This window comes from Parus major, chromosome 11 (assembly GCF_001522545.3).
Source record: "Parus major isolate Abel chromosome 11, Parus_major1.1, whole genome shotgun sequence".
In the NCBI taxonomy this organism is placed as follows: Eukaryota; Metazoa; Chordata; class Aves; order Passeriformes; family Paridae; genus Parus; species Parus major.
This window is the reverse complement of record NC_031780.1, coordinates 15,697,788-15,808,549: the sequence shown is the minus strand read 5'-3', so window position 1 is coordinate 15,808,549 and position 110,762 is coordinate 15,697,788. Positions and strand designations below refer to the sequence as shown.

Genomic DNA, 110,762 nt, shown 5'->3' with positions numbered 1-110,762 from the left:
TCAGAGAGACAGGTCCTTTCAAAAATCAGAATTCCCTAACGGAATAACCTTAAAATAGAATCCAAAAGCTGTTATCACCGATTAGCTTGTAGAAAGCAGGAGGACATGACCAAGTTTTGAATCTCACTCTCCTGGGCCTTGGTTTTAAGCCAGGGCTCCATGTCTTTGGAAGAACTGGTGATGGTTACCAAGCCCTACAGTCATCTCCAGCCTGTACTTCAGTACATGGCTTTAAAGGCCTCCCTAGATGAGGGAAAGAAGTGAATGAACTTCAGTTTAATATCTAAACAAAGAGGGAGTGTTGGCTTTGGTTCATTTTAGTCACACAGGACACATTCCAAAGCCTGTGATGTCTCTGGGAAATCTCACTTCAATAGTTACCAAATGTGCTCAGTAATCTCAAAGCTCATAGGAGCAGTGCTGAGTGTGAAGAGTAAATTTCTGCCCTCTGTTTTTAAGCTTTAATAAGCAAGTAATGATCAGTGCATCTGTAATCACGGGGTGAGGATGAGGCTGAAAGCAAACAGCCATAGCCTTTTGCAAATTCTCTGTGATTACCACTAAAGCTCTGCCTCTACCACCTTTCCCACTGGGCCATCTGCAGTGCCCTGTCACACACTCCACCACAGAGCAGGATGTGGCAGTGTGCCTTTGTGCAGTATCTACATGAAATGCAAAAATCCACCTTGGATCCTCAGTACCCCTGGTTCTCACCCCATCCTCCATTTTGTGCTTCCCCTCTCATTTTCTGGCAGCTGATTGGGTTTGTCAGGAAAGATTCTCCTAGTTTGGGCACAATTGCCAGCACAGCCCCCAGCTCTGGGAGAACTGTGCAGGAGCTTCTCCCCCTGGCAGCACTGGGGTCCCTTGATGTGAGCCAGTGCTTTGTTCCACTGCAGAAAGAGCCAGGACAATCCTCACACTCTAACTGCTCTGTGCATCATAGCACCGTTCTCCCAGGAATTTGTGACAGCCAGGAAAACATGCCAGCATTCTCCTGCGAGAGCACAGGTCAGAGCAGGAGTGCTCAGCCCTGCCCTGCTGGCTGACCCTAGCCAGCATTGCTCCTGTGTTTGCCTGGCCTGGCTCTGTCAGCTCCCCATTAGCCCTCTGCAGGAGCTGGAAGACTCTGGGAGAACACTGCAGGTGAGGAAGAGTTAGAGGATGAATGTAGGGGGGGAAATGAATTGTGTATCTCTGCCCAAAAGCAACAAGAGAGGAGGATTTGAAGCATTTGAAGCATGTTTTCTGTTGATTCATGTGTGGGCTTGAAGCAGGTCCCAACCTTTCTCTGAAGGGGTTCCACAGTCCCTGCAATACTCAATCAGGGGTTCCACAATCCCTGCAATACTCAATCATCGTGGCTGTTCTCTGGTTAAAAAAATTATTTTTTTACCTTCTGAAGAGGATGGGTCACATCCACTTTCATCCCCCGCAGAGAGTGAAAGAGAAACTCCAGGTGGACTTCACACACATGGATTAACCCTTCACATATGGAAACTTTTCTTCTCAGTTGTGGGAACAGCAGGCATTTTGGGCAAGATGAGGAAGAAAAGGGAAGGAGCAAGCATTGACAGTCCTCATAGTGATTGTCCTGTCTCCTAAAAACTCCTACACCTGCCATTCATGTAAGATAAGCTTTCATTTAGGAAAGAACAGCCTGCACAGTTGGTAAAAGCTTTAAAACTGTCTCAAATGAAGCATAATCTAAAAAATCAAAGGAAGACCCTTTCAGCTTCTGAAGCCTCATGATGTTTAATGCTTGATACAGATATCACCCTTCAAATTGGGCAGCCAGGGATTAAATGGGATTCAATTAAGAGATGCCACTGACACTTGTTAGTTTAGGACCAGCAGCTCCCAGATACTGAAAAGGGGATGAGGTCTGTGACTGAGGGAGGGCTGCAGTTCTTTGTTTCTTTTCCTTCAAAGATTAGCAAGGCTTTGATCTGTCTGGAAGAGTTGGGTTTTTTTCCTTGCACAGTGACCAGGCTGAGATGTTAAAATTAGCCAAAAAGAAAAGTACTGAAGGAAAGCTTGTTTTACTGTGAATGCTGAGGGGATGGGGAGTAGAAGGTGAGCATTTCTGTGGGGCAGGTTTGCTCTTAGAACCACAGGGGTGAAGCACCTAGGCCTCTCATGCCCACAGCTCCTGCAATCTGCCCCTCCTGCCCAGCACAGGTGCTCTGCCAGTCCTGCTCCATCAGCCTCCAGCTCCCTGCTGGAAGCACCTCTGCCTTTGCCTCTGCCAGAGCTGGAAATGTGCTACGTTCTGCCAGACATTGGCTGTGTCTCTGCCAAACATCATCTCCCTGACAAGCTGCAGGTTGCAGTACAAATCCTGTTGTGCCTGCCTGCTGGGTAATCTGTGTAAATGTGTTTCCTCCATGGAGAGCTGGGGCTCACCGTGCCGTGCAGCAGGACGTGATGCAGCATCTTCCTGCCCTGAAAGAACACAGTGAGATGGCAGAGATGGTGGATGCGTTATCTGTGATAAGGATTTCTCTCCTTGGGCCAGCCAGGTGATAAGCTAATAACCAAACACTTGTAAAGGCTGCTGTGCCAGGTTTGCTGGGCAGTGACTGGTGTGGCTTCTGTTGTGACAGGCATTCTGTGGCCTGGAGCCCTGTTATATCAGTGATGTTTTCCAGAGGCTTCTAGGAGAAAACATTTCTTTTGTTGCTAACACAGAAGAGAGATGATGATGATAAGTGTTTTTCTAAGTCAATTTGATTTGGCAGATTATTTTTCTCTTCGCTTGGCTGCTGCTTTTTTTCCTCCTAGTGTCTGCATTTTACATTAGAAATATTTTCCCACTGTAAAAAAAACCACCAAAACAAGTCTCCTGTAACTTGCCATGTAACTTTGCTTTGAATTTCTGAACTGTTTCTGCTGTAGAAAGGAAAATTTAAATTATTTGTCCAATGCCATAATACTGCCTAATAGTGCCATTTGATTAAAGGACTTACAGATCTTTGGAATTTAATTCTCCATTTACCAAAGGAATCCTAATTAACAGCAGCTGAGCTGAAAGCTTTGCCTGCATGGTTCACAAGCTGTGTCTCAAATCATACCTGCTCCAAAGCAATGGAGATGCACAGAATCATGTTCTGAATGCCCTCTGCAAGGGGCCAGTCAGGAAAGCTCCATAAAAGTATAGGGGTTTGAGAGACAGTAATCTAAATTTCCCTTGCTTTCCCATCAGATAACTCAGAGCACAAACCAACACTGAATGTGGCCATTGAAAGAATTTTCTGCGATTTTCTTGATCATTCTTTCCATGTTCATCTGAATAATCACCTCTGGTGAGGTCATCCCAGGGAAAGGGTGACCCCCAAACCCAGCAAGTGCCTGGATTCAGAGGCTGCAGATCCAGCCCTTCTGGCTCACCCTCCCCTCGTGAGAAGAGCTGAGTTTGCTCCATGAGGATCAGCTAGGAGATGGTATTGCAGAGAGGGCTGTAAAAGCAAGTGCCATCGTGCAGTCTGATTGCCAAGGGATGCTGAGCCCACAGAGCAGGGGTGGGGTTGTGCAGGGTGGCACTAGAGAGGGCAGTGCCCAGGCTCAGCACAGGCACAGGGCAGGAGATTTACACAGGGAATTGTCTTTAAGGTCTCACTTGAATGATTGATCTGGAACCCCTCAGCCAAACGTGCTGATGCTACTGCCTGTCCTGCACCACACTTGCTCTTGCTCACCTCCACACATCAAATGTCTCAATTTCAAAACATTTTTTTCTTGCAGCACATTCCCTGAGGTTGTGGTTTAACTTAATAGAGCATACATAATATGATTCATATGAGATCTTTGATCTGTGTTTTGTTCAACATGTCAGTGGTGGATAAAGTCATTACAGCGTTCTGTTCACTAATCAACCAGCAAAACAGGAAAATAAAAGGGTAATTGTTGCAAGCTTTCTTCCTTATTTTCATTAGGTTGGCAAGCTCATCTCAAACTGGAATCTCACAGGTCTCGTCCCACTGGCTTTGATAGGGACAGCATCAAGCTGATTAATGCTCTAAATCAATCCTGTCATAGCTACAGCATTAAAAATTCAGCAAGTAATATTTATGTCTCTCTTGTAGCTTATTTGGTGGGGAAAACCCCCACAGGATTCTTTTCTAAATCCTTGCTTAGCTCTCCATGTTAAAATACACATTGCTAAACACCATTATCTTTCTTGAGAATGCAGTATTGGTTTATACTGGGGTTTTTTGAGCCACTGGTGCAAGTAAATGATCTAAAATGGAAATTCCTTGCCATCAGAGGACCTGAGCTTGGGTTTGTGCTGTTGGATGGATCAGATGAGGATGTAACTTGTCCCTTTGGTATATATTTATTCCATGCAGGGCCCATAATCCTATTTTAGGAAACACTATTGACAAAAACAGGACAAACTCTCCCCAGTTCCTCAGTAAATTGCTACAACATTGAAACCCCAGCTGTACAGACATGATTGACCTGATGGGTGTCTGTCTGCAGCTGCTCTTCCAAGAGTAGAGGCATCTAAACAATGTATAATCAGCCTGATGCTTTACTGGGTAACACTGGCATGAGGCTGTACAGCAAAGGGGATCTACCCTGACCATTGAACAGGCAGAGAAGAGCCTGCTCTTTTCTCTTTTAGCTTGTTGGATAAGCAATATAAAATCAAAGCTGTTCTGATCATTCCTAGGGCACTGAAGACATCTGCTGGAAATGGGAATAAACTGCAGTAAGAATGTGCACGACTGAGTAAGAACATATCTTGAGAAGTTTATATTTACACAGCGCCAAAATTGCTCAGCAAATGCTGCAATATTTTCTATTTGAACATATTTGAATAAACAGCCTGTTCATTCCTGTTGTTCTTGTTGCCACTGAGGAAGAACATTTCAGTTTCTAAAACCTGCAATGCTGAATGCAGTCTCTGAATTCCCTTCATCCCTGATGTGTGAGGTCGTGCCACAGACATACATGGACAATATGTAGCATCATGTGCTGGCACTGAAGTCCAGGTCAGGTTTCCAGCTTTAAATGGATGTAAATTGTTTGTAGCTGGGTACAGAAGACCACACAAATCTCTTTCCATTTTTACATACAAATCTTGATTACAAACTAATTTTGTACAAATCCTGTTGTTTCCTCTTGAAAGAGCTTCCCAGGAAACTGCTCAGTCTATCAGGGAGTGTGGCCCTGCCTTTTGCACATCCCCAGCTGGTCCATCCCACAGCATAAAGCCACAGCTCAGGGCCCCTGCCCCTGGCTGGAGGGGCTGTGACACAGGAGGGGACACTGGGAACACCTGGGAGCAGAGCAGGGATTCTGGAGTGGGAGGTGAGGGTCACACACAGCCCAAGCACACACAGAGTGTACATGTCTTTGGCATCCCCCAGCTCTACCAGAGGAGCCTCATTTTTCAGGAAGAAGGCAAGGAGTAGGGATTTGTATCTCGCTTTTCATGACCAACAGGCACTTTCAGATAATGTTACGGCATGAATTTCTTCAGTTCTGAAGGATGCTATGTCCAGACTCATAATCCCTGCTTATGGAATCTCCCTAGAATGCAGATGTGTGCACTCTCCCAAGTATAACTGCAGCCACCTTCTTGCTGATTCCTTCAGCTTTTCATTTAAACCCTCCAGGGTTCTCCCAAACATGTAGGGCAGGGTTTAGAACGTCCTGAAATTTCTGGATTGGACTAATCCTACTCATTCAATACTGCCAGGACCTCAGCCAGGGTCTGGCTGCACCTTAGACTGTACAGTGACTGCATTTTATACAGACATTAACAAGCTGGCTTTGTGCTGAATAGCTTGAGCACTATCAGCAAACAAGCTACAGAACACAGCACAAAAGACACATAAATATCTGTTTTGCTCATCTGCACTGGTGGCCTCACTCTTCTGGCTTCAGCACCCACCTCTGCTGGGTTCCAGGTCCCTAAGGACAGCAGCTCACAGGGCAGGAGGATGCTGTGCTGACTTGTCTTGCTTCTTTCTGCCCACACTAGATTTCTGCAGGAAAAGGCAACTGAGACTTTTAAAAAGACCTTACAGGTTTCTGTGTTATGTTCAGTAAAATGTTAGGGGCAGCTTTTGAAAAGGTATCCAAGAGTCACAGCATATCTGTGTGTGCTGGAGAGCTGGATGGGAGGGAAGTTACACCTGGGACCTTTCCCAGGGGTCACCCCTGCCAGAGACAATGCTATTTCTGCTGGGACATACTGGGCCATTAGGGAAAATTACACCTATACAGGTCAGTTTTTCTTTTCCACTCTCAGCATCCTTCTGTGAGCATCATCCAGTTGTGTGGTTTTCACTTCCACCCCAGCACATGGGCAGGGACAAGCACAGAGCAAGAAGGTAGGGCTTGGTGCAGGCATTGTCCTCCTTCTTCCCCAGCCTCCAGCAAGCCAGGGCTAATTCCCACTGCTTGAGTTTGCCTGTAGATACAAGCAGACATCTCCCAAGCAGTTATATGTAGGTATTATTTTTCCTTCCTGACTAGGCAGTTAAAAACTCTGTTTACATTTTAAAGAATGGTGGTTTATTTGGGCCACATCCCAAGTTTTCCAAGCCTGAGGCCTGGCACAGGAGCTGATTATGCCTGTGCATGGGGACAGTGCTGCTCCTGAAACTCGGTGAAGCAGGGTCAGCTGCTTGCAGATCCTGTGACTCAAGTTTTGGTTTGGCAAGGCAGAAAGCCTCAGCCCTTAAGCAGAACCTCCAAGTCCTTGGTGAAGTACAGCCACCAACAGCAGACATGAGCACAGTCCTGACAAGTCTGAATTTCCATCCTGATGAGGAAAATCCGACAAACATCTTCACACCCCAAAATAAAATCCCTGCTCTGCCCAGCCCTCCTGGCAGTGCAGAGCTGCACTGTTGGAAACCTGCTGTGAACCTGTGGATGTGCAGCTCAGGCTGTCTGGAGAGATTCACAATGCCTAAACCAAGGCTTTGTCCAAATCAGTTTGTCTGGCACACGTAAGGATGAGCAGAACCTGCTGAGGTCATGTTAATGTAAGGCTGGAAAACCTCATATTAGGGTGGCTATGACAATCAAACCTGAAATATTTAAAGGGACAAATTAAGTATTCAGGATGTCTTCAGGTCATTTCCAGGAAGGTAAAAAGGCAGCACACATTAAAGGAGAAAAAATAGCACAACAGGTAATTTGTGTTTACAAAAGAGAAAGAGATATATTCTCACACACACATCCCAAGGGCTGAAAGAGCTGAGCTGCTGCCAAGAATTTCCAATATGGAAACTTTGCCAAGTCCACAGGAGTAGCATTTTAAAAGACCCCATTCAACTCCTCTATTTGCACCTGGAAGGCAAAGAAACTGATTTAAATTTTCCCCTAGACTCCCTTATCTTTAGAGATGCCAGAATCAGCTGATGTGTAAAAGGTCCCTTTCTTGAGAGGGATTGTGGTTTGCTCTCTGTGCACATTTCACATAACCAGCAAAACATTTATCTATAAATAAGCACCTAGTTCTTTGGGGTCCCTCCTGATCAAAAAAAACCAGGCAATGACAGGCAGAAAAACACTGTGCACCTTCTTATCTTTTCAGCTAAAGGCCTGAAGCAAAAACGATTTGGCACCTCTGTCATTCCTTTGAGATACCAGGACAGCATAAGAAAGGAGTCAGTGCAGAGTGCAGTGGACAGGAAACCAAAAGAAGAGCTCAGTGGCTGTTCTTAACTTGCTTTGTGTCGATTTGGTGAATCTCTTCTGTATTCTGTATTCTCCCTGGCTTGGATTAGCTGTGTTTTCTCTGCTTTACAACCTATAATCCATATCCAGTGTCATAGCAAGAGAATGACAGGAATAAGGGGGAGATGATTTGGTCACATAGACAAGATGAAGCTATTTGTTTTAAACATGTGTGATAGATGTAAGACAAGCTTTCTGCTGCATTTTGCAAATCATTTCCCCTCCTCTCTGCTTAGTGAGACCCAGCTGTGAGATGCTTTGTGACAAAGACCCCAAAATAAGAGATACAAAAAGCACTTGAAGCTTGAAATACTTCCCTGATTCATCTTTTCAGTTTACACACACTATTATATCTCAGGGTTTTTTTAAGCTGATATTTACAACATGGGAATTGAAAAGCACTGGATCTGTAGATAATAACAGCTCTGTTTGGACCTAGAAAATACCACATTGAGAAGCAGATTTATTGATCAATCAGCAACAGTCCACAGTGCCAAGGTGAGGCGTGTGCTTGGGAGAGAGGAATCACATATCTAAAGAAGACATGAATGTCCTCATTTCAAAACCCACTGACACTCAGTGCAGGTCACTGGTGGGCAGCCTGGTTCTGCAATAAACCTGGAACCACCTTTAATTCTGTCAGACAGAGCAGATCACAGCAAATTTCCTTTCGAAACTCCAAATTAGCATGACAGGAAAAAATTTGAATCAATGGCAAAACCCCAAAATATCATTAACAAGTTTCACAAAACCTCACATACCATAGGGCTAGCCCTTTTCTTTTCTAAACACAGTTTGTTTGTACTAATTTCCCCAAAATAACTTTGGTCTTGGGATGTCAGCCATGATCCTGCCTCATGCCTCTAGGACTGAGATCAAATCCTTAAGAAAGACTTAGCAAGACTTTTCAAGGCCAAAGAAATCAGGCATACAGTAATTTTCCAAGCACAACATAATCCTTGACTAGGAGAGTTTGCAAAATTTACTACATTAAATTGAAACAAATAAAAATCAACCAGTGGGTCCCATTTACTCAAGGCAGTCATAAAAACTGATGTACTGAAGGTGATAACCCTTTTACTAACCTTTCTGTTAAACCTTTTGCTAACCTGTCTGTTATCTATTTTATTGACCATCCTGGCTCTTCAGATTGCCTCACTTGCAATTCCTTATCCTGGCAACAGCTCTGATCAGTTTTCATTTTCTCTTTATCTTCTCAGGAGAAGGGGAAAATAATCACTCACCTACTTTACTCAAATAAATGGCTTCATTTTCCTAAAGCTGAGCTGAATTTTCTAGAACTGAAATGCTGCAAGAAGAATAGAGTTTACTCTGATTCCAGGAGCAGATATTGCCCATCCATTTCCCATTTGGTAAAACATCCCACAGCACAGTTAGCTCTGAAGCACAAGGGGACTGTAGGTCTCAGTAAAACACAGACAATCTACTGGCAATTCATTTCCCAACAGACTGAAGCACTGAATCTTTTTAAAGCTTTTTTTCACAAGTGCTGTTGTACATCTGCAGCCAGACCCATTTCAGGAGCTCAACATCCAGTCCTCAGCTCACACTGGCTTGTCACACTCTGTGCCCCATTGCATGTTCTTTCCATAAACCCAGGGATGGCTGAGAATGGAGAGGAAAAAACAGCTGTATGAAGACTTCTCCTGAGCCAGTCTACAGGAGCACATAAAGGTAGAACTGTCTCTGAAGGAAACAGAGTTTTTACCTTGAAGAGTCTCTGTGGAGAAACTGAAAAAAGCCTTTTACCAGAGGATGTTTATGCTCTGAATGGTCTGGTTGTCTGAAAGCAAATGGAATGAGGTGGGGAGATGGGAGCCAAAACCCCAGGTGCCACTGCAGCACAGCAACTCTGGCCTTTGCAAGATGTTTCATGTAAGACAGAGCACTTCAAAAGTGCCTTGAAATGAGCTAAGCACTTCAAGAAAAACCACAATTCTGTCTGCATGCAGAAGTTCTACTGTAGTGGTGTAAATAAATAAAAAGCACAATCCCATCCTATTCTGGATGCAGCTCAAAAGCAATGAGAATATTTATATTTATATTTATATAGAATACTCTGATAAGGAAAGTGGAATCATTTGTTTCAGGACAAAATTACTTCTATCAGTGTATTATTGTGTTCACTCCCTGGGCTATATATTACTGTAATTATGCCAGTAAAATAAAATACCCACTTCTAAATGAGATTTTAACGCTGGTTTCAAACCCATACACAGCCCAGGTACTCACTTCAGGGAGCCTCCTGTGTGGCTCCATTTCCTCACAGTAGCACTGCAAGGTTACATCTTCCCAGCAATATATTTTGACTGTTCTCTGGCTCTCCTACCCACACACCATACCCAAGAAGCTAAACCTGCTTCCTCAGTTGCTATAGGTTAGTCACAAACGTGGAATGTTGCCGCTTATTCGTTTGATGTTTGTTTGATGTTGTTAAGTTTAAGTTGGTTTGCCCCAGTTGCTCCCCTGTTATCCCTGAATGGTTTGTCCCTGGTTATCAATCATTGTAAACCCTTCACTCCTTTCCAGATTGTTCCCCATCCATCACCTTAATCCTGCCCCCGAGTCCTGTCGATTTATGTAAACCCCACCCTTTGTTCCAGCTCCTTCCATGCTTGTCATCCCTTCCTCGAGGCCCCATTGATTGTTCAGCTGCCTTCCCTCCCCCGAGTCCCTGCTATTGGTCCTATGCATTGTAATCCCCACCCGCAACTCCTCCCTTGCTGTTATCCCATTGGTCGTTGTGTGGGCCGCCCACAGTCTTTAAAACCTGGCGCACGGAGGTGCCCAGGGCTCTCGGCTCGGACTCTCTCCTCGTGATCCCAGCCCCGTCCCTCGTCGTCTTCTCCCTACACCTATCAGAATAAACTTGTTCCTGGGAAATTAGAGGACTCCGAGCACTCTCTCTCCCTTTGCCACACCTCGAGTCGCCCTGCTTGTCATAGAGCCCTAGCCCAGAGGAGCTCTAGAGGTTCCAGGTTGAGCCACACAGTGCTCACCTGGTTCCCCACTCCTGCCGCTGACGCTTGGCACGAGCTAGCCGAGGCGTGAAGGGCCGAGCGGGCAGCGACAGTGGAAATTGTTCTTGAGTACTCCAGAGGAATTCTAGCCCACATATCCTTGTGATCCATCCCAGCAGCTGCAAGGGCAGCTTTGTGATTCACTTTTTAGGAGTGAAGTCCAGCTGAGTTACTTGCAGACTGGCAAAAGGGTCAGAGAAATTACTGAATGAGGGGGATTAAGGTTTAAAACCAGAATTTCTGTTCTTGAAAGGACAGTACACGACATACTTCAAAAAGCAGTTTTTCACTCAGGCTCTTGGCCAAGAACTGTCAAAATACCAAATCCATGTTTTCTTTATCCCTCTGTTTCTAGTGACTTGTGTGCTGCCCCAGCAGAGTATAGATCTTTCTCTGTCATACTCATTTCAAAGGAAGAAAAGGAACCTGTGTTAGCGAGCTCAAACTCCTAGGAGCAGGAACAAATCCATTTTGGTACCTTGAACACACACACTAAAAGGCCTGCTGACCCAGCTACTGCTCCAGCCTCTCCCAAAGCCTGTGGGACAGTCAAGCTCCACATGAAACAGCTCCAAGAGTGTGCAGCTGCCTTATCAAGGCAACCTGAAATTAGCACAGTTTAATTTGTCAGGTTGAAAGCTGCAATGGTTCAGGATCAGCTTCATGTGCAGTTCCACAATATCTGAGAAGGCACCACGTGAAAAACAAACTGGAGGCAGTTATTGATTCAGCCAGCCACCCTTAATTAACTTATATTGATGCCCCAATACTATTGGAATCAAGTATGTATCAAGCCTGAATTTAGAGCTTGTCCTAAAGGACAGATTAAATCTTGAACTAGACCCTTGTAAAGCTCCTTACTTTTCCTCTCTGCCAGCTCACATTTCAGTTGTGGTGTGCTAGTTGAGATGCCAGCCCTTTCCACATTTACCATGGACTGAAATTTGCAGCTAGGTGAGATTTTTTGGGCAGTCCTGGCTGGTTGGGATGCACAACAGCTATCCCTGGTGTGCTGTGCTCCAGAACAGCTCTGAGGACTGAGCAATGTTGACCCAGAAGTTTACCTACACAATGTATGTTAATACTTCAATATTTTGGAGAAGGATCATTGGGACTAAGTTTGATCGTATCAGGATGCATTTATGGCAAGTTTATTTAGCTAATGGTTAAGAGATGTTTGCTAGTTACAGAATATGAGAATACAGGGAGTTGTTTAAAGGTGTCCAGGACAGACAGGGCAGGTATGGTTTGCACTGAAAGTACTGAAGTGACTTAAGTGGGTGTTGGGAAAACCCAGTATTCATGCAGTACACCAGCATGTTCCTAAATCCCAGCTTTCTTTTAATAAAACAGTCCTGAAAAAAAAAAAAAACAAAAATGTCAGCAATGTGAGCAGAACATAATCAAGGCAGAGATGGCAAAGGGATGTCAGGAAGAACAGCTCTGAAGGACATGAACTGCACCAACCAGCACCCAGCAATGGCTTTGGAGTCCACATTTTAATCAAACCCTCTTTTAATGGGAGGAAAAGAAAAGGAAAAAAGTGTGATGGATAGGAATATTTTTGTGACAATTTCATTGGGTCACCAAAATCAGGGAGAGGTTCTACTTCATACAGCAATCCCAATTAAAGGTAGCCCCATAGAAGTCCATAGAGCCCAAAAGCTAATGAAAGAGATTCAAACTCAGAGAATTCTCCATACTCCAGGCAGACACTGTCCTGTTTCAAGCACCTTGAGTTTTACTTTTCTTCTGACCCTACAGTCAGGATGTGGGAACCTTTGGGAGAGCTTTGCTACCTTCTGCTCCTTTGACTAGACCCTGCTGATTGCTGCTCTCAACCAGAAATGCAGATATATCTATCAGGCATTTATTAACTCTACATAAGCCAATAAATGCACTCCTCACATACTGTGATTTTAATGTATTTATCCTCTGTGTGGGTCTCTAGTTGCAATGTTTGCATTTGGAGCAGCATCCTGGTTTTGCTTCAGTGGAAGGTGCTGGCCACTGTCATGACTTACCCAGCCTGGGGCAGAGCCATGCTGGGCGAGCCTCTGACACTTTGTGGAAATTTTCTGGCTGCCCCTCCTGGAGGCTGGCAGAGCACAAGCATCCATCTGGTTTTCCATAGGTTTTGGCAGCAGTGTTAATAGAGGAGATGTGGCGCTTACGGGTGAGGCAACCAGTGCAGCGTTCAGGGCTGGTACAGCTGAGCTCAGAATGGAAACAGCAGCTTCAGATGGGATGTGAGAACAAGGGGGTGTCTTATGCTACAGCCAGCTAAAGCATTAAACACATTTCATAGGCGAGGAGTCCAGCCAAGCCTGCCACCACACCTTATAAAGCTGACCTCAGGCAGTCCCTGCTGAGATGGGTCTGGGTGACCTCTCTCAGAGCTGCTACAGGGAATCTCTTCAAGCTCCTTCTTAGGGTCTTACAAAGAGACATGGCACAAACTGGACTTATGATTTTTCTACTCATAAGCTTACTACTGCTGGATCAGACCGTCAGCCAGGCTTCCAAATTCAAAGCCAAGAAGCACAGCAAACGTAGAGTGAAAGGTACTGGGTCCGAACTGGGAGGAGGGATAGAAGCTTATAGACCATGCAAATTTACTGTGTACTTTAAATAGCATTGCATGAACCAGAAACTAACATTACACAAATGTTTATTTATAAAGGACACTCGAGTCTATATTATAGCTGCCTTTTAAGTATTTTTATGTGAGTTAGCAAAGCCACAAATAAGGTGCCAGAATGAATTACGGAAATAGAGCTGTGTAACGGCTGCAAATACATCGCTCTGTTCTGGCTGTTCACCTCTCTGAACATTATTTAGAACTCACAGGTACAGCTGAGAGAGGACTCTGGCTGATCATTCTTAGTTATGTAGCTATATTGACTAAGATGAGAAAAATGGAAATTCATGTATGTGGAGGAAACAAGCAGAAGTATTCAGGCTTCAAGGATTATTGTTCAGATTTTTGTACCATTTCCAAATTTTAACAGAATGTCTGTCTACTCTTTGTGGAATTAGCAGGTCAACATTAAAGAGTTAGCAGGAGAAGATAAAGCACCAGTTCCCACAGCAAAGCTTACAGAGTAAATACAAAACCACAGAATGTTTAGAAATGTCTGCATATTTAATTTAAAGACATTTCTAATAAAAGCAGGTATGATGGTGGCTCACTAATGGCAAATATTTGAACCCCTGTTAATTAAAAAGCTGTGGCTTTGATAAAACCATTGTACAAGAAGATTGAGCTGCTCTGGAGCCACACAGCTATAGACACATCCTTTGGGATCTCTAGGGTTTTAAGCTTAGGGCTCCTAAACACAGGCTGCTTACACATTTTGTATGCCAGAACAGAGCAGCACTGACTGGAGGACAGAGAATTCTGCCTTGGGAAAGCAGGGAGCCCTGAAAGACATTATAATGTTGTTTCATTTTTTTTTTTTTTTTTTAAAAAAAGACACGAAAATGGAGTTATGTGCAAATTACATTCTTTTCTTGTCCCATCATATTCTTGGTGCTTTTTTAAGTGCTACAAATGCTGATTCAGAGTGATTTGGTGTGACTCGAGTACCCAGGCCCTCTCTGTACTGAGGGACAGAGGAAGGCTGATCCTGGGAAGTAGAGACTGCAATTCAGCAAGCACATCTGTGACATTCAGACTTCAGGTTGTTGCTCCTCCCTGTGCTAAAACAAGAGTTCTGTGAAACTTTCATGCTCACAGAAATAACATTTCTTTAAAGAAAAACAACTTGTGTCTTCCTATTTTTTGTATGTCGTATCCATACACCAGAGTGTACAGGTTCAAAAGAAAAAAGGACATTTTCTGTAAAACAGATACCAGATCACTAAATAATGACCAGCTGCAACAACCCATGATTTTCAAACAGTTTTTAAGGCAACATCCATGATAAAATATGAGAAGGAAAGGTAAAGATGTGTTCCTTGTGTTTTTATAGGCAATCTAGAGGAATGTTTTCATTAAGGACAAATCTTTGAAAATAATAAAAATGCATCTAAGCAATGCAGCAATCCATGATACTTGGAAACAGCTATTAACATGTGATTTTTAATTGTTCTACTGTGTGCATATCTGTTAATTTCTGTATATTCTTTTTGTGTAAGAAAAAGATGACCTGAAGACCCAGATTGACAAACTGTGGCGAGAAGTAAATGCTCTGAAGGAAATACAAGCACTCCAGACAGGTAAAGCAGCTTGTGCTGGTCAGTGGTTTCCAAAAGTTCTCACTGCCTCTCTTCTTCACTCCCATCCCTCTCTTTAATGGGATTTTATGACTAGGATCACAGCTCCATAAAACCATGGTGCTCCACAGCTTTTTGAGACAAACAAGTGTTGAAGGAAGCATTCAAGTAAAAACAGATCTCAGCTAACAGGGAATGAGTGGTGATTCTTCACTGAGAGCAAGAACTACTTTTGTCTTTGCTATGCACTATTTCAAGCTCTGAACTTTGTGTCATCAAAGGCAGCACAATGAGGGTTCTTGGGTCTGAGAGTTTAGGTGGCCAGAGATTTAAGTGCCCAGCTTTGATATGAACATATATTCAAATGTGTATGTTGCCATAAAACTTCAAAGTTATATCCACTGTGAGTTCAGAAATATTCTGGACCAATGTGCAGAGTCCTTTAAGTATTGAAATACCCAGATGGAAATTTCCAAACAAAATAGCAAGGGTGAATACACATGTACCTACTAGACAGTTGTGCTTTTCCACAGCTGTTGACACAAAACCTGGCATTTAAACATGTACAAGAGGATATTACAGAGGAAATGACATCATTTTCATGAAACATAACATATTTTCCTTAGGAATGGTAATATCTGGTTATTCAGTTTTGTGTCTTGGGTTACATACAGCTTTTTGGGCTTTACAAAATATTTTTATTTCAAATGTCTTATAAGAAGGCTTTAGAAGTTTCTTAAAAGAGGGAGCCTGTGCTAGACAAGTAACTCTTGTTTAAAAGTAATTCTTGTGTTGCTTCCAGAAGGAGCTTGAGAGAAAGCATGCAGTGGCCTAGAAATTAAACCAGAACTGGGAGACTTTCTCTCCTCAAAACTTATTTTGAGCTTTATTCTAAATTTATAAACCACACTGTGTAACTGGAATCCATATTTGGCAAAAAGACACCTATCACCCCCCTAGCTCTGACTTGTCTTTGTTAATGTCCTGTAACAACTGAAAAAAGGAGCTCCATTTTTAGCTTATGGACATTTCCAGGACACACCTTAAAAATCTGATTTCTTCTTTTGCTTGAACTTCCTGGGCCTCCTGTCTACATAGAGTGAAATGTGAGATGCTGCCAACACACCATTTGAAGCACGTACTTTCTCCCTAAAGACATCTGATCCTTATCATTGCTGCAGCATTGCTGAAGTAAAGTCTCTCTGATCTTTATCATAAATATAAGTTTTTTGAAGTGTTCCACTTTCAATAAATAGGCTCATTACTTTGGCCAATGGAAGGGTTAAAATTTGAAGATAAAACTCTAATAGAAAATTATGACTGAAAATGTAGCTAAGGAATGCAGTGAATACTACAACTGGAAATACTAAAAACTTGAGACATAGGATGTGGTCCAAAGTGACTTCCATATCCTGTTAACCAGAGAGATAATTATTTTTTTACAAGAACAGGTGACAGGAATTAAAACCAGATTATAGAAAATATCAGGACAGAAGATGTACAGAAGTACAAGATGAACTTAAGCAATAAATGAAATAATTTGCAAGTAATAATATGCAGGATTCTAGAAATAATTGTCACAGGAGTCTATTCCAGGCCTTTGGCACCTTTCTCAGCTCAGAGGAAACACTCCACCAAGAAGGGTTCATCTTGCCATCATTATTTTTCTTGGAAGAATCAGTTTTTCACAAATCTGCATTAGCAGAGCTGGAAGGCAAAGTTTAAGGATTCCCTCCTGTATTCCTGCCCCCACAGACCTCGGGCTGGAACAAACCCAGCAGCAGCTCTGCAAGGCAATTCCAGTGACAGAGCAGCTGCCAAGTTAACCCTCTGGTCCATTTGGACTTTATATCAAGACTTCCCTAGCAGAAGTAAAAGTAAACATATTTAAAAATTCAAATGTTTAGAAGATTGGGTCCAGACTGTCCTGTAAGCTCAGTAATAAGTGTACACCTTTTTAAAGCACTTATAGATTGAAGTCACTTTACCTCATCTGGATTTAGAGTTTGAAAGAGGAGACTTTGCTGGAAAGAAAACAAATTAATGCAAAGGGAGGTGAATATGTAATCTTCTACAAGCAGAATTACACTTACATTAATCACTCAGACATCTGTATTACAAATTTCAAATCAATATTTTCCTGGTCAGTAGGACCCATTTAATACAGCACATTTCTGTCCTGCCTTTGCTTGCTGGAAACTGAGCTCAGATAAGATGTAAAAATTTACTTTACTTAAATATCACCAATATTAAAAGACATTTAGATCTGTATCCACTATAAAGCCAAATACAGATTTCCCGATAACCAACTTATACCTGGCAACAAAACAAACATCCATACCTCATCCATTCCATCAGTTTCAAGACTGTTGAAATAAGGTAGAAAAGCATGAAAGCCAGGACTATTTGCTAAAAGGGGCACTGAGAACAGGCCTGGGTTATATTTTAGCAGTCTGTCCCCAAAGGCACACTGATGTGCTGTCCGCACACAGGGTCCTACATGAACTAGAGCACCAGCAGGTGAGTCTGACCTTACTCCGAATTTCAGGCCCAGTCTGTGGAGTCAAGAGCCTTTCACTTGCTAAGGATTTGTCTACTCAAGTTTCAACGTGCTTTTGGAAAATTATCATTTGGACAACCATTACTGAAAGCTGAGGCCCACAATTGTACTGAACGTGCAAACTCCTGTCTGTTCACAGTGTGTCTTCGTGGGACCAAGGCCCACAAGAAGTGCTATCTCATGTCAGAAGGCACAAAACATTTCCATGAAGCCAATGAAGACTGCATAGCCAAGGGGGGGACACTGGCTATCCCGAGGAATAACGAGGAGACAAACATCCTTCGGGATTACGGCAAGAAAAGCGTGCCCGGAGTGTCGGAGTTCTGGCTGGGTGTCACTGACATGGTCAATGAAGGCAGGTTTGTCGATGTCAATGGCATGGCTCTGCAGTACTTCAACTGGGACCGTGCCCAGCCCAACGGGGGCAAACGTGAAAACTGTGTCTTTTTTTCTCAGTCATCCCAGGGCAAGTGGGTGGATGAAGTCTGCCGCACTGCCAAGAGATATGTTTGTGAATTCCTGATCCCATAATTACATACACAAAAGATCATGGCCAGGTTTCGGGTTATCAAAACACACTTTTGCTTAAAAACCCCCTCCCACTTAGAGAGTGGCAAGTTAAAACTATCCCTCTCCTGCCTTGAACTCACTTTTTCCTGAAACACAAGTTTTCTCTTTTAATTTATTTTCTATTCATCTGCTAAAAATGTTTAGTGAGTGCTCTCATTATGTACAGAGATATATATTATGTTCTGGCCTACATTGTATCATATTTTGGCATATTACTTCAGCCTACCCTTTGGGTTGCTGGATTTCACCTCCTGTTTCTGTACTTCAATTAGAAAATACTGCTGCATGGTAACCTTTTCCAATATGAGCAGTAAGGATCCTCTCAGTTCTAAAGCTTAAGAGAGACTTTGGGATTATGTGAGCTCCTGTGAAAAACAACCATCATCCTTTACAGAGTCTAATTGGATTAATCTGTGGCCAAGAGTTTTACCTATGCGTTAAGAATGCTGAATGAAAGAGAAAAATCTGATGGTAATTATTTAACTACATGCAGTTCACAGTGACACACTGCTAGAAAAAAGGGGGAGTAGCTGTTTCAAAACATCAGTCAGTCTAGACATGTTTGCCTCTAAATGTCTCAATTATGGTTAAATTTTAGATGTCATTTGGAACATTCCCATAGAAGAAGCCAGTCTGGGACTGGATCACACTGCCGTGTGAAGCCATATAAAGCCATGTCTTCTGCAGGCTCAGACAGCTCTGCCATTCACAGAGAGCTCCTGAAAGCTCCGGGAGGGAGACAGGAGCTCCTTCCTGGCACAGCATTCCCACTCACCCACATCTCCCATGGGAAGGGCAGCAAGCCCCAGGGGCACTCTCCTGAGTGGGACCAGACCACATGCAAATGTTCCAATTTAACACCTGACATTTGAAAGTGAAGTAAAATGTGCTGGCTGATTTTGTCTGTTCTGAACTTCACAACAGAGATTTGTCTTCATGTCATAAATAGCAGTTTCTCTCATTTTGTTTAAATATTTAAATATATTGCTGCTTGGAGGATAATTCCTATTCCTTATCTATTAAATGTGCAAGGTTTTCCTAAATTATGCAATAAATTTGCAATTACCAGTATTTAACTGTTGTAGTATTTTTGACAGCTTATGTATGTGAAGGCCATTCCTTCCTAGGAGTTTTCTTGAGGATTCAAAAAGGGCACATTTTCCTACTAATGTACTTACAGGCCACAGGATAAAATCTGGATCCCTGCTAAATAATACAGCCCAAAAGCTGTATAAGATCTAACTACTCAAGGCATCTGCAATGTGTTTTATTTAAATTAATTTTCCAACACTTAATGTATTTGTAAAATAACCTGATTCTGAATTCTCTTTTACTCCTGAGTTGTAATAGAACAGCAAAAGGGGCCCAGATATATAAAATTTTCTTTCAAAATCTACCAGCATTTGCTAAGGTTGGGGTAAAAATTTTTGTTACCTATATTTGTACACGATTTAAAGTCTGTATGGCTTCTTAACCCCTGAAATAAGCCAGTACATCTCAGCATCTCCCTACAGCTACAGTCAAACTGAAAATTCACCTTGTTTAACTGGCACAGGACTATATTTTCACTGGCTGTTTTTCTGGGGAACCCATTGTAAAGAACATGAGCCACTTTATGGAGTTTCCCTACAAGGTGTAAAATTATCACATAAAGATCTCATTTTTAAATAATATTTTCTGGGTGATCCCGTAAGAAAACATTTATCATCTTGAGACTGCTTATAAAAACTCTGTGGCAGTGGATGGTTCTTCTGGAGGATCCAGCTGAGTTCTTGGGATCAGCCCAGATTACACTGCAGAATCCTGGAATGCACATGGAGCACTTGAGATCAGAGATAAGTAATGAAGAAAATATCTTCATCTTTCATTTCTATCCTCTGCTGTAAAAGCACAGTGATAAACAGAAGGCAATGGGCTCATAGAAATTTTATAAGCATATAAACCTTCCCAGAATTTTGCCTGCACAGAACTATAATTTTATATAAAAAAATACTAAATGTATTTGCCAATATATGGTAATTAAGTAGCATCCACTGGGTCTTGCTAACATACCAGGGGCATTAGGAGACTTGATGTAGTCCTTGCCCACCAAGGACAAGCTTTGCTGCCTTTTTTCAGAATTTTAAATCCACATTTTTCAGTCTTCATTAGATGCCCTATGAAACTTAAAATTCTACTACTGTTAAAAGAAAATCAGATGGTTTCTTCATAAATATAAACTGTACCTGCTCACATGTGTGTATATGCAGCTGTTCAGCAATGTTAATGACTGCAACCTGAGTCCATGAGGGCACTTCTAGGAAGAGTTAATGAAGAAGTTGCTAATAGCACCTACCTGAGTAGTGCATACCATAAACCACTATACCTTGACCTGAACTCTGATGATTGGCCAGACACCACCAAGTAGGCTGCAAAATGGTCTGTCCCCTTTCAAAAAATCAATCCTATGCACATGACCAAACAATCAAGGCAAAATAAAAAGAGATATGATATGTGTGAATAATAAAAATATAATAGACTCATATGGAACACATTATGGCAATGAGATACAAAATACTCCATTACCACAAGACTAGGCAATCAGCATTTTGCTCAGGATAGTAGGTGGCCCTTGGTTTTCAGAAAGGTTGAGAAGTATCCTAAGCCCAACAGAAAAGCTTTTTCTAGCTATAAACAATTTATTGGTTGGCTGGTCCATGTAAGAACTGTCTACTAAGGAATACATTAAGCACTCTGTAACCTTTAACAAATTATTTATAAGTGTTAATTAATGAAAACCATCCTTTTGTTAGCATGCTGTCAGCATGATTAATCTGTTCTTAGTGTCATGAAAGACAAATGCCCCCAATAGTCTCATTTGGCTTTCTTGGCAAGTGGGAATAAGTAGGAGTGAATAAACAAGGTTACATAGGAAACATTGATTAGAAGGAAATGATTACCATATGAATTGGGTAATTCTGCTGAAATATTGAGGGAAGGCGATGAGAATAGAATGTTCTGGAGACCCCGCCAGTTTTCTTTCCCAGGAATTGAGTTTGTAGTGTTGCATTGAAAGAAGAGAAAAAGGCCTTTGGTGAATAGGCAGGGAAATGTCAACCTTTACTCAAGATACAGATGTTCTCCATTATGCAGGGTACAAAACCCCAGAGAAAGCAGCTCATTAGTAGAGCTGGGTGAAGAATGGGTTATCTGGTTTTGTGGTAAAAAAAAAAAAAAAAAAAAAAAAAAAAAAAGTAAAGAAAACTGATCACAAGTCTCCCTTAGCTTTCATGTCAACCAGGTAGTATTAAAAGGTGATTTTAATACCTTCTTTTTGTCATGATACAGTAAATTTTACTGCAGTTAAGAACCTCTGCTTCTCTTACCTGTGCTTCTTGCCACGCCCCTGCTTGGCAGAGCATTTACACCCCACAGACATCGCTGCTTCCCTCTTGTGTGAAGAAACAAGGCTGGGTCCTCATTCTTCTGTAAGATCAAGACACAGCTGACTTTTATTGAGGAAAAATTAAATAGTGCCTTACCAAGCTCTTCTCCCAAAAGGATGACACTTGATGTTAGGAGCTAATGAATCATGTGAAAAACATTCAGGAATATGATCTTTAGCTGAGAGGGCTGAGATCTGCTTTTTAACACTCTTACATGCTACATTTGTGTATTCCAGCTACTCACTGAATATTTGTAGCAGAGGATCCCCATTAGAGGATTCTGTGTAGCTTAGGGCTACAAAAGTGTGTGTTTGGAGATATTTATTAACACACTTTGGGAGTTTCTTGTTACCATCAAAGACAGAATAATTGTGAAGAGTTTTATGAGTTTGATCAAAGAGTTAAAATGCTGGATTCTTCCCAACTGTGGAATAGGGGGTCCAGCACAGAATTGTTGGTGCCAAGAAAAGCAATTTAAAAATGAGTAATGAGAGCACATTGTAAGCCATTACTCTTAAATGATCTATTTTTCATTTTTAAAGGCTGCACAGGCACAGACTATTTTTGGAAGTAACTCTCCCTTTGGTCCCTCTTCAAACCCACAGAATATATATATATTCTCATTCAGTAAGGAAAGGTCAACACCTTAAGTCAAACATAGTGTGCAGTCAAAGCAAGACCTTCAAGGCAACTCATGACCAGGTTTTAAGGAGTATATTCAGACCCAAGGTCCAACAGTGCTCAACACTCAATAACTGAGCCCTTTTGAAAGTCCAGCTCCTTGGTGCCAGCACGATATTCTAGCCACTGGAAATTTTTTTGTCTGATAGGCACTTACCAATGCACTGTGTTTTCCAGGTCATTATGTACCAGCTGAAATGAAATCCATTGCAGCCTTTAATTTGCATTTCGATAAATGCTTTTTTTTTTTAATTAGATCATCTTAAAATTAACTTAATAGATTAGGCAACTGTGACTGGTTTTTTGTTACTGAATTACAGGATCAGCAGATATCAGGAACATAAATTAATGTAATAGTCTCTTACTGAATTCAAACTGATTTTCAGGCAGAACAAGAATTAGCTAGAGGTCCATAAAAGAGTCCACTGAATTGTATGAAACATGCATAGGGGAAGAATTCCCACAGTCTTACCAAGGAAACAAAGCCATGGCTGCAAAACGAATGTGATGTGCTTCACTGGCAAAACAGATTCAGAGAGAGACGTAAAAAAAGCAAGATCAACAAATAAACAGTGGACAGCAATTGAAAGGGAAATAAGAGGGGCTGTAGAATGACCTATGGTACTTCTTTATGCAAATGCATTACTTAAATTATTTAAAAATACAAGGTGGATTCAAATCCCTCACAAGTAAAATGCCACTATGTTAATTGTTAATAGCAAAATCAGAACCAGGTCAAGATTTTCCAGAGTAATTAAAAATAAGTTTACTGCAGTCCATACTGCACTAACTTCTCTGACTTTAGTAAGTTTTGTTTTCCCTGACATAATTCAGCAGCCAGCCTGAGGAAAAATAAAAACTCCAATAAAGTATTTTTGTAGAATTTATCAGAAATATTGTTTTTCTTTGTAGTAGTAAAGAAAATTCACCAGGATATGGAGCTGTCACACACATCCCATGCTATGTTACCTGATTTTGTCTTGACACTGCTCCAGCCTGAGATTTGATAGGGTTTTGTGTTGTCAGTGGGTAGTAAAGTCAAACTCTGGACACACAGCTGAGGCTGCTGTGACACCACTGCCCAACTGCCAGCTGCAGTCTTGAAAGCAGATGGCAAGCAGAAAATCATCTCAGATAAACCCTGACAGCTCTTCTAAATGGTTACAGGAAAACGTGTAGTAGTCTTAAGTCTGGCTGTGTTAATTAGTAACCCTAAGTGCATTAGGGTTTTTGAGAGGAGAGGATAAATTCTGATAATATGAAACAAATATTATGTAATTTCTCTGTTGTAATTTCTTTATCATTTGGTGGGTTTGTAGAAGAAGTTGTATGTTTTTTTTCCAGAGTATTTTCATATGTAGTGTAAATTATTATCTTCAAAGAGAAATGTGTCATAAAGCAAAGCATTCTGCACTGTAGGCTGGGCATCTGCTGAAGCGATTTTGAAAATCAAAATGAATGAAAATGGTTTGTTAAACAATTGAAATACAAAGAGTACAGACAGGCTGCTGTCAGATTGCTTCTAGTCCTCAGGATCAACATTCTCAAACCAATTTTGCCATTTATGAGATACCTCCTCCAGGAGGATTTCCAAAATGTCTAAAGTGCTAAAAAAAAAGTTACAAACAAGTTGCAAGAGTATCCGAGAGCCCAGGAGCCCAGACTGTGCCAATTCAGCGCTTGCTGACAGTGAAAGGTGAACTGAGGTGACAGTGGGAAATGTCTGAGACCTTGCCTGGCGCTACAGGAATTCCGCTGCAGAAAACCTGCTGAGCTTCAGCTGCACTAGGAAAAGCAAACCAGCAGCAGGACAGAAAGTCAGGGCAGTGGCTCTGAGAGCTCAACAGACTCCAATGAGGGTCTAAGAGCATTGAACTATGGTCAGAAACATCCCCTTTATCTGCCGAGGCAGAGCAGACAGGGAGGTGGGCACTACCCGAAAGCACTCCAGGAGTGAAAGGCACTAAGTCACCTCAGAGCAGGCAAGTTCAGAACCCCCAGGGGCAGCAGCCCAGCTCTCCTCAGGAATGGCTGGGAAGGTGAGCTGCTGGAACAGCATCCAGAGAGCACAGTGTGCCCAGCACCTCATGGGATGCACTGGCTTGTGCTCCTGCAGGGACAGGCTTTGCTTCTACTGTATCAGAGCCTGTTTTTAACAGCTTCCAGGAGAAGCTGTTTGTCTCCCCAAACCAGACATAACCCGTAGACCTTGTCTGAATCACCCAAATCCAGGAACGAACCCCAAAACCAGATGCACCCCACACGACAGTGTCGTTCTGATTGGGAACGGCGGGAAGAACAACACAGACTCTCAAGGGAATCAGACCAAGAGGATCTCTTAGTTTATTGCTCCAGGCCTGCTTTATAGACAGATACGTGGAAAGTACAGAAAGGAAACTCTTATTGGTTAGTAAACTGCTACATTACCATCATTGGTCAGTGGGGCTCACCACCCCCCTGACTTTCTCCTGCAAGGAAAACAAGGAACACGTAACAACACCTGCAAGGCTGTTTTGTGTTCCTGAGGATTGTTTTAATTCCTTCTCATGTTTTTCCCAGACTACTTTCTCAGGCAAGCCTGAGGAGCTGTGCGGCCTGTAATCTGTACAGGCACTGTAATTCAGAATTTAGCATCCATATGACAGCAACACCCAAACCATGCAACATGCACCTGACACACAAAGAAACACTCCCAAACACGGAAGTTTCCCCCCTAATTGGCAGCAACCACCACACCCAGGCACATCCCCCAAACCTGTTAGTTATCTCCAAACCCGTACACACCCCCAAGCCCAGAGACACATCTTAAACCCATCAACAGTCCTGCACGTCCAGGAAGAACCACATCACTGAACCAGGCAGCTTGCCCCAGGCCAGGAAGCACCCCAAAGCTAGCAGCACAGTCCAGCAGGCTGAGCTGTGTCCTCCACCCAGGTTCCCCGGTCCAGCCAGTTCAGGAAAGGCACTGTCAGTTCCAGGGAAGAAGAGAATCCACTGCTCTCATGCCCTAGAACTGCCCTCGAGAAAGGCAGAGGAGGATGGCTGACAAATGAAGAGTGGGATCACGCAGTGCAGATGAGAGGACTTTACTGTACTGGGTGAGAGGGGCCCAGCCTTGGGGCTGGCACACGGCTGGTCCTGCGGTGGGTTTTTGGACGGCTGTAGGGCTTCTTCTCCCGCCGCTCCTGCCGCAGGAGGTGCCGGGTCCGGATGGGCCCAAAGTGGGAGCGGCTCTCCCTCTCCAAGGCCATGATGCAAGGCGATCCCCCCCAGGCGAGGTCCTGCTGCACCATCGCCAAATGGGCCAGGGCGGTTGCGAGCAGAGAGCCTCTGCCGAGCCAGAGGGAGCGGCAGGACAGTGCGAGGCTCAGAGCCCCTGCAACGCCGCCCTCTTCCCTCAGCAGCCCTGGGCAAGCGCCTTCCACGGCAGCCCCCCGTCACCACTGCAGGCCATGCTGCCACCCAGCACCCTTTGAACGCTGCCTTGGCTCACCATGTCACAATGGCTGCTGTGACAGCACCGCTGCCCGTCTGTGTGCACACAACGCCCCCAGTTTGGGACTGAGGCCTTGCGTGCGCTGCCAGGGACCACGGCGATGGCCGGCACGGCTTAGCGGGGAGCGAAGGGCCAGAACAGCTGTGGGAGACGTGGAGAGCACTTAGAGGCGGGAGCGGGATATAGCAAGCACGAAACTGGGGACCTTGAAAAGGCTGGGGCTTGGTGATGCCAGGAAAATCCACAAACCCCAGAGGTTTAAGTCCAAAAGCTCCGCCGGGCCAGGAGCTGCTGGACACGCGGGACCGGACGACATGCCGGTGTCGCCACAGAGCTGGGGCGGCTGAGGACACAGGGCTGGAGCAGGGGGAGGCTCAGGGAGCGCCGGCGACATGCGGACACAGCCAGCACCAGCCCCGGCGAGTGACTGAGGACCCTGCCTCGCCCGCGGCCTGCAGGGGGGGCCTGGAGCCCCGAGCCGGGCCGTACAGCCCCGAACCGGGCCCGCGACCCCGAGCCGAGCCGGGCCGGGCCGTAGAGCCCCGGGCCCGCGGCCCCGAAGCGGCACGGCAGAACCGGGCAGCACCAGCAGGCGGCAGCCCCAGCTTTGCTAGCTCTTGACACAAGCCGCAGGAGCCTCAGAACACGGCACCGAAAGTGCTTTCAATGCACACAGAGGGACCTTTCTTCTTGTAGTGTCAAGCACTTTATTGGTAAATATGTATGTACTAAAGTTGTATTTGTATTTTCAAACCCGATGGGTGTAAGAAGCGTTGACTATTCTAAACCCGCATCTATAATAATGGATGAGGTGCTATTTTGAAATAAATTTTAATATAATTATACATAAAAATGAGAAACTTTAGTAGGCTTTTTTTACACCTCCTATGCCCTCCTATGAATGGTCAGGCAGTTTGGGGCTGCAACCTCCTTTTTTCTTTCACCTGCTCCTCCACCCACTCCTTGAGGGACCCACTGGGAAAGCTTCAAAACACAGGAAAATCATTAATTCCTTAATGCAGGATAATCAAAAAGCTCACAGAACGTTTCAAAATACAACCACACTTACGTCCACAGGAAATTTCTTCCGCATGAAAACCCTGATCAAAAACTGCTTGAGGGCAGAAGAATATTCTTGGACATACTGCTGGTATTTTTACACTGTTCTTTACACTGGTGCTTTCAGCTGCCAAGTATGTATGGCTAAACCCACTTTTTCCTTCTACTTCACAGAAGAGGCCTTGTTTTCTAAACAGAAACTAGAAGTAACTTACACCTCTTAAAAACCCATCAGAGACTAATCTACCAGCAAAACAAAAAACCAAAACCCCAAACACTGTATTTAGGTATTAAACACATCAAAGAAGAACAAAACAAGCAAAGGAAAACATCTGGTCTGCAGCTGGTTTCTTCAAGTAGGTGATTTCTGTTGTTATCAGGATGCAGAGCAAGACCAAAATACAGATTACATCAGCTCTTAAGTGTCCTTACACCAGGTACAGCTTTGCCAGTACCTGTTTTCAGGTGAAGGTTATAATTAAGGAGAGTTGCAGTCAGGTTCTAAGGGCACTAACGTTTTTAATTAACAATTACATGAACAAGCCACAATTACATCAACTATCAACTCAACAATCCACAACTACTAATGTTTAATTAACAATTAGCAACAATACAAGTCTTAACAGAGGGGAAAGGAATTTCACTTCCCAATTACTCATCACTTTCTGTATCGCTGTCTTCTGAGGATTCAAACCAGTCCTCAGATCCTGCAGGAGGGTAGCTTCCAGGTTTTGCAGAACCTGGAAGTGATTAATAAAGTGTCACATTTATAAACCAGGAAAAAATGATCTCCAGAACAAATACATGGCCCTATTAAAAGACCCAACCCAGTAAACCCCAATGCTTTTGATTACAAACTAGACCAAAATACTCAGAACCACCTGTATCTGCCCTTAGTCTGTGCTAAGCTGATAGAAAAGTCTAGTCTCTAGTTTGCTTTAGAGGTCCTCTCAGCTCTTTTCAATGTGAGCATGTGAGCAACCTACTGAAATAAATGAGTATTTCAGGCAAAGCCAATGCAAAAAGAGGATTGCTAATCATTTTATGTATTATAAATACAAACTCATTCAATCCTTACCAACTGTAAAAGGCCTTCCATCTTCAGACTCTTCCCAATGTTCAAAATCTAAGGACAGGTGAACATTCTGTTGACAAAAACATAGTTTGAAATATTACTCCAATGGACATCAAACATGTTCAGAACATTCAGAAACTCTCAAATTAATTTTCACTTCACCTTGTTCTTCAGTAATTTGCACCACATTCCTTTTTTCTCTTTTACCAGTAAAATCACAGCCTCTGTATCCTTAATCACACATGTAGACTTCTCTGCAATTACTGACTCATACAGGTCCAGGTCAGCCACATAGAGTTTGCCTTCTGAATAAGCACTGCAATATACAGTAAGTTTAAAAAAAACTAAATTCAAACAAAGAAACTTGGCTGATTATACTTAAGTTTCTTAAACCTACCTGAAAGCCACCTTCTCTCTTGAGAACTCACATTTACTGTCAGCTGCCCTCAGTATTTGTACCTTCAGTGTCACAGTCACATTATCTTGAAACCACTTGATTTGTGGATGATAGCTGAAAGAAAGTTGATTTAACAGGTATTTTCCAAAGCAGAAAACCACTGGTTTATCCAGGCTGTCTCACACAGAGCCAGAATTTGCCCATGAAGTCACAACTCAGCCAAATGCCATGCAGACCTGACACTAGCAGCAGTGCCAAAGAAGCAGGTGATGGCATACCAGTCAAGCTTCCTACAAAAGCACCACATTCCAAGTCCTTTGAGGAGCAGATCTACAAGTTCCATGGGGAGACATGCTCCACTGACTTTGATATCCACAGGAATCACACCTACTGCCTCACTTCAAGATGCCACCATACTCTGCCCTTAAAGTGCCAAAGGAAAATATAACAGCAAAACAGCAAAAACCTCTGACAGACAAAGGGAACTTTTCTTTTCAGCTGACCACAGAGACAGAACAATCCTCTTTGGCAGCTCACATAAAAGAAAGAGGGGAACAGATCACTATTTTCTTACCCTTTCTGCTGATGCACAGTAGAGTCTTCTGCTTCTTTTGTTTGAGCAACATTATCTAAAAGGAAGACATCCAGAAATATCTTTTATACTTTGCTATACTACAGAAACCAGGTATTTCCAGAATTCCCCTATACCATCATAAAATAACTTGCTAGCAATCAAATTACAGTCTTTGTCCTTTATATTGTGTACTTCCTATCCTGGATGATTTCATGAGAGTTAGTAATTCAACTAAATTTTTTAATTATCAAGAATACTATAGTTATTTATGTTAGAAGATTTAAAAAAACCTAACCAAACATGCTGTTTTCCAGGCCAGGTGAAAGTTTTCTCCAGTTTCAAAACATTATTTATCTGACACCTGAAACATGTAATTTTGGGAATTAGTGGGGAGTTCCAGGGATGAAATGACTAATACTGGTGTCAACACCACAGCTTGAAACATGGCATTAGTGTGACTATTACCAGGGAAAAAAAAGCCTTCTACAATAAGCACTCCAGCCTTTTTATCTGCTACAATTTCTTCACCTTCCAGTGCTCCAAACTCATGTGTCAGCTGCTAGCAGGTAATCCTGTCCCCCTGCTATGCCTAAGCATTTCTAAGCCTCTACTGAGAGAATATTAAGTGTTTCCTTGAGGTTAGATTAAAAAGAAATGGAGGGGGACACACCATTTTCTACCATCCTCAATCTTGGGGAAAAAAATACCCTCTCTGAGAACAACATTATTTCAAGAGATTTCAACTCCCGTAAATGCTGTGGCCTAGGACAGCAGAGCTCTTGTCCTCTCTACAGCACAGACTTCCTACTTACATGTTCCACTCAGGGTCAGAGCTCCAAATGTCTGTAGGACAGATCATTCCCCTAACAGCCACACAGTTACAGTAGCAAGAGTCACTCTCACAGCATCTCCTGACTGCTCACTGCATGGCAGTTCTGGCTGACTGCCAACATCCACATGGTGCTGCTCTGTACACTAAGAGCAGTCTGCAGCTGTCAAGGATGACTGTTAGGTTGACATCAAACACCTAACTTTACTTCAAGTCTGAAAACTTCTGGAAATTATGGAAGGCTTACTGCTTGGAGGAGTCACAGAACCGTTAGCGCTTTCAGTAGGATTTTCCTGTATCGATGTCTCCTGTGGACTGGATGCCTCCTCTAGACCAGCTGTGCCCTCTTTTGTGCTTCTGAACACAGGACAAAGCAGTTTTAAAAGAAAACCCACAATTAACAGTCAGCTCCCCCTTTGCCTCCCTTTACTTTAACCTGTACCTTACTAACAAAGCCTGTACTGAAGTTCCAAATTTTTCAACAGCAGTCTCAGGCCTGGTGCGTCTGTGAAAAAAAAAGATCAGGCAGCTGAACACAGCATCACAATGAAGTTGTCTGGTCCCCAGCATTACATGCTTTGGTATGGATGCTAAATTCTGAACCACAGTGCCTGTACAGATTACAGACCGCACAGCTCCTCAGGCTTGCCTGAGAAAGTAGTCTGGGAAAAACATAAGAAAGAATTAAAACAATCCTCAGGAACACAAAACAGCCTTGCAGGTGTTGTTACGTGTTCCTTGTTTTCCTTGCAGGAGAAAGTCAGGGGGGTGGTGAGCCCCACTGACCAAAGATGGTAATGTAGCAGTTTACTAACCAATAAGAGTTTCCTTTCTGTACTTTCCACGTACCTGTCTATAAAGCAGGCCTGGAGCAATAAACTTAGAGATCCTCTTGTTCTGACTCCCTTGAGAGTCTGTGTCGTTCTTTCCCGCCGTTCCCAATTAGAACGACACTTTGGCAATGACACAGAGGTTCCCAACCCTCCTTTCCCAGGAGAAAGGAATAAATGCAAACAGGTTTTGCCTGAGATACCAGATGCTTAATGACTAGTAAGCATCCAAACCAGCTACTGAGCAGCATAAATGGTTACAGAATCTGAGCTCAGACTCTTTACTTTTATTACTAACTTGCCTGTCTGCATCAAATTCTAGGTTAACATTTTCTAGACTTACAATTTGCTTTTCCTTGTGGTTACAGGGCTAAATAATAGTTAATGGGAAGTAGACACATTACAGACAACTGTTTCTGCATTTAAATTAAAATCACTGTCAGTAGTATTTATCACAGTCTGCTAAATAGGATTTTTCTCTTAATAAAGTACATGCTGAAAAAAAAAATTGTGAAGACTTACAAATGTTCCAAGCTCTCTGCATGATCCAAAACTGGTATCTGTCTGCACAACTTCTGAATTTCTCCTATGTGTTCAGGATTGTCGGTTCCCAAACCCATCGACAAAATCTCAGATCTAATGTTGTACTCATTTATCCACATCTTCATTGTGGGAAGATTGGTAACCCCAACCTTGAATTACACAACATAACAAAGGGAAAGTACAGCTCTTCAATGATCCCTCTCCAACTTAAAGCTGCTTTTTTAGTCAAACTTCAAACATAGCCCTACTGACCTAGGCCCACAGGCAATTTGGTTTTCCTGATTTTCAGACTGGAACCTCCCCTGTGTTTAATTACTTTCCAAGTATTACCATCATTTGTATTGTGATAATGGCTCAAGTACTGTTTGCTCTAAGAGAACAAGGATGGCAATTAAGTGAACAGTTCCAGCCCCGATGATGTAAGTGACAACAATAATATACCTCATGCAATAAAGAACTGTGAGTCCCCAACAACCTGACAAGAGCTGAGTGGGTGGGGGGCACAATAAAAAACCCCAAGGTCTAGAAAATGGTTAAAGGTTGAGCGACACCATATGGGAACAGAAGCTATTGAAAAGAATGACTTCTAGATCATTTTCTCTTGCCAATCCATTTTTCACTTGACTCACTCCACAAAATCAAGAAGTCTGCTGGATGGTAATGGATGTTAAACAGTAGAACAAGAAAAATCCAAGAACAAGGGTACCCATTTTTCCCTGTTCTTGATCAAGTAAATGAAGGAGAAAAGCTTCAATGTTTTTTAATTTCCAGAAAAATTTAGACTAAAACTGACTGCAAATTAATGTAAGAGCAGACTTAGAATTATAAACAGAATAAATTAAGTCTACTTCAAGAGGTGTTGGACATCACCAAACCATCTTGGAGGATTCAAGTTTCATTCTTCCAGAGGAATGTGACCAACTGTAGAACCGACTTCACAAGACAAATTACTGAACACTGGTACCTCCCAAATACACTTTTACTACTAACTTTGTCAAATAGTCTTGGACCATGTGCAGATATACTGATTTCCTGGTGCTGCCATTCTATACCTACCATTGGGTCAACCCAAAGTGTCTTTCCCAAGGTATGCATCACTTTTGCATGATGAAGTTTTCCTTTTATTTTCTGATTAATGTGATCAGTTACCTAGGAAAAACAAATTATCACTGCACTTGAGATGTATGGGTACCAACACAGCTTTACAGTCACTTTAACTACAATGAAACAACAAGTTCAGAGCTTAACAGTGAAAAGGGTATTCAACAAATAAATACAGTTTTGAGTAAACCAGTGGAACACTAACTTTAAACAGTATTAGCCTTCAATAAAGAAGCTTCCTTAATGAAAGATTACTCAAACACAGGTCAACTTAGAGCGGTTACACTTTCCCCATTTCTCCCCCAGAATCCAAAGCATATGAACATATTCTTAAAGAAAGACACTGAAATCAGATTAAGAAAAAAAACCAAATCCCATGAACTTCACTGTATTATTTAATAGAAAAACCAAAAAAGAAAACTGACATTCTTAGAATCTGCCCCAATACTAGCAAGCAATGCAGTTTGGTACCAAAGTTAACAGTTTGTAACCGTTCTCTTGCAGAAAACAGAGAGAGAAGGTGAAGAGTGTAAAGGAAATACCATGCAAAACCTGCTTATTACCTTTGGATTCCATTCAACTTCATTATCTATGGGTTTTACTCTACAAACTACAATTTCCACAGCCTGAGGCGGCAGATTCTGAAACTTTGCAGGTAAGTGAAGGAGCTGATCACTATTCACTTGACTTGTCCTGCCTTCATCTATATATTTAATTGTGACCTTACAGACATTTTCTTCATCTTTTGCTGGAGTCTCTACCACCTGAACCCTTCATATAGTAGGAAAAGAAACACAGAATTATTATTCATGTAACCAGTTGTGCAGAGTATTTTTTTAAACCTGCTCTCATTTTAAAACTGGTATTTTCACAGCCCACTCTGTAACCGAATGCATGTGTGGGGAATCACCTTGTTTGCCATTCAGGAACTCAGTAGGCAAAAGCTTTTAAAAGCATTATTGGCATAGCAGTGATTTCTTGCTGCTTTTGAGGATGGGTTTTTTCTTTATGCAACAGTCAAGTTTTTTTAAGAAAAGCTTTGTATAAATACATGCACATGAATAAAGTAAAAAGCCAACAAAATTTTACCTGTGGCAAATGGCTCCCTCACATAACCCATAAAACACTGACTTCTCCACAGTGCTAGCAGAAACCCTATGTCCTGGTAGCTTGAAGTAATCATTTATTTCTTTAGCAAGAACTGTATATTGGTCCTTTTGTTTCTTGACTATTCGACCAAAGTAGTTTGTTGCATGTACAATGAAGAGAGGCAGGATCTGAAACAATCAAATACATTTTTCTTATGTGATTCCAAAGGAGAAGTGAATGATGTCTCAAACCAATGAAACAAGTCTTTATATATAGATCACATACCTCTTCCCAGCCCCAAAAGGTGAGAGATATGTTGCTGTACACACATTTCAGAAAACTGAGTTGTTATCCTCAATCCTACCTGCTCATAGTTCAGTCAATGTATGGAGCAAGAAGTGTTGGGTGTCAGGTGATGGTATTCCACCCCAGTGAACATCACTGAGTTCTGCCAGTTATCTGCCAGGCTACTCACCACTCACACATTCTGCACCACTCCAGCTCTACTCTGAACACTCTCCAGCCCTACAGGGAGTTTCACAGGAACTGACTGCTTTTCTTGCACCAAAGTGACTCAAATAAAAGACTACAAACACACAGCTGTGCACAATGATGCATAAAATGCTGCTGTGAGTGCACCTCAGATAAAGCCCAAGTCTCAAAGGGAGCTGGAGACACAAACACACTGGGATGTGAAGAAGCACCACAGTAAAGTCAACATTACAGCCATGAAGGTTTCATGGAGGGAACTACTAAAAAAGAAGTCTAACTAAAACAGCACTCCATAGCGAAAGATCTTCCAAAGCACTGGTATTTCTGAAGGAAATAAATCTTCTGCTTACAAGAAAGGAGCTCCCCATTTCTTGGGCATATTATGAATGAAAACAAAATCAAGGCCAGAAAATGCTAAGTTTTCAGCAAGTTTGCATGAACATGTCAGCTAAGAAAAAATTCCTTCAACTTGCCCTCACTTCCACAGATTACTTTGTGTTTTGTCTGCAAGAAATCAAAGTTTCTATAAACCTCCATCTTTGTTGATTTTGATGTATGGTCTCAAATTATAAAGGGAATGAATATACAGAATGCAAGTCCTCTTCCCATAAAATGTCAATCTTCAAAGCAGAAAAAAAACTGAGGTAAACTCAGAATTACCTGCAAAGGACTTCCAGTTCAAGCTAAAGACACAAGAACATCTTGCACACTGATTTATGTAAGGGCGAGGGGCAAAAAAGAATAAGGAATAGCCATGTCATGTACCACAAATAGGATTAATGAAATACAAAAATAATGAAGTAACATGCTGAGTAACTGTTTAATACCTGTCCTCTTGGTACCCAAGCCCAAGGAAAATTGTAACTTACCGTCACACGTTCAGGTGTTTCTATCATTTCATCTGCAATATTCTGGGCCATGTCTATTGATAAATTAATTTGATGACGATCTGGACACTCTGTTCTGTTCCTACATTAAAAAAAGACAACAGGTCTAAAAAAAAGCTCTTTGCTTTCAATTGTAAACTACTGTTAAGTGACTTGCAACAGGTAATAGAAAAAAAAAGTCATTAGCAAAACCTGTTTTAGATAAAAGCATCCAACAGGAAAATTCATCAAGGAATCAACAGCAATAATCATTCAGGGCACACCTGACATTTCCTTACCTGCAGATCCCAAATGCTTTAAGAGAAGCACACAGGGGCCTTGAAAATTTCTCATTTTCATCAGATTCCAGCACCCTGGCAGTCAAGTCATAGAGTTCCTCTGGAATTTCAGCTTCTGCACGCTTTAAATAGTGGAGAATCCCAGGTGTATGACAGGAACTGTTCTCTGTCAGCAGAATGACTGACTTGGCTTTCATATGTTCCTGATCTACAGCAGAATCCTAGAAGTAATAGGAAGTATTTTGGAAAACATTTCTGTATCCACCAGTAATAATCCAGAGCAGCATTACCCAGTAAAGGTTCACTCAGACCTCTATCCCAGAGCAGAAGTTGTCACTCATGCTTTGCAGGCGCTGCCCAAAGACTCCTGGAGATGGGAAACTGAAATGGATCACACAAGTTGCATCTGTGATTGCCAAGGACTGCAGGCAGTCATCTGTTAAAACTAAGCACATATTTCACACAGATATCTAACTGTAACAGTTCCAACCTAGGAAGTATCACATCACATGCACCACAGCTTATTTCCTTCTCCCCACCCACTGAGTGGAAGATGGATTTTTCCCCAATACATTCCTCTAAGGCTTTTTACTTCTCCAGGCAATAAATCTCATCAGCATATGGCAGACACAGCATTTCATGCCAATCTCACAGAATTCTCTATTTCCTGCCAGCATCACAGAATACAGAGACTTGAGCACTGCCCAGTAATTCACAGGAGTAAGACAGGAGACAGCTCAAACACTGCAGGAATTCCCATTGCTTTGTATGAGCCTACAAAGCAGAGGGAAGTCCACCTACTTGTTTTTGTACAACATGAAAATCAAACTGAGTTTGAAAATGGATGAAGGCCTTTGTTATTGAACAAAAAAAATAAACTGAATAAAATACCTAATGGAACTTCCCAAAAAATTATTACAATAAATCTTCAAAGTTTGGAAATTATTTCAGACTTAGTATCTCCTCTAAGCAGAGGCAGAGGCAATTGTGAAATGATGGACAATCTTTGAAAATAATGGTAGCTCTTTTGACTAAGCAGGGAAAGTAGTAACAGGGGAAAAGAAAAGAACATCCCCAAAGGGCTGTAGCATTAAGAAGTAAACAGAACTGGAACGAGTTCATAAGGATCTGTCCCTGTGCAAGTAGTGAGATAACCCAGTGTAAGTGCTTGGTGCAGATCTTAGCCCTGCATTAAGATACAATCCCAAGCAGACACAGAATCCTCACCTAACACAGCCTGAGTGCCAGAACTGTGCATTTTTCTCCACCTCTCCAAGACACAATCAGCATTACACTTGCTGTCTTTATGCTTTTTCAAGGAAACTACTGAGTTGCTCTTCAGTACCTGCAAGGCAGAGTGAGAAGTTACACATCCCTGCAATGCTCCAATCAACTCTAATAAGCAACATCTCCTACTAGAATTTAGCACATCTTACTGTAGAGACACAAGAGCTAATGAAATTTAGGTTGCTTATATGAAAAAAAAAAAGTATTAATGGAGACAAGATTCATTAATTTCCTGTATAAAAAGAAAACTACAAGCTCATGCTCCCATGTATTAATACATTAGATAGACATTTAAGAAAGCAAAAATGTCAAGCTTTTTCCCTCATTAATGTGTCATTTCTAATCCGATTCCATGATCTAACAACACACAGATGCACCTTTCAGTCTCTCAGAACAAGCACTCTTCATTATGTGAACTCTTGAAATATTTTCATAGGCCAGGTAAAATATTTGAAGCTGGTGTACACAATAATTACTATGAACAGATTCAATCCTACTTTAACATCAACAAGCACTTTTTAAAGTTGTTTTCATATGCTTGAACGCTCAAATATTCAAGGGAAAACATGTTAGAAAGCCACAATCCCAAGCCAGATTTGCTTCCATTAACAATCACTGAAGAATAAACATTCCAGATACACTAATACTTAGGTCAGAAAAGAAACCTGTAGCACATGATCTATGTCAGCTATTTAGTGGTAGACTCTTTGGGGTTACTTTTGGCAGGAATGATTGACTTCCAAATTCACATTGCTCCTACATTCTCAGAAGCCAAGGTATTTTAGTTTGTTATGACTTGAGAATTTTAAAAAAACCCTGCTTATCTATCCAAGTTTAAACACTTTCTTACCTTATGAATCATCTCTACTTCAGCTACTGAGTCACTGAATACCAGCACTTTTTGAAGATTCCTCTGGGTAAAATCCAGGATTTTGAGTAACTCAGCAGTTCTGTTGCTGTTCATGCAGGGCTGCACCACCTAAAAGCAAATACAAAACAGAGGGCTGGCAATTAATATAACCAGCACATATTTTACTATACTATAATTCCTAATTCATCCACAAATTGACACTTTCAGTTCTGCTCAATCATTAAGGCTTCTCACAAAAACTCATGGGCTTTCAGTTTCCTGACATGCTCAGAGTGTCTACATTTGGAGATTTCCCACCATTTAAAATCCACAACTACTCCACTCTGAGACACGAGAGTAACTGAAATCAAACTATTTTCTGTTATTCTTAAGGGCTATACCACACTGACTGGAAACTAAGTGTAAAGATACCTAAGAATTTTTAACAGGCCTTCTAGAAATCTGAGGCCAAAAGTTTGGTATTGTGTGAAAAGAGTGAACCAATTGCTTTATTAGATTTCCCTTGACACTGCTTACCTTACAGCTCTGCCAGTCACAGCTAACAACTGCCAAACCACTCTGGTAACATCCTGGTCAAAACCTGTACTGTTTGCAAATACATCTCATCAAATTCAGACTCATTTGCACTAACCATAAAATATTCAAGGGTCTGTCTTCATCTCAGTCCTGTATCAGAAAGAGCACTCCAGTTCGTTCAGTGACTGACTTGCACATGATTTTTAACAGCCACTTCAGGCAGCACTGCAGCACCATCTGCATCCAATAAACCATCAGCAGTCACATATCCAAGCAGTGACATGGTTTCCAAATTTTTACCTGTTGCACATTTCCAAAGATGGCAGCTTCTTCGATAACTGTTATCACAATGTGAGGATCATGCATGAACTCCTTTATCAAGGGTGTGATGTGCTTATTCCACTGAGTTCCCACAGCAATGATCTGATGTGGTAGATTCCCTTGTGCCTGAGCAGTGGCTTTCTTGTAACGATCCAGTATAGTGAATACCTAGGAAGGAAAGAGGTTTTTTCTCTCCTCTTCTCATATTCCAGCAAGCACATGACAGCCCAGAAAAATACTGTTTGAGGACACTTCTTTTTCCAGTCACAAAGTCACTACCACAGCAAACTACAGGTTTCACACCTCAAAAGAACAGCTTGGTATGTACACTTTTATCCTATTCTTTGAATGACAAGAGAAGCAAAAGAAAGCAACAGGACGTGTAGTGACAGCATACACATGTGTACATAACTGTAATGCAGGATTCTGGCCAGAGAAGATGGAACTCCCAGGGAAACGATCTGTTAAAACCTGCAATATAAAAAAGGCTACACAAAGCAGATCTGTGAGGGAAGAGGCATTAAGCAAAAACTACGTGGTAACTAGAAGACAACCCCAACCTGCCAACACAGTAATTTGAAAATACAAAAAGAAAAAGAAAAAAAGAGGGAGTTCACCATAAACCCACTTCCAGTGTTTTTTTCTTCAGTGTGTGCCACTGGTTTCAGACACATGCACAACTGGACAGCATTTTCCAAGTGACTGTGGAAGCCATTTACCTGTTCAGTAGTGTCAGAGAACAGCACCTCGATCTCATCAAGAACAAGATGGCAAAGCCTACACAATAACCCAGTGTTATGTTCCAGCAGTCTCAGAAGGTTGTATGGTGTAGTCACTACTACTTCACCTACAAGTTGGAAGGAAAGAACATTAATTTTCAGCTTGGAAGAGTTTTACTATTTATTATGACACCAAAGGACATGGTAGCTTTATTAAAAAGGGTTACATTTGTATTTCAGATTCATCAACTCCAAGCTGGGTAGCTTGTATTTTTCTGCTCCTAGAAGTTTCCCAAGACATGAGTGGGTGAGGCTCTGATATTTTGAAATCTAGTGAAATGTCTGAAGGTTAACAAATTTACAAAGCAGAATGTCATCTCATTTTCCAGTAAGGTACTGGAAGCAGAGTTAAGAACTTCAGAACCAAATAGCCAGAAGAGAAATATTTATAAATATATGCAAGAGTAATTTCAGAAATTCCTGTTTCAACAGTGGAATAAAGCACACATTGTAGCTTAGGAATTTACATACATGTGTGTGTATATGTATCTATGTACACATAGAAATAAAACCACACCAATCTTCCAACTGTCTCCCAAACTGGTGCAAATACAGCAACAGCTCTGCTGCTAAAAGGTCTGAATTCATCCACCAGGCTCAAACTTGAATGATGGATGAATGATGCTGAAATGGAGTTTTACAGAATTTTTCATAGTTTTATCCAGAGTTCTTATTCCCTTGGCATAACAAAAGCTAGTTTTGAAAATTCAAGTATCAACCAAAGCTTAACAAAGGGATCAAAGCAGAAAACACCTTATGTTTTAAGTACATACATCTAAGGAGGGCAAGTCTCCCAACAGCTTTTTTATTTTTTATTACTTTTATGCTTCTTCTCTGTGGAGCACCCTCTACATGGTACTGAGTCAGGTGCACAAAGTACTGAACATTTATTGCAATAGCAAGTTGTAAACCACCATTTAAAAAACAAAACCCCCAATTTCACTTTATGAACTAAAAACTTGAGAAGGTGAAATTATTCTTCCACAAGCTTCTGCAATGACAGCAGCCCATGCTGCCTAACTTCAAGCATAACTGACAGAAAATATTCTTACAGCCTCGGATTTCCACTTGTCTGGCTGCATCCTTGTTCTGCCCAAGGATTATCAGCATTGGATGAAGGCATCTGCAGCCTTTCCTGTATGTTTTCAGCAGGTCAAAAACAAGTTGTGCCTTCTTCCATCCAGGACATAAAATCAATGCTAGTGGCTACACACACAGGTACAAAAATAGACAACACAGTATTACACAGGAGTACAAAACCTTAATCTTGTCTTGGGTTGTATGGGGCCATTTTCAGAGATCCCTTACAACCTCAGTAATTCTGTTTCTGTGCTCTAGTACAAGCTAGAAAATACATTATAGTATTTAAAACAGCTAATACCCATTTTAGTGTAATGAGTACATACTACTCATGCAGAAACAAAGCTCCATCGTGTATGTAAGTGCCAGGGCATGAACCACTTGTTAGGAATTCCTTTAAAAGTAAGTTTGGACTCCCCCCATTCATACATTCCATCCAAGTCCCCCAAGAAGAGGCCTTACAGAAACTGGCAGGCATCATGAACATGCACTGAGATGTCATTAATATATACATTGCAAACATTCAGAGTAGTAACAAGTTCTCTGGTCTAATATATACATACTCCACTCATGTTTGGCAAGGCTTGGTAGTCACTTTCCAACTGCAGAAGTGTAAGAACTGGTGGAATATATAATAAGGGATCATGTCCCTGATGGGAGATGGCAACAACATCAAATCCCCAAACTAATGGTGGCCAACAGTAGGACTCAGTGAAGGTACAGGTTGAAAGCTTGTTCGAATCAAGTTCCTACAGAAAGAGACATTAAGAGTTAACCATTAAATCTATGTACTTAAACACCAACAAAACAAGACAAAGTGTAACAACAAAATTATTTAAAGGCTTTTGACCCACTATGTAATAAATGTCCATAACAGGTAATACAAAAAATCATCTTCTGGGCTGAGCTGTTAAATTACTGTATTAAAATTCAAATCCACTCGTATCAGTGACTAATATACCAGAAAAAAAAAGTGTACAATTCTTACAACATTTCTCCAAAGCTTCATTTATTCAACCACATGAACAACCCTGTACACATTCCTCAACCAAACTGACATATTATTTTACTATGTAGACTTGAGGTATGAAACTTGTCTTAAAAAGATAATCAATGTAATATCATCACCTCTACCTTTTTCAGACCATCAAAAAGTGGTGCTGTTTCCAAAACTGATGATGGCTCAATTTTCTTGCTCAGGAACACAAAGTTTTTTTCTTTCCCAACATTTTGAAAACTCTGAAACCACGAGACAAATAGATGACAACGATAGATGACAGGGGTTTAGCTAACACAAAACTCAGAAGCACTCACTGTATTTTAAAAAAATGGCATTTTGATGTAAATGAATCAAATTCTAAGTTCACTTTACATATGATTCGTATATACTGCCAGGTTACATATACCAGGGGTGAAACAAAAACTCCTTATTGATATTCTTGAAGAAAGACTTTCAAAGATGTTCCTAACACAACTGATTTAAACCTCAAGAGATGCAGTGGATGCTCTTTGTACAGCTGGCACTCAGTCCCACAATGAGCAGCATGAGGCAGGGACTGCAGTCACAATGAAGATGCCAATTTCCCTCCATCACTCCTCTCTTCTCTGCTCTAGTGCAGGTCCTCTACAGACTGCAGCCCCTTCAGAAACACCTGCATGGAGCTTCTTCTGCTCCTCCGACCCTGGCACTGCCTGCTTCTCACTTTTTTTTGTTCCCTTCCCCGTGTTTCTGCCCTTTCTTAAATTCACAGAGGCATCCCCAACTTGGCTGGCTGGCTCAGCTTTAGCCTGCAGAGGCCAACGCAGCTGCAGTCAGCCCTTGACCACCTTCCACAAAGACCCAATGCTACCAAAATGTCTGCACAAGGGAAATTAAATGAAAGTTAATGCCTGAAATACCTGCTGGTCATCTTCAACTCTGTGTGTCTGGAGGGAATTGGAATTTAAGAACTGTGGAAGCCTGAGAAACAGATATTAAATGCAACATAAATGCAAAAGAAAAACATAATTTACAAATACCACCAGTATTTCCCAAGAGTCATGATGCAATTCACTCCAAGTATTTCTGACACACCTGTGCCAATGAGAAAAACCCTCAATACAAAAGCAAAAATCAAAACCCAGCCTTTGGAGAGCAAAATTTAGTGAAAACAATCCTCCAGAATATCTTTCAATGTTAATTGATAAGTTCCCTGTCATTACAAGAAAAATAGACCAGATTGTAGGAAAAAAAAGGTTTCTTAAAAGTTCCAAAACATACAGCAACTCATCTTTGCACCAGCTAGAAACTGAAGGAAGAAATAGTCCTGAGGTTTATTACATATGCATCAACTGACCCACAGCACAGTGAAAGCACTGCACAAATTGACCCAGTCATATTTCATTAAATCTGAAAACTTCATAAATCACACTAAGAATAAAATAAAGCAAGTTAACACACTTAGTGTGCAGAAAAATACCTCCCCACCTCACCCCTGTTGTCAAGCTACTGTTCAGAAAGAACTGGTTATTTTTCTAGTCTGGGTAACTATCAGCAGCTTCAAAGTCCCTCCTTCCCCAAAAGTATGTGTATGTACCTGCCCTTTCCCTCTGCCCTGGAGACGCCTGAGAACAGTAATTGCAAACATACTGCAGTTCCCAACTGTCTGATTACAGACTCATTCAGAATATTTAACATGCTGCACCATACCTCTCTGTTTGAACTGCTTTATCTTCCTTGGAAGGTACATCTGGAACCATGCTAGCCACCTAGAAAGAAAACACATTTTATATACTAAAATACTGTTCAAAAGCAGTATTTAAAACACAAAGTTGAGAGTAGTTTTCTTACTCAACAGTGGGATTCCCCAAATACTTTGCAGCATCCCTTTACAAATTTGAAGTTTCTTTGACTAAGGCAACAATTTTGATCAAAGAGAAAGCTGTCTAAGAAGAACAAGATAGATGACTACAGCACTCCTAATCTGGCCTATGCGTGTTTACTTTAGCTTGTATTTCACTATTTACTACAAAACATCATACTTACAGGGACAGTATTGTCATTTAGAACTGTGTGCGACCTTTGGGACATCTTTTCAAGAGCAGAATTACAACTAGCAAGACCTAGAAAGATAAACAAAATAGATACCCATTTCTTATTATCTGAATACATAAAAAGCCAGAAATGGATAACATGTTTCTTAGTCACTGGGATCCAAACAAGACAGGAGGTTCCTATTCTACACATCCAACTGAATAGACAAAGTGCTCCATGTAGGACTCTCCCACACTTGTGGGTCCCACCTGGCTCAAGATGTGGTGACATCGAGTCCCCAAAGGGCAGTTTCGGCCTGGCAAGAAATGTAGGACCAACGAACTCCACTGGAACACACTCAGCATTTAACGACACTTCACTGTCAGAATCATCCGTAGAACTCTCTGCAGTCCCTTCACCTTCCTTGTAATGAGCAAAGTGCTTCGCAACCAGATCATCATTAATACATATCTGTAAAAAACCCAAGCAAGATCATTACTGAGCAATGTCAACAAGCAATAAGCTACACCAGCACATACTTGTTCAGAGTTTAGGTGAAGCTTTAAACAAAAGCAGTGCTTTTATGAACGATAAAAAACCCCAAACAAAATCCAACCACACAAAACCCCAGACCTAAGAAGTACCAGTGAATGCTTTCTGTCAAATATTTATCTTAAAAACAAAAGACTTATCTTCCTATACATTCCTTCAACAGGCATTAATTATTAAGTTTTATGTTTCTGGCCAAAATTCTGTACTGAATTAACTGTTTCTATGAGCCCTACACATCTAAAAGAACATCTCTAATTGAGAATTCATTCAAGCCTGTTTATTTTTTTTTGATTCAGCATACATCAAAATCTGTCAGAAAAAAAAGAGAAGTAGTATTAGGCCTAAAACTTCTTGTATCTACCATACAGCTGCTTAAATCTGGCAGCAGCTACAGCAGAGATTTGACACAAGTTACACATTTTGCCAAGTGTTACTAGACTGCGTGTTTTTTGCAGCTTTCTTTTTATGTTTTTTTCATTAGCTGTACCCAAGAGTGTAAATAACTTTTAGTTATTTTTACAGTATTATGCAGCTGCCTTAGCAAAACATCCTCAAATATGATACCACAAGTACACCAAGCAATGCATATAGTTATCCACTTAAATACCAGTTGGACTTCACTTGTTTGTCAATAACAAAAAAAAAAGTTCATATACAGAAAAATAGAAGTTCTGCCTCTTCTGAAGCCTCTGGAATTTCTCCAGAGGCTTACAATGAACAGCAATGTCATAAAAATCTCTAATAAGTTAATGACTTAGCTTCTACTCCATTTGATTGAAACGATGAAACTCACAAGTTATGCTTTTCAGTCTTAAATAATAGCAAAGTGCATCAATAGGGTTGGAAATGCAGAAGGATCTTACCTTTTCATCTCTTATAGTCACAAAAAGAAACACCTCTAACACTTCATCTTGTACCGCCTGTATTGTGGCTTTAACCTCGGTAGCCTCTAAATGTAGTAATAAACACAAGAAACAAGATTAAACCCTCATCGGACTTTGAGACAGACAAAAGCAGAAATCACAATTCAAAACGTGTAATACTTTTTATTTCACCTAAGTGAAACAAGAATTTAACAATAAAAACTTAAAAAGCTCCAAAAAGGATTTTGTCCTTAGTATTTGATTATAGATATTAGGATTGAGAGTTGAAACAGATTAACGACCTCTTGAGACAAACCACTCGTAGTTCTACACTGGGAGTCTTGGTTTTCTCTTAGATTCTGACAGTCTGGGGCACCAGCATGTGCTTTTCTAGTGTGACATTCCTTTTCTTGAAAGAAGTTGTATTTGCACATCTGCCCAGCTTTGTTATACTTTTCATTTGGGCAAACACAGCCAATGAAAGTCCAAATCCTGAAGCACCTCTGCACATGTTAATGCAGGACAGCTGTGATACTGATTCAGAGTCTCGTGTTGAATACACAGAACGCTTCCAAATGTTCAAAACAAACGTGACAGGAATGCTCCCTCAGCAAGCCTCATCTAGCCTAAACACAATCTTACCTTAACTACCAAAATTTATGCAGCACAGAAACCCACAGTACAGCTCCACAGAAATTTGTGCCTTAGTCACTCCATATATGGGCAGCTCCTGTCTCCTTGTTTTTAACAAACAGCATTTGTAAATATAATCAAGTATACACAAGTATAATAAACTTGTACACAAGTACTACATTTCTCTAACAACTGTTTTCTTCCCATAACTGAAGTGTTATTTACCATCAAGAAGTTTTCGAAAATGCTGGATAGCAGCAGCGTCCCATTTTTTGGCTGGTCTGGGAAAATAAACACAACCAGGTTTTCCATATTATCAAACATGAAACTTGTAATTAAAAAAAATAAAATTCTATACAAGCACAAAGCTCTAGCTCATGCAAATTCTTACGAAGTGCACAAGTAGACAAATCAGCAGAATCTGATTACTTAGCACATTACTTTAGTCTTGTAATATTGTTCCAGCTCACCAAAATAATGAACTGCTCAAAATTAGAAGATACTGTTTTATCAAGGTATCATGGCTTGCACCCAATATAAAATATGAAGAAATACTAGAATAATTTAGGTTGGAAAAAAACCCCAAGATCACTGAATTCCCCCACTAATTTAGCACTGTCAAGGCCACCACTCAACCACATCCCTTAGTGCCATATCTATACATCTTTTAAATCCCTCCAGGGATGGTGACTCCATCACTTTCCCAGGGTGCTTTGTCCTCTCAGCTAGGAGAGAGTTATTTTTCCTCTTAGTAGCTGGTACACTTCTGAGTTTACTATGAGAATACTGCAGGTTTCTTCTTGAAATATAATCCTTTCTAAAAAATTCTGCACTAAGCCCTCACAGTTCAGAAAAGGAGGAATAGAATGTATTTACTAAACTCTCCTTACCCTATTTTGGCAGTGTTTTCACAGTAGTCAATATGCAGTGTCAGTGGCTTTGTGCAGTGCAGCCGACACTTCTTTGCTCTATGTGGGATCTTTGCAAATGCTCCTACTAAAACTCGAACGCTGCAAAGCAAAGTGGAAGTTACCTCATTTTACAGGGCAGAATTTCTTCTCCAGAAGTCACTGGTCTCACAAACCACCTCCTGTTACCCTGAACTTGATAACACAGCTCTACCAGGAGTTTGGATCTCACAGGACCCCACCTTGAAACCACTGTCTTACTCTTTAAGAGTTGCCATCAGGACCAACTGGTGAACAGAATTGCTTTTCTATTCATTACCAATACACATCCTAGTTATTTGGAATCTTTCTAATCCTTTTCCACTGCAGTTTCAAGTCTTCTTGCTATTCATCTTCTAAGTATCTTCGTGGTATTTAACACATTGTCAAATTGTTTTCCAACAGACCAATGGTCAAATTAAAAACATTATTTATTTTAAAATACTTTAAATAAGTGGTAATTTTATGGAATACTACCAAAACCAATTTGGTGAAGTTTCTTATACTCCAAGTTGCCTATTTTAATAGAGAAACAAACTTTTAAGAGCTGGACTAGGTTGCTCCAAAACATAATGTATTTTTCAAGATTTTAGAAACACAAAGTTTTACACTCATTTCATCAAAAACTCAGAACCTGTGAAAACTCACCTTGTTTTGGCACCAAGATAAACTTTTTGTAAACAAGCTGGTCAGCTGCAATGGGGAAACCCACACACATTTCTGTTTAGTTCTCAAAAGCTGTTGCAGCAAGAGAAACCCTGCTTCTAGATGGTTTTTGTGCCTGAACTTCACTGGCCATAACTTTTAATTCTTCTAGTATATACCAAATTATTAAAGAAAAGAATATAAAGGTAAGTTTTAACTGGCAGTCACACACTTCAATCAGAACAGACTGACATTATCTCTATTCTGAATCATTAAAAAAACAACGCCTAACATAGAAAGCATCTTTAAAGCATCATAAAACAAGAACTGGTTTGCACTTAGGCTCTTTCAAGGGTATCATCTGCTTAGCAGCTTCTCGTGGACACAACCTAGGCTTCAACTAAACCAAAGCATTGACTAAATAAGTATTAATAGCATCTGTATCTATTAACAAATACATCACAGTGACAAAAACTCTTAACATACTTTTCTGATGCAACAGAACAGTACTTGGCATAATCCACAAGGAAACATCCGAGCTGGTAACCATCTACGTGGCACCACACTGACTCAACCAGTGCCCTACACCAGCACTTGAGTTCCTCACTGAAAACCACATAAACCTGAGGAAGAGACAAAGACAGCAGGTGTTTTCAAATGGCCCCAATTACACTCAAAGGTTTTTCAAAGGCAAGGACACAGTATTTATTATACAGCCTTCCATTTGCTTTGCAAAATGCAAGGCCTGCAGCTTACACAGTTAAAGGCTTATAGATGAGAAAACACAAACCCCACAGATATGCTATTATCTATTTTTCTGTGTAAAAATAAAATAAATAAAAAAATACATATATTTGATACTTCTCCCTAAACCAGTCCATATAATAAATTATTTCTAGATAAAACAATGATCTTACCTGGCCTTTTTCTATCTCCTCTTGTTTTATTGCAGCTGCATCTCTGTAACTGTTATAAAACTGCTTCATTTCAGCATTCAGGTTTTCATACACAGTTTCACTGACTACGCCCGGCACGTAGTCTTTCACAGCAATCCAAAAGCAACTTGGATCTTCAACCTTGGGCAAGAAGAACAAATACTACTTACTTTTAACAGTTCTGAACAGGAGAGCTAAAAATAGAAGTTGATTTTTATGGGGTACCTTCAACATCATAGTGACTGATACTGAGATACAGTATGTTAACAAGTGAAACATCTTTCATCTTCACAGCATTAGTTCATGAAATGGCTTTTCAGGTTCCAAGTTCCTTAAGCACTGTAACAAGCACCATGTGGGGCTACAAGGGAGCAGCATTATCTAAAAAGTTTGTTAAACCAAACAGTGGGCAAAGTGCAAAGTGCTTTTTACTTCCATAGGAAGTCCTCAGGAAGTAAATTAAAAACCCCTAAAAACACAATAAACCTCACCAAGGGGCTTTTCTTTGTGCTTGAGTGTCTGCATGACAGCCAACTTCTTTAGAACAGGGTGACAGCTTTCAGCTAAGCCTTTGTAAACTGTCACATTCCAGTGTGCCAGCTGACCTGGGCCCCCAGCTGTTGTGGCTTAATCCCAGTAGGCAACTAAACCTCACACAGCTGCTCCCCCACTCATATCCTGCAGCAGGATGACCAGACAATAGGAAGGATAAAAGTCACAAAACTCACAGGCTAACATTACAACAGCGAACAGCCAAAGCAACACAAGGAGTGTATCCACTGGTTCCCCCTGCACTTGCTCAGCCGTTTCAGAACACAGAGCTTCATCACACAAAATGCTGCTGACTTGGGCAGGCAAATCAAATCTGATGACCACAGACATACCTGCAGGTTTTATCACTCAGCATGACATCACATAGTAGGAAATATCCCCTCAGACAGCTGTCCTGGCTGTATCTGGCATTTCCCACACTCTCCTGTGAAATTCTGTAAAATCTAGCACTATACTATACATTATTTAACACCGTGTTGCATGTTCTCCATTTTAGATCTTAGCTGCATCCCTGCTGCCGGGAGGAAGGGATTACAAGCGTAAAAATGGTGAGGGAAGTGGTGCAATAGCTGAAGTGACCTTGTAGCTGGGAATGCTGAGGCCTGGAGAGTATCAGAGTGGGAAAACCCATCCATTATGCCTACTGCTGGTGACCCGCTGTTTTGAGAAGTAGAATTTCTGCGTAAAGGAAACAGGTGTTTGGAGAGGCTTAGAAGTACTCTCATGGACATGCTGAACTCTGTGCTGGGAGAAAGATCAAAGCTCAGAGATCATAAAAAGCACAGGGGAGCTCACAGGGGTCTTGCTGAATCCTGCTGGGATGGGCTAAGACTGCCAGCATCTACCTGGGTGTGCCCCAGATCCTCCAGTTAGCCAGGCAACTAAGTAAAATTACTCCCTGTATTTCAGCTGTGGTTTTGTGGTTTTTCTGGTTGCCTGCCTGCATTAATTCACACAGGTATTCACCTATTTTAGAACAAAACCAAGAAAATAAAACCTAAAAGAAATGACAAAATATAGATAACCCAAATACGACTGCACAAGTGCAAAGAAGTGCTGGTGAATGGAAATACACAGGCAGCATCTTGTTTGTAAACGTGACCATCAGGAAGTCACATGGAAATAGACATCAGTCCTTCAGATTTAAAAAAAAGCAGCATACCTTTAATACCACAACTTCCATGTTTATCTCCTGTGTCTCTCCTATCGCTACTGAAAGAGAAAAACATTTGGTGAAACATTTTTATCAAAGCCTAATTTAAGAGCATACAAATAAAGTTTATAATTTTTACCACTCATGTCAGGAGTACTAGTCTGGGCAACTGATTCACCTGTTTCAAAGGGTTCAAATCAGCTTTCTTAATGAGGGACTCTGTTAAAGCCTAATTTAGGATTTGCCATCCATGCTGCATCTTCTCCACTCAAAGACCAGCAAAAATAAGCTGATCACAAACAAGGGCTGCTACAACCTACCTACATGACCAAATGGATGGAAACACCGGAGGAGAGTATTTACAACTTTAATTAAAATCCCACAGCCTAATGCAAAAGAGGAATCTCAAACTTAGCAAGCAAGTTTAATGTCACAGATTTTTATTATTATTTCACATACAGCTGTCTGCACTGGTACATACCAGACCTAGGGGCTACAACAGAATAATGAAACTTCCAGAAATTAACTGGCATTTCATTTTGGCACAAACCAAAATGAAATCACATCATGGTGTCATCACTGCAGTGTCTAATTTGCAACCTAAAAGAATTAACACTGAAACTAGGTGCCTAATGAACTTTCAGAAAAGGAAAATGAAGACACTGTCCTTCTGCTTCCAAAGCTACTGCGGAACAAGCCAGACTTGAGCAGCAACACAGCTACCCTGTGGTGACAGACAGCGACAAGGCAAGCACCGATCATTCCCAGTTTAACAGGACAACGAACAGCTGAAACGGTTGCAGCAGCTTTACCCAAGATCATTTAACACAAGCGAAGCGCCCGAGTTAGCACTCGTTTCTAACACTGCACTGTAACACAGTGTAACGAGAGACACGGGGCTGCCTCAGACACTTAAAGCAGACTTTTCTTTCAGCAGTAACACGTGAAGGGCATAAATAATTTCTGCTGAAGTCTCAGGTTAACGAATGCAAACCCACTAAATGGCCCATCAATGTGGCACGGATGCAGTACACCCACAGAAAAGGCCAGCATTCCCAATCCGCTCCGAGTAACATTCCCGCGTTGTTAAGAACGGAGTAGGAAAAAAACCGCTTGCTCAAATGTCCCATCTATCACTACATAGTATTTTAACCTTTAAAAAAAAAGTAAGCCACTAGAACCCTCGCCCCGACGTGCTGCATTAACGCAGACCCAGAGCGGGTGGAAGGAGCCTCTGCAGCCCCGCCGGAGTGTGCCAGCACTCCCAGCGAGCACAGCTCGGCCCCTCTGCCCAGCCGTGCTCCAGCTAAAACCCTGGAGCCGCACAGCGAGGGAAGAGCGCAACGGCAGCAGGGGCTTTATAAACCACCTTCTTCGCTTTACTCCCCATCTCCCCTTGTCCTACCATAGAACCACGCTGTTCCCCGCAGAAACAAGACCTCGTTCCTCCGGCGCTCCCAGGCTCCACACAGGGCTCAGCCCTCACTCCCGCCCGCTGCCCACGGAACCTTCCAGAAGGCGCGTCCCGCCGCTCCTTCCAGAAAGCTCCAGCGCTCCCGCCTCCAGAACCACCCCCGGGGCGGGCTCCGGGCCCAGCACGGCCCATTCCCGGCTCCTCAGGGGCGGCTTGTGGCCAATGGCACAGCCGGCTGGTCCCCCGGTGTGAAATACGCCTGAAACGCGGCAGGAAATATAATGAAGCACAGGGAACTCCATCCTCTTGCTTTTTGTATAAAATGGAAACCGAACTCACTGTAAAAGAATAAAACCCTGTGTTACTGCAAACAACTTGAAATCAAGAATATTCTACCAGGACTTGAGGGAAATTGTTACAATAAATCTTTGGGGTTTGGGATTGCTTTCAGGCTAAAAGTCGCTGTAGCAGAGGCACTGGTGAAATAGTGCTAGTTCTTTGGAAATACTGGTAGTTCTTAACTAATACAGTGACAAAGCAGCTGTAGCACCAAGAAATAAATGGATAAGTGGAAAGGGCTCATAGGTATCTGCCCCTGTGGAAGTGGTGAAATAGTCTAAGTCCTTAGTGTAGTTCTGAGCTCTGCAGGAAGATGTAAGCCCAACCAGACAGAGAGAACCCTCACCTAACGCAAGTGCCCAAACTCTGCATTTTCCACACACTTGGCATCACCCCTGCACTCCTCCCCTGCCCACATTCCCATATCCACAGTCCTGCTGTGCCCTGGGTGCTAAATAGTTTATCAAAAATATTTTCTCGTAACACACACTTTCTACCATAAAAGTAAACTGGTAGAATAACCATAAAGGGCAGAAAAATTTTAAAAAAATATTTTAAAAAAATGTGTATTTTAATTCATGATCTTGAGGGATATAGTCCAGATGAATAGAGGTTCTAGGAGAACACATTGTCACTTGTTTAAGGAACTATTGGATGAGAACTCCTGGAAACTGCCCTCAGGGATAAAGGAGCAGGAGAGGAGAGCTGGCAGCTCTTTAAGCATATTTTCCTTGAAGCACAAAAGCTCTTGAATTCTCACAAGAAATCAGACCAGGCAGGCAGAAGACCAGTGAAGCTGAGTTGGACCCTTCTGGTCTGACTCGAGTACAAGAAAGAAATGCACAGGCACTGGAAATGGGAATATATATCCATAGGGGAGAATACAGGGATGGTGCTTGGGGGTATAGGAATGGGATCACGAGAACTAAGGCACAACTGGAGCTGAATGTAGCAAGGGATCTGAAAAAAAAAGAAAAAAAAAGTAAGAGCTCCCAGAGGTATATTGATTAGAAAAGGAGAACTTAAACAAATGTACACCCCCAATACTTCAGTGATAATCCACATGGAGAGGGCTGTTATAAATGCAAAGGCAAATTCGTGATACGAATTAAAAGAAAGATTTATTAATAAACAACAAAAAGCAACAACGATAAAATACCACAATAAAATAGTCAGCGCAGCGCTAGGTGGACAGGGTCTACACTAAAGGTATAGGGTTCCCAAATCCACACTTGAGGGTTTCCAAGCCTCGGTTTTTATAGGGATTTTATGTTCTTGGGCTAAAATTTCAAGCAGGTTCCATTCACCAAGTGTCTCTGATTGTCCAGTGAATGGATTTCCTGGCATGGAAAAATAGAGTTAACTAGTGTCCGGGCAGAGTCTCCTCATATGCAAAGGAAATTCTATATGTATTTTAACTTGTGTCATCACAGCAGAGTAGTGGAATCCGGGCTGGTGCAGATGGGTATCTAGGCCATGCTTTCCCCTTTGTCCTTCTTGATTGCTTTTTCCAACACTGGTTCGACAGGTGGGGTGTTCAGGTCTGGCGATGATTATCTTCTTGGAGTTTGTCTTTTTGTCAACCTGATTGTTCTCCACAGAAATCTGTAGGGCGTTGTTCAGGTCCGGAGGTAGGTATCTTCTCTGAGCCAGCTCCATTGTTGCCTTGATGGCCCTTGTCCTGTCTATTTGTCTGAGTTGATGGGTTTTCCCTGAGTTCGTTATCTTGGGTGTTGGTTGCAATCTGTTGCTTTCCAAAGGGGATCCCGACCAGACACGGAGAGGGGTTTTTTTACATTTTATATTTTACATCATTACAAACACATTTATCTTATTTATAGCTTTCCGAATTTTTAATACATACAATAATTTATTACAGGGCTGACAGGTTTTTTTGACACTTGACTTGTGGCTCAGTTTTTGCTGCAGTCATACTTCCCACATTTCCCATGTCCCTAAACTACAAGGTGAGGATATTAAGTACTTTCCTTTTTAAGAGTTCAAGACCATCTGAGAAGCCTGAGCATAGAGAAGTCCCTGGGACTCGATGAGATGCATTTGAGGGATGCGTCTGAAGGAATTGGCAAGTGTGGGTCCTAGGGCGCTCTCCAATCCATTGGAGAAGTCGGGGCAGGCAGGCGAAGTCTCCAGTGACTGGAGAAAAGGGAATGTCACTCCCAGCCAGAATATTCCAAAGGTGTTCTGCTTCACATGGTCATTGCTCAGCACAGGCTTACAAACCTCAACAGGGTCTGCAAAACCAGCAACAGCCTGGGTATGTTGTGAGAGACAAGAGAAAGACACACATTTTTTCAGTATTTTTTTTTAAACCTAATAAATGCTACAAACCAATTTGGTGTAATTGTTGCAAAAGGTTTTTATTGAAACACAGAACAAAAGCTGGAACAAAGCTTTCTGAACAACTTTACTGACTAACCTGAAGTCATCATCCATTCTCCATCCACATAAAGAATTTATAAAACTGCTCTATTGACTCCACTTATTGCATAAAGCACAAATCCAACAAAACAAAAATCCAAACCAAAAACTAAGCAGCAATTTTTCCTCTGAAGTTCTTAAATCTCAGTTATATTAGTAAAATAGTGAAGAAGCAAAAAGTGGGATGTTAGAATATGGAAGTGGGTTGTTCAAGGAGGATATTATTTCCTTAAGTTGTTATCTTTTTGGATCTAAAAAATTATACTTTTTAATTTTTTTTAATTGCTTACAACATGAAGATAAAAAAATACATTGATAAAAAGAATGCACTCAATTCCATAGATGACTTCAATTAAATTAGGTCTACCTTTGAAAATCGTAGTTTTGAATGAATGTTACCATTAGTAGAAAGAATTTAAGTATATAAAATATAAAAATTAACTTTATAATATTCTTTTTAAAAGTTCATTTTAGTTAACTTATATATATATATATATATATATATATATATGCATCTATACATAAATTGCTTTTCCCCAGAATGAAAGAGAGAACAGAGTGGGAATTGTCAACAAATATGGAATGGGAGATTTCATTCATTTCTAGACACACACTGCAGTTATCTAGTGGGTAACTTTGGGAAACACAGTAAAAGAATCCTTCAGCTCTTCTCTGCTTGTTCTGAACATAATACATACTTAAATTTTCAGTGAGAAGAGGACCTTTGTGACCCAACAGCGGCCTAACTGCTGTTTTTAAAGACTCAAGAGATCAGATACACATAAATGTGACATCACACACACATATATAATGTTTTGGCAGGACAGAGGAACATTTTCGTGACTATTTGGCAACAGTTAAAAAGCACCAAAACCACAGTGAGCATATATGTAATTAAAAATATTATTGATTTAAACCAAAGACATATTATAATCTGCTATTATAATCTGAATTGTCACACTTCATCATCAGTGGATTTATATGCTTATATTTTGCTTGAATATTAACATAGACAGCAAGATTGTTGATGTTTTTTATTACTATCCTGTGAAATGCGCCACCTTCTTTCATGATATCTTCAACCTTCTTATCTGTTGACATAATCATTTTCTTTTCTCCAGTATAATCTGGATCTTCTGGATATAACTGATCTCCTGGGGATAGAAAAACAGATTTAGTTATAGATTGCAAACCTTATTTTTCAGCCTTTTCATTAAGTGACACTGGAAAATTTTTTAGGATTTATCAGGACATGTAAATCAGTGGAAATGTATTTCACAATGCAAAAGTAAATTGAATCTAAACACCTTCATATTTAAAGATAGAGCCATAAATCTTCTAAGTATGTCAGTGACACTGCAGTGCACTCTGAATGTTCCAGAGCTCCAGATAATTTGCTATTAATATGCTGTAATGACAGCCTGGGCAGATAGGAGTTTATGAAATAGGTGGATAACAGGACAAGCACTTCTTCATGTGTATAAAGACAGGATTAAGAACAGAAATTTATTTAATTCTATTTTGTTGAAGGAAATAAATGTTTTGCCATGTCAAGGCATTACAGTCCTGTGGCAAAAAAAAAAAAGCATAATGAAAAACAAACTAAGAAAAGAAGAAAATAATAAATAGTATATGCAGCTTTTCTTAACACTGCATGTACATGATTATGAAATGAGACTTAAGCAGGAGAAAGGGCAGAAGGAAGATGACTGAGTGAATGGTTTCGGTCCAGTACCTTATCCCTGCAGCTGGGAGATGTGATACTGCAGCTGTGCTTGATTCCCTTCTCCTTACAAAGTGATAACTGAAGTAAAGAATTCCCACTGAAAAGGACTAAACAGAAGGAGTTCTAATACATCCTTCAGGTTACACAAAGCTGAAATGCTGGAATTTCTTCACAAACACACATATGATGACAATGGTGAGACAATGAGATTATGAGTAACTAAGAAATAACTGTGTGTCTGATCCCCTGGCTTGTCTCTGACTGCAGCAAGCAAGGTAGAAACAGCATGCAGTAACTTGACTTAGAAGAGTATTTTCCTTACACTTAGGGAGGGTTTATGTCATCTGGCTTCAGCACACAGCATTCAGGAGATGCTGTATATTTAGGAGAGCCCTCCAGTGTGTCCTTACCCGGCAGCAGCTGGATGAATCCATCTGCAGCACTCAGCATCACTGGCATCCAGCGCTCACAGCCCTCGAGGGCGCGCGCGGAGCTGAACTTCTGGAGCTCCCCGAGCGAAGAGAAGTTGCACAGCCTGCAGAATTCATAAAACTGAGGTGGAGGAAACCAGATCTCTTGAGACTTAAAGCGTTCAATGGCTTCTGGAGGTGATGACCACTGGAAAATGAAAACAAGTCCTGAAATAATACTTTCAGCAGCAGACAGAAAGTCTGAATAAACTGAAAGGTCATTTAGCAAGAAAGTCTGTACAGCAAAGCTTGCAACAGACCTTTTCTTCTGATCACAATAAAAGCCATGTATAAACTATACATGAAAGTTACTCATTTTCCAATAAAAGTAAATTTTTATTTTATACACAGACATGCCAGGATTAAAAACTGACATTTGTTTCAGGGGCATGACTAAAAGTTTACTGAAACTAACAGAAAACATGAAACTCACTATTACCAGAGGTTGCCACTGATGCTTTGAGAATTTAAAGTGTCTCTAAACATCTGCTTCTTAGAAGCATTGTTTTTAGAGTGTGAACACCCAGCTATTCATGCTAATTTTGCATGTTTAAACTATTGGTAATCTTCATTTTATCTCAAACGGTGAATTTAATAATATTAAATTCATAATCGTCTGCAGCAGATTTATGCTGTTATTAACAAAATTACAACATTTTGTTTCAGGTAATTTTGAATTTCTGTAGCAAAATTTGTTAAACAAATGCTTATAGCAGTATCAGTAATACCAAAATTGTTAGGTAGGCTTTTACAGAACTGTCTGGTTTCTCATCTATTTCTAACTTGTAATCAAACTTTTCAGAATCCTAGAAAAACTTAAAGACCCTAACGTACCTGACCTTGAGCTCTCATAGAGCTTCATGAAATTTGTTACTTTTACACACTCAATTTAAAAAGCCAAAAAAAGTAAAAAAAATCAAAACTTCCAAATTTTTACCAAACTATTTCAAAAAAGTTTGCATATTAATTAAAATATTCCAACTCCAAAAGACAAAAATTACTAGCATCTCATGCAGTCCTGGAATATACCTGGATATACCTACTGTATGGATCTCTCCCAGAATGCTGAGGAGATATGACAACCCTGGACTATACTGGAGGAATGAATGTAAAAAAATGGTATTTGTCAATGGCCTTTGAAAGAGTCAGTAATTCACTGTGAAGGGGATCTGATGTGACACGGATCACGTACAATGACCTCACAAAAAAAACCCCTCCCGACAGCTGCTGCAGCTGCACCTCTGGTGATGGTGGCAGCTCCAGGTGTCCAGGGGAGAGGGGCACCGTGCAGGTAAAAACTCCCTTCCCCTTCCTCACGTCTCAAGGAGCTTTATCGGGAGGGTTTTGATTGATCTGGAGAAGAGTCAGTTCTGTGGAGACCTCACAGCACCTTCCAGTGTCTGAAGGGACTGCAGGGAAGCTGGAAAGGGACTCTGTCAGGTACTGCAGTGACAGGACAAGGAGTACAATGGGTACAAATCGAAACAGGGCACTTTTAGATTAGGAATTAGAAGGCAGTGTTTTTACTGTTAGGATGGTGGGACCCTGGCACATGGTGCCCAGAGAAGCTGTGGATACCCCTGGATCCCTGGAAGTGTGCAAGCCCAGGTTGGACGGGGCTTGGAGCTCCTTGGTCTGGCGGAAAGTGTCGTTCCCATGGCGGGGGTAGGACGCAATGATCTTTAAGGTCCATTCCAACCCCTACCATTCTATGATTCTACGCCTGTTCGAAGTGTAAGGGTACAGTCTCGGCAGAGCTAGGGGCCGTGGGAGGAGGTCTCGGGCAGGAGCGGCCGCCCCCATCTCAACACCCGCCCGGCCGGGCTGTGCTGCATCCCGGGCACCCCCAGCCCCTCTTACCAGGACGGCTGTCACCTCCTGGTCGTCCTGCGAGACGTGGGGCGGCCGCTCCTCCAGGCAGCACAGGTAGAAAGCCGTGTCATAGCGGCGGCCGCCGCGGCCGGCCCTGCCCACGGGAGTCAGCCAGTTGCTCCACTCGTGCAGCGCCCAGATGTTGGGCGCACAGCCCAGGTGCCGGCACAGCCGCAGGAAGCAGGACGCGTCCTGCCGCACCTGGCGCCGCCACTCCCCGAGCTCGGCGGCGGGCGGCAGGCGCTCGGCGGGCAGCGGCGGGGCCGGCCCGCGCCCCGGCACCAGCAGCAGGATCCCCGCCTCCTCGAAGGTCTCCCTGAGAGCGCAGATGCGGAAGGCGACTTCCCCCGGCAGCTGCGAGCCCAGGCTCTCCCGATCGGTGGCGAAGATCGGGGCGCGGCTGCCGCCGGGCGGCGGCGGCTTCACGGCGCCCAGCCCGCAGAGCGGCGAGGCGGGCAGCAGCCCCAGCCACTCGGCGGAGAAATCCGCCGGTTCCGCCAGTCCACCCGGGAACACGTGGGCGCCGGGCATGAAACCGCTGCGGGAGCTCCGGCGCAGCAGCAGCAGCTCGTAGTCGAAGGGGCCGAGCGGCGAGCGCGGCGGCCGGCCCGGCGTGCCCGCCGCCAGCAGCAGCGTGGCCGCCTCCCGCCAGTGCCGCAGCCGCGGGTTCATCTCGGCGGGGCTGAGGGCGCTGGGGCAGCCGCGCTCAGCGGCGAAGCCGGGCGGCACCGCCGCCTGCGCCCCCGGAGGAGCCACTGCAGGAGCGGGGCGGGCCGGCGGCGGGGCGGGCCGCAGGAGGCGGGACAGCGCCGCGATGCCTCAGCCCCCCTCAGCCCTAAGCCGGTAAGTAGCGGGTGTCCTCGGGGCGAAAGCTTAAGGAGATACGAAGGGTATAAGGCAGCGATGGCCGGGAGAAACGAGGCGATGGCTTTAGGTGGTTTGGGGTAGCTGGCGCTTGCTGAGGGCGCGCAGCGCGGGGTGTATTTACAGCACCACGAGGTGTACATGTCGAGGAGCATCCTCGGAGCCCAGAACCTGAGCACAGCTGAAGGGTCTGTAGTTACAGCCCCGGGAGTCAGCACGGGGTCAGGAGCCAAGAACTCGGATTTGTGTTCGTAATACCGCTGCTGACCCGCCAGCTGGCCTCACAGAAATCTCCTTATCTCAATTCCACCAAGCCATGCAGACAGCAAAAGTCATTCTAGGGCTGTAGTTAAACGTGACAGTTGCCAAGTTGTTTGAATTTGTTCTAGTACATTCCAAATGGGAAGAGGATGCAGAGTTTTAGTTAATTATTACAGAGTTCTTCTGTTTTGAGGTTTATAAGTAACTTGTTACCAGAAAAAAAAAATATTCAGCAAGGTAACAAGACTTTGAAAGGTTCTTTGAACCTTTAGGAAATGTTTTATTTTGTTGATTGATTTTGATACATCAATTTTCTTTAATTTGTAAGAAATTTAAGCTGAAAAAAGCTGATGACACCGGTTGAGAAGTTTTGTAAGAATGGTGTTTGCATGTAACACAGAAAACCCTTCTCCTATCCGTAATCCTTCTCTTGCCAGATTGCATTTGACAAATACCCACATACCTGTACATGCTTCTGACAAACCTCTCAATCTGATTTTATATTTGAGCTTGCACTTGATGCATGTGAGATGTGTGTCACTGGAACTGAAATGAAGTTTAGAAGCAACTGAAGCAGTGGGATGCTAGATCAAGTCAATTGACAAACCCAAAAATGATCTTGAGGTGTGCCCAGACACAGCTGAGCCATAAGCTCTCCCTGGTGCTAGGCCGCAGTGGGCAAAGCAGGTCAGCCATGGCAACTGATGCTGCTGAAATGAATGGCCAAACAGACAGGACTGCCTCCCTCTCCTTCCCTTATCACCAAATACACAAGCAAAATCAATGATATCTTGTAACCTGAGCAGCCCCTTTTCTCACTAATTTAATCTATTTTGCTCATCAGTAATTACCACCTTAGGCAATTGAAGCACAAAGCTCATTAATTTGTTATTTAGACTTTGAATCTCAAATCATGACATTCATCTTGATATTTATTTGCCTTTTGCACTCTTTGTGCCGTTAACTATTTCACTGTGTTAAGCATACATCTTGTTAGGAATGTGCTTTTTTTTTAGGTTCTAATTCTGCAGCTTTTAGTTACGTGAATAGTTTTCACACGTGTAATTTCTTGCCAGACTGCCTCCTGGTGACTTGTTTGAGGAAACATTTGGAGCACAGCTTCCAGGACCCAGAATTCAAATACGTATATCTTAAGTTACACCTGCAATTAGCATATTAGATTAAGTTGCTAAGGGAGTATCATGTTTGATGTCCCTGGCAGTCCTCAGTCATTTTATATGGTATAAATAGTTAACTATTTTTTTTTCTTATTTCTCCTTTCTTGTTTTTCTTTTTGTTTGTTTGTTGGGGTTTTTTTGTTTTTTTTTTCCCCCAAGGTTTATGCTATTTTTGTATAGATTTTTCTGGATCATAGAAAGGAATTGCATTTGAAATGGTTTCCCCAAGACAATTATAGATGATTGTAAGATAGGAGGTTTACTATTCTTTCAAAAGCCCCATGATTTTTAAAGTCAGTTTTTTGGCTGTGTGGTTGCTTAGTGCTGTGGCACATCAGAGAGTTCAACTGTGTGTGTTATTTGAACATTTGTGTGTGACAGACCAGACTGATCAGAGACTCCAGTGATAATTTCATGCACAGTGGAAATGATCAAAATAACACATCACATTTATACCACAACTGTGACTTCCAATTCTGTGCAGCTGCAAAGCAACCCAGCTTTGAGAGGATTTATGAGTTTGTTTAATTTGATGGAGATTTAAGTATATGATAAATAACGTCATGCAATGTAGTGTAAATAAAACATATAATTCAAGGAAAGAGAACAAAACAAAAAACCCACCTGACCCTGTGGAGGGTTGAGAAGTGTTTCTGTCACTCTGGTAAATGACAGTAGATATTCTCACAAATGACTGGAACTGAGCAATAGGCATAATTGTGTTTGGTAAGTGGCCTCTGTGGGTGACACTTTCAGAGAAGTTGTGATTGGATTTGTTTGCCTACGTGGCTTGCAGTCACATTGCTTCCAGCATGAAATGCTCGTGCTGGGCTGGCTGAGAGGATCCAGCAGAGCCCTGATGCTGGTTAAATGCCATGTGACTCCACCTTTCCACAGGTTCGGCAGTGGCAGCTGCTACAGCTTCATCCCAGCTGCAGCCAGTACCTCAGTACAGTGAGCTGTAAGCATGGGTGGTGGAAGCCAGCCATGTGGGACTGCCTTCTTCCAGGAGAAAGTCATTTGTAATGTGAAACCGAGGGAGATAAGGATTGTCTTTTGTAAAATGGATAGCAACATGTAGCAAATCAAAATATTTTTACTCTTACTCTGTATGAGCTAATAAGAGAATGGATAGTCAGTTCCACTCAGGGATATTTATATCCTCTGTCCCATTGGGCATAAGGTTTTCCTTTTTTATAGGGAAGCTGTAGTTTAACATTGGGATGCTGTTGTATATAACAAAAAGCAAACTTTGGTATTTACTACATTCATACGCCTCCTTTCCTTTTTTTTGTTCTTCCATAAACACATGTGGATAATTTTATATGAAAGACATTCTTTTCTAATCCCACTTTTATTGTACACTTACTGTAGCAAATGCTACTCACGTGTGAACTATTTTGTCCAGATCTCTTCCTGCATTAAAAGACTTACATAATCGTATTGAGAGAAAGCACTTAGAGATCTGTAATCCACTGGTCTTACTGAATGACTTTTTACATAATGAAAATCTGTGAAGGGTAAATATGTTGACTAGGAGTTCCATTAGCACTTAAATAGAAGGTATTTCTGGAAAGCAAATATAAACAACACAAACCTTCCAGAGATGGAAAAACAAGACTGTAACCAATCCTCTCTACAAACAATAAGCATGTGTTTAATTTTTAATCTGAAAGCTATTTACATCAGTCATTTAGTCCAGTCTTAAATAATTGCATTACTGTAAAAAATATTTTCACATACTTACATGAAGAATTTTGAAACTAATTTTATATTTATAGTGCTGAACTTTGATGTAACATTGTTTGCAACATCAGGAGAATAACTTTAATTATGGTCCTGTGTTCCTTTTGTTACTAAACTAGAAAACAGCCTAATAGGTTTTTATGGTGATAAACTGAAAATCCTGGAATGAAATTACAAATTGTTGTGTTTAAGACTCAGTTCTGCTGGTTTGATAGAACTGTTGATCCTTATTGCTACCAACAGCACAGGACCAAGTTTCACACTCCTTAGGTTGTGTTTATCTTTTGCTAAAGTAAATGCCAGCTTTGCTGAGAGACAGTTTGGATCCTAACACAAGGAGAATCCAACTGTTAGTCCAGTCTAGTCTGGTTTTCAGGTTGTCCAAGCCAATGGTTCTATACTTAATTCTGGACAACCAGCGCTGAAGACAGAATCATCTGTTTGTCTAAATGTTATTGTAGCTGTTTCCTAAGTCAGTGTGAGTTAAGCTACATCACTATTCAACTTTGGGGGCTGGAGAAGGCTGTTTTTAATGTTAACAAATCTAATGAGAGGGCTTAGCATGTTTTTATTACTGTGCTTGAAACAGGAACTTTAGTTTAGAAGAGCCTACTACAGATAAGCTGTATTAATATTCCAGCTTTTCACAGTGATAGAATGATTTTAGTTGGAAGATCACCTGGTTTCAACCATGGGCAGGGACACCTTCCAGACCAGATTGTGCCAAGCCCTGCCCAGCCTGGCCTTGAACATTACCATGGATGGGGCAGCCACAGCTTCTCTAGACAGCCTGTGCCAGGGTCTTCCCACCCTCAGAGGGAACAATTCCTTCCCAGTATCTCATCTGAATCTGCTCTGTCAGTGTGAAGCCATTCACAATTCCCCTTGTGACTCCATCCCTTGTAAACAGGCTCTCTCCATCTTTCTTGCAGGCTCCCTTCAGGCACTGGAAGGACACAATTAAGTCACCCCAAATTTTGTCTTCTCCATGCTGAAAATCCTAATTCTCCCAGCCTTTTGTCACAGCAGAGGTTCTTTATCCCTCCAACTTTGTGGCCTCCTCTGGACTTGCTCTGACAGATTTTGTTTGGTTTAAATTACTGCTGCAAGCAAACCAGTAAGTTATAAGGAAGTACTTTATTTTAAGTTAAATAAATAGTGACAGGAACAGGTTTGCATTATTCAAAGTGTAGAAAATACCAACCATGCACAGGCAAAACCAGTGTAATTCAAGTTGAGAGTAAGATTTTAGTATACAGCAAATTTAACGTGTGTATTCTGTAAATAAAGACAAAAGAACTGAAGTAGATCAACACTGATATTAATTAAGCAACGACCATCTGCTTTTGTACTGTAATTACATTCTCACCAGTCAACATGAGAGTATGTGCTTTTTCATCATGCTCTTTCATTAGAGAGTATTTTGAAGTATGAATTCCCATTTTTCACTTACAAAGTAGCATTTCCAGTCTCCTTCCAGTTGCATTCCAATAGCGAGAAAAAATGAAGACTGCAAATCTGTATATCTCTATTGCTTAATTTAAAGGAAGCCTCTGTACTTTTGGGCAGTGGTGGTTTTATTTAGTTTTGGTTTTGTGCAGTGTCGTGCCAAACTCTGTCACGTGGAACAAACACATGTAGGACACGAATGGCAGCACTTTATCCACACAGACAGTGCCAATCCTCTGTTAGAATTCTACTTAATCTATTAATTTCAGATAGCCTAAATATAAGATGATGCAGATTTCTAGGAACATACTAATGATGAATTAATTTGCAGCCAGCTGTGTCTTAAGATTTGAAAATTCTTTTCCCAAGGCCAATCCTTTAAATAGTAATTCTGTGCATATTCATAATAAAGAAAGACTTACTTAGAAACTATTTATATTAATTTTTTGAGTCCTATATTAAAAAATCCAAATTAAAAAAAAAACAAAAACAAACTGCAATGGATTGCAAACTTCAAGTTTAACAATCACTGAAGCTTGCTTTTGAAGATGACCTATTAAAAATTCTTCTACACAACTAAGCATGGATAAGCTGTTTATCTATGGTTAGGTGTGTGGAAGATACCAAGATAAAAGATAATGAATGTTGTCAGTGTTACCATTTACTTATTCACCAGAAAACAGACTTGCATTCACAACTTGAGGTTTGAGAACATGTGGTTAAATGGTCTGATTTCACAGGGTTTATGGAGTTTTCAGGAAGCACAGAATAGAGCCCAATGGCTTCTCTACCTTCTTGTGAACTAAGTGCAAAAAGTGAAAACATCCACAGGTCCTTAATGACAAGTGCTGGCAATCCAAATAGGTACATTCTGCTGCAGCTTTTACTGTGTTTTCCTTCAATATGTTTACTTATTGTGACTGTGAAGGAGGTAATCCAATTTAAATGAACACTCAGCAATTACACCTTGTCTAGGCAGGCTGGAACTGTAGCACCGATAAATACCGACCTGGCTTTGTTAGAAAGCTGTCAGGGATCTACAGAAATAGATTAACTACATATAAAACATACTCTATGGAATGAGTGAAATACAACAGAAAGGAACGTGGAGTTGTAACACTGAATTCCCAAGAGAATGGAGTTAGACTGGACCAATGTGCAGAGCTCACATTATCCTTCAACATAAGGATAGCCTGTATCTTTGAATTCAGGCCTCTGAATTTTTTTCCTCACCTACAAGTGACCAGATTCTAATACATTTTTTTTTTCTCCCCATAAATCCAGTTCTTTTAAATTTTAAAGAACAATCTGTTTGCTGAAGTTTTTTGAAGTATGTTTAGTTCTTAATTCAAAAATATTAAAAATATTAAGTGTTTATGTGTGTTGTCAGTTTTATTTAACAAGCATGAAGACTGTTCATAAATCATGTCTGATTATTACTTTTTGGTAATGTGCCTGTAATAATCAATGAAGAAAAATGACTTCTTAAACTCCCAGTATTTTGGGGTCTTTATATTTGGCTGTGGAGTGCCCCATACACCTATGGCACTGTAGCACATGTACCAAGGATTCTTGAACAGACAGTGCGTGTTCAGAGCACTAGAAGGTATCTCCAGAAGTAAAGAATAAACACTGTAACACATAAATCCTTTTTAGAAAATATTGTAAAGCTTTTCTGCTAAGTCAGTGTCTTACATGGTTTTACATTTAAATGTTGACAGTTCCACAAGGAAGCACTGGAAAGTTTTATGCTGTTGCATTTCCCTTCCAGAATTGTAGTGTTATCAAATGGGACCAATCCTACAGGGTTCCTGTTTGCCAGATGATTAATGAGATATGACTGAGATGTGAAACAGACACATTTTTAGCATTGTCTGTGTTTCTGCAATTTGGGAGCTTGCAGAAATGTCCCTGTATATATACGAGCATCAGTCCCTGCCTGTCAACAGGTGAGGGGAACCCATTGGGAAGGTCTTAACGTTTCCATTTGCTAAAATCTATTTTGCCATGTTACTGCATGTGCTGTGGGTAGACTCATTGCTCCTGTTTTCATAGTTAATCGTGGAGTGCAAATTGCTCCTTCAGAATGAAAAATCAGAACCAGTAGCAAGAATCAGTCTTTCTGCCAGGAAAGATAAAATCGTGGTAAATGTGAACGAAAACAGTGAGGCTTGCTACTATTTTTCTGAATATGCAGAAAATGCATACTCTCCCTTTTTTCTGTCTGGATTTGGAAAGCGATTAGTCATTCACATATGCTGTGCCAATTCATGCAACTAGGTTCCATACAATCCAGTCTAAATCAACAAACAGTACTTGGTATCAAACATCGTTCCATTTTCTCCCCCCTCCCCAACCATTAACTTATTTAAAATAGAGGTTGGTTACATTCTTTTACTGGGGTTTTCATCCTTACCCTTTTCCTCCACTCAAGAAATACTTTCTGTATTTCATGGAAAAAAAGAAGTATTCTATTCACTTGGTCAGACAAAACACCCATCAAATTTATGTTACTCTCTAATACTGTAAACAGTGACCAGCAGCAAACACCAGAGCCTAGTGAAAAACAAAAACCACAGGCTTCTGAGAATAGTGACCTATTAATAGCAGGCAAATCCCTGTTACAGCCAGTAGTGATAATACCCTGATACTTCGCTTAACTGTTACAAGTCCAGTAAATGAACACATTCTACTCTGCAGGCTGATTTGCATCCCTTTTCTTCAAAAAGCATGAAGAAATTAATAGTGCATTTTAGGATATCCAGAGGCAAAAGTTCTGCTTTGTTCTTTCAAGTGCTTGCTTAAAACTCTCAGCTCATCCAAGTCACACACTTCAGAAGTAAAGGTGAGGCATGAAATACTCCAGAGACAGGCTGGAGAGGGATCGCTCGTGTCAAAGCTTGCACCACCCTAAGACAGTTTTACCACACACACTGCCAGGACAATAGCGATAAGGAGGACAGCAGTGAAAATAATCCCAGCTAGAACCTTGCTGATATCGCAGAAAGATTTATTTTCCTCCACAGAAATCATGCCAATAGAGGAAGCACCCACGCTGATGGTGGATTTCAGTTCAGCCCCTGGGTCTTGCTTAGCCTCTACTGTCCACTGGGGGACATTGACCTTCATCTCCATCTCGTACATCATCTCTCCCACCTGGTTGATCTCGTTCTCGAGGTCTTTCAAATCCACCACGTCTATGTTGTGCTCAGCCTCGTATTTCATGTTCTGGACGCTCATGGCGCGGGCGGCCACGCCGGAGGTTCCCCCGCTCATGCCCGTCTGGATCAGGTGTTTTTTGGGGACGTTCAGAGGGAACTCGTGGCCCAGCTCCAGGGCTCTCCTCATGTCGATCTCCAGGATCTCTAGGCACGTGGAGAAAATCACCCATAGCCTCTCGAACTCGGCTTTATCTTCCTTACTCACGGTTTTGTCCTTCAGGACCGTGGTGAGCTTGTTCCTGTTGGCCACCGCCAGCTCCTGAGCTTTCTGCCGGGTTTTCTTGAGCTCCTCCCGCAGGTTCTGAGAGTCCGAGGTGCCGCCGATGGTCAGCACCATGTGCCGGTAGCAGGCGGTGACCTTGTTGAGCGCGTCCAGCAGCGCCTTGCACTCCTCCTTCACCATGGTGGCGGCGGGGGCCGTGCCCGGTGCCGCCCTGCCCGCAGCCGCCCCGACTTACCCGGTGCCGGCCCCCGGGCGCTGCCACAGCCGGGCGCTACCAGCACACATGGCAAGCGCTGCCTCCGGGTCGAGCCTGCATCCAGCACCCCCTTCCCCGCTGGTCAGGCGGCGCCGGCGGCTCCGGGAGCCCGGGCGGGCGGCGGGGAGCCCCGGCGGGCAGGCAGCATCGCTCCCCGCGCCACCGCCGCCTGCAGCGCCGCCGGGGCGCCTCGGTCCGCGCCGCGCTCAACGGGGCGCTGCTGTTTGAAAAGTGCCAAACGCCGAGGGTGCAGGAGAAAAAAATATGAAATCAAAAAAGCCAAGGCTAAAGCTCTGGGGAGCGGCAGCCGGGCTCCCGGCGGTCCCCGCCGCCGCCACTTAACTCGCCCCAGCTGGGCGCCCGCGCGGTCACATGGCGGGGAGCGCCCGGCCCGGCCCTATAAGCCCTCGCAGGCTCCGCCTCCACAGCCTGCGATCCCGCCGTGCTCCCGGCTCTTCGCCCGCTCCCGCCCGCCTCTACCCAGCTATTGGCTTCGTGCGGCCGCGCTGGGCCCGCCCTGGACCCCGGTAGGGCTCGGCCGGGGCGCGGAGCGGCGGGGGAGGCGGGCGGCGGCAGCTCTGCGGCCGGGGAGCAGGGAGGCGATGGTGTCGGTGTGAGTAGCGCTCCCGCCCCGGGCAGCCTGCGGCTCCCGCTGGGACCGTCCCGCCGGGGTGGGAGCGGGGAGCGCTCCCGGCCCGCCGTGCCGTGCCCCGGGAGCCGCTCGGCCGCGGCCTGGCCGGCGGCGGGGCTGTGCCGGCTCGGCCTTTGCCCGGGCCGGAGCGCGGCGGGGTCGGGCTGTGTGGACACGTGGCCCTGGTCAGTGCCCACCGCGGCAGGGTCGGTCCTCGCCGTGTTGAGCCCCGCTGTGCATGGCAGCTCGGTCTTGTCTGGTCCCCCGGGTGTCCCGTGTGTCGCAAACGCGCCGGGACCCGGCTGGGGAAGGAGCTCGTTGCTGTTGTCATCCATAGGAAAGGCCGGCGTGCTATCCGGGGCACCTGCGGTTAGCTCGAGTCGAGCAGTGGCACATCAGGAGGAGCAGGAAACACGCCAGTTCTCACTGCCGGGAGCGATGCTCCACCAGCTGCCCTTGGCAGCGTGCTGGGCGCAGCGCGGTGCCCGCCGGTGGGCACTAGGCCGTGCTCTGTGCGCATCCCGCGGGGTGGAGGTGATGTGCAGTGCCGCTTGGGCAGCTGAGCGGCCTTGTGCCTGCTGAAGTGGGCTTCTGGAGAGCTCGCTTGGCACAACATATGCTACCACATATGCCTCATCGTTTGTGGGGAGCTGAGTGGTTTTGTGAAGCTACAGTAGCCTGGAAAAGTTGTGAAGCCATGAGAGTCCCACAAGAAAGGGAGCGTGACCCCTTGCCTTAACTTTTATCACTACCCTTGCAGGGTAAATGTGTGTTATGAGAAGATAGTTTGCTAAGAGGAACAGAGTCCAAGGTGGACTGGCTTTCTGCTGCTGAGCCCAGCCTGAAGAGTCTTGTCTAGGCTGTGTTCCTCTTCCTGGATTTTGTAGCTTGGACTCCATTTATGGCAGTATTTTGTTTATGTTTAATCTTGCTTGAATTTTGGCCCTAATTCCAAAACCTATGTTGCTTCTGCTGCAGGTTACTACCTGTAAGAAGTGGCCTCTTAACTTTATGTAGATTTTCAAATTACTACCAATTAAACTGAGTAGCTCAGTCAATTGTGTGTTGATTGCCTAGAAGAAGCAAATCAGTCATGCCTGTTTCTTTGCAGGAATAAATAAACACAGGATGATTTTGACTTGATTGTAAGTGAAGTCTTGTAATTGCCTAATCATTGTCAGGTGGAAAGAGGATTAGCTCTGAGTTTGGATCTGGAGTCCTATGTGACTCCGTAAGTGTTACGCTTATTGCTGACTAAATTATGCATATTTGTGTGTCTGTTTTAGCCATGTTTAAAGTCTGCCACAGAGCACTGAAGTTATGTGAGAATCTGGAAGCCACTTCTATGAATGTGACTGGGAAGGGGAGGGAAGGAGTATTGGTTCAGAAACATGTGACTGTTTAAACGTGAAGGTAGCAGCAGTCCTAATCTGTATCAGGTAATGCCTTAAGTACATCTTTAGGTGTGTCATGTGGGAAGAGCCTGTTATTTAGATTAATTCTAATTTAAGTTCAGCTGCATGCAGTTATACAATTTGCTTAGATTGTGGGAACTCTTAAAATTCAGTTGTTTTTCAGTCAGGCATGATGTTTTGAAAATCCAAATGTGGATACTACTTTCAAACAAGATGCTGACTAGCCAAAATACTGTCCTGGGAAAACTATTAGGATGGAGGTAAAAATCCGTAGAACTGACTTAGGAAGCAGGATAATGAGTAGTAGAAAAAAATGTATTTCCTGGTTCTGTGGCAAGGCTTTCTTGCAATGACAGTATTCTTCCTGTGCAGTACTCTTAAAACTGTTGGCAAAATATTCTGTGGTGTATCTTGACCATCACTAATTAAATGTCATAGCCTCATTTTAATACTATTTAGTAGAATTTTAGGCAAATGCAGGTTTGTCTTGCTTAAATAGTTGATAAGTCTTGTCTGAGAGACTTGCTTTTAGAGTAAGCTCATATACTAAGTTTGGTCTGTAGATTGCTATGACTTGTGCAAGTTTGAAGCCACTATGAGATGAAGAAGGAAAATAAAGATGAAATACAGTGAAAATGAAATGTGACATCAACCCCTTCCCTCTCCCTGATCACTGATAGATTGTGTGCTTCTTCAAATTCTGTGATTTGCTTTCTGTTAAGCTTTTTGCTTGTAGTGGTAAGAAGATTCGATCAATAGGAAGAATCTTAATTTATAATGTGGGGGAGTGTTAGACTCATACTTCTGTATCATGATGTTTACTTCCAGGAAGCTCTTAATTAGCTTAGGCTGTTACATGTTGCATTATATAGTATTTATAACACCGGTAGTGGTTAAAATAATTTATTGTGCTAGTTAGAGCTTATCTGCCAAATTCTTTTCCAGCATTCTTACCCTTGCACTTGTGCCTGAATAAATGAAAATATTTGGCTTAAGTAAGCCTCTGTGTATTTCAACTCCATGAGAGTTTATCCTCCCCCTTCCCCCCCACAAAGAAGAGGAGTGGAGTACCAAAGTGCTGGAACCTCTGAGAACCTGTGGAGGAGGTAACCTTAAATACAGCTCACTGGTATTCGAAGAAATCATCCATGTTTGAAGCTGTTATGGAAACTTGTATTTGCTTTGTTAATGTTCTCCCTCTAAATGTTCCTTGTAACTGTTGGTGGTTCACTGAATAGCACTTGCACTTTGGTCTAGAGCCCATCAGAGAATGTAAAGCAGCTTCTGCAGTGGCAAGCCAAAAAATGAAACTTCTTTGCAGCCACTCTGGTGGATTTTTAAACCTCTGTTGTGAAAAGAGAATGCAGCTTGTTCCTGATACTTGGCTAATGACAAGCAAGATGTTTTTGAATATGTTGAAGTAACTGGATGGAAGTGGGAAGCTTGGCTGCTGAAGGAACCACACGTATTGAAATGTGCTTCCTCTGGAGGAAAGCAACAAGTGATGGGGAGACTCATGCCCTCAAGTCTGGGGCAAGTCAGAATGTGCCCAAGTCAAACAATAGTACAAATGCACTGTTAAAGTGTAAAGAGTGAGCCTTGTGAGTGAGCTCAGCTCTGGAGTTTGAGGTGGGGCTCATGAGAAGCTGCTTGAGGATCTGGTACAGCCACAGGTGCTGCAGGGTCTGGGGGAGGCCTGGCCAAGGAGCTGGAGCAGTGGTAGCAGGGCCAGAGCTGCCAAGCTTGGAAAAGGCTTGGAGCGTGTTGGGTAGAGGAAAAACCCAAGCCATGAGGTCCTGTGCCAGCTCTTAACCTTCAGTGGAAGAAATGTGTGCCTGGAAGGGAGATGCTGAGAGAAATTAGTATCTTCCTGGAATGCTCATGACCCCTCCTTTCCAGACTGTTCCATTGGTGTCAGGCTCATGTTCAGGTGTGATAAAACTTAGTCTTTCACTGGTTGCTAGTAAGCCTTGAGCTGACTCATGTGAATTCATCACTCTATAATCTAATAATTCAAAGGTGCTACTCTTGCATGCTTCTGTTTGACAGAAATCAGTACAAGCTGAACCTGAATCTAAAAGGGGTAGGAGTAGATTTATTTATTTATGCCCTTGTGGTGAGCAAGGTGTCCTGGAATGTGTCAGGTGTTTTTCACAAGATGCTCAATGTTCATCCTTTAGGATTTTCAAATGCTCAGAAAAAGAAATGATCTTCTGTTTTTATTTTGAGGTGAATGTTGATCACCTCAAAATAGGGCTCAAGTTCAGATTGTAACTTTTGCCCAAAAGCAGAGTAACTGAGGAGTAATAGTACTTGTAAAACAGGAACTGGAGTGGTAACTTGAGTTTTTGGACTGAGTCTATTTAAATTCCACTGTTAGATTCCTGTTTGCTTATAAAGAGGTCTAAGATATGCCTGTCTTTGGCTCTTCCTTCTAAGAAGGTGGTGCTCTTGTGGTGTGTGGGGGATGCGCTTCTGTTAAAAAAAAAGCCTTAACTTAAAAGGAAGTAATTGTTCCCCAGTTCTAATTTTTTTTTTTTGTGGAGCTGTGCAGTTTGCTAGAATGATGTTTCTGATAAAGTTTTTATGTTTATTTATCTGCTGCTCTGAGATAAAAATCTTTGAGTAATGAGTTGCTCCTTGTTTACTCATTATTTTGAGCACTTCAGCGAATATTAAGTTACTGGGTTACTAAGCCGTAGTTGTTCCTGTTGTAGCTGTTGTAAGGTAAGGTGAAGTTGGTGTTGCCGCATGAAACTTGACAATATTGGTAAAATAAAACTGAGTGAATTTATGCTTCTTGCTGTGCTAATGGGTCTGGTGTTGAAGGTTTTGGAGAAACATGGTGTTCTGCTCCCTTGAAGCTGGATGTGTCTGGAGAGGATACTGAGGTACTTGATGTTAGTATCCCAGTGTAACATCTGAACTTCTTATCCTGGAGACAATTGACTGAACTTGGCTAATAATTTTTACTAACTTTAGTAACTGTTATTAATTTGTTCTGCTGAATTATTATTAAAATACCACGGTGAAAGGACAGAATATTATGCTGCTCAGCATTGACTATATGTAGAGTTTGTATACACCATCCCTCATGCTGTAATGAAAGACATTTTCTCTGCAGAATGTTTTGTTAAGTTTTTAGTAAGGATGTAGCAGGATGTTCAGAAGATGATGAGCTTAAGGTTTGAGTAAATAGTTGCACAAAAGTTGAATGTGGACAGGTGGTAACTGCTAAGTAACAATGCAAATACAATGACATCATCCACTTTTATGGCTGTTCATCTAAATTTCAAAGCACTTCTTAAAAGGAACTGAAACCTGCAAGCTCTGGTAAAGGTTCCTCGCTTGTCCATCTCTGAAGGAAAACACCATCAATGGGAAACTGAACTGTCAGAATTTATTCCTATTCGCTGTTTTCAGTACCAAAGGTAATTAGGTTTCATTTCCAGTGTTTTAGAGAAAAGTGTCAGGCTTAGATTCCATGTTTTTCACTTGAGCTGTCCTTTGTACCATAGTTAGATTGTTAGAATTATCACTCTGCTTTTGATCTAGAAAGGATTAGTCTGTTGTAAGATTATGATTATAGGTTTTTTTAAACTGCAACATAATGCTTATTAGATTGTCTGATCCAGCTAGCTTCTGTTCTCCCAGCAATTTGAGCTATTTCTGTGTTTATAGGCATGAAGCCATACACTGAAGTGATTCCATTTGAACCTTTTACATAACATTAGTGCTTGAGTATTGCTTTACTGCTCAGCATGATAGAATTCACTAAACTTCATAGTGAATATAGCTGATGATAGTTTTTAATGAGCATTCTGTTAAGCATTAATCAGTTCTGGTAATGTATCTAAGGTTTTGTGCATTTTCTGTTTTCACTGTAAAGCTAACGCTGTGCAAGGTGCAACTAGAAGAGTAAGTCTGTCATCCCCAAGTGAAATTAGGTTGAAGCTGAATGTTGTGTTCTGCCAGCAAACTCTTAATGGAGAATTCTAATGTGTTCCTAGAATTACAGCAATGCATTAGCCAGTATTTTCAGATGCATTTAACTTTTGGGGTGGAAAGAAATTGACTTAATCTCAAAAATGCCTGAGCTTTGGGGAAGCTTTAATGTACTCTCTTGAATCTGTAGGCTAAATTCCTTTGGTTTGGTTTGTTTTTTTCTTTTTTTTTTTTTATTTCTTATATTGTTTCTACAGCCACACTTCTGTCTCTCTGGGGAGTGCTGTGGAAAGGTGATGAAGGGCCAAGTGAATCAAGTAACTAAACTGTTTTTGTTCTACCTGTTGTTTTTCATACCCACATTTTAAACAGATATGATAGCTAACCCCTAATGAGAGACCGAACAGCTGCAGGGGTAAGGGAGAGAGAAAAGGGAAGGAAATTGAGAGTTGTGATTCTCAATACAGTACTAATGTGGCCAGTGGGGGTTGTTTCCTGCTGTGTAGGAGCATGCATGTGGAGCATGCATCTGCTCTGCTCCAGGAGGGTGACAAACACCTGTGTGAACTGTAAATTTTACCTTCCTTCTTGGGGTGGAACACATCAATGGCACATTAGGTGCATTACAGTAACTGAAATGTCAGAATTCAATATTTGTATGCAGTTTATTTTCACTCCTTTCTGGAGCTCTGAATGTGATTCAACCCTCTCAGTAGTTTTGTAGTACAAGAATCTGTGGCTGCAACTAAGTGTTTAGAACTAGTTATTTGTGGTATGTAACTCATGTACAGGGACTTGAAGATTATAATTTTGAGCTCTTCCTATGATGGTTCATCAGTAATGATTCTTAAAGTACTCTCCAGTTGTGCTTTTTTTTTTCAGGTGCAGTGTTTTAGGAGGTCAGACAGACAGCAAGCTTCATGAGGTCAGGCTTTCTGTGGGAGCTTCTACTCCTCACATCAATTTCTTACAGTGTTTTTGCCTGGGAATTAAGTGTGACTTTAAATTTCTTTCTGGACAAAGCTTATGACTTGGGTTTTGTTTTTCTTTTTGATGGTGAGGTGGAGGATTTTAGATGAGGAGGATTAATGGTATGTGTTCTCTTCCTCTCCTGTTATGGGAAGAAATCTTTGGGCTTAAAGATTTGTTAGGCTGAAAGAACAGCAATGAATCTGTTTGAGACATTTGTACACTGCAGTCTCATGCTTGGTTGCCTCCTTGTGTCAGTATGCTTTTCCCTCTGACACAGTATGTGGTGTATTAACAGCTCCTCCATTGCTGTCTTGGGGAGGATCACAGCAGTCCCATCTTCTGCTGCTTGGACAGATACATGAATTCACCAAACTAAAGGCAGATGAATCTGCCTCAGTGGGATGACTGCATTAATGAAAGCTTGATTTGGAAAGTGTCTCAAAAGACCATGTAATCCACCCTCCCAGCTTTGCTATGTCCACTATCACCTCTAAGAGAGGTTTGTCTGACATGTTCTTGGAGATTTACAACATAAGAGACTCGATAGCTTTGCCAAGCAATCTAAGTCATGTGCTTATCTTCCCTTTTGGAAGGTTTCTGATCTGTAACCTGAGCCTGTTTTCTTCAGTTAAGACCTACTTCTTAGATGTGGGAAAAATATCCTTCACTGAAAGCTTGATCCACCTGTGGGGAAAAAAATCCTTACCTACTTCAGTTTTAATTATAAACATCACTGCCTTCCATGGATTGGATTCTGCTTACAGGGCTCCTTTGCCTTTCTTATCTCAGGCTTTGCTCCAGTCAGTTTATCTCCTGTGATGAGGATGGGAACGTCCAAAACCATCCAAAAAAAAAAGCATGTGGGACTCTCAAGTGTTCCTGTGGCAAACTGTTTTGCAGGTTGCACATGTGTGGATGTTCGGCCCTGTGTGCTTGACTTGTACTAAATTGTATTTAGTTATATGTATTAATTTGTCACTGAGTCATGTTTGGACTGCAGGCTGCAGTCATTAAGACTTACCTGGAATTGTGGCCTGGCCAGATGTTCAGCAGGCAGGGTTTTTTGTAGCTAACTAGTCTGGCCTGTGAAGGTGTGTCTCAGCAATGAGATATCTGTGCTCCTGCACTGGACCTGCCACAGGGCTTGTGCTGCCTTTTCTCCTGCCATCAGCACTGGCTGAGGAAGAAGCCCACAGCTTGGACTTGGATTGCAGCTACCTGCCAAGAAATCTCTATAGTAATCATGTGTTGGAATTACGTGTGGTGATCATCCTGTTTACCCAGACACTGGTAGGACAGATCATGGATCATAGAATTGGTTGGTCTGGGTTGGAAGGGACCTTAAAGTGCATCTTGTTCAACTGCTGGCTGTGGGCAAGGACACCTTCTAGCTGAGCAGAGCTGTCCAGCTTGGCCTTGGACACTTCCAGGGATGGGGCAGCCAGAGCTTCTGTGCCGGGGCCTCAGCATTCTCACAGGGAAGAATTTCTTCTGTACATTTAATACAAATCTGCTGCCTTTTAGTAGTGGGAAGCTCTTTCCCTTGTCACTTCAGGCCCTTGTCCCAGGTCTCTCTCCAGCCTGTTTAGGTACTGGAGGGTGCAATAAGGTCACTTGGAACCTTTTCCAGGCTGAACCCCCCCAGCTGTTCCAGAGCCTGTCTCCAGAGCAGAGGGGTTTCAGCCCTTGGAGCATCTTTGTCCCCCTCCTCTGGACTTGCTGCAGCAGCTCCACGTCCTTGTGCTGGGACCCCAGGCCTGGAGGCAGCTCTGCAGGAGGGGGTCTCACCTGGGCTGGGAAGAGGGACAGATTCCCTTCCCCTGACCTGCTGCCAATGCAGGGGGATGAGCCCAGGAGACATGGTTGGTTTTGGGGGCTTCAAATGCAGATTGCTGGAGCTTGTTTGGCCTATTAAGCTGGACTTTTTCTAGAGACTTTTTCTAAAGACTTTTCGAAGTCTTCATTGGTCATCTTGGTTGGTATTTTGAAAGTGTCAATGAGCAAACATTTTCTTCTCCATGGTGTTAGCAAACTGCATAGCTGTGCTGATACGGGAGCCCTGGATAAGTAGTCTTTCCTAGAAGCTTTTGTTGTTATAGGCTTTGAAGGTGGATGGACCTTTTTGTCTGGAATTGTGTGGGAAAACTGCTTGAGGCACTTACCTGCCGCTGCCAGACTTCAGTGGTTCAGGCTGGGGTTGTCCAAGCTGTAAGTAACTGGTGATACCTTTATAGTGGAAATGACTTGTAGATTTAAGTGTTTGTTTGTGTTTTGCTCTCCAAGGGAACTCCACTTGTGCCTGACCAGGAGGGAGCAGAGCCCAGCTCAGTTATGGGGCTGTAGATCAATAGCATGGCTGAAACTCAAAGGCTATCTGGAATCAATGGGAACTGGGTGTATGTGTTTTCCACTCCCTTGAACTGCCATACAGTGAGCTCACACTGGGTAAATGACATGCTAGGAATAATTCTGCATTGAGGAAACAGGGGGATGCTGGTTGTGTAAGGGTGGTGTGCTCAAATTAAAGTCTCTAGCTGTGCTCACCCTTTTGTACTATATGCAGCTGAAATTGCATGAAGAAATCGTGAAACTTCTGTGGATTCCTAAGGGAACCTGCATGAGGGGAAAGATAGAGCAAGCTTGTTATTTAAGCATTTGTATGCCTATTAATCTCAATTATTTAAAAAAAAAAAATCATGAAGTTATTCCAGGGGGGACCTGTTAGGGTTTTTCCTGCCCTTGTGTATGATGTGTTACAGAGAATTGGAAGTGAGGAAGAGGTAAAGGTCTGATTCCTTAGGGATCATCTTCTCCAGGGCACTGTGACACCTAGTGACAGCATTTCCAATGTTTACAGGTTGGATTTTCAGTCTCTGGTTGCTCTTTTGCTCTCGGTTTAGCCAAGTATTACCCACCAGCCTATCTTCAAATCACTGAGAGTCTTTTCATGAGAGTAGAGATAACCACAAATTATGATAAATTTCATGGTGGCTTTTTAATTATGGCATGGATATCCATATCTCCTTGGCGTACCTCTCTAACTTTCCCTGGAAAGTTGAGGATTGCCTTACATGAGGGTTTCTGTTACACTGTCTGGGTGTCTTATTGGTGTCTGTGAGTAATCCTTATACAGGTGAGTTTTATGGCTTACATGAGCATAGTTCAAAAGCATCAATGTCCTGTGGTGCAGTAGAATCTGCTGTGAAAAAGCTGTTTATTTGTCTCTTGCTTTAGATCTCACCTGGAGAAGTTAGTTTGTATATCAAAGAGGCCATAATTTCGATCTTCTCTGATACTCAGGGTTGAGTTCCAACACCTGGAAGGCTTAAGGTGACATTGAGGATAATTGTGTGATTGGAAATGTATTATCAGGAAAAATATTCTGTCTGAATAACTTCTAAGCAACTGCAGTTAGTAGTTAAGCAATGCCATTGGCTGTTTACATCAAAACCTGAAACTGCTTTTTCCTTTTGGATAAGGAGAACCAAACTGCCACTTTGTATTCCCAAATATTGTGCTTTAACAGATACCATGTATGACCATTCTCCATATGTATTTTAGAACATCTCCTTGGAATAGCTGAAGTCCATATGGCTATGTATGATGAAGATATCTTGAAAAATCCCTTTTATTTGGCCATTCAGAAGCGACGTCCTGATCTATGCAGCAAAGTTGCAGAACTCCATGGTATTGTAAGTATGAAAAAGTATATTTAAAAGCTGCTTAGTAAATAGTGGCTATTTGAATTTAAATCATGTCTGCTATGAAACATGTAAAGATTAGTTAAAGCCTACAAAACTTGGAAATGAAGCAGAACAATTTTTAGTGTAAGTTGCATGTTATTTACTTAATATGAACCCCTTGATATATTGCAAGGCCGTAAAAAGCTAAGGTTGGTGCTGTTTGTAAACTCTACAGAAAATTTATTTTCTTTTCTATGAACTGAAGTTACACGTTCTCTCACAAGTTTATAACTAAATGGGATTGACCTCTTGAAATGCCTGGTGGACAAGTAGTTACTCATTTGACAGCATTTTACACAGAAAAATAAAGCTATTAAACTGACCTGGAATAAAAACTCCAGTCCTTAATATTTACTAATCTGAGTATTTTGCAATTAATTTTCATTCACAATTAAGTGTGTAGAGACTCCAGTAAACATGGAGGTTATTGTTACCTGATGATTGTCTCTTTCTAATTAGAATTTGTCCCAAATTTCCAATCTCTTGATCTAAACCCAGGATGTTTATCTTATCTTTTTTGATGGATTTTCATTTAAGTTTGAAAATATACTTCACTTTTTTATTAGATGCTTAATTTTAAGTCATTTCTTGTCATTTTAACTTATTTGTGAATGGTGCTAAGTAAACAAATATTTAATTTACTTCTCTTAGTATTGTTTGCTTCAGTTGCATCTGTCAGCCTTTTTCAGATAAGTTACTAAGTGAAATTTCTGGTTAATTATCAGACTGTGTGTCTAGTGATACCCCTTTCTTTTTAAGTAAAAGTACCTATAGTTCCTATACGTATACTGTAAATATTTATAAGCCTGATTTAATTGCTTGCCTTTTAAAGACAAAAGGTATCAATATATAGCTGGCAGTACACAGCATTTCTCTCTTAAGCATGATTTAACATTTTTTAGGTGCTAGTTCCATGCAAAGGAAGCCTTTCAAGCAACAGTCTTTCTACCTGCCAGTTTGAATCTTATGTTCTGAAGCCGCTGGAAGAAAATTTTCAAACCTTAAATGGAAAGGTATTTCTGTTTGATATCTGCATGTAGCTTGGGGACACTCCAGTAAGTGATTCACTGCTGCTTCTGACTGGTTGTGTCAACTAATGGTTACAGAGGAGGCAAGCAAGGCTGACACTGCCCAGCACCCCAGGTTTTTCATTTGTAATTTTGCAGTACAGACTGAGAACTTGGACATACAGCTTGCAGTAGAGATAGTTTGCAGGCTGCCATCTGGATCTTCCTATTCCAAATGTCCTCACTGGAGCTGCTGGGAAAAGATAGCTAAGTGTGAGAAATACAAAGGTGTGTGGTGTTTTTCTGAGGCTGGGCTTAAGTCCTGATGTAAAGGTGTTGGGGTTTTTTTATTCTTTTCTACTAAAAGTGCTCTAAAATCTGCAGACAAGACCTTGGTGATTGTTTGAAACCTCTAGCAGTAGACTTGTAAAAGAAGTGGCTGTAAGCAAGGTTCAGCCAGCCATTGCACAATGAAAGGAGCCTTTGTTTCAGTGTCAACACAACATGAAAATGTGAAATTTCTCCAGTTTGGAGCTTTTTCACCTTGCAAGTTTCTCTTCTCCCCCTTGGAAATGTAACTATACAAGGCAGAAGCCAAAGAGTAACTTTTCTTCTGGCAGAGTTTCACACTTGATCTGCAATTTTTTTTGCTTCAGGAGATCTTCATACAAGGAAACCTCATCATTCTAGGAGCTGGTTTTAATTACGCTCTCTCGGTACCGGTTCTCTTTGAGGAAACCTTTTACAATGAAAAAGAAGAGAGCTTTAGTATACTGTGCATAGCTCATCCATTGGAAAAAACAGAAAGCTCAGGTATGTGTTGGTGTCAATTTGGTGGCTGCCTTTGCACAGTGAGCAAATTACTGTTTGACTAATAATTGTGTTCATTCTGGAAAGTGTTGGCTTGGTTAAAAGCCCCTGGCATTTATGAGCTTGCTGGGCCAGATGTTGGTGTGCTACTGCAGAGAAATACCACATTGTTCCCAGCAAAAACTAGTGCTAAGACTGGGGCTTCAATTCTGTTGAATTAAGAATCATCTGTGGAATACTTAATCCAGCATGATTTTTCTTAGCCATGCTCATTTTAGTGCTGACTGCTTAAAAAATGGATTTAATCCTATATGTGACCATATGTGTCTTGAGATGCAAGGTGGATACACAAAAAACAGGAGAGGTGTAAATTCTTCCATGATCACTTTGTAGGGGGATAGAGGCTGTGCAGCAGAGTTAGATAGCAGCCTCCTGGTGATGGCCCAATTTATGATGTTGAATGTCTCAGTTTTTGTCCTGCACTGAAAGTGCTCCTTAGGGCTGTAAGACAATTTTCAAGACTACTGTCAATATTGTGAATGTTAACAGCATGATCTTGTGAACTTGTATAACAATCTGTGTTTACTTATTAAGAAAAACAGAAGTTCCTTAACAAGCTTAGAAACTTCAGCTTATTCTGAAATAAAAACATCAGTCTTCCTAAATAAATAAGAATATTTGGAACAAGTGAATGCAAAGGGAAGTAGTACTAGGGTAGTGTAAAAGTACTACTGTGACGAAAGTATGGAAGGCTTTCTGGAAAAAAAAACCAAAACAACCCAGCTGCCATTAATATAGCCTTAAATTCTATAAGTGTTAATGTATACCTCAAATTATTCATGTGGTATTCTTTATAGCCATTACTTCATACAGTTATATCACAGTCTTTCAGAAGTGATGGAGTTTCTAATTTCAAAAGTAATTTGAAAAGAATGATTTAAGCCTCTTATTAGCTTGTCTGCCTTTGACTGCAGATGAAAGATTTGCCTAGAAAAACTTTTTGGAAAAACAGCATTAATTTTAAGTGAGGGAATCAGTTGTCTTATTCAGATGAAAAGTAGATTTGCTTTAATGTTGCTTCATGGAACTTTGCTCTCCTGTTCAGAGAATGCATGTCTAAATAAAGAATAGCTTATGTAAAAGCCCAAGATGGGATTTTGCAGCTCACCTAAAGCACTCTGACTTCCTGCATGGGCACTCTGTCAACACTGTAAAGTGCTTTTCTTCTACTTTTGAGCTTGACTTACACAACTCATAAGCTGAGTGTGTGTGGTAATAAATTATCCCAGTGTAAAAACCAAGTGAAACCTATTTTAGCTATTCCAAATAAATATTTGACATAAAAAGCAGGGGAGCCTTCTCAAATGTGATACATTAAATTCTTTTCATTAAAGGCAGTACCTCTAGTTAGGTAGTTAAGGTGCATTGAGCTGACTTCATGTTTGAGTGCTCACAAGCTGGCTGTATATGTAGGGATAAAGTGTATTTTACAATGCATACATATTAAAGCTATGTTAATTCTTGGCTTTTATTTTAGGTGAATCTACAGCTTCATCAAACTCCTATTCTCTTAAAAACATTGAAGATGCTAGAGAGTTCCTGGGAAGGCACTGTGAGAGATTTGATAAATACATAGGATCTTTCTATAGAACATTTAAAGAGCACGAAAGGAAAAGCCTCCGTCACTACATAGTCAGTATCTTCCTTCCTGATGTCTAATTTGCTAAATATAATTCACTTCACTGCTGCTGTTATCTTTGCCTTATTGAGCTTTTCTGTGTCAGAGTAGCCTAGAGTTGTGAAAGGGGAGGAGGGAAAAGTAGTAATTCCCATTTAAGAATTCACATTAATAATTTCACTATCTGAACATTTAGTAAATGCAGTTATTATTGCTAGAATTCTTACCATACTGTGTGCTTTTGAGACAGGGAAGACTTACTTTACTTATTTAGGCTTTGTTCCTTTGAGTCCCATTAACCTGAATCTGATGGCTTTTATCTTTTCTCTCTCCTAGGATTCTGTCAATGCACTTTACACCAAATGTCTGCAGCATCTTTTGAGAGATTCGCACTTGGTAAAGACTTACTCATCTAAATATGTAGTACAGTGTTACTTAAGCAATAAATTATCTGACTTTCTCATGCTGTTTATGGCTTTGCTTTTCTAGAAGATGCTTGCAAAGCAAGAAGAGCAGATGAATATGATCAAACAAGCAGTTGAAGTAAGCATCTGAAATGAAGGAAAATAATAAGCAAGCTGTTTTTAATTCTCCCTTTCATGCCTAAAATACTGGGTTTTTTTCTACAGATGTATATCCATCATGCTATTTATGATCTAGTCTTCAAATATGTGGGGACCATTGAGGCAAGTGAGGTAAGTTTCTTTGATTGCTATGTACTAGAGATATCCATTTAAGGCAATTAAAAAAACCTGTTTCCTTTCTATTGATTAGGATGCTGATTTTAATAAAATCACGAGGAGCCTTCAAGACCTGCAGCAAAAAGACATTGGGGTGAAACCTGAGTTCAGGTGAGAGAGATGACTCTGGATTCTTTGAAGAGTCACTGAGATCCTATCTTAAATAAGATTGTGCCAGCCAAAAACTGTCTTCCTTCAGACACTAGGAAGTGCCCTTCAGACACAAGCAGAAGGTTTTTTTTATACTTTGAGATGTAAAATCAAAGCTGTGCAAGTGCCATATGAGGACAATCTTTGTATTGATGGTTGTCTCCTTTTATGTTTTTAAGCCATCTACAGGATACAGAAATGCAGGTGCAATTGGAGTAAAAATGGGAATGTTTTGGAACCATTTTTCAGTTCAGCTCTGAATAAGTTAAAACTTGGGCTTTGGATATCCTGCAGAGGAGCTAATGCTAATCATTCCTTTCTAATTATTTTGTAGTTTTAATATACCACGTGCAAAGCGAGAACTGGGTCAGTTGAACAAATGCACTTCCCCTCAACAGAAGCTACTTTGTCTACGTAAAGTTGTGCAAGTTATTATGCAGTCTCCAAGCCAAAGAGGTCAGTAATTAGTCAATTCATAATTTTAAACTTGACCAGCACACACAAAGCACTTCAGTACAGAAGCAGCTGTTTGGGATAGCACTTGGGGATCAAACACAATTGAGATGGAGTCATTAAGGTCTCTGAACGGAGCAAAAGGGAAGGGAGGTGAGGTAGATGTGTCAGCACTGGTTCCTGTGGGCTGAGTTGGGTTAACTTGTGTATGTTTCAGCTTGGACATTGTAGGAAGCTCACATCTGCCAGGACACTGAGGGTGACCCATTTTAAACACTGGAGATGGCTGCTAGATCATTCTTGTGTATTTGTCCATGCTCCCCTTGACATCTTGAAACTGATGTTCTTGAGATGCATCCTTTGCAAAATGCACTTTTGGGTGGGGCCAAACAAATGTGCTGCTGTGGATTACAGGAATGGTTCTGTGATACAAAAGCACAATCCTCTTAACCTGGCATTTAGTTTATCTAGCTTGAAAACAGAAGATACCTCTACAAAGCAAATAGAGTAGCACAGTGAACTTATACTTTCCCTACTTCAGCTCTTCTTTTCTCTAGGAAGACTGCTGGGCTATGGAAAAATGTATCAACCTTCAGCATAGTCTTTGCCCTCAAGAATTTCAGAAGTCTTGAGCTAATGCTCTGGCTCTTGCTGTGTAGGAAGGGAGGGATGCTAGTCAAATACTGCAGTGTGTACTGCACAAACTGTATCTGTGTTGGCTCCTGGCAGACTATTACAGTGAGATATTGAGAATATTTGGAGGCCTGCCCTGGGCTCTCCATGTGTTCTCTACTTGTAGAGCTGACCCTTAGTTTTAAGAGGCAGAACTTTAGAGTTATTGCTCTTGATTTGAACCATGACATGACTAATACCAAATGTGATTTCTTTTTTTAGTTAACATGGAAACCATGTGTGCAGATGATCTTCTCTCTGTTTTGCTGTACTTGCTTGTAAAAACAGAAATCCCAAACTGGTATGTAACTGTTATGGCTATATAGAATTCTTTCCTACCATCTTGCGTAGTCCTGCTGTAGGGGCAAATGTTTCTGAACATACAATAATAACTTACTGGAAGTGTAAGAGGTCCTTACATGTAACTAAACTAAGGAGCTATCAGGAATGTGCCTTTGTTTTGATTCTCAGCCTAGAAAAAAGTTGTAGTAGGAGGCCACCTCTTGACCAAATCTGTGTGTCAATACAGCCTTCACAGATTGGTTCTCTCCCCTCTGTTGGGAGCTGTGACACCTTTATGCATATCAAGATTTGATGCATTTCTTAGAGAAACTAGATGTGAATGTTTAATTACTTCCTGATAGCCTGTGCCATTGGGTCTCCTCATTTTCAATAAAAGTCTATCTAAACCTTCCAGCTGTACCTGAACTGATTCTCAGTGCTGTTATCTCTGAGATCAGCATTTGGCCTTTAACTTGTAGCTGTCACTGTGGTGCTTGTGGTGCTTGAAACATTGCTTCCCTCACTTTAAAGATGTTAATCTCCCACTGTTGTCCTTATCTCATCCTTCATATTCCTTCTATCCAGTTCATAAGTTTTCATTGAATATTTAAGAGATAAGTAGAGTTCTGCTCCCTCTACAAGCTCAGACCAGCTATACTGCTGGCCTAACAAGCTTTTTAGAAGCTTTTTCCCAGCTCACACTGTTTGTCTGCCTGGATTGCCTAAGATGAGCTGCAATATGCCATGCTAGCATCTTAGTTTTAGTGGTTCATAGCTTTAACTTTATTTTTTTTTCAGGATGGCCAACTTGAGTTACATAAAGAACTTCAGGCTTTGCAGCTCAGTGAAGGATGAGTTGGGATACTGCCTCACCTCGATTGAGGCTGCAATAGAGTACATACGACAAGGCAACCTCTCTGACAGATCAACAGTAAGCTTCTCTTAAAATCTGTCAAATGCCTGTTTGATAGCTTGTAGTTCTGTGGGTGTAAATCCAGCCACAGAATACAGATAACTAACATAATAATTTCCTTTTTTTTTGTTTAAAAAAATGAATAGAGGTGACTACCTGAAGCAAATGCTAAATTTACCTAAATTATTATAATGAAGTCCTAACTAAGTTCCAATATTTGATCATTGTATACTTCTTGAGGAAGTACATAAATGTCAAGTCTGCCACTTCATATGGTTAGAGGAAAAATGACAGCACTGTTTTCTACAGATGAATCTCCAGTATGTTTATCTACTGTTTGTACTCTACCATGATTGTGAAAGAGTACAGTACTTGGGAACAAGCACAGCTTAATTTTTTGTGTAATTTAAAAAAGCCTAGCTGTGCTAGCAGAATGGAGATAGCAGTGTAATTTAGAATTATTCACTAAATCTTCATACTGGAAGAATTCCATGTATTTGCAGTGTGAGTTACAATGCTGCACTGAGTTGATGACTTAGGGGGGTGCAGGGCTGGGAAAAGGTGCTTTCTGAAGGTCAAATTTGGCTCTTGGGATATTTAACCTGGCAGGTGCAGGAAAATTGTGGATGCATGAGATTTCCTACTGTGCAACAAGACCTACTGAGTCAATCTGGTCACATCCCTGCAGGCCAGTCAAGGGTGATGCTGATGTGACTTTAGAAACTTCTCTAATTTAAGAACTTTGTAAATTATTTAGTCAAGGAATCCAGTCTTACCACTCCTGTAAAATTTTCTGCTGTTGTAAAACTAGGTTTTCGTGAGCTGATGTGGAAATCAAAAGGAGTGAACTTGGAACCAGAGTGAATTCAGTGTGTCTCAGCCTGCCCAACTGCAAAGCACTGGAATGTAACTGCAGGGGCTGGAATAATGGTTCACTGTGCAGAGCTTGGGATGGGACAACCTGGGGCACAGTCTTAAGAGACTTAATGTAACATTTTGGCCTCTTGCTGGTTTTGGTTTTGTTCTTTTTGGGGATTTTTCCATGAACTTGTTGTGCAAGTTTGTTTTGTACACTCAAAAAACCCCAAACAAAACACCAACACTCTTTAATGTTGTGTAAAGAGAGTGGCATTTCTTGTCTGTAATTGAATTATATTCAAAAAAATAAAAATGTTAGTTTAAAAGAAACAACTTGCTACATGCTTTTGCTTCCTGCAGTCACTTGGCTGTCATTCACAATCAATACACAAAGAGCAGAGCTGGTGTTCTGAAAGACAACTGAAACCGAAGTAGAATTGTCTTCTACAACAATGCCAGCAAGCTAAGACAGAATAAGTGCTCTTAAATTTCTAGAATAATGACTGTTTCCTATTAAATGCCTGATCCTATCCCTCTTGGTGTAGCTAAGTGCCACTTCCATTCAGGTACTATATTTCTTTGGTAGGCACCTGTCTTGAAAGATAAACTATGTATTTGAGAAGTCTAAATGAGGACTTCAGTGTCTGCACCACCAGAAGAACAAGCTGTGTTTCTGCCCATGCTTCAGCTGGATCAGCTCCAGACCTAGAGAACTTCATCCCTTTAGAGTGAATGTGCAACACAAAGTCCTCCTGCATTGCCTTTCTTTGGAGTCAGCGTGGCTGGAATGCAGCAGAACCTTGAGGATGAAGTGAGGGACAACTTGCCCTTAACACAGCTGGAAAGGAAAAGAGCCAGACCACCCTTTTCTCCAGGGTGGGAGAAGTGTCACGCAATGACAATAGAGACTATGAGGCAGAAATGGAAAAAGAATAGTGAGGAGGTGGAGGAGTATTGCTCTCTCCTCATAAAGTTACCAGTTGAGATTTTTCTTTTAATCTCTGGTACAGGAGATGAACCTTGAAGCAGCAGCAGCTGTCATCTTGCTGCCCTGTGATTTCCTTCTCCAGATTGTGCTGGAAGAGGGTTGGGACTGAAGTGAGCAGGAGCTTTGCTGTGCCCTGGGGCTTCATTACAGCCCCTTATGTGGTTATGCTTAATTTTATAGCTGACTTCAGATGGAGCTGCTGGCAGCTGAGTAATGCTGCTGTCCAATCCCTAATGAAGCTTACTCCAGAAAGAAACTCAGCAGGGAACTAATGTACCCTGTGGGATAATGGGCACGTTCTCACCCTCGGGTCAGTAAGTGAATTGCACTCAGGACCTTCTCTCCAAATCCCTTCACCCAAGGTCATGCAAGTCTTTGTGAGACACATTGGTTGTGGGGAAGAGAGGAGCCTGAAAAGCATGAGAGAGTCAGTTTTATTTTCTAAATTGTCAACATTATTCAATTAGAGTTCCTGTTAATAAGTATTGGATACCAGCTCATTCCTATGCACAGCTAATGTGTAGTAAGATGCTGTAGCTCAGAGAGGGTTTGAGGGAGTCATATAAAAAAATAGGGAGTCAAAGCCAGCCATGAATAGGGAGTAGGCAGAATTTTGTTTATTGTATGGGAAGAAGTTGAGATGGGGAAATAATCCCTACTTCCTCTCCCCACTAAACACTTTATTAGCCTTAGTTTGTGTTCAGGAGTTCTTCTGGCTCCTGCCCACCTGTATTTCTTCCAAGGCATCAGTTGTCATCTGTGAGAATGGCTTAGGCTAGATCATTACACAGGTACACTCTCATAGTATAGATGCTTCCTTTTTCTGCCTGTTGTAGTATTAGATAAAAAAGGTCATGTATGTATTTTCTAGACAATGTACACTTAAAATACCTGAAAGTCCCCCTTAAAGCAATCCTTTCAGAAGAAATACAAATTCTTGGGCTGTAAGTAAAACTGGTACAAGTGAGTTCTGGCTATGAAGGCTGAAACGTGCTCAATCCTTCAATGAACATCTGATTCTCCTATTTATCTATATTCTCCATTCTGTATTTCACTATTGAAGATATGTGGTTTCACCTGGGCTGTTTTTATTCTGATTTATGTAATAAATATATAATACTGCTACCTTAGGGTTGCTGACTCAGGTGACTCTTGTAAAGTAAAAATAATGGTTCCACTTGGGGAACACTTCTCTTGAAAACACACACTGTGGAAGGAACAGTACTACAACTACAGAAGTTCTTGCTTATGGGTTACTTAGATTCTCCACAGTAACAGTACAAAGCTATCTGTGAGCATCCACACTAGAAATTCTGATTAGACATTAGGACCTTATTACCAGCACTTCCATTTTTGATCAAATATTTCTTAGGGAAGTTATTCCTGTTCATAGTGAAGAATCTTTCCAAGGTGACTAGTGTTATATGCCTTGTAATTCTGAGAAGAGGTGCTTGGGTATCCTTAGCTAAAGTACTGAGATTTGAAAAGATTGGTGAACATTTGTCACTTTCATGGATCTAAATACAAACAGCTTCCTGTGAAGTACAGAGAAAAACTTCCATCTCCAGACCTCACAAACATGTTTGTAATGATGTTATTTGCTGAAGTCTTATGGGGTTTTTTTTGGGGCAGCTTTATGACAAGCATATGTGTTGATTTTAAAACACAAACAGACTAATTTCTAGAAAGTCTGATCTTGTTTATTTGCAGTTTGTGAGGCTCAAATTTCATGCTGACTTACTAATGTGAAAGTGAAGTCAGACTGGTTTTACACTTTTACATCTGGTCTTGACAGACTTTAATTGCAAAAGCCATAGCCCAGATCCTAAACCATTGAAGTTTGCCTGATAGATGGGTGTGTGTCTTAAATGCAGTGGTTTTCTGTTTTATGGAGGCTGAAGTCTTTCAGTTTCTGAAGAGCCATTATCCTGCAGCAGCACTGCTGCCAGCCATAAGCAGCTGTGGATCAGAACCACCAACCATGTGCAAACATTTACATCTGTATTCTTAGAAAGTGTTTTTCTTAGGTTGATGTTTTATTTCATGGGAAGGTCAGTGCTGCCACCTCAGAATCTTAACTCCACTTAATAATTTTCACCTGGTTTTGGAGGCATTTATATTCTTTAGTGCATCCTGAAGTGTATCTTGAGCTGTCTCAGAGAATAAGTACTGATACAAGGGTTGCAGCTGTATCTGCTTAGCTCAAACCAAATAGGAAATACTACACAGATGGATCTGCTGCAGAGCAATGCTTTGCCTGGTGCAATCTCTTATTTTTCAGCCAGCAGCAGAGAGTTCAGAATTCAACTCAGAGCTGTATCTGGGTTATCTTTTTCAGTAGCCATCAGCAGACTATCATCATATTTTCTGTGAATTAGTCTTCATTTCTTCTCTTGAGAAAGCTGTGTTGTACCTCTTACGGTTCATGCTGTCTTTGACATGTATTCTTTAGTTTTGCTGTGTCCTTTTTTAGATGCAGAATCATAATTTCAGTAATGTTAATTCACTGTGAATTTCAGTAGAGGAATATTCTGGTGAACACCCACTTATTGTTTCTATGGATGCCCAGTCTTCTATGTCTCAAAATCTTAAAAGTGAAACTGATTTGTATTTCACATCTGTTTGATAACTCATACATAGTAAATAAGAGTTGATATTTTTAAAAGTTAATTCCACTTTTAAAGTTTTGCCCTTTTGCCTGTAAATCACTGTATAGATAATCAATCCATCTATTTTATTTTCAGGAGTCTGAGAGTCTGTGTGACAAGCTGCTTTTAAGACAAAGGATGAACTTGTTGTCCCAGATGTCTGCTGCACCAATAGACTGCTTGTTTAAGGTTAATAACTTTTATGGCAGAATATGTATGTATTTGCATGTTTCATGTTTATATCTCCCCCTTTCTGCAATTTTCTGGAGTGTAATGAAGGGTTAATTACATTAGTACTGGGAAATGTGTTTTAGTAGATGCTAAAATTTTCTTTTGAATCACATTTCTGTGCCAAAGCCTTACTAACAATCTTAGAGATTTCAGCACGTGTTGTATGAAATGTAGAAGCAAATGAGGATGAAATGCTACTGCTGTTGGTATTGTGTGGTCCATTTAATGCACAGATGTGATACTGCTTGTGTCTCACAGCTTTTGGTGCTTGAGATTGGAAGAGTTGTCTGAAATAATTTGAATGTAGTCACCTGACAGCTACTTCATATTATCTGTTAATCTCATACTGCCATTCTGAAAGAATTTTGCCTATAGAAGGACACAAAGCAGAGCTTCTAATTATATATGTTCACAGCTTATGACTGAGGACTTAGTAATTTTATAGACATGTTTTTGCACAGAAGGAGCTCAATTTCATGTTTGAGTCTAAAGAGGACAATAGGAATTGTTTTAATTTTTTTATAGAAAGTGAAGTAAGCCAAGAACAGTTTCTTTTTAATACTGAATTAAGGGGTTTTGTGCTGTGACATTGTTAATTTCTGCTTTCTAATGCTTGAATAGTCTTTCATAATCGGTTCCTTTCATTCTGTGCTCTTGTGTAAATTACTCTTGGCTTTCTTTTCTTAAAAGGAGGCCTTTTGTACTGGTTTCTCATTCTCTCTTCTCTTGTTTTTTTTGTAGCATATTGCTTCAGGTGATCAGGAGGAAGTGGAGCGGCTGCTAAGTCAAGGTGACAGTGATAAGGACACTGTACAGAAAATGTGTCACCCGCTGTGTTACTGTGACAAGTGCGAGAAGCTGGTTTCTGGGTGAGCACTCTTCACCCCTCAAATGCATCAAAAGCTGTTTAGAAACCTTTATCTAAGATTTCCTTCAGAAAGTATGCTGCTTTTGGTTGTAGAGGAATTTGGTAGCACTTTGGGATGTAGTAGAGAGCGTGTGTGTGTGGCTTGAAATAACAGAAGAAATACTGGGAGCATACAGAATCCTTTGGAACCCACCTGCTCTGTGATGGAGCCTGTATGTCCTTTGGTCTTTCTTCTCTTGAAACAAAGAACTGGGACTAATCTACTTTTCTTAAAAAAATGTAAAGTTGTGGGTGGAATGATTTGTCAATGTAAAAGGATAAAAAGTTCCAAAATCAGTTTTTTGTCATCCTTGGCAGCTTTTCCCTTTCTCTCCTCCTTCCTACCACCACCTGGGTAATTAAGCTGCTTTCAAACCATTGTGTTTTAAAGGAAACTGAATGACCCTTCCATTATCACCCCATTTTCCCGAGATGACCGAGGATACACTCCACTTCATATAGCTGCTATTTGTGGTGAGTGAGCTTGCTGTTCTTCACTAGTGTTTCCTGCTCCTTTTGCTTTTGTATCTTTATGTCAACCTGTTTTCCACCTTTGTATTAAAGCTGGAATTCTGCATGAAGTTGTTTTTTTTTTATTCTTTGCTATTGAAACTTTGCTGTTTCTATCTGACCACAGACTGAAGTTGTTGTATATTCTTTTAAATTCAGTTTCTTATGGCTGAGTTATTTGTTTGCTGACTGCTTACTTTTGCCATAGTGATTACCACAGTGGTGCTTTCTTCAGCTTTGAAAAAAGTAAAAATGTGTCCTCAGAAACCAGTCTTGTTTTAGAGGACTGGCAGATAGAGAAACAACTTTCTCCTGCAGCTGGCTATGCATTGTAGATCTTTAACACCTGTATTGTAATGTTCATTATGTACTTGATCTTTTTATCAGAAGCTGTATTATTTTCTTAATGGGTAGTTTCTTATTTATAATTTCCTTTTTTTTGTCATTACATTGAATCCAAATATTTTTCTTTTGTTACTTGTGGGATACAAATATATCTTGTTTTTAGCTGGAGGTTCCTTTATGGGGCTTTGACCCTGAATAATCTGCCACAAAAAATATGCTGTATATTTAAATATAGTATGCAGAAATGCAGGGTATCTTGGTTTATAGTCACTGTTTGAATTTGAAAAGTAGCAGTGTTCTTGTGCTAAGTTTACTCCTTTCTTTGAATGCTTCTTTTCCAAGGTCAAACTTCATTAGTGGATTTACTGGTAGCCAAAGGAGCCATTGTCAATGCTACAGATTACCATGGCTCAACTCCCCTTCACCTCGCCTGCCAGAAGGGATATCAAAACGTTACAGTAAGCACAACACCTAACCTAAACAATAAATACATGACTCTATCTAAGCTCTTCTACTGTTACTCTCATTTAGGTCTTCTGGGGAGATTTTACCAGAACTGTGTAAGCTGTCAGAATGGAGGATCTTTCATCATTGTAGTTTGAAAGATATTTTTTCTTCTACTTCAAGGTTTTCAGCCATTGATAATTACCAGCTGGCAGCTCTGCATACCTGATAATTCTTCCAGTTAATTAGCACAAATGTCCAGTACATAATACAAATGGAGAGCACCTCTGCTCTTGCTTGAGCCAGAACAACCATTGCAGTCATTGGGCTGAGTTAAACACTTCACACTGTGTTTAGGATAGACTGTGTAACTGCAGTAATTATTGTCTACTTGAATATAATAGATGTGATATTGTCCAATTAGCATTGTTGAAATTAAGCTGTGTCTTCACTTGCATAGGCTCTTGAGGTGCAAGGTAGATGGTGTAGTGAGTATATTATATATATATAATATATATCATATTGCAGTGTTTGCTGCAGTAGAGAATTCATTTTTTTCAATTAAAATTCTGAATATATAAGAAGAGACTTTTTCATTCTTGGGGTAGGGCACAGACAGTGCTGCAGTGCCAAGAGGGTGGTGTCTGAACCAGGAGGCAGAGCTAGTGTCTCATGAAGTGCTTCATCATGCCAGAACCCTAAAGGAATCTGCAAAGCAATAATTGTTTGTACATTAATTTTTTAGTTACTTAAATGTCTACTTTTGTTTTTCTTTTAAGCTGCTCTTATTGCACTACAAGGCAAGTACTGATGTTCAGGACAATAATGGAAATACTCCACTTCATTTAGCCTGCACTTACGGTCATGAGGATGTAAGTAATTGTTTTGTAACAAACCAAATGGGAATTCTAATGGAAAGGAATTAAACTAATGCAAATTAGCACTAAACTTACATATTTTAAAAAGTAAATAAAAATATTTGAAGGCTAAATTGTTTAATGCTCTAAATGAGGGCTTTATTTGGTAGTTCGTAGCAATTTTTAATGTGAGTTCATATTAAAGATAGCATTGCTTTGCAAATGTAGTTATTAACTCTTTATTTAATGACACTGAACCACTAAAGCTTGCTCTTTAGGTAATGGGGTTACATGAGCAGCAATAAAAACAAACTTTTTAGGATTGTGCCTGTTGTTCGAACTGAGACACAGCTCTATAATTTATTGATAGCTTTCCTTTCCTTCCCTTCCCAGTGTGTCAAGGCTTTGGTGTACTATGATGTGCACTCCTGCAGGCTGGATATTGGCAATGAGAAGGGAGACACTCCTCTCCACATCGCTGCTCGCTGGGGCTATCAAGGGATCATAGAAGTGCTCTTGCAAAATGGGGCAAACCCAGAAATTCAGAACAGGATGAAAGAGACTTCCCTACAGTGTGCACTAAATTCCAAGGTATTCCTCTGTCATCCAGCCTGGTTTCTTTCTGATGCAGCACCACAGAGGTGTAGGTGTTCACTGCTAATAGGATTTCACTATTAAAGAGAAAATGTGTGTTTCTCTCTGCGGAGAAAAGGTCCCACTTTAACTCCAGCAGCAGGAATACACTCTGTGGGATAGAACATGAACTTGTAAATGGGTACTTTTAATCTGCTCAGTCATAATCTGTTACTAATTATTAGGTTGTCAGCTAATTTGTGTTTCAGTCAGTAGATTCCTCTATAAGTGGAGTTACACTGGTTCTCTTTAATGCGTTCATGCAGATTTTGTCATTGATGGAATTGAGCTACCTAACGTTTGAAAGAGGACAGAGTGCTTCTGAGGTAACAGCCCATTGCTAAACTGTTTCTTGCCTATGCTTAGTCTCTTCAATTTGATATTTAACTTTTTCTTTTTGGTTGTTTATTTAATTGATTTTTATATGTTTTTTTTCCAACTGTAAGTCACCGCTTAGGTCGCCTCAGCACTCAGCAGAAACTTTCAGCAGAGGATCATCTGTCTCTAGCCTGTCATCAGCATCAACTGATATAAGGCAAGAAGAAGCAAAAAACAGTTATAAAGAGGTAAGACTGAGGTATAGGTTTTGGCAGTAAAAAAGTGAAGGAAGTTAGAAGAGTAATAATTTGCTACAGTGTTTTAAACTGCTTCTTCAGGAATAGCCTTCTGTCTGGTTTGGAAAATAATAACTGCTGTCCCTGGGGGCTTGTCATCTCAGTACCTGAGCACTCATTTTTGCGTGGTTTCAGCTGCTCTGTTGGTTATTTCTGGGGAAAAATTGACACCATCTCTGAAGTAGTTGTTCATATTTATTGAGAATTTGTTGAGGTTTACCAAAGTGCAGTGGCAGTCAGTGCCCCAAGGACCTGGCTGTCCCATCCAGGAATTAAGTGTCACTGTTTACAGAATCTGTCAGGGAAGAGACTAGTACAGGCATACTGCAAACAACAAACTGGAATGTTAAAACATGCTTTCAAAATAGGAATGTGAATCAGTTTTGACTCTTATACCACCACTCATTCTGATGCTTCTTTTTATTTTTCCTAGTCTGCCTATTCATTTTTTTTTTCCAAATTGACTTCCTAAGTATGTTTGTTTCTCTCAATATCACCACTACATTCAAATTATTCCTTTGCCTGCTATTAAAAGGTTCTTCTCTTGCCAGAAGTTTCAGTTTTTTAAAAATATTGAAACACAAAGATGTAAATCTTGACTGGACAATATGATTTCACACTTGAGTTGCTCTATGAGAGGCCCAGTGAAGGGCTGTTCCTCCCTATTTGTAGAGTCAAGCACTCTAAAGAAGTTATCCTCGTAAATTGAGGGTTTATTTTTTCTTTGAAGGAACAAATTTATCACACCCAAGTGCTAAGACTGTAGTTCAAATCAGGGAAAAAAGATTACAAACTGCTTATACCTGAGGTCCTTGGGGTTAATGACCTTCTCTGTAATCCAGCTTTAGTTCATTTCTGTTTGCCAAGTTTCACCTGGGCTTCCTGCTCAAAGAGGCAAGAGCCTGATGCTCTGATATACTACTGGAAGTGATGGGAAACTGATATGGTCAGTTTTTCCAGTTTTCCTTTGCACCTTGGATTAAGGGCATACAGTCAGACCTTTATTAAACAATACTAAATTACACTCTTAAATGAGCTAGTCATAATGTTTATCATGACTTAGAAAAGAGAGAGTGAAAGAGCCAGGGTTGTAAATTTGGGACTTGCTCTGTTGGAATTAAAATTTCCATGCACAGTTCCTGTTCAGCTGAAGAACTGGCCATGCGGGTGAATTGTAGAAGATTTCTTTCTTCTATTTTTATATTTAAAGGAAGGTTCTGTTCCATGGAAGAGTGAGAAAACAAACTGGAAAGATGGGGAAATGCATGTAGCAGACATTTTGCCCTAAGTACTCTTAATAAATTATCTATAAGATGCATAACAAATGTTGTACCACTGCTGGGGCCTGAGGCAGCTTTTAGTACTTTAAGAAGGTTGTTATTTTTGGAAAGAAATTATCTGAGCTTGTGGGTCACTGCTATTACTGTTAGGCATCTTGTATGGCATAAGATCCTTTGCATTCTCCAGTGACATTATTCTGTATGAATAGGGGAAGTTTAGGGGAGGCACAGACCTCAGTAGGGCATATAGTCCATTTTAGCTGTATATGTGGAGAGACTGGGATTCAGCTCACCCAACTTCTAGAAGACAGCTGTCTTCACTTGAGACATCTATTGCCGCTCCTTAGTGCAGGGAAATTAACTCCAGAGAGGAGTTAACCTCAAACATGCTTAGTTTGACCTGAATTGCACTCAGGTGTTATTTGCTGACTGCATTCTCTTCTGTGGTTGCCAGAGAGGGAGTCTAAATCTTGGCTAAGATTTAGACAGCTGACTTTTAGACGTTCAAAGTTAGGAAAGAAAAATCAAAGAACCATAGATTCTGCCCTGAGTGACCTGAGTGACTTCAAGACCTTCATCCTGTATTGGGAAAGTATAATAAAACCAAACTTAACAGTGTTCCTAAGCAGAGATAAAAATGGAGAGATTTCATCTGGCCTCTGATCTTTCAGCTGTTTGTGTCTTGTTCTTCATCTAAAAACCCTGAAGAAAGAGATCAGAGCAACAAAACACAAACTTCAGTCTCGTTCTTCCTTGTTTGCCTTGCCCAACACCACTGTCACCCTCAGCAAGGTGGTAATTTCCATGTGAAGATGGAAATGTGACTGAAGCTGTCCCTCCATGACATCTTCAGCTTGCAAGGTGTTCCTTACTATTGAAACAAGTACTCTTACGCAGCAGCACCTTCGGTGATTCTAGCATAGTGCTGGAATAATTTGCTATAATGCTGAAACAGATTTTCACAAAGCTTATTAAATGATTCTTGACACTCTGCAGAGCCAGGTGAATTGTGAGAGGACTGATGGACTCTCCCTGCCCTTTTGCTGGCACCTTTCCCATTCCTATCAGGTAGGATCTCTACTCCTTCATGTGAGAGCGGAGAATTAGAGTAGTGAAGAGACAAGTTAATCTCCTTCCCCTGCTTTCACAAGCTACCTGAGGGCTCAGGGGAGTGGCAGCAGTGCTCTGCAGAGCACCTTCCACCTCTTCTTCCCTCATGTGTCTCTTTTCCCCTGCAGAGCTCATGAGCAGGCAAGCACCTTCACCCAGCAGTGGAGCCCTGGCTTCACCCTACACTTTAATGGGCTGATGCTGGTGCTTGTCCTAATGCATACCCTTTGATATTTATGGCTTTCCAGATTTAAGTAAGAAAAGAAATTTCGTACTTACAGTCAAGTTAGATTTGTGTTTTAGCACAGGATTAAACCAGTTATCTGCAGATGTAAAGGTTACAATTGGAAAGCATCTTTTTAATCTTAAAGTGTTGTTTCTCAAATAGCACAATGAAACCTGCCATCCTTTGTGTTCCTGGTAGCACAGAGTAGCTCAGCAAGAGTCCAAACAGTATCAGTGTATATTAGGGTAGGAATTTGCCTTGAGCAGGGATTTTTAATGTTAGGCTCACACAGAAATGCAGAGGGCAGCTGCTGCTGCAGCACCATAATAATATATATCAGCTTACATGGCTTTGTTTATGGGTGGGCCACATATCCTCAATTTAGATAAGTACTGTTTAACTGAGCAAGGCAGAGATCATCAAATGGCCACAGGCCTTGTACAGATTTTCTGTCTCATAAAGGCAGAAGGTTTTTCCTTTTAAACTTTATCAATAAATATGAAATGGGCCAGCAGTAATCCTACTGCATGAGCTTAGGAGGTTAGCAAGGGACACAGGATTTTCTGTGTTCTGCTTAATGCCAGTACTAACAAATAAAATAAATAAAGCGAATAAATAATTTTCTTCATACATAGGTGGAAAAACTCCTGAGAGCAGTTGCTGATGGAGATCTGGAAATGGTGAGTGTTAATGTGGCTGTTGAATATTAGTGAATTCCATTCTATCTCATTCAAATTGAGGAAGTTACTTGTAAATAGTATCAAGTGGAGAATACTTTGGGTAACAATCTCATGTAAAGAGGAAATTTAGGTGACACTAGTCAGCACAAAGATGCTATTTGTGGGGCACACAACAGCATGTAGTTTGGATTTCACTTCAAATAGACAGCTGATGACTATAATAATACCAGTTTCAGAGGTGCTGTTCTGTAATTTGTGGTACCACCTGTCTTGACTATTTTTTTATTTATTATTGCCTTTATTCCTCAAAAATGAGATGCTTCTAATGTCATTCTACTGAAAAATTGGAGATGATGCAGGAATCTTTAGGAGTTTTGCTTTTGGAAATGTGTATAAGGCTGCAGATTTCTTGATTTTCTTGTAGTTCACAGAACAAAACTATAAAACTGTGTGAGAATGCAGGTTTGCTCTGTTGGATGCATGTTCTGAAAAACCTGTTTGGGTTTGGTTTATACCAGGAGTTACAAGTGCCAATGAAACCTCACAGAGTCATCAGAAAATAGAAAACCCATGTTACAAAATATGTGCCATGTTAATACTGTTTCTCTTATGTTTTATTCCACAGGGGTGACAGAAATAATTTATCAGCTGATAGAGCAAAGAGCTGTTCAGTTTTTGAGTACATACCATTATCCTAGTTTACAATGTGACTTAATATTAGTAATTATTTCCAAGCCAGCCCTTAAGTCATTTCAAGAAACACTAACATGTACAATAGTGATATTTGCCATCTTCCTGGCCAGTGGTATATGTGCATGTATTACAATTAACTTTTCACTCACTTTGTAAAAATCTGAATTTCATCAAGAAAATTAAGTATAGTGCTATAACTTGCTGGAAAATTAGTACCTAGCACTGCTTAATAGATACCAGCAATGAAAAGCATATGGAAATCCAGTCTGTGCATTCAGATGACAGAATCGCCTTATCTTTTGTGGCTTCACTTTCCTCATTACTGAAGTTCATGTGAAGCTGTTCATAAAAGGAGAATCATCTAACTGGATGAGAAAGGTTACAGATTCCCTATCTCTTAAAAAAACATGAGTATTTAAAAACTCTGACCTTGTTCCGACAGCCTGAGGTCTGTATCCATAGGAACAGCCACAGCAACCAGGTCATTAGGGCTCCTGTAGATTTTTGCTGTGGCAGCCAACTGAGCTTTGCAAGAGGCTTTAAATAAGTGCTGTGAAACTGGAAGATTAAAAAAAAAAATAAACATTATGATGCTATTGGCGTTGTCTCAGCATAGCTACTGGATTTGGTACTCTCCTTGTACCCAGCCTGTCCAGTGGAAAGGGTACGTGCAAATCTACCACAGCAAAAAAGCAAATCTCTTGTCTGAAATAAGTGTTGTGGAGCAGTTGAAAGGTTGGATTGAGGGTACACAGACCCAGAGTGATTGGCTGAGTATTCCAAAGTACCCCAGCAGTGTAAAGAATGTTTTAGGTGACAGATTATCTGGAAATGAAGCTGGGCAATCTCCTGAGGTATCTGTCTAGTGTGTGTCTACTTGAAAGTACAGTTAATATTTTGACAAAAACTACCTTTAAACCAAGAAGAATGGCTACTGCACTGTAATTACAAAGAGATGGGCAGAGGAGTAGTGTGTTCAGGCTTTTGGGAGACACTGATGTCACTATGTTGGGAGCTGTGCACTGGATAATGGGAGCAGCAGTATTGGGCTGTCACAGGAGGAGGAGGGAGTAGATTGTGTGAGTCTGCAGGGAAAGGGGGAAGTGAAGTTGACAGTTCTGCTTATTTTAGGCATGTACAAATGTAGGAAGTAGTAAAGCTTTGCTGAGCTGGCCTTCCATAAACAGGCAGGCTGGAGAGAAGAGTTCCTTTACTGCAGGGAGCAATGTGGAATTTGCAGGGAAAGCAGTATTCTGTGAAAAACATCCCTTTTCAGGCTCAAATATATTACCATTCAGAATCAGGTATAGACCCCTTCCTGGCTGTCCTAGGATTTGTTGTAGCTGCATGTGTTTAAGTGGATAGGACATGGATGTGTTGTTTTCCCAGAGCTCAGTGGTGAGGAGCAGAACCTGTGACAAGTGTGAGATTAAACAGAGTGGGAGGAATGTCTCAGAAATCCCACTGTCCCCATTCCCTTGGACTAGCAGCTGTAGAGCTCTTGGCCTGGTCCATAATAAATAATAAAAAGCAGAGACTTAACACAGTCACTGCTAATTCTAAGATGTCTTTAGTGAAATGTAGATTAATAAGTTTCAAGAGAAAAATGTACTGCTTAAACAGCTTTTTTTTGTTTTGTTGAATGCAATATCATGTAAAATTTACATGCCCTAAGCATCACTGTTTGCAGGTTGCACATGAATGTCCTGAGCCCTAAGACTTCACTGAAGGGCCTCTCAAATATTGTAAATAGAGGAAAAAGTGAAATTGTCCAACTGCTGTGAAGTGACAGACCTAAGGAAAGTCAGTGCCCCTGCAAAGGTTTGGGTACCAGTTAGATGTTGTCATCCTTGTCATTCCTTGTGTTCTTTAAAGCAAAAGATGAAACAAAATTCATATTGATATGAGCTGGCACAAATCATCTGAGCTAAAAGGATTTGGAGTGTTTGAGAGTGGGTGCACACTGAAGTTGTGATTAGGCAGCAGGAAGTAATTTATAATTCACTGCTGTACTTGGAGAACTTCCTAGCTGCTTTGTCAACAATAGCACTTGATTTTTTAATTTGGCCTGTGGGCAGCTGATGTGCTTTCCCTGAGACACTCAGAAGTGTATGTTTGTCAAATTTGACTTGTCTCCATTTGCAGATCTGTTAGGACATGCAACTTTTGGACTATAAAGAAGGATTTGCTTTTTATGCCAGGTCCGTTATCTCTTGGAATGGATGGAAGAAGATTTGGAAGATGAGGATGACACAGCCAGTATATCAAAACCAGAATTCTGCCATCCCTTATGCCAGTGCTCAAAATGTGGGCCAGCACAAAAGGTTGGAATATTCATTCTGTAAAAAAGAATAATTTATATTCTTGTAATGTAAGTTTTAGCTCGAGAGAAATAGCATTCATATTGCCCAGCACCTCTGTCTCTCTGTATATAAAGAAGTCAACTATATACAGATTTTCACACTTCATCTGATGGAATGAAATTACTCTTTTTTTTAATTGAACTGTTGTAAATTTTGGATACAGGAACAGTGTTCATGGACTCACTCAAGGTCTAATGGATTGAGAAAGCTTCACAGTTTGCTTTTAGCATATGTGGAGTGCTGTCAGGAAGGTTTGGGCAATTTTGAATAAACATTCTTTTCTAAGCCTCTGGTTCTCTTTAGTTTACACTGCTACTGGCACAGCATATCTACTTACCTGTTAGTAATCAGTTCAGCAAGGAACACCTGCTAATCCCAAATCCATGTAATGCTGATAAAGTATTTTTTTTAATTGGATGGCATCTTTTCTACAAGCCATATCTAAAGCCTCTTCAGAGATTAGATATAATTACAAAGACTTCCTTTTCAGCTTCAAAGATTTCCTTCCCCCTAACTTACCACATCTGTAGAATAGAATGAGGCTTTGCAATACACTCTTTTTATGGTTTTTTTGGTTTGTTGTTTTTTGGTTTGCTTTTTTTCTGTGTATGTGTTTTTGGATTTTTTTTTTGTTGTTGTTTTAAATAAGGAACAATCCCATCTTTTTGGAAATAGAAATTCCATAACGTGCATTCCTGGAGGTGTCTGAAGGTGTACATGACTGCATAGGTCATTGCAAAATAAACCTAAATACAAATTGTCAGTTTATTGGCTGCTTTGAGGTTAACAGCACTGTGAGATGGCTTAACTTCTAAATTCCCCACTGCCACCACACATTTATTTTGTGCAGGCTTAGAGTGTGCTGTTGTCCTTAAATTCACATTCACACCTGCTTTTTTCTCTGCTAAGGGGTGTCTCTGTGCCTCAGGACAGAGATCATGTGCTAAAGATGCCAGAGCTGGAGTCCATAAAGCTCTTTTTATTGCTGACAGGAAAGGGAATGGCATCTGCTGTGGAATTTACTTGTCTGCTGAATGAGAAGAAGGAACTTGTTAATTAATCCAAAACCCTGTGTTAGGCACACGATGAAAGCACAGAATAAAAGGTTGTGCACCACTGTAAATGTCAGGCAGCCACAGTTTGCAAGAGGAGTGAAAGAGGATGTTCTGTTCAGCTGGGTAAACTGTCCTCCAGGTGGTTTCCTTATCTTGACTCCCCAGGGGAGTCTGTTCTCTGGCCCACTCTTGCTTCCAGATGAATTAAATTAATTTCAGGTTGTATCCTTATTACCCTAAGCTTCATGTAGTATTAAGAAGTGTTTATTGTCTGTCTCAAAGAGCATAAATATTTGTATAAATGAAAGTAACTCATTAACACTGCCACATATCCAGTATGAGCATCCTAACAGCTACATAAAAACTTTGTTTTGCTTATGTCTCAACCTGTGCTGCTTTAGTCTCTTTTTAATATCATGAATACTTTGCCTTGAGTTGCTCTCCATGAAGCTATCACATTGGAAGAAAAGAGATAACAATAAAAGTAATTTTCTCTTGAAAAATACTACCAAGCTGCTCTGCTTTACTGACTTTTTCTGAAGGCCTCAAATTAGGCTCTAGCAGAATTTCTTGTAATGCCCATCTGCCTGTTTTATATAAACTTAGCAGTTACTTGGCTATTTAATTAATTAAAACAAAGCCTGATTATTTTTACAGTTTTGTTGTGTGTTTTCCTCAACAGAAGTTTTCCAGGATCTGTGCCAACGGGCTGGGGGTGAATGTTTCAAACCAGGATGGTTTCACCCCACTGCACATGGCTGCTCTGCACGGCCACGGCGAGCTGGCGTCGCTGCTGCTGCGCCACGGCGCCAGTGCCAGCGCCAAGAACGCCCAGCTGGCAGCTCCCCTACACCTGGCCTGCCAGAAGGGACACTCCCAGGTAACCCTGCCTTCCCCACAAAGCTCACTGACACCTGGCCACCCCTGGAAAGCTCCGGTGAAAATTTCCTCGGGTTTCCCAGCCAGGGAAGTTGGCAACCAAGCTAAGCCAGGAACAGAGAAAATGAGTTTGGCAGTTCTGGTTTTTAAAATCTCCAGATGGAAAGGGAAACTGTGAGCTGAAATAGTTTAAGTAGACACCTTTTCTTTATAAAGGTTTATTAACCATCATATGGTTTAATGCAGGTGATGCAAAAACCTTCTGTTGTACTTCAAACATCCTTTGTGCAGCTGAATCTTCCGTGTGCATTCCTCTGGACCTTCTTCTCTATGTTATGTTTGTGTTTTGGTACTTTCAATAACCACAGTATTAATTAGTTACTTTATTTGCAACTCCTTTAATTAGATCATGAGCCAAATGGAGCTTTGAGGCAGCAGATAACTCGTCCTTCACTTCAAGTCAGGAAAACAAAAGCAGTGAAAAGAAGTGTGAGCCCATGGGGGGAGGGTGTGAGGGTGTCAGTACAGGAGGGAGAGTAAATGAGATGAGAAAATAACAATGTGAAAAAGTGGGGAAACAGGCAAATGGAAAGGTGGAGCAAAGTGGAAAATTATTATTTTAAAAATAAGGAGCTGAAGACTCCTTAGGAAGTCTTTTTTTTCCCTTCCTGAAGGAGGGAAAAAAAGAGAATTTTGAAAATGATGGGAAGACAAAGCACTAGGGAAGCAAGAAAAACCAGTACAACTCACAGTTGTAGGTTAATATATGGGATAGTTGTAGATTAGCTCATAGGGTAATTACAGTGTAAAGAACTCCTTCCAAGTGTTGTGATGAGTTTGGAAAATCTGCTGCTGTGGTGGTGGGATTTGATGTTTTGTTAAGTTACTGGTTACTGGTTTGTTTTTCATGCACCTCAAGTTTTATTTTCTGGCCTTTCTTGTAGTTGCTTAAATTTTTCTTTTTTAAAAGTGGGTGTTAAAATATGAAAATTAGTCTCATACTCAGTAACTCAGTACTCTTACTCAGAGTAAAGTTTTTACTTCTTTCAATAGGTGGTAAAGTGTCTGATGGATTACAATGCTAAACAAAATAAAAAGGATATCTATGGAAATACTCCCTTGATTTATGCATGCTCGAATGGTCATTATGAGACTACTGCCTTGTTGTTGCAGGTAAGATCACTGAAGACAGTGTTCTGCTGGTATTTCTCATTGATACCTGTGCTTACCCAGTGCTCAGAATCAGTATTTTTAGTTATGTATTTCTCTGTCAAAAATACTTGGGGAAAGAAATAAGTTTTTTTAACTTACTCTTTTCAATCCCATCCTTTCCCAGGTTTTAATTAGATAAATATTACCTTGCTATTATTGTACAGGTAGCTGTTTTTATGGAACTTGTACGTGGTAGGTGTTAGGTTTTCTTGCCTGGGATTCTATCATGTAGGGTTGGGGGTTTCTTAAGTATCTGTAATAGATGTGTGCAAAATCGAAATGAGCTGATCCACGGAGCTGTGGCTGTGAGATGGGCACTGACGTGACCAGGTGTGTTCTCGTTGCTGTGGCGTGCAGCGCTCTGGTCCGTGCTGCCTTTCTAACTCTGCTTTCCCTTTGCTGTGCAGCACGGAGCCTCTGTGAACCTCTCCAATGCCAAGGGCAACACAGCCCTGCACGAGGCCGTGGCGGGCAGGCACGAGGCGCTGGTGGCGTTGCTGCTGCAGCACGGGGCCCTGCGGCACCTGCGCAACGAGCGGAGCTGCACCGCTGCCGACTGCGCCGAGCCCGTGAGTGCTGCACCCGCCTGGGCAGGGCAGGAGGGCAGAGCAGCACTGCTGCTGTCACTGCAGGGCTGCACACACCGAGCTGCATCCTGCACTTACTGGGTGGAAACACTGAGATGCATGTTTGTTCTACACAAATGATTCCGGTGGCCTGTGAAACTGGTCGTGTCTCAGGAATTAAGTTATCCTAGACAAAAGGGATGAGGCTAGAAAGAGTGAAAGCACAGATCTAAATAAAATTAACATTAAAATCTATGTAATGGCAGAGAGAGCAGAAGTAATGTTGGATTTAGGCAAATGAACACCTTGCCCTAATCAGTTGCACTGGCAGCAGCGTTCCTTGTCCCACCCATCATCATCTGCCCTTCGAGCCCTTTCTGATTCCTTTTATCTTGCAATAGATAACTCTGACCTTCCCCTTTATTAATAGCAGTAACATTATATGTAATATTAAATGGTATGGAGTTATTTCACTCTTTTAAGGATTTGAAACATGGCCCCTATCTTAATGTGTTTAAATGGCCTCTGAGATGTAGCTTAATGACCACAAAATTCTGTACTGAATCAATTTTAGTATGTATGTTATCATTTAAACTGAAACTGGCTTAACCATAAGTAATACAGCTTAAAATAAGGGGTCAGGACTCCAACATCATACAGTGTAACTTGTGGAACACTGATTTTGTCCCTACTCATAATGATACAATTTCAAGTTTGTTTTTATAATGAGTTGCTTTATGTGTGTTGCATTGATTCATGGAAGCATTAATTAACACACTCTGCACAGACTAAACACTGAATTGTACTGTTGTTTTTCTTCTTTAATCATGGTGAAAATGGAAACTCTTAAAATCAAGAATTCAAACATCATGAAGTTGCTGGAAGCAGCACCAAGCTGTGTCCCCACACCAGCAGAGGGAGAGGAGAGTGAGCAGCACGTCACTGTCAAGATAAGGAAAAAAGGTACCTGTGATATTTGCACTGGTATGAATAAAAAGAGATTTAGGAATTCATGGGTGACTATATCAAATATTTTATGAAATTTCTTTACATATAATAATAGAACAGTCAATTATTTTATATATTTAGGATAGGTAACACCTAAACACCTAAAATACTGTAACTAAATGCAGCAAGACTTTGTATTATACTCATGACATCACTTCAAACTTGGCTTTCACCTACTTTGGGGGATATGTGTGAAATTTACCTAAAAAAACATTTAAAGGTAGAAAACACACCACATTTGAGTTGATATAATTAACCATGTAAGAACTGCACATTTCAGTGCAAAGCAAAACTGATTGACATGATTTCTGGGTAACTCTTGCCTCCTTCCCTCAAAGACTGTCAATGTCTGGTTAATAGAAAACCACAATTAATCACAGCATGCTGATACCTATAATTGAGAATAGTTCTTTCAAGTATTATGAATAGTTATAAAAGAGCAATAGAAGATGTGACTAAGTAATACTAATGAAGAGGTGGTTTAGCATCTGTGTGTTAATTCAGGTTGGTAGAAACTGGAAATCAGGGCCACAATGTCCAGAGTTAGAGTCTCTTCAGAAGCTTGGCCGGTTGTACTAATTTGTGGAGGAATGTTTATTTCTGCAACTTAAAATTGTTTAAAATTTCCAAAAATAAATCACCACTATAATTCAAATTAGCACTGTTATAGTTTTATATTAAATTAAAATCAGAACTGTGGTTTTTTTAATTCCTAAGTGTGACTCAGTTGTAATTTTAGCTGCCTGTTCTTTTAAACCCCCAGTGCATCCTAAGCCCTGTGAGGAAGCTGATGATCCCATAAGCAGACAACTTCAACTGGTCCAATCAATTAACAGATTTAACAAGTAAGCAGAGAAGCTTGCTCAAAGTGTGTTTGTTGTTTCCCATAAGCAAAGGAGAAGTGCAGCTGCTAATAAAGCCCCAAAGTGGCTCAGGGGTGGTCACACATGACATGGTGGAGTGACAGGGGATGTTAATCCTTCAGGGCTGGCACATTCACATCCCCAGGCAGATGTTCTGGGCATGACAAGCTCACTGGGGTGCTGAGGGAGGAATTGAAAACGTATCTAAAACTGGGATTGCACTAATACTTGGTGTGCCATCAGTTAAGCATTTCAGAGCCAGACTGCTTGAAAATAATGCAGTGGTTTTCACTCATTAGCTGAGTTTTGCTCATTATCTTTTTAAGCCTTAATGTATATTCCATAGTCAAATACAGAGAATAGAAGTAGGTTGCAGTTCTGGGAAGGTGTTATCAGGGAGCTGCCTTTCTCTGGTGAGACAGTTCCACCTTGTGGAGCTTCTGAGAGAGAGTTTTTTATGAAAGGCTTATGGGAAGACAATTAATTTCTTTGATTTCTTTAAAATCTTCTTCAGAGAAAAACACTTACGGAGAACAATAACAAGAGATAAAAGCGTCCCTAATTTTGACTATCACTTACTGCACCAGGTAAGTGGAAATACTTGTTCAGATTATTCTTATATTGCAGCAAATACAGTTGTTTGCTCTGCTATTACTCTGGGTACATGAAAGAGAAAGTTTACTAGTGGTGGTCGTTGAATCACAAAAGTTCTGACCTGTTTGCCAAACTGCTTGTTTCATCATTGTTCACCTTTCAGTGCTGCTTCTATGACACCTCTTAATCACTTCATTCTTATTCTTAAGCCTCTTACTGCAGGTTTCATCTCAGTCTTGTTTTCTGTGTTCAGCAAAACCTAGAACTGAAAAACTGCAGCTTCTTGGAGCTGCAGCTTGCTTTGGCAAGAGACATTTTACAGTAGATTGAAATTAGGGTTTGCAGACTTAAAGTGAGCTTGTAAGAGGAGAATGTTTGCAAGGGTGACAGCAAACCCAGATGCATGTTGCATTGTCAGCTGTGACACAATTGTATGTAACAGATTCACCTCTGCTTGGGGTGCAGTGACACCCACACCAACTGCTGGATGCTGCCTTCCCCAGAGCTTCTGCTCCTTCTGCCTCCTTTACACTGGCTTTGACTCTCATTGCATCTTCTGCTGAGCCATTTCAGAACTCTAAACCAAGAGAAAAATCACCTGTCCAAAACAAAACATTTTTTTCCAGGTTACTTCAGCAGCTGCCCATCATTAGACTGACACAGCCTTGGAACACTGAAATGAGAACACTAAATTAATTCCATAAAGCTGTAATTTCATTAATTCTTTCTAAATTATAATATTCTACTACTTAACTTGGGATTTAGATTTTTATAACTGTGGATCACTGAAGGCAGTATGTTATTTCAGTACACAGGTGTCAGATAACTAATATGTGACCCTGATACAGAGCATTCCACCCTGTTCTGTGGTTGTGAGTTCATACAGCTGTGGCTGAAGTAATTAATGAGTCCATACAGCTCTGAATTGTTAGTGGATTTAAATGGGCATAACCTGTGCTTGTGGCATTTTTAAGATTGTTGCCATCATTTCAGTAAAAAAAGCTACTTTCTCCTTTAGTTCTTGTCTTAGAAGATCTGTCCATTAGCATGCTTGGATTCTCTTTATTTCTCCTGGTTATTTTAACATTTGCAGAGTGGCCAGTAATCCAGGACAGCCACCCACACTGTACATGAGAAAACGGGAGCAGGTTGGAAATGGAAGATATGAATAGTTGGAAGGACCAAAAAGAGGCACTAAGGGGGTGGGGGTCTCTTCCCTGACAGGTGACCTGTGGAAGCAGGGAAAACTGCCTTTGCCATCAGCAGTACCTGGGTTACCCTGTCTGGTACTACTTACACTTAAAAGAAATGGCTGTTAATTTCAAGTGCATTGAGACTTGCATTACAAAAGGTATTTAGAAGAGTTGTGATGATGTTGGGATAGTCAGGTGAAAATAAGTTTTGCAGTGTCTGTTACAATTTCGGGTCTGTTACTGATGTGTGTGTAGTCTGGGGCAGGTTGGCCTGTTGTTTTCTTGTATGTAACCCAAATATAATTACTCTGTTACAAAGTATGCTATTTTAAATCCTGGCTGTGTTCTCAGTGTCATGAAAGTCATGTGATAATAATGTTCAAGAAACAATATATTAATTTTCCTTCTTAATGAAGAAAGTAAGTAATGCATTTAACATGCCATTTCTCTCTCCTCACAGATGGCCATTAAAAGCTTTGATAAAAGCAAATTAAAATCTGTTGGAATGCTGGAGCAGGGCACAGTTCAGGAGGCTGACACGGGGTGCAGCGGTGAGTTTGTGGAAGACGAGGACACGTCAGGTCCTCACAGGAGTAAATTAATGCAGCGCAGACACACGGTCAATGTGCCACTGCCAGCAGAGGAGGACAGTGACAGTGGCTCACCCAGCCCTGCAGAGCCAGGGCTTCCACAGGCACAGGACTGCGATGGCTCGGTTTCAGATCACTGACAGGGAAGCACGGATCCAAAGTTGAGGAAGTTGGTGGTGTGAATTTCAATAGCCCTTCACTGTGTGCCAGATGTCGGTGACACACCCCAGTTCAGAGCAGGCACAGGCTCTGCAGCACAGCTGGAATGTTCTGGGAACTGACTCCTCTGTTCATGATGGAGGTGACCACACAGCCAGATCATTACTGATCTCACTAACAGGGATTTAACGAGATGAAGACAGCAAAATTACTTTCCTATTCTGTTCAGCACTTCTTAAAAAGCTCTATGTAACAGTAAACCAAATGAAACCGTTTTTTTCAGCCACCCACTTTGTTTTAAAAGTCTTTGAATAATTTTTGCATTTTCAGTTTTTATCACTACATTCAGAATTAAATATATTTATATATATATAAAGATATATTGGATAACAAGGTATTTATTGCCAAAGGTAATGGAAATGTCTTTATTTTTATTGTAATGTTACAAACCATTATAGTATATATTTCTGTATATTCTGGTAGCTGGGCAAACAATAGTCCATAATATCTGCATTATTAATGTGAAGGGACATAATCCTTGCTAATCTCTCAGCAATGCTCCCCTGTACTGGAGCTGCAAGATCAAGTTCTTACAGAGGAGCCAAGATACTGGGGAAAAGTGGAGAGCCCTTGACAAAGCTGAACTTTGGACTTGCTGTTCACAGCCCAGTAAAAAAGCAGAAGCAAGCACAAGGTGCAAGGGCACAGAAAACTAATTTGCTTTTCCCCTTTTCTAAAGCAAGTAATGCAAAAATGCACAAGTATTCATGATTCTGAACCTGGGCAACATCCACAGACAAACTGCTTCAGAGCCTGCTCTGGACTGCTCTTAAAAAGGTAAAGTTCACATTATGAAAGGTCCATCTCACATCAGTGAGCACTGGCTGGAATAGGCCAAATCCTGCCCCATTCCCAGGGGTGATCACTGAAGAATTGAAAGCTCACAGGGAAATTACCAAGTGGCTGCTGAGATTCAGAGTTCATTTTCTACTGTCTGGTTATGGGAAGAGAAGGTGTAAATAGCACAAGCCAGGTTTTGCAGTGCAGTATTTTTTTATTCTTGGCTCATCACATCCAGCTTGCATTTTATTTAATGAACTATTTGTATAATTATCTTTCTTTTAACTGTGGTATTAGTAAACTACCTGGCAAAATACAAAGCTGGAAGATAGAGTGGTGGGTTTTTCAGATAACTTTTTAATCTAAGAGGTAAAATGTCAAATGACACTTGGATTTGAGGGTAATGTGTTTATTTTTCTAATAATTTATGAGTTCATCTGATTTTCTGACGTGCCTTGGATTTGTGCCAAATGATGGAAAGAAAAAACTAGTAAAAGAACTATTGAAAATGCTGTTTTCTTTTGTCCAAGCATTGAATCTATTACACATTTCCTTGCTTGGTTTTGTAGGCATTTGAAGACTTTACCTTGTGTTTACTCTTGGACTTTCCTTCCTCCTACATTTACAGATAACTTTATTAGGTTGTGTGGTTTTATATTTATGCACAGAGGTGTACAAAATAGAACTATTAGTGAAACTGAGCATTTTCACATAACCTCCTTTTGTAGCTCTACATGGACATAAAAAAGAAAGGAAGTTCAGCTCCTACAAGTCAAAAGACACAAAAGGGAAGAGGTAAAACAAGTTTTTCCTTCTTGTGACACTGTAAAGATGACCTGGAATAAGTCTTGGTCCTTACCTGTAGCAAGAATAATCCAGATACTTAAGATCACATAGACTATTATAGATCTGATTTTCAAACTACAGAGTGAGAATTTTACTTGTGTTTTAATTGTAGCATGCATTTAACTAAATTATTCTTCAGATTTCCCAACTATATAGATAAGAAAAATCAGTTCACCACCCTTTGGCTTCAAACTCAATAAGGGTGATTAGTCTCAAGCAATTCGGTACACTCAGGGTATCACTAAAGCTAATGGATCCTAATTACAAAAACAGATGAGCAAAATGCACAGTGTAAACCAAATGAAACAAAATTAACAACTGTTTCATATTTTTAACCACATTCAGACAAGATGAAAAACACACCCAAATAGTGCTCACGTGAAACAAGTTTATTCTGTTCCAAAAAACACTGCAGTTGAAATTGTACACGATCCTATTAAATTATGTCAGATAAGGGGGTTGTGGTGGGAGAGTTTTATCAGCACATTACAGTATTTATCCTACCGATTTCCATAACCATATTCTTGAATAAAGGTACAGCACAAGTTCAGTTTTACTTTATGCATGCAGGAGTTGCAGAGTTTAGGAAAATGGTTTTTCTTTCTAGGTAAGAAACACTCCAGCCATTTGATAAAAGTGGAGGTAGTTGTAAGAATACACAATACCAAGTGTCTGAACAGTGCTGTGTTAGACACAGTTAACTTGCTTTGTTTGAGAGAGCCCAGGAACTCACAGGGGAACAGTTCAGCTGTTTGCTGTAACGTTTCTTTACACAGACTGCCTGATAGGAATCCCCTGATCTAAACACTGTTTGGATACCTTCATTTTTAAATTTCCAAATTTCCAGTAAGGACTTGACAGCTGGACAGGGATCCTTCAGGGGCCCTGGGAATCTTTCTAACACTTCTGTGCCAGAGCCTGGACAGACTTTAAACTCTGAATGGCTGTTCCCTGTTTCTCACTTTGCTCCTGTGCCTGGTATCTCCAGTAACAGCAAGTTAAGTGTGTGCAGTGGCTGAAAGCAGAGCTTACAGTGAGGAAGGGGCAACAAAACATTCATGCTAATGAAGCCATGGGGAACCCCACACTGCTCAGGCCTCTTATACTACAAAACTTTAAGTTACAAAATCCCCCTTCTCAGATTTATTTTACAAGTTATTTGTTGGCCTTTTATAATAATAAAAAAAAAGTCAAGAAGCGTAAACATTTTCAGATCTTGCATTCTGCCTGCTAACAGCATTCTTCCAGGCTATTTTTGGCAGCCTTACAGTAGTATTAATAATCATCCTCTTCATCAGAATCCAATACTTTCCTTCTGTTGAACTAAAATGAAATACACAAAGCAGAAATTGAAAGGTCATGGTAAATCCAGGCTGGCACAAGCCTTTCCCAGTCCATGCACGTGGCAATGAAGGCACTGTCTGGGCAGAACACCCAGCCCAGGTGGGACAGGACAGAGCCAGGCCAGGCTGACCCACACCACACTGGCCCCAGCAGCTGCAAATGTGCAGGGCTGCTCTGATGGAACTCCAGCACCCTCCAGGGCAGGGGAAGAGGTGCAAATACTAAGCTCCACCCTGAACTGCTCCCACACATGCAATTCTGCTGCTCTCCTTTATACAACATTGCATCTAGGAAAGAAAACTCACCTTCACTGTTGTTTTCTTTTCTGTTTGCTGACTCACTTTTTCAAGTATTTCTATCAAAC

General features: G+C 41.2%; 6 protein-coding genes across 9 annotated transcripts in view; 2 read left to right on the top strand and 4 right to left on the bottom strand.

Annotated features, from left to right (window-relative positions):
- Positions 1 to 9,770: 9,770 nt before the first annotated feature.
- Positions 9,771 to 19,327, top strand: CLEC3A (C-type lectin domain family 3 member A). The gene is made up of 3 exons (XM_015639523.3): positions 9,771 to 13,306; positions 14,883 to 14,963; positions 17,660 to 19,327. The coding sequence occupies exons 1-3, from the start codon at positions 13,192 to 13,194 to the stop codon at positions 18,049 to 18,051; spliced, it is 588 nt and encodes a 195-aa protein (XP_015495009.1). The 5' UTR covers positions 9,771 to 13,191; the 3' UTR covers positions 18,052 to 19,327.
- Positions 19,328 to 27,250: 7,923 nt separating this feature from the next.
- Positions 27,251 to 50,528, bottom strand: TDRD12 (tudor domain containing 12). 2 transcript variants are annotated; one of them, XM_015640388.3, is made up of 32 exons: positions 50,399 to 50,528; positions 49,003 to 49,052; positions 47,271 to 47,429; positions 46,840 to 46,976; positions 45,652 to 45,771; positions 44,987 to 45,042; positions 44,129 to 44,214; positions 42,983 to 43,184; positions 42,726 to 42,802; positions 42,390 to 42,448; positions 41,600 to 41,660; positions 40,835 to 40,939; positions 40,264 to 40,449; positions 39,673 to 39,826; positions 38,561 to 38,688; positions 37,821 to 38,009; positions 36,984 to 37,112; positions 36,074 to 36,191; positions 35,158 to 35,291; positions 34,847 to 35,067; positions 34,551 to 34,650; positions 33,190 to 33,377; positions 32,664 to 32,871; positions 32,056 to 32,148; positions 30,979 to 31,148; positions 30,069 to 30,131; positions 29,874 to 29,983; positions 28,798 to 28,852; positions 28,224 to 28,337; positions 27,989 to 28,142; positions 27,830 to 27,896; positions 27,251 to 27,491 (listed from the first exon to the last, which is right to left on the bottom strand). In XM_015640388.3, exons 2-32 carry the CDS (start codon positions 49,021 to 49,023, stop codon positions 27,403 to 27,405), a joined length of 3,753 nt encoding a protein of 1,250 aa, XP_015495874.1. In that variant the 5' UTR covers positions 49,024 to 49,052; positions 50,399 to 50,528; the 3' UTR covers positions 27,251 to 27,402. The 2 variants fall into 2 exon arrangements, with proteins under 2 accessions (XP_015495874.1, XP_015495875.1); XM_015640389.3 differs by having other exon boundaries at positions 49,003 to 49,049.
- A 2,575-nt stretch (positions 50,529 to 53,103) lies between these two features.
- On the bottom strand, positions 53,104 to 58,027 carry NUDT19 (nudix hydrolase 19). The gene is made up of 3 exons (XM_015639827.2): positions 57,242 to 58,027; positions 55,322 to 55,529; positions 53,104 to 54,339 (listed from the first exon to the last, which is right to left on the bottom strand). The coding sequence occupies exons 1-3, from the start codon at positions 57,923 to 57,925 to the stop codon at positions 54,113 to 54,115; spliced, it is 1,119 nt and encodes a 372-aa protein (XP_015495313.1). The 5' UTR covers positions 57,926 to 58,027; the 3' UTR covers positions 53,104 to 54,112.
- On the top strand, positions 58,008 to 108,723 carry ANKRD27 (ankyrin repeat domain 27). Of its 3 annotated transcripts, none has more exons than XM_015639824.3 (29): positions 58,008 to 58,096; positions 76,976 to 77,106; positions 78,060 to 78,170; positions 78,821 to 78,977; positions 80,512 to 80,666; positions 80,989 to 81,048; positions 81,142 to 81,195; positions 81,282 to 81,347; positions 81,427 to 81,503; positions 81,877 to 81,998; positions 82,890 to 82,968; positions 83,748 to 83,880; positions 88,453 to 88,545; positions 89,329 to 89,456; positions 89,886 to 89,968; positions 90,692 to 90,807; positions 91,573 to 91,665; positions 92,044 to 92,241; positions 92,550 to 92,609; positions 92,730 to 92,849; positions 96,149 to 96,193; positions 99,088 to 99,210; positions 100,987 to 101,184; positions 102,237 to 102,356; positions 102,803 to 102,964; positions 103,819 to 103,924; positions 104,733 to 104,814; positions 105,347 to 105,419; positions 107,080 to 108,721. In XM_015639824.3, the coding sequence occupies exons 2-29, from the start codon at positions 77,005 to 77,007 to the stop codon at positions 107,347 to 107,349; spliced, it is 3,186 nt and encodes a 1,061-aa protein (XP_015495310.1). In that variant the 5' UTR covers positions 58,008 to 58,096; positions 76,976 to 77,004; the 3' UTR covers positions 107,350 to 108,721. The 3 variants fall into 3 exon arrangements, with proteins under 3 accessions (XP_015495310.1, XP_015495312.1, XP_015495311.1); XM_015639826.3 differs by lacking the exon at positions 58,008 to 58,096 and adding an exon at positions 66,887 to 66,978 and having other exon boundaries at positions 107,080 to 108,723; XM_015639825.3 differs by lacking the exon at positions 58,008 to 58,096 and adding an exon at positions 67,003 to 67,064 and having other exon boundaries at positions 107,080 to 108,723.
- RGS9BP (regulator of G protein signaling 9 binding protein) lies at positions 62,421 to 66,812 on the bottom strand. The gene has a single exon (XM_015639829.2). The coding sequence runs from the start codon at positions 66,373 to 66,375 to the stop codon at positions 65,662 to 65,664; it is 714 nt and encodes a 237-aa protein (XP_015495315.1). The 5' UTR covers positions 66,376 to 66,812; the 3' UTR covers positions 62,421 to 65,661.
- A 699-nt stretch (positions 108,724 to 109,422) lies between the features above and the next one.
- The window catches only part of PDCD5 (programmed cell death 5), a 4,910-nt gene continuing 3,570 nt past the window's right edge, over positions 109,423 to 110,762 (bottom strand). Inside the window, exons 5-6 of the mRNA XM_015639831.2 lie at positions 110,704 to 110,762; positions 109,423 to 110,377 (exon numbers count right to left, since the gene is read on the bottom strand). The exon at positions 110,704 to 110,762 is cut by the window's right edge and continues 13 nt beyond it. Coding sequence (XP_015495317.1) covers positions 110,330 to 110,377; positions 110,704 to 110,762 — 107 coding nt within the window. The 3' untranslated portion in view covers positions 109,423 to 110,329. The remainder of the gene's footprint in view (positions 110,378 to 110,703) is intronic.

What these genes read in the sequence shown, in the direction of transcription:
- CLEC3A (XM_015639523.3), top strand. Translation starts at nt 13,192, where the DNA reads ATGGCACAAACTGGACTTATGATTTTTCTACTCATAAGCTTACTACTG. An exon ending in CAGCAAACGTAGAGTGAAAG is followed by an intron (nt 13,307 to 14,882) that starts GTACTGGGTCCG and finishes TTTTTGTGTAAG; the next exon opens with AAAAAGATGACCTGAAGACC. An exon ending in AATACAAGCACTCCAGACAG is followed by an intron (nt 14,964 to 17,659) that starts GTAAAGCAGCTT and finishes GTCTGTTCACAG; the next exon opens with TGTGTCTTCGTGGGACCAAG.
- TDRD12 (XM_015640388.3), bottom strand. Translation starts at nt 49,023, where the DNA reads ATGGAAGTTGTGGTATTAAAG. An exon ending in ACAAGTGGAAATCCGAGGCT is followed by an intron (nt 38,689 to 39,672) that starts GTAAGAATATTT and finishes TCCAACTTGTAG; the next exon opens with GTGAAGTAGTAGTGACTACA. An exon ending in GCAAATTACTGAAGAACAAG is followed by an intron (nt 27,897 to 27,988) that starts GTGAAGTGAAAA and finishes TTTTGTCAACAG; the next exon opens with AATGTTCACCTGTCCTTAGA.
- ANKRD27 (XM_015639826.3), top strand. Translation starts at nt 77,005, where the DNA reads ATGGCTATGTATGATGAAGATATCTTGAAAAATCCCTTTTATTTGGCC. An exon ending in TGCGAGAAGCTGGTTTCTGG is followed by an intron (nt 89,457 to 89,885) that starts GTGAGCACTCTT and finishes TGTGTTTTAAAG; the next exon opens with GAAACTGAATGACCCTTCCA. An exon ending in AGTGTGCACTAAATTCCAAG is followed by an intron (nt 92,242 to 92,549) that starts GTATTCCTCTGT and finishes GCGTTCATGCAG; the next exon opens with ATTTTGTCATTGATGGAATT.
- RGS9BP (XM_015639829.2), bottom strand. Translation starts at nt 66,375, where the DNA reads ATGGTGAAGGAGGAGTGCAAGGCGCTGCTGGACGCGCTCAACAAGGTC.
- NUDT19 (XM_015639827.2), bottom strand. Translation starts at nt 57,925, where the DNA reads ATGAACCCGCGGCTGCGGCACTGGCGGGAGGCGGCCACGCTGCTGCTG. An exon ending in AGGAGGTGACAGCCGTCCTG is followed by an intron (nt 55,530 to 57,241) that starts GTAAGAGGGGCT and finishes TTCATTTTCCAG; the next exon opens with TGGTCATCACCTCCAGAAGC. An exon ending in ATTCATCCAGCTGCTGCCGG is followed by an intron (nt 54,340 to 55,321) that starts GTAAGGACACAC and finishes TTCTATCCCCAG; the next exon opens with GAGATCAGTTATATCCAGAA.